Source organism: Phyllobates terribilis, unplaced genomic scaffold, assembly GCF_046119375.1.
Source record: "Phyllobates terribilis strain yellow unplaced genomic scaffold, ASM4611937v1 Scaffold_4__5_contigs__length_816908805, whole genome shotgun sequence".
Taxonomy (NCBI): domain Eukaryota; kingdom Metazoa; phylum Chordata; class Amphibia; order Anura; family Dendrobatidae; genus Phyllobates; species Phyllobates terribilis.
In genome coordinates this window covers 678,349,612-678,492,936 of record NW_027362764.1, presented here as the reverse complement: position 1 = coordinate 678,492,936, position 143,325 = coordinate 678,349,612, and the positions used below count along the sequence as shown (strand labels likewise).

At 45.7% G+C, this 143,325-nt stretch overlaps 3 non-coding genes and 29 pseudogenes across 3 annotated transcripts; all 32 read right to left on the bottom strand.

The window, feature by feature from the left end:
* Positions 1-4,150: 4,150 nt before the first annotated feature.
* On the bottom strand, positions 4,151-4,270 carry LOC141269603 (5S ribosomal RNA; annotated as a pseudogene).
* A 6,853-nt stretch (positions 4,271-11,123) lies between these two features.
* Positions 11,124-11,242, bottom strand: LOC141269804 (5S ribosomal RNA; annotated as a pseudogene).
* A 950-nt stretch (positions 11,243-12,192) lies between these two features.
* On the bottom strand, positions 12,193-12,312 carry LOC141268384 (5S ribosomal RNA; annotated as a pseudogene).
* A 621-nt stretch (positions 12,313-12,933) lies between these two features.
* Positions 12,934-13,052, bottom strand: LOC141270103 (5S ribosomal RNA; annotated as a pseudogene).
* Positions 13,053-17,265: 4,213 nt separating this feature from the next.
* On the bottom strand, positions 17,266-17,396 carry LOC141268687 (5S ribosomal RNA; annotated as a pseudogene).
* Positions 17,397-18,338: 942 nt separating this feature from the next.
* On the bottom strand, positions 18,339-18,458 carry LOC141267659 (5S ribosomal RNA; annotated as a pseudogene).
* Positions 18,459-19,079: 621 nt separating this feature from the next.
* On the bottom strand, positions 19,080-19,198 carry LOC141269113 (5S ribosomal RNA). The gene has a single exon (XR_012321474.1). It is a non-coding gene; the product is annotated as a 5S ribosomal RNA (ribosomal RNA).
* A 933-nt stretch (positions 19,199-20,131) lies between these two features.
* LOC141268407 (5S ribosomal RNA) lies at positions 20,132-20,251 on the bottom strand (annotated as a pseudogene).
* An 11,646-nt stretch (positions 20,252-31,897) lies between these two features.
* On the bottom strand, positions 31,898-32,016 carry LOC141266625 (5S ribosomal RNA). The gene has a single exon (XR_012320655.1). It is a non-coding gene; the product is annotated as a 5S ribosomal RNA (ribosomal RNA).
* Positions 32,017-32,957: 941 nt separating this feature from the next.
* Positions 32,958-33,077, bottom strand: LOC141267734 (5S ribosomal RNA; annotated as a pseudogene).
* A 5,741-nt stretch (positions 33,078-38,818) lies between these two features.
* Positions 38,819-38,937, bottom strand: LOC141267380 (5S ribosomal RNA; annotated as a pseudogene).
* Positions 38,938-39,867: 930 nt separating this feature from the next.
* Positions 39,868-39,987, bottom strand: LOC141270215 (5S ribosomal RNA; annotated as a pseudogene).
* A 621-nt stretch (positions 39,988-40,608) lies between these two features.
* LOC141268481 (5S ribosomal RNA) lies at positions 40,609-40,727 on the bottom strand (annotated as a pseudogene).
* A 940-nt stretch (positions 40,728-41,667) lies between these two features.
* On the bottom strand, positions 41,668-41,787 carry LOC141270188 (5S ribosomal RNA; annotated as a pseudogene).
* Positions 41,788-59,617: 17,830 nt separating this feature from the next.
* Positions 59,618-59,736, bottom strand: LOC141269863 (5S ribosomal RNA; annotated as a pseudogene).
* Positions 59,737-74,618: 14,882 nt separating this feature from the next.
* Positions 74,619-74,728, bottom strand: LOC141270351 (5S ribosomal RNA; annotated as a pseudogene).
* Positions 74,729-75,334: 606 nt separating this feature from the next.
* Positions 75,335-75,443, bottom strand: LOC141270142 (5S ribosomal RNA; annotated as a pseudogene).
* A 941-nt stretch (positions 75,444-76,384) lies between these two features.
* LOC141268439 (5S ribosomal RNA) lies at positions 76,385-76,504 on the bottom strand (annotated as a pseudogene).
* A 268-nt stretch (positions 76,505-76,772) lies between these two features.
* Positions 76,773-76,892, bottom strand: LOC141268249 (5S ribosomal RNA; annotated as a pseudogene).
* Positions 76,893-82,479: 5,587 nt separating this feature from the next.
* Positions 82,480-82,598, bottom strand: LOC141269987 (5S ribosomal RNA; annotated as a pseudogene).
* A 1,022-nt stretch (positions 82,599-83,620) lies between these two features.
* LOC141267791 (5S ribosomal RNA) lies at positions 83,621-83,740 on the bottom strand (annotated as a pseudogene).
* A 21,534-nt stretch (positions 83,741-105,274) lies between these two features.
* Positions 105,275-105,394, bottom strand: LOC141268432 (5S ribosomal RNA; annotated as a pseudogene).
* A 621-nt stretch (positions 105,395-106,015) lies between these two features.
* On the bottom strand, positions 106,016-106,134 carry LOC141267086 (5S ribosomal RNA). The gene has a single exon (XR_012321101.1). It is a non-coding gene; the product is annotated as a 5S ribosomal RNA (ribosomal RNA).
* An 8,912-nt stretch (positions 106,135-115,046) lies between these two features.
* On the bottom strand, positions 115,047-115,166 carry LOC141269992 (5S ribosomal RNA; annotated as a pseudogene).
* Positions 115,167-115,787: 621 nt separating this feature from the next.
* On the bottom strand, positions 115,788-115,906 carry LOC141269153 (5S ribosomal RNA; annotated as a pseudogene).
* A 933-nt stretch (positions 115,907-116,839) lies between these two features.
* Positions 116,840-116,959, bottom strand: LOC141268820 (5S ribosomal RNA; annotated as a pseudogene).
* A 5,610-nt stretch (positions 116,960-122,569) lies between these two features.
* On the bottom strand, positions 122,570-122,688 carry LOC141268372 (5S ribosomal RNA; annotated as a pseudogene).
* A 983-nt stretch (positions 122,689-123,671) lies between these two features.
* LOC141267618 (5S ribosomal RNA) lies at positions 123,672-123,790 on the bottom strand (annotated as a pseudogene).
* Positions 123,791-124,711: 921 nt separating this feature from the next.
* On the bottom strand, positions 124,712-124,831 carry LOC141269447 (5S ribosomal RNA; annotated as a pseudogene).
* A 1,663-nt stretch (positions 124,832-126,494) lies between these two features.
* Positions 126,495-126,614, bottom strand: LOC141269234 (5S ribosomal RNA; annotated as a pseudogene).
* A 7,176-nt stretch (positions 126,615-133,790) lies between these two features.
* LOC141268680 (5S ribosomal RNA) lies at positions 133,791-133,909 on the bottom strand (annotated as a pseudogene).
* Positions 133,910-134,849: 940 nt separating this feature from the next.
* LOC141269796 (5S ribosomal RNA) lies at positions 134,850-134,969 on the bottom strand (annotated as a pseudogene).
* Between the last annotated feature and the right edge of the window lie 8,356 nt (positions 134,970-143,325).

Here is a 143,325-nt window from a genome sequence, read left to right as displayed (position 1 = left end):
GGGAAGATGGATAGCACAGCCTACCTGGAGATTTTGGCCTTAACCCAATTGAAAACTTGTGGAAGGAGCTCAAGAATAAAGTCCACATGAGACACCCAGAGAACCTAGATAACTTGGAGAAGATCTGCATGGAGGAGTGGGCCAAGATAACTCCACAGACCTGTGCCGGCCTGATCAGGTCTTATAAAAGACGATTATTAGCTGTAATTGCAAACAAGGGTTATTCCACAAAATATTAAACATAGGGTTTGAATAATAATTGACACACACTTTTATGTTTAAAATTTAATAAAATTCAACTGAGCAACATAACTTTTTGGTTTGTAAGATTTATGCTTATGTTCATAAAACCTACTCTCGTTTGCAGTTTGAAGGCTCTAACTTATTTGCATCTTATCAAACCAGCTAAATCTGCAGGGGGTTAAATACTACTTGTAGGCACTGTATCTACATATATATATTTCTATATTTCTTTAATAATTATTATTTCTTGATTTAACTAATAGTGGATAAGGGCAACCACACATCAAAATGGTTTACAAAGCAAATTTATATTTAGAATAATTTTCCACATGATAATATTCTTGAATAACTATAATATTATTTTTAATGGTTACCTAAATAGGTACACACCTCTCTTTAGTCAAATCTATGCTACACATCGATATGAAATTTATGCACAATATTTCTAGAAGAATAATTATTTTTAATTTGGTTCTGATATATACATAAATTTTATAAAATAATATTTTTGGTATTAAGGGGGAAAATGTGTCTTTGATCCTGATTACATAATCACTTTTGATCAATACTTATTTTCCACACATTTTAATAAAGAAGAAATAATAATAAGGTACTATGGTATAATTAAGAAGGGTATTACATGCAAAGTTGCAAAATTTAATATTTTTTGGTGGTACAAGGTTATGACAAATATGAAATCATCCAGATAATGGAGATATAAGGGTATTTTTTATGGAGAATATAATTACTCTGCATTTGTCATTAAAATTTAAAGGTCTTATTTTTATTTTTATTCTTATTTTTACTCTTAATTTTATTTTTCATTTTTAAAATTTTATTCTTACTTTATACTTCTTATTTTTCTATTTTTTCATTTTTTAATTCTCATTTGATTTTATTTCAGTTCAATATCTCAATTGAGAAAACACATTAATATTTAATAAAGTAATGTCTAATACAAGAGTATTGCTTCATTAAATATATATTGCTAAGGAAAAAAATGTTTACATTTTCTGAGTAAACACAACATTTCATTCATTCAATTATTCATTCATTCATTCATTCATACATTCATATATTTATTCATTTTGGTTCAGGAGTATACATTCTTTGATATTATTGGTTTAATAAAGATATAAAAACTTGTTTTTTCAAAATACACTGACACCTATGGGTTGGAAAAGGTAATTACACCTATGACATAAAAATGTTCTATCATATGGAGAACTTGATTGATAATGAATTATTATATATTATTGTTTATTATTCCAAACATAATTTATTTTAATATTTTGATAATAATTAGATGGATATTACTGATTGCTATGGTACGCTGTGATATTATAGGTTAGGAAAAACTGCCAGATTTGGTATCAGATTAGGGAATGAAGACTTCAATCAAGACATCGCAATTATGAATTCTATCTTAATAAAGACTTTTAATTTTTATAAATCAAAGAGATTCTCAAAAGTTACAAGAAGAAGCAACTGATATCCGGACGTCTCAGAAGGTAACAGGTGTGAATGCTGAGTGTTATAATAGACTGTGTCCATTACATACAATACAATTCACACCACTGATCACCAGGACGGCAGAGGACGATGATCCTATATGTACTGTTTTGTGTTTAAGTTTCATCACTTTCCAGTGGTTACTTATCACCTGCAACGCTTCAATGAAAGCTGGTGAACAGGTAATACCTGGCATATGTGTCCTGTATATAAAGGACTGAGTACTGGTTATGGTGCTATATAAAGCAGGAAAGTGTCAAGTTAACCCTTGCTTTACTGACCAAAGACGTCACATCTGTTCCAAAAGTGACACGAGACCAGTGCGGACACACGGAAGATTCCAAAGACGATCCAACGTAAGTCCAGGTGACACTGCACAGATATTAAAGCTACATTTCATCCATGGACTTTGTTTTCTTATCAACTGACACACATGATCTTTCTAATAAAGAGTACAGTTTATGGACTAAACAATAATGAACACAATTATGGACTGTACAATATCTACATGCTGTAATTTATTTCAAAGAAGTTTTCATCTAAAGACTGTGTTATAAAAAAACCAAGAAGAAGTCGAGACGACGACCCAATGACATCAGATGATGACGATTGAACCCGCGATTGCTTCAATTTAGATATAGGGAAGTATAATTATACATATTAAATGAATATTAGTCACGGCTTACCATAACATGAATTCACATCATTATATAACAATAATCCGATATTAATACTATTATTACTATTATTATTATTATGGAAATTTAATGATATTGCCATGGAAGAAGGAAAGAAAAAATGATTGATGAATGTATCTTCTTTTGAGAAATTTCAGTTAAAGTCCTTTTATTCTCAAAAAAGGGGGAAATGTTAAATGGCTAATTATGGAAATTCATTTGGAATGTTAATCGATAATCATTTTTCTGAGTTCTATGCCTCAGCCATCGGGTCTAGTTGACATGCACTATTTGTGTGTGTATTTTTGGTTCACTACCATATGTAGAACAGGTGTCCATACGACTGGCTATAAAAGCCCATGGTACAGAAAGGGGGGGCTCTCTTGCTCTGCCCACCCCACAAGACACAGAATCTTCATGCTGAGAAGCAGAAGACATGTAGGCCTGGACACATGCTGGACAAAAACATGATTTACCAGCCAGGATCCAAGGAAAGATGGGTGAATCTCAACAATTAAGCTAATTATAGACAAATGGACAATTACTTTATAACTAATTATTGTATGTACCTGCTGCAATCTGATTCTTTTTAATGGACAATCCAAGAATAAATAGATACATTTTTTTATAAGAATATCGTGATATTGATACTTTGAGAAGTCCTCAGTAGAAAAAAAAAATACAGGAAGAGTATTATTTTACAGTCTCCCATCCAAGTACTAACCAGGCCTGACCCTGCTTAGCTTCCGAGATCAGATGAGATCAGGCGTGTTCAGGGTGGTGTGGCCATAGGCAGAGACAAGCCTCTCACTTGCTGCTTTTCTACTTTGAAGTCTGGCTGCCGGCTGCCCTTTCCAGTGCTTAGCAAGACCAGGTCCTTTTGTGCTTTCCCTTCTCTTCAATTTTTTTGCTGGCTTCCTTAAAAGGTCTTGTAGACACAACGCCCCACTCAGAGCCGCTGAGCTCACTGATCGGCTGCAGCGCTGTCGACGGAACGTCAGCTTCACGGCCAATGCCACAGGCCGGGAGCAGAGGCGAGACTCACCGGTAGACCCGGGTAGGGTGAGTAGAGCACGGTTAGTTGCTTTCTAATAGGCTGCAGCCGGGGATTAACTTTTAATGAAAGGGAACAATCCCTTTGACTGTCTGCAGCGCGCCACACCTAGAAAGCGCAATCTCACACACAAGCCGGCATGCACAACACCCCCTATCTGCCCCTACAACCTCTCCGTCACCATGCATCAGACTCTCCTGCCTGTTTTATGATTTCAGGGCCCTATCAGGAATCACCCCCCCCTCCCCAATTCCTTCCGCACCTTCTGCACCTTCCTTGCACTGAGGTTAGCTCTTTGTCAGCCGTCTGGCTTGGTTACACAAGCTTCTTTGCAGAGATACATGTTACTTCTGCTGGCCCTCGCTAGGCGGCCGGCATCCAAAATCTTCCCTGGGCACCTGCTGAAAGCCTGGCCCCTTCACGGCCCCGGGTGCTTTTAATGCCATCATTTCCACACGGCGAGCTGCGGAGTCAATAAGCACTCCTAGCCGTGACAAGGAGCTCGGTGTCAGGCCTGCGTGAAGGCGGCGGGGTAGCGTACTTAGCTGCCAACTGGCTCAGAGGCCTTGGGGCTTCCATCATCTAAGTTACTTAAGGTCGGTGTCCGGCAAGGCGCCGTTCCATGCTAGCCGAGCTGGGCAGTAGGGCAAAACGTTATCAAAATGGTCTACAGCACCCGGTGTTCCCAGGAGGTCTCCCATCTAAGTACTGTCTGAGCCCAGCCCTGCTTTGCTTCCGAGATCAGACGAGAATGGGCGTATCCAAGGTGGTATTGCCAGTAGACGCTGCTTGATCCATCGCCCGGCCAGCCTTTCTCAGGATCGCTTGGTGGCGAGTGTAACATACCTGGCGGCGTCCTTGCATAGTGGTCCATCTCCCACTGTGCAAGAGCGCGCACTTGATCTCCTGTCCAGAATGTCTCTCTGGCTTCCCTCCATGCTGTCTGTTTGTGTCTGTTTCTGCTGCTTAAGGGCGGCGCCCGATCACTTCCTGCTTTTTGTACCTGCTGTGGGTCACACCCCTTGTGCGTCCTCAGCCTATTGCTGTCTGTCACCTGGTATATATCTCAGCTGCTCCCATCTATCCCTGCCTGAGCATAGTGTTTCATTCAGTGTGTGCTTGCACTCTGAAAGTGCCAGGTCCCGTTCTTTGTCTCCTGCCTTGCGGTATCAGTTCCCGTGTCTGAACTGAGTCCTGTCTATGTTTCCTGCCTTGCGGTATCAGTTCCCGTGTCTGAACTGAGTCCTTTCTTTGTCTCCTGCCTTGCGGTATCAGTTCCCGTGTCTGAACTGAGTCCTGTCTATGTCTCCTGCCTTGCGGTATCAATTTCCGTGTCTGAACTGAGTCCTGTCTGTGTACTCTTGCCTGCTGCCTCTCCTGGAGGCTGTATTTCCAGTCCTGTCTGAACACGCTCCTAGCCTGTTCCTCCCGCCTTCTAGGGGCCGATTACCTAGACCCGCTCCTGTATCTTGTCTGTCCTGTCTGAACACGCTCCTTGCCTGTTCGTCCCGCCTCTCTGGGGGCCGTATTCCCAGACCCGCTCCTGTATCCCGCTGCAGGGTCGGTCTCCTCCCTACACTCAGTTCCAGTCTGAACTCTCTCCTATCCTTTACCTGTTTTGCCTCTATGTCCGTTCCCTTCCTTTTTCTGCAGAGTCTGAACTCGTACCTAACTCCTGCTTGTTGTCTCTGTACTCCCGTTTGTGAGTTTGTGGTCCAGTCGCTACTTCACTGCAAGTACCCTGTGGGTATCTGGCTCTGCCTTTCTCTTCCTGTCTGTTCCGTGTGAACAGAGCCCTGTCCCCCCGCTCTGCTTTGTTTGCCGCTCTGCGGTTTCCGCTCTGCTCCTGCCTTGTTTACCGCTCTGCGGTTTCCGCTCTGCTAATTCCTTGTTTACCGCTCTGCGGTTTCCGCTCTGCTCCTGCCTTGTTTACCGCTCTGCGGTTTCCGCTCTGCTCCTGCTTAGCTTGCCGCTCTTTCGGTTTCTGCCCTGCTCTTGCCTTGCTTGCCGCTCCTGCGGTTTCTGCTCTGCTCCTGCCTTGTTTGCCGCTCTGCGGTTTCCGCTCTGCTCCTGCATACTTAGCCGCTCTGCGGTTTCCGCTCTGCTCCTGCCTACTTAGCCGCTCTGCGGTTTCCGCTCCGCTCCTGCCTTGTTTACCGCTCTGCGGTTTCCGCTCTGCTCCTGCCTTGTTTGCCGCTCTGCGGTTTCCGCTCTGCTCCTGCCTACCTAGCCGCTCTGCCGTTTCCGCTCTGCTCCTGCCTTGTTTACCGCTCTGCGGTTTCCGCTCTGCTCCTGCCTTGTTTACCGCTCTGCGGTTTCCGCTCTGCTCCTGCCTTGTTTACCGCTCTGCGGTTTCTGCTCTGCTCCTGCTTAGCTTGCCGCTCTTGCGGTTTCCACTCTGCTCTTGCCTTGCTTGCCGCTCCTGCGGTTTCTGCTCTGCATCTGCTCGCTGCTCCGGCAGTCCTGTCCTGCTCTGCTTCTGCTCGCTGCTCTGACAGTCCCGTCCTGCTCTGCATCTGCTCGCTGCTCCGGCAGTCCTGTCCTGCTCTGCTTGCGCTCGCTGCTCTGGCAGTCCCGTCCTGCTCTGCTCTTGCCCACCGCTTCGGGCATTCCCTCTCTGCTGTGTTTGGCTACCGCATCTGCGGTTCTGTTTCTGTGACCCAGTCTGTACTGGGTCTTGTCCTCTCTGTGCTCCAGCCCGTCCTTTCGGCCAGTACCTCCCCGCCTGCATACTCGCCTGTATCCACCCGTCTGCATACCTGCCGTGTTCGCTTATATCCACCAGTCTGTGCCAGCCTAACCTGCCTGTTCCAGTAATCCCTGTGTGGGTCAACCCCCGTGTCCGGAGTTTGACCTGGAGTAGCACCTGGTCCCTCTGCCCGGTTTCTCCTTGGTGCGCTGGCGTCGTATGCCGTCGTGCCACCTTGGTCGGATCGGCCAGATACTTAGTCACGCCCCTCCAGGCACTCTCCGGTTCATGGTCCAGTGGAACCACTACTCCCGCACACGCCAGTCAGTCCGGGCGTGTGCATAACAGCATGCTCAGGCCATGGTTCCCGTTGAGCCCCATGGCCTTCGCTCTCTGAGACGTTTTCTAGTGAATACATGCATTAAAAATAAATAGATACATTTTTTTTTCCCTTAGCTGAGTTCCAGGCGAATTACGCACCGTCCAGATGGATCTATCAGCTTTCGTTCCTGCGGATCCCCACGTTACTATGGGGATCCAAGACAGTGTCGTGCATTTGTGGAGCAATGCATGCTACACTTTAAGGCCTACCCTCTCTATATTCCTTCCGATTGGGCTAAAGTGGCCTTTATGATTGACTACCTAGCGGGTGATGCCTTGAAATGGGTCACCCCCCTATAGGAAGCATGGGATCCTGTCGTCCTTGACCTGCAGGCCTACCTGGTGGCCTTTCGTGTGGTCTTCGAGGACCCTAACCCTGAAGCCCCTGCTGAAGCTTCACTTCCCAATATCCCAGAGCAGCCCCGACGGGTAATGTGTGTGGGTAGCGCAATAGTCCTCCAGCCCAATGAGACTACTGCCCACCCAGAATCCTCACAGGGTGACTACGCTTTCCGGAATACTTCTCCCAACCTCAAGAGGCAGTCCAGACGTGCTAGACGTAGAGGCAAGCCGTCACGCCAGGGTCTGTCCTCCCTCAGACCTCCTGACCCCAACCTTGAAGTCCCTACTGAAGCTTCATCTCCCTGTATCCCGGAGAAGCCCCAACGGGTAATGTGCGTGGGTAGTGCACCAGTTCTCCTGCCCGAAGAGACTTCTGCCCATCCAGACTCCACACAGGAGAACTTCCTGCACCCGGCATCAGAAGCTTCACCCACTTTAACCGGTGTGCATGTCCAAGGATGCTCCAAAGCTGTGGTTACCTCAGAGTCTGTGCACCTCTACTACCTGGTGGAGGACCCCCTGTTGCCTCCTGAATCCTCCGGGATTCCACTCGATGATAAATGGAGAGAGACTTCTCTACACCCGGTACTCGATACTTTGTACGCTTCGTCCTGTGAGCCTGACAATGGGTACCCCAAAGTGGTAGTTACCCCCGAGTCTCTACACCCCTCCGACCAGGCGGAGGACCTCCAGTTGTCTCCTGAACCCTTCGGGGTGCTACCTGGTAGCGAAAGGACAGAGACTCTCCTATACTCTGTACCTGATGCCTCGCTCGCTTCGTCCAGTGAGTCCAACCTAGTGTACTCCGAAGCAGAGGTTAACCATGAGTCTCTACACCCCTCTGACCAGGCAGATGACCTCCAGTTGTCTCCAGAACCATTCGGGGTGCCACCTGGTGGTGAATGGACAGAGACTTTCCTATATCCTGGATCTGATACCTCGCTTGCTTCGTCCAGTGAGTCCGACCTAGTGTACTCTGAAGCAGAGGTTACCCGTGAGTCTCTACACCCCTCTGACCAGGCGGAGGACCACCAGTTGTCTCCAGAACCCTTCGGGGTGCCACCTGGTGGTGAATGGACAGAGACTTTCCTATACTCGGTACCCGATACCTTGCCTGCTTCGTCCAGTGAGTCCGACCTTGTGTACTCTGAAGCAGATGTTTTCTCTGAGCCTCTGCACTCTTCTGACCCGGCGGAGGACCTCCAGTTGTTTCCTGAATCCTCCGGGGTACCACCAGATAACAAAGAGGCAGTGACTTTTCCTCATCCTGTACCTGATAACCCGTCGATTTCTTCCTGTGAGCTTGACAAGATGTACCTCGAAGCAGAGATTACCCCCAAGTCTCTGTCCCCCTCCAAACCGGTGGAGGGCTTCCAGTTGTCTTCTGTACCCTCTGGGATGCCACCTGAAAGTATGTGGAGTGAGACTTCCTTGTGTGCTGTTCCTGGTACTCCACCCATTTCGTCTGTTGCTAAGGGTGGCTGGATGGGAGGTAGCATCCTAGCTACCCAGAGGAGACCAGTTTTTCCGGTGGACAGTGGAAGTGATCTCTTCGAAGGGAAGAATTGGCCCTCAAATTCCCTGCGGGAGATTCTGGCAGGCCTGAAGAAGAGGGGTCGTAAGGGGGAGGGGTACTGTAACATAACTGGCGGCGTCCTTGCATAGTGGTCCATCTCCCACTGTGCAAGAGCGCGCATTTGATCTCCTGTCCAGAATGTCTCTCTGGCTTCCCTCCATGCTGTGTGTTTGTGTCTGTTTCTGCTGCTTAAGGGCGGCGCCCGATCACTTCCTGCTTTTTGTACCTGCTGTGGGTCACACCCCTTGTGCGTCCTCAGCCTATTGCTGTCTGTCACCTGGTATATAGCTCAGCTGCTCCCATCTATCCCTGCCTGAGCATAGTGTTTCATTCAGTGTGTGCTTGCACTCTGAAGGTGCCAGGTCCCGTTCTTTGTCTCCTGCCTTGCGGTATCAGTTCCCGTGTCTGAACTGAGTCCTGTCTATGTCTCCTGCCTTGCGGTGTCAGTTCCCGTGTCTGAACTGAGTCCTGTCTTTGTCTCCTGCCTTGCGGTATCAGTTCCCGTGTCTGAACTGAGTCCTGTCTATGTCTCCTGCCTTGCGGTATCAGTTCCCGTGTCTGAACTGAGTCCTGTCTGTGTACTCTTGCCTGCTGCCTCTCCTGGAGGCTGTATTTCCAGTCCTGTCTGAACACGCTCCTAGCCTGTTCCTCCCGCCTTCTAGGGGCCGATTACCTAGACCCGCTCCTGTATCTTGTCTGTCCTGTCTGAACACGCTCCTTGCCTGTTCGTCCCGCCTCTCTGGGGGCCGTATTCCCAGACCCGCTCCTGTATCCCGCTGCAGTGTCGGTCTCCTCCGTACACTCAGTTCCAGTCTGAACTCTCTCCTATCCTTTACCTGTTTTGCCTCTATGTCCGTTCCCTTCCTTTTTCTGCAGAGTCTGAACTCGTACCTAACTCCTGCTTGTTGTCTCTGTACTCCCGTTTGTGAGTTTGTGGTCCACTCGCTACTTCACTGCAAGTACCCTGTGGGTATATGGCTCTGTCTTTCTCTTCCTGTCTGTTCCGTGTGAACAGAGCCCTGTCCCCCCTGCTCTGCTTTGTTTGCCGCTCTGCGGTTTCCGCTCTGCTCCTGCCTTGTTTACCGCTCTGCGGTTTCCGCTCTGCTCCTGCCTTGTTTACCGCTCTGCGGTTTCCGCTCTGCTCCTGCCTTGTTTACCGCTCTGCGGTTTCCGCTCTGCTCCTGCTTAGCTTGCCTCTCTTGCGGCTTCTGCCCTGCTCTTGCCTTGCTTGCCGCTCCTGCGGTTTCTGCTCTGCTCCTGCCTTGTTTGCCGCTCTGCGGTTTCTGCTCTGCTCCTGCCTTGTTTGCCGCTCTGCGGTTTCCGCTCTGCTCCTGCCTACTTAGCCGCTCTGCGGTTTCCGCTCTGCTCCAGCCTTGTTTACCGCTCTGCGGTTTCCGCCCTGCTCCTGCCTTGTTTACCGCTCTGCGGTTTCCGCTCTGTTCCTGCTTAGCTTGCCGCTCTTGCGGTTTCCACTCTGCTCTTGCCTTGCTTGCCGCTCCTGCGGTTTCTGCTCTGCATCTGCTCGCTGCTCCGGCAGTCCTGTCCTGCTCAGCTTCTGCTCGCTGCTCCGGCAGTCCTGTCCTGCTCTGCTTGCGCTCGCTGCTCCGGCAGTCCCGTCCTGCTCTGCTCTTGCCCACCGCTTTTGGCATTCCCTCTCTGCTGTGTTTGGCTACCGCATCTGCGGTTCTGTTTCTGTGACCCAGTCTGTACTGGGTCTTTTCCTCTCTGTGCTCCAGCCCGTCCTTTCGGCCAGTACCTCCCCGCCTGCATACTCGCCTGTATCCACCCGTCTGCATACCTGCCGTGTTCGCTTATATCCACCAGTCTGTGCCAGCCTAACCTGCCTGTTCCAGTAATCCCTGTGTGGGTCAACCCCCGTGTCCGGAGTTTGACCTGGAGTAGCACCTGGTCCCTCTGCCCGGTTTCTCCTTGGTGCACTGGCGTCGTATGCCGTCGTGCCACCTTGGTCGGATCGGCCAGATACTTAGTCACGCCCCTCCAGGCACTCTCCGGTTCATGGTCCAGTGGAACCACTACTCCCGCACACGCCAGTCAGTCCGGGCGTGTGCATAAAAGCGAGCAATCTGGCCGTGACGGGGCGGGCTCCGAAGGGTCCATGCAAAGTCTGTGCCGTCCCTACAGGTGTGGTTTGTTTAGCAGTGATTCACCCGCCACATCAGGTGTCTTCAAAAATGTCTCGGCGCAGGGTCTGCTGCAGGCTAAACCCTTCATCGCGGTAATGTGACAGAAAGAGCAAGCTGGACCCGTAACTTGGGGGCGGAGCGAGACGTCCAGGGGTGAATGAAGGAAGAGGGTGAGATGGTTGCCAGTGACTTTGAGCTGCTCTTCAGCGGGGAGGGTCGTGTTGCCTGCAAAGGTCTTCTGCTTGGGGTTACCGGTGGTTGCCTCCAGCCACGCGGGAGACGCTGGTCCTGGTGAAAAGGAGCCTAGTATTAAAAGTAAAGAAGCAACAATGCTGGAGGCCCACGGTGATCAGAAGGATGCTGGTATTTTGCAGAGATGAAATAGTGCAAGAGAGAAAGCAAATGAAAAAAAGAAAAGAGAATGAATGTGTGCACTTGTGAAAGGGAATGGAAAAAAGGCATAGAAGAGAGTGCCCCCTGCTTGTGGAAGGAAGGAAAAAGCAAAAGCCTACAGCACCTGGTATTCCCAAGCGGTCTCCCATCCATGTATTAACCATGCCCTACCTTGCTTAGCTTCCAAAATCAGATGAGAGCAAGTGTGTTCAGGGTGGTGTGGCCGTAGACAGAGATAAACCTCTCACTTGCTGCTTTTCTACTTTGACGTCTGGCTGCCGGCTGCCCTTTCCAGTGCTCAGCAAGACCAGGTCCTTTTGGGCTTTCCCTTCTCTTCAATTTTTTTGCTGGCTTCCTTAAAAGGTCTTGTAGACACAACGCCCCACTCAGTTCCGCTGAGCTCACTGATCGGCTGCAGCACTGTCGAAGGAGCGTCAGCTTCACGGCCAATGCCACAGGCAGGGAGCAGAGGCGAGACTCACCGGTAGACCCGGGTAGGGTGAGTGGAGCGCGGTTAGCTGCTTTCTAATAGCCTGCAGCCGGGGATTAACTTTTAATGAAAGGGAACAATCCCTTTGACTGTCTGCAGCGCGCCACACCTAGGAAGCGCACTCTCACACACAAGCCAGCATGCACACGTGCTCGCACGTGACAACACCCCCTATCTGCCCTTACAACCTCTCCGTCACCATGCATCAGACTCTCCTGCCTGTTTTATGATTTCAGGGCCCTAGCAGGAATCACCCCCCCCTCCCCAATTCCTTCCACACCTTCCTTGCCATCCTTGCCATCCTTGCCCTGAGGTTAGCTCTTTGTCAGCCGTCTGGCTTGGTTACACAAGCTACTTTGCAGAGAAACATGTTACTTCTGCTGGCCCTCGCTAGGCCGCCGGCATCCAAAACCTTCCCTGGGCACCTGCTGAAAGCCTGGCCCCTTCACGGCCCCGGGTGCTTTTAACGCCATCATTTCCACACGGCGAGCTGCGGAGTCAATAAACACTCCTAGCCGTGGCAAGGAGCTCGGTGTCAGGCCTGCGTTAAGGCGACGGGGTAGCGTACTTAGCTGCCAACTGGCTCAGAGGCCTTGAGGCTTCCATCATCTAAGTTACTTAAGGTCGGTGTCCGGCAAGGCGCCGTTCCATGCTAGCCGAGCTGGGCAGTAGGGTAAAACGTCATCAAAATGGTCTACAGCACCCGGTGTTTCCAGGAGGTCTCCCATCCAAGTACTGTCTGAGCCCAGCCCTGCTTTGCTTCCGAGATCAGACGAGATCAGGCGTATCCAAGGTGGTATGGCCAGTAGACGCTGTTCGTTCCATCGCCCAGCCAGCCTTTCTCAGGATCGCATGGTGGCGAGCAATCTGGCCGTGACGGGGCGGGCTCCGAACTGTCCATGCAAAGGCTGTGCCGTCCCTACAGGTGTGGTTTGTTTAGCAGTGATTCACCCGCCGCATCAGGTGTCTTCAAAAATGTCTCGGCGCAGGGTCTCCTGCAGGCTAAACCCTTCATCGTGGTAATGTGACAGACAGAGCAAGCTGGACCCGTAACTTGGGGACGGAGCGAGACGTCCAGGGGTGAATGAAGGAAGAGGGTGAGATGGTTGCCAGTGACTTTTAGCTGCTCTTCAGGGGGGACGGTCGTGTTGCCTGCAAAGGTCTTCTGCTTGGGGTTACCGGTGGTTGCCTCCAGCCACGCGGGAGACGCTGGTCCTGGTGAAAAGGAGCCTAGTATTAAAAGTAAAGAAGCAACAATGCTGGAGGCCCACGGTGATCAGAAGGATGCTGGTATTTTGCAGAGATGAAATAGCGCAAGAGAGAAAGCAAATGAAAAAAAGAAAAGAGAATGAATGTGTGCACTTGTGAAAGGGAATGGAAAAAAGGCATAGAAGAGAGTGCCCCCTGCTGGTGGAAGGAAGGAAAAAGCAAAAGCCTACAGCATGTATTATTCCCAGGTGGTCTTCCATCCAAGTACTAACCAGGCCCAACACTGCTTAGTTTCCAAGATCAAACGAGATCAGGCGTGTTCAGGGTGGTGTGGCCGTAGACAGAGAAAAGCCTCTCACTTGCTGCTTTTCTACTTTGAAGTCTGGCTGCAGGCTGCCCTTTCCAGTGCTCAGCAAGACCAGGTCCTTTTGTGCTTTCCCTTCTCTTCAATTTTTTTGCTGGCTTCCTTAAAAGGTCTTGTAGACAGGATGCCCCACTGAGCTCACTGATCGGCTGCAGCGCTGTCGACGGAACGTCAGCTTCACGGCCAATGCCACAGGCCGGGAGCAGAGGTGAGACTCACCGGTAGACCCGGGTAGGTTGAGTAGAGCGCGGTTAGTTGCTTTCTAATAGCCTGCAGCCGGGTATTAACTTTTAATGAAAGGGAACAATCTCTTTGACTGTCTGCAGCGCGCCACACCTAGGAAGCGCACTCTCACACACAAGCCAGCATGCACACGTGCTCGCACGTGACAACACCCCCTATCTGCCCCTACAACCTCTCCGTCACCATGCGTCAGACTCTCCTGCCTGTTTTATGATTTCAGGGCCCTAGCAGGAATCCCCCCCCCCTCCCCAATTCCTTCCTTGCCTTCCTTGCCTTCCTTGCACTGAGGTTAGCTCTTTGTCAGCCGTCTGGCTTGGTTACACAAGCTTCTTTGCAGAGAAACATGTTACTTCTGCTGGCCCTCGCTAGGCGGCCGGCATCCAAAACCTTCCCTGGGCACCTGCTGAAAGCCTGACCCCTTCACGGCCCCGGGTGCTTTTAACGCCATCATTTCCACACGGCGAGCTGCGGAGTCAATAAGCACTCCTAGCCGTGGCAAGGAGCTCTGTGTCAGGCCTGCGTGAAGGGCGGCGGGGTAGCGTACTTAGCTGCCAACTGGCTCAGAGGCCTTGGGGCTTCCATCATCTAAGTTACTTAACACTAGGACTACTGGACTCGTGACCCCGCCTAGAACTACTGAAAGTAGTCATTTTGACTCCTTGCTTGTTTTCGTTTATTTTTAGAGTTTCATTTGTGGTTATTTATTAATAATTATATTTTTTGTAATGTATTATTATTGTGAGATCCAACAGAAATGCTTTTGATTGTTTTTTTTCTGCTTTTCTTATTTTTCTACAGAAAATAACAATAATTATAATAGACGTTTTTCAAACATTTTTTTTTATTCAAGTGCACACATATAAACAACAACTGAAGAACAAAAAGCAGAGAAAATGTAGGTGGAGGAGCATAAAAATGAAAATATGGCGCAGAATTCACCTTCTAAACATTTGGTGTTTCGCATTTTAGGCATTGCCTTTGATTTATGGCAGTACATTGCCCACACAAAGACTTACCACAAGTCTTACAATTTCCGACAGATCTATTTTTCTTGCACTTTTCTTTGATCTGGCAAAATTTTGTTTGAACCATCACTTCTGAGCATGTAGAAACTTGGGACGTGGAACCCTTTTCCCTATCTGTGACATAAGGACCACTCAACTCTCTCACAACGTTTGCAAAAATGCCTTGCGTGACATTTTTTGGTGGGTAATCTCCTTGAATATTATCCATGCATTTATACCCGCAAAGTCTAAGGCATTTTCAAATGCATGAACAGGCCATCTCCTTGTGCATGTTCGTGTGGTATATTTTCATGCCATCTGATCCACTACATCTACTCCATATTTTGTTTCATTGTAAAACTTTACCGTTTCTGGAGTTTTTTTAGCGGAATCAGACGCAACAACAACATCTGGATGGACGGAACTCAAAATGACAACATTTTTGTTGGGCTTTCCTTGATCTACTGTAAGTGTAAAATTGTCTTCATTTCTAAACACTTTAGTGTTGTACAATTCCTCTTTCATGGATTTTATTTCTTTAGGCACTTCTCGCCTTATCTTGTTCAGTGTTCCCACGATGGTTGTTCCTTTGCTTTTTAGCTGTTTAGCTAATTTTACTGAAGTAAAATAATTATCGGTTGTAACATTGCGACCTTTTTTCAAAAACGGGTCCAATAACTTCATTACCACATGGTCAGCTAAACGGTCCTCAGCACGGCGTGTGTCATCTTTGCCTAGATAAGGGAAGCCATTTGCCAGATATTTGCTCCTCTTATCAACAGCTAGCCAATATTTGTGGCCATATTTATCTGGTTTGGAAGGCATGTACTGCGTGAAAGGACACCTAGTTTTGCTTGGGAAAAGTTGCTCATCCACCGTTATGTATGGGCCAGGTTTGTAACACGCAATACAATTTTCAATAAACCTGTCCCACACAGTAGAAAATAGAGCAAACTTGTCCGTTTGCAGTCTCTCCGATCGAGTAGATTTCTCATCAAATCTGAGAAACCTCATAATTTCAACAAAGCGGTCCCTAGACATTGTCGCTTTGCAAAACGGTATTCCCCAGTCATTACACCAAATACTGCTAATCGAGTGACAGTTCGTGCCAGATATTCCACAAGAATAGAACATCGCAATGAATGCATCTAGCTCCTCATCAGATAGAGTAAACTGTAAATTATTGTTCCTGCATGCTTCTGCAAGCGTACAGTTCTTTATATGTGTCAATATATATGAATCAAAAAATAAACGCCATGCGCTCAAAGGACTATCGATAATGATATTTCTTCTGGCGTATCCTGTAGGGCCAGGTGCTTCTCGAAGAATATTTTGGCTGTCACGCCTACCAGGCAAGTGTTCTCCAATTTCAACAGGTTTCCATTGAATACCATCCGCTGAAACTAGTATTTCTTCAGATTCGCCTTCTCTGGTGTTTGTTGTTGCATTACCTTCGCCGCCATCGTTATCTGTTGTTCTTTCATTTCTGGGACGTTTTGCTGATTTTTTCTGTCCACGACCAGGAGGATGGTCACGAGGCAACATAACTGCATGAGCCCGATCTCCAGTTGATGTGCTTGGAAAATCTGTAAAAAAGTTGATGAATATTTAGAATTTTTGTATTGTAAGGGTCCGTGCACACTGGCTGGATTAGCGGCGGAATATCCGACCGGATATTCTCACCACAATCCGGCCCGTACCTGCCCGCTCAGGTACAGAGCGGAGTTTCATACCTGAAGCTCCGCTCCGAACCCCGGGCTGGAGCCGCTGTCTGGGACGGAGCCGTGCTCGCGCGTAAGCAAGCGCTGCTCTGTCCCTGACAGCGGCTCCAGCCCGGGGTTCGGAGCGGAGCTTCAGGCATGAGCGGGCAGGTACGGCCTGTATTGCGGCAAGAATATCCAGATGGCTATTCAGCCAGAATTCTGCTAGTGTGCACAGGCCCTAACTCAGTGTGTGGAAGAACAAATAAATACACATAACTACTTACCTTCCGGATTTGTTCCTTCTGAGTTTTCAGATTCACTTGATATGTTCTGAGGAATGAAATCTTCATCACTGTCAGAATCAAATACATGTTCCTGCAATTCGGATTCTGATTCATCCTCCGGTATGGATTGCAAACTAGCCAGAATATCCTGAGGCTTTATCAAACGTCTTCTCTCCATATTCCTCACAAATTCCATAATTCTATATAGTTCCCTGCTGAAAAATAGAAATGAAATGAAAACTAAAAGAAATAATAACTGTTCTGCCACCTTCAAAAGTAGGTGGGCTGAATCAGTTGACAGACAGCTAAACTATTTCATAACAATTCATACCTGTATGAGTCTTCAGAGCTCGTATGTCTGCGTCTGTTCTCTTTGTCTCTTCAGCTGAACTGAAAGTAAAGTTACTATCCAGAATACTGTCTCCTTCTAGGACCTTAGAAAAACACCACCCTTCATTGGCATAAGATAAGAGCCTAGAGTAAACAAGCTATTTTGTTCAGCATTACACAGTAATACAAGCAGGTAAAACACAAGGAAAATGTGAAAAGTTGACATGTAAATTGAACTACATCTATATGAACATCAGGGTAAATAAGACAGAGTGAAAAAAATATGCACAAAACTTTATAGCAACATTTAGTGACAAAAGGACCTCAAAATATAGTAGGGAGTCAAAATGACTCCCTTCAATAGTTCTTGGTAAATTTTGAAAAAAACGCGCAAATTTTTCACCAAAATTATTTATTCTCACAAAATCTTTTTTCACATCATATTTGAGGAAAAGTCACCGAGTTTCAAGCTGGAATTCTGAAAAATGTAGTCACAGAAGAGAAATAAAAAACGAAAGGAGTCAAAATGACTCCATCAGTAGTTCTAGTGTTAATTAAGGTCGGTGTCCGGCAACGCGCCGTTCCATGCTAGCCGAGCTGGGCAGTAGGGCAAAACGTCATCAAAATGGTCTACAGCACCTGGTGTTCCCAGAAGGTCTCCCATCCAAGTACTAACCAGGCCCAAATCTGCTTAGCTTCCGAGATCAGACGAGATTGGGCATGTTCAGGGGCATGTTCAGGTTGGTGTGGCCATAGGCAGAGACAAGCCTCTCACTTGCTGCTTTTCTACTTTAAAGTCTGGCTGCCGGCTGCCCTTTCCAGTGCTTAGCAAGACCAGGTCCTTTTGTGCTTTCCCTTCTCTTCAATTTTTTTGCTGGCTTCCTTAAAAGGTCTTGTAGACAGAAGACCCCACTCAGAGCCGCTGAGCTCACTGATCGGCTGCAGCGCTGTCGACGGAACGTCGGCTTCACGACCAATGCCACAGGCCGGGAGCAGAGGCGAGACTCACCGGTAGACCCGGGTAGGGTGAGTAGAGCGCGGTTAGCTGCTTTCTAATAGCCTGCAGCCGGGGATTAAATTTTAATGAAAGGGAACAATCCCTTTGACTGTCTGCAGCGCGCCACACCTAGGAAGCGCACTCTCACACACAAGCCAGCATGCACACGTGCTCGCACGTGACAACACCCCCTATCTGCCCCTACAACCTCTCCGTCACCATGCGTCAGACTCTCCTGCCTGTTTTATGATTTCAGGGCCCTAGCAGGAATCACCCCCCCCCTCCCCAATTCCTTCCGCACCTTCCTTGCCTTCCTTGCACTGAGGTTAGCTCTTTGTCAGCCGTCTGGCTTGGTTACACAAGCTTCTTTGCAGAGAAACATGTTACTTCTGCTGGCCCTCGCTAGGCGGCCGGCATCCAAAACCTTCCCTGGGCACCTGCTGAAAGCCTGGCCCCTTCACGTCCCCGGGTGCTTTTAACGCCATCATTTCCACATGGCGAGCTGCGGAGTCAATAAGCACTCCTAGCCGTGGCAAGGAGCTCGGTGTCAGGCCTGCGTGAAGGCGGCGGGGTAGCGTACTTAGCTGCCAACTGGCTCAGAGGCCTTGGGGCTTCCATCATCTAAGTTACTTAAGGTCGGTGTCCGGCAAGGCGCCGTTCCATGATAGCCGAGCTGGGCAGTAGGGCAAAACGTCATCAAAATGGTCTACAGCACCTGGTATTCCCAGGAGGTATCCCATCCAAGTACTCTTCGAGCCCAGCCCTGCTTTCCTTCCGAGATCAGACGAGATCAGGCGCATCCAAGGTGGTATGGCCAGTAGACGCTGCTCGATCCATCGCCCGGCCAGCCTTTCTCAGGACTGCTTGGTGGCGAGCAATCTGGCCGTGACGGGGCGGGCTCCGAAGGGTCCATGCAAAGGCTGTGCCGTCACTACAGGTGTGGTTTGTTTAGCAGTGATTTACCCGCCGCATCAGGTGTCTTCAAAAATGGCTCGGCGCAGGGTCTCCTGCAGGCTAAACCCTTCATCGCGGTAATGTGACAGAAAGAGCAAGCTGGACCCGTAACTTGGGGGCGGAGCGAGACGTCCAGGGGTGAATGAAGGAAGAGGGTGAGATGGTTGCCAGTGACTTTGAGCTGCTCTTCAGGGGGGAGGGTCGTGTTGCCTGCAAAGGTCTTCTGCTTGGGATTACCGGTTGTTGCCTCCAGCTACCCGGGAGACGCTGGTCCTGGTGAAAAGGAGCCTAGTATTAAAAGTAAAGAAGCAACAATGCTGGAGGCCCACGGTGATCAGAAGGATGCTGGTATTTTGCAGAGATGAAATAGCACAAGAGAGAATGCAAATGAAAAAAAGAAAAGAGAATGAACGTGTGCACTTGTGAAAGGGAATGGAAAAAATGCATAGAAGAGAGTGCCCCCTGCTGGTGGAAGGAAGGAAAAAGCAAAAGCCTATAGCACCTGGTATTCCCAGGCAGTCTCCCATCCAAGTACTAACCAGGCCCAACCCTGCTTAGCTTCCAAGATCAGACGAGATTGGGCGTTTTCAGGGTGGTGTGGCCATAGGCAGAGACAAGCCTCTCACTTGCTGCTTTTCTACTTTGAAGTCTGGCTGCCGGCTGCCCTTTCCAGTGCTCAGCAAGATCAGGTCCTTTTGTACTTTCCCTTCTCTTCAATTTTTTTGCTGGCTTCCTTAAAAGGTCTTGTAGACACAGCGCCCCACTCAGAGCCGCTGAGCTCACTGATCGGCTGCATCGCTGTCGACGGAACGTCAGCTTCACGGCCAATGACACAGGCCGGGAGCAGAGGCGAGACTCACCGGTAGAACTGGGTAGGGTGAGTACAGCGCGGTTAGTTGCTTTCTAATACCCTGCAGCCGGGGATTAACTTTTAATGAAAGGGAACAATCCCTTTGACTGTCTGCAGCGCGCCACACCTAGGAAGCGCACTCTCTCACACAAGCCAGCATGCACACGTGCTCGCACGTGACAACACCCCCTATCTGCCCCTACAACCTCTCCATCACCATGCGTCAGACTCTCCTGCCTGTTTTATGATTTCAGGCCCCTAGCAGGAATCACCCCCCCCTCCCCAATTCCTTCCTTGCCTTCCTTGCACTGAGGTTAGCTCTTTGTTAGCCGTCTGGCTTGGTTACACAAGCTTCTTTGCAGAGAAACATGTTACTTCTGCTGGCCCTCGCTAGGCTGCCGGCATCCAAAACCTTCCCTGGGCACCTGCTGTAAGCCTGGCCCCTTCACGGCCCCGGGTGCTTTTAATGCCATCATTTCCACACGGCGAGCTGCGGAGTCAATAAGCACTCCTAGCCGTGGCAAGGAGCTCGGTGTCAGGCCTGTGTGAAGGGCGGCGGGGTAGCGTACTTAGCTGCCAACTGGCTCAGAGGCCTTGGGGCTTCCATCATCTAAGTTACTTAAGGTCGGTGTCCGGCAAGGCGCCGTTCCATGCTAGCCGAGCTGGGCAGTAGGGCAAAACGTCATCAAAATGGTCTACAGCACCCGGTGTTCCCAGGAGGTCTCCCATTCAAGTACTGTCCGAGCCCAGCCCTGATTTGCTTCCGAGATCAGACGAGATCGGGCGTATCCAAGGTTGTATGGCCAGTAGACGCTGCTCGATCCATCGCCCGGCCAGCCTTTCTGAGGATCGCTTGATGGCGAGCAATCTGGCCGTGACGGGGCGGGCTCCGAAGGGTCCATGCAAAGGCTGTGCCGTCCCTACAGGTGTGGTTTGTTTAGCAGTGATTCAACCGCCGCATCAGGTGTCTTCAAAAATTGCTCGGCGCAGGGTCTCCTGCAGGCTAAACCCTTCATCGCGGTAATGTGACAGAAAGAGCAAGCTGGACCCGTAACTTGGGGGCGGAGCGAGACGTCCAGGGGTGAATGAAGGAAGAGGGTGAGATGGTTGCCAGTGACTTTGAGCTGCTCTTCAGGGGGGAGGGTCGTGTTGCCTGCAAAGGTCTTCTGCTTGGGGTTACCGGTGGTTGCCTCCAGCCACGCGGGAGACGCTGGTTCTAGTATTAAAATTAAAGAAGCAACAATGCTGGAGGCCCATGGTGATCAGAAGGATGCTGGTATTTTGCAGAGATGAAATAGCGCAAGAGGGAAAGCAAATGAAAAAAAGAAAAGAGAATGAATGCGTGCACTTGTGAAAGGGAATGGAAAAAAGGCATAGAAGAGAGTGCCCCCTGCTGGTGGAAGGAAGGAAAAAGCAAAAGCCTACAGCACCTGGCATTCCCAGGCGGTCTCTGTTAAATGGTTAATTATGGAAATTCATTTGGAATGTTAATCGATAATCATTTTTCTGAGTTCTATGCCTCAGCCATCGTGTCTAGTTGACATGCGCTATTTGTGTGTGTATTTTTGGTTCACTACCATATGTAGAACAGGTGTCCATACGACTGGCTATAAAAGCCCATGGTACAGAAAGGGGGGGCTCTCTTGCTCTGCCCACCCCACAAGACACAGAATCTTCATGCTGAGAAGCAGATGACATGTAGGCCTGGACACATGCTGGACAAAGACATGATTTACCAGCCAGGATCCAAGGAAAGATGGGTGAATCTCAACAATTAAGCTAATTATGGACAAATGGACAATTACTTTATAACTAATTATTGTATGTACCTGCTGCAATCTGATTCTTTTTAATGGACAATCCAAGAATAAATAGATACATTTTTTTATAAGAATATCGTGATATTGATACTTTGAGAAGTCCTCAGTAGAAAAAAATAATACAGGAAGAGTATTATTTTACAATGGTGAGCCAGCCAGTCCTGTTTTTTTTTTTTTTAAATTAAGTAAGTGAATTTCTTCCGTGAACAAGGGGGGAGTCCTGACGAGCTGAACAGCTGTTGTTCACGTGTCAGTAAATTCACTAGTTTGTCACGAGAAGCAGAAAGGACCCACAGACTGAGGAAAGACAGGAAGCAGAGGTACTAACAAGGAACAGAATCACACAGGAAAAGAATCAGACGAACTGAAGACAGGACGTGCTGATAAAGAGAAGCCAAGGAATCTTAAGGTAAGCAAAATATGGATATAATTTCTTCTTTTGCTAAACAAAGTAATATTAATTTCAAAGTTAATGTAGGAGATGACATAGAAGTTTTGTGGCTCAGTTTATACAAAGAATGTGAATTGCAAAATTTACAATTAACTTCTAAATTGGTAAATAGAGACAAACAGAAATTGAGAAATATTCTACATTTGGTAGATTTTTTTCATAGTCTTGTGTTAGAGATTTCTAAGCAGGAAAATAGTGTAGAAGTGTCAGACGGTGATACTGATTCTGACTGTAATGTGGAAAATGAACAAGAAGTAAGACACGTGTCTGTAACTGAAGGTGATCTTGGGTCTGACCAAGAGACGGACATACAGAAACCTGACATGGGAGGAGACATGACTGACATACGAGAAACCGATATACTAGGTGATGTGGGAGGAGACGTGAGTGACGTAGGAGGAACGGACGTACAAGAGCCACTAAAAATATCAGAGAATTCTGGAATTACCCAGGCTCAACTCCAAATTAAAATGAGGAAAAATTTGCTGAAATTATACAAAATCATGCCAAAATATGATGTCAAAATCCATGCCTGTAGAAATTCAGAGACATTTGAGAGCTTCTCTGATAAGTTTGATTTATCCAATGAGGAGAGGAATCAATTATTTAAAATATGGATTCCTGTGACATTGTCCAGACATTTACATTTAATTCCCTGTGAAAATGACTCTCCTAATGGATGGGAAAATGATTCGGACAGATTAAGATATTTGATTTATTGTGTCACAAAGAATTTTCCCAACATAGAAGATCTGCAGAAACTAAGGATTGATAGGAAGGAATGTACATATACATTCATGTCCATATTTGAACGGTTGTACAAAGCTCTCATCAAAAATGGAAAAGTACAACATATGATAACAACTTTTGTACAAAAATTCAAATTCCTAAATTCAGTTTCCCAAGTTATGGCATCACAAAAAAATTCATTATTTGAATGTGCGCAGATGCTGGATTTTGTTAGAAAACATGAGAATCGTGAAAAGAAAATTAAATCAAGCTAAATTTATAAAACCAGGAAAGGTAAAATCTTACCAAAAGCCAATATCAAACTCTCCTAGACTGAGTCATCCCCATAGTGAACTCTATCAAATACGCAGAAGATTTCATATATGTTATAAGCCATATCAGCCAGTGCAAAGATCCATCTCTCCACAGAATGAGTTAATTCTCAGTCAGAACTGTGATTCTCTAAAAAGGAAAATGGCTGAAACTGATGGACAGAGACAGGTGAGACGACCAACTCACAGTGACGTCATGGAATGTGGACAGAAGAACAGGCAGTTCTCTGAGGTTTTGAAGGATAGAAAACTGTCTTTCCTAGATAGGGCGTTCCTGGAGATATTTGAGAGAGACAGAAGATTTGGTTTAGGGAGCGGCTAAGGAAAAACTGTAATTATAATGTTGTATCAAAATGTAATACAATGTCTCAATATTTATTTATAATCTTATACAGTAAAATTGTAGTTACATAGTTTCTAATAGTTCATATATATATATACAGTCATATGAAAAAGTTTGGGCACCCCTATTAATCTTAAGCTTAATGTTTTATAAAAATTGGTGTTTTTACAACAGCTATTTCAGTTTGATATATGTAATAACTGTTGGATACAGTAATGTTTCTGCCTTGAAATGAGGTTTATTGTACTAACAGAAAATGTGCAATCTGCATTCAAACAAAATTTGACAGGTGCATAAGTATGGGCACCTCACCAGAAAAGTGACATTATTATTTAGTAGATCCTCCTTTTGCAAGAATAACAGCCTCTAGTCGCTTCCTGTAGCTTTTAATGAGTTCCTGGATCCTGGATGAAGGTATTTTTGACCATTCCTCTTTACAAAACAATTCCAGTTCAGTTAAGTTTGATGGTCGCCGAGCATGGACAGCCTCTTCAAATGATCCCACAGATGTTCAATGATATTCAGGTCTGGGGACTGGGATGGCCATTCCAGAACATTGTAATTGTTCCTCTGCATGAATGCCTGAGTAGATTTGGAGCGGTGTTTTGGATCATTGTCTTGCTGAAAGATCCATCCACTGCGTAACTTCAACTTTATCACTGATTCTTGAACACTATTGCCAAGAATCTGCTGATACTGAGTGTAATCCATGCGTCCCTCAACTTTAACAAGATTCCCAGTGCCGGCATTGACCACACAGCCCCAAAGCATGATGGAACCTCCACCAAATTTTACTGTGGGTAGCAAGTGTTTTTCTTGGAATGCTGTGTTTTTTTGCCACCATGCTTAACGCCTTTTTGTATGACCAAACAACTCAATCTTGGTTTCATCAGTCCACAGGACCTTCTTCCAAAAAGAAATAGGCTTCTTCAAATGTGCTTTTGCATACCTCAGCCGACTCTGTTTGTGCGTACTTGCAGAAACGGCTTCTTTCGCATCACTCTCCCATACAGCTTCTCCTTGTACAAAGTGCGTTGTATAGTTGACCGATGCACAGTGACACCATCTGCAGCAAGTTGATGCTGCAGCTCTCTGGAGGTGGTCTGAGGATTGTCCTTGACTGATCTCACCATTCTTCTTTTCTGCCTTTCTGATGTTTTTCTTGTCCTGACACTTCTGGCCTTAACAAGAACTGTCCCTATGTTCTTCCATTTCCTTACTATGTTCCTCACAGTGGAAACTGACAGGTTAAATCTCTGAGACAGCTTTTTGTATCCTTCCCCTGAGCAACTATGTTGAATAATCTTTGTTTTCAGATCATTTGACAGTTGTTTTGAGGAGCCCATGATGCCACTCTTCAGAGGAGATTCAAACAGGAGAACAACTTGCAAGTGGCCACTTTAAGTAGCTTTTCTCATGATTGCATACACCTGGCTATAAAGTTCAAAGCTCAATGAGGTTACAAAACCAAAAAAAGTGCTTTAGTAAGTCAGTAAAAAGTAGGCAGGAGTATTTAAAACAAGAAAATGATAAGGGTGCCCATACTTATGCACCAGTCAAATTTTGTTTGAATGCAGATTGCACGTTTTCTGTTAGCACAATAAACCTCATTTCAAGGCAGAAACATTACTGTGTCCAACAGTTATTACATATATCAAACTGAAATAGCTGTTGCAAAAACACCAATTTTTATAAAACATTAAGCTTAAGATTAATAGGGGTGCCCAAACTTTTACATATGACTGTATATATATATATATATATATATATATATACACTTGTCTAAGTAGAGATTGCGTATAATTGTATTTATATATACGTTTATAAAATATATATATATATATATTAATTAATAAATTAGAACTTCATATATATAAATTTAAGTAGCAATATTTTGAATTACATTAGAACCATCCAATATATGTATAAGATATTTAAATAATTCTGTTTCTGTAAGAATTTGATATTTAATTTTATTTTCTTATATTTCCTTAGAATTTTCATTCCAAAGCAGGATTTGATCAAAGAACTCTAAAATGGATTTATTTCTTTATTCACACAGGAAGTGAAAAAATTGCATGATTTTATGTGTATAACATTTTAAAATAATAACAATATATCTAGTTGAACTATAATATATATGTAATACTTATTAATTCTTTTGTGTTGCTAATATTTTCTGTGCATGAAGTGTTCGTGCAAATTAAAGTAGCTTTACAGCATGACGTGTGACAGCTGCGGCCTTTGAACTTTGAGCTAATTGTATAGGATCCCATTTATTCTATTTTCAACTGATGTAACTTAAGACCGGGCAGCCAGTGAAAAAAGAATCTAAGACAAGAGTTTTTTCAAGTGTCTGAAATTCCAGTGACTTACTCTCATATTATATAATATGTACTTGGGGAATATTCAAAGAAATATAAAGATATTCAATTGATATGGCAATGCGCATTAATAAATTGGGATACAACAATTTTGGGTTAAATATATATATATACAGTACAGACCAAAAGTTTGGACACACATTCTCATTTAAAGATTTTTCTGTATTTTCTTGACTATGAAAATTGTACATTCACACTGAGGGCATCAAAACTATGAATTAACACATGTGGAATTATATACTTAACAAAAAAGTGTGAAACAAGTGAAAATATGTCTTATATTCTAGGTTCTTCAAAGTAGCCACCTTTTGCTTTGATGACTGCTTTGCACACTCTTGGCATTCTCTTGATGAGCTTCAAGAGGTAGTCACCGGAAATGGTCTTCCGTCAATCTTGAAGGAGTTCCCAGAGATGCTAAGCACTTGTTGGCCCTTTTGCCTTCACTCTGCGGTCCAGCTCACCCCAAACCATCTCGATTGGGTTCAGGTCTGGTGACTGTGGAGGCCAGGTCATCTGGCCTAGCACCCCATCACTCTCCTTCTTGGTCAAATAGCCCTTACACAGCCTGGAGGTGTATTTGGGGTCATTGTCCTGTTGAAAAATAAATGATGGTCCAACTAAACGCAAACAGGATGGAATAGCATGCCGCTGCAAGATGCTGTGGTAGCCATGCTGGTTCAGTATGCCTTCAATTTTGATTAAATCCCCAACAGTGTCACCATCAAAGCACCCCAACACCATCACACCTCCTCCTCCATGCTTCACGATGGGAACCAGGCATGTAGAGTCCATCCGTTCACCTTTTCTGCGTCGCACAAAGACACGGTGGTTGAAACCAAAGATCTCAAATTTGGACTCATCAGACCAAAGCACAGATTTCCACTGGTCTAATGTACATTCCTTGTGTTCTTTAGCCCAAACAAGTCTCTTCTGCTTGTTGCCTGTCCTTAGCAGTGGTTTCCTAGCAGCTATTTTACCATGAAGGCCTGCTGCACAAAGTCTCCTCTTAACAGTAGTTGAAGAGATGTGTCTGCTGCTAGAACTCTGTGTGGCATTGACCTGGTCTCTAATCTGAGCTGCTGTTAACCTGCGATTTCTGAGGCTGGTGACTCGGATAAACTTATCCTCAGAAGCAGAGGAGACTCTTGGTCTTCCTTTCCTGGGGCGGTCCTCATGTGAGCCAGTTTCTTTGTAGCGCTTGATGGTTTTTGCAACTGCACTTGGGGACACTTTCAAAGTTTGCCCAATTTTTCAGATTGACTGACCTTAATTTCTTAATGTAATGATGGCCACTCGTTTTTCTTTACTTAGCTGATTTTTTCTAGCCATAATACAAATTCTAACAGTCTATTCAGTAGGACTATCAGCTGTGTATCCACCAGACTTCTGCACAACACAATTGAAGGTCCCAACCCCATTTATAAGGCAAGAAATCCCACTTATTAAACCTGACAGGGCACACCTGTGAAGTGAAAACCATTTCCGGTGACTACCTCTTGAAGCTCATCAAGAGAATGCCAAGAGTGTGCAAAGCAGTCATCAATGCAAAAGGTGGCTACTTTGAAGAACCTAGAATAGAAAACATATTTTCAGTTGCTTCACACTTTATTGGTTAAGTATATAATTCCACATGTGTTAATTCATAGTTTTGAAGCCTTCAGTGTGAATGTACACTTTTCATAGTCATGAAAATACAGAAAAATCTTTAAATGAGAATGTGTGTCCAAACTTTTGGTCTGTACTGTATATCTAAAACTTCATATGTGGAATGTTTGAGTTGAACAGATCTGTGAATGTCAGAGTGAAGGTGACAGATGAGTAAATCAGCAGCTGCTAAGTGTGATTGATGTGACAGAGGTCTCGTATGTTTGTATGTTTGAAAATAAAAAAATGTTTCTTTATGTGAAGGTACAAAAATATATTTAATTCTGAGGAAATTATAATACATAATTAGGTATTATCTACATATATATATTTCTATATTTCTTTAATAATTATTATTTATTGATTTAACTAATAGTGGATAAGGGCAACCACACATCAAAATGGTTTACAAAGCAAATATAAATTTAGAATAATTTTCCACATGATAATATTCTTGAATAACTATAATATTATTTTTAATGGTTACCTAAATAGGTACACACCTCTCTTTAGTCAAATCTATGCTACTCATCGATATGAAATTTATGCACAATATTTCTAGAAGAATAATTATTTTTAATTTGGTTCTGATATATACATAAATTTTATAAAATAATATTTTTGGTATTAAGGGGGAAAATTTGTTTTTGATCCTGATTACATAATCACTTTTGATCAATACTTATTTTCCACACATTTTAATAAAGAAGAAATAATAATAAGGTACTATGGTATAATTAAGAAGGGTATTACATGCAAAGTTGCATAATTTAATATTTTTTGGTGGTACAAGGTTATGACAAATATGAAATCATCCAGATTATGGAGCTATAAGGGTATTTTTTATGGAGAATATAATTACTCTGCATTTGTCATTAAAATTTAAAGGCCTTATTTTTATTTTTATTCTTATTTTTACTCTTAATTTTATTTTTCATTTTTAAAATTTTATTCTTACTTTATACTTCTTATTTTTCTATTTTTTCATTTTTTAATTCTCATTTGATTTTATTTCAGTTCAATATCTCAATTGAGAAAACACATTAATATTTAATAAAGTAATGTCTAATACAAGAGTATTGCTTCATTAAATATATATTGCTAAGGAAAAAAATGTTTACATTTTCTGAGCAAACACAACAATTCATTCATTCATTTATTCATTCATTCATTCATTCATACATTCATATATTTATTCATTTTGGTTCAGGAGTATACATTCTTTGATATTATTGGTTTAATAAAGATATAAAAACTTGTTTTTTCAAAATACACTGACACCTATGGGTTGGAAAAGGTAATTACACCTATGACATAAAAATGTTCTATCATATGGAGAACTTGATTGATAATGAATTATTATCTATTATTGTTTATTATTCCAAACATAATTTATTTTAATATTTTGATAATAATTAGATGGATATTACTGATTGCTATGGTACGCTGTGATATTATATGTTAGGAAAAACTGCCAGATTTGGTATCAGATTAGGGAATGAAGACTTCAATCAAGACATCGCAATTATGAATTCTATCTTAATAAAGACTTTTAATTTTTATAAATCAAAGAGATTCTCAAAAGTTACAAGAAGAAGCAACTGATATCCGGACGTCTCAGAAGGTAACAGGTGTGAATGCTGAGTGTTTTAATAGACTGTGTCCATTACATACAATACAATTCACACCACTGATCACCAGGACGGCAGAGGACGATGATCCTATATGTACTGTGTTGTGTTTAAGTTTCATCACGTTCCAGTGGTTTCTTATCACCTGCAACGCTTCAATGAAAGCTGGTGAACAGGTAATACCTGGCATATGTGTCCTGTATATAAAGGACTGAGTACTGGTTATGGTGCTATATAAAGCAGGAAAGTGTCAAGTTAACCCTTGCTTTACTGACCAAAGACGTCACATCTGTTCCAAAAGTGAAACGAGACCAGTGCGGACACACGGAAGATTCCAAAGACGATCCAACGTAAGTCCAGGTGACACTGCACAGATATTAAAGCTACATTTCATCCATGGACTTTGTTTTCTTATCAACTGACACACATGATCTTTCTAATAAAGAGTACAGTTTATGGACTGAACAATAATGAACACAATTATGGACTGTACAATATCTACATGCTGTAATTTATTTCAAAGGAGTTTTCATCTAAAGACTGTGTTATAAAAGAACCAAGAAGAAGACGAGACGACGACCCGATGACATCAGATGATGACGATTGAACCCGCGTTTGCTTCAATTTAGATATAGGGAAGTATAATTATACATATTAAATGAATATTAGTCACGGCTTACCATAACATGAATTCACATCATTATATAACAATAATCCGATATTGATACTATTATTACTATTATTATTATTATTATAGAAATTTAATGATATTGCCAAGGAAGAAGGAAAGAAAAAATGATTGATGAATGTATCTTCTTTTGAGAAGTTAAAGTCCTTTTATTCTCAAAAAAGGGGGAAATGTTAAATGGTTAATTATGGAAATTCATTTGGAATGTTAATCGATATTCATTTTTCTGAGTTCTATGCCTCAGCCATCGTGTCTATTTGACATGCGCTATTTGTGTGTGTATTTTTGGTTCACTACCATATGTAGAACAGGTGTCCATACGACTGGCTATAAAAGCCCATGGTACAGAAAGGGGGGGCTCTCTTGCTCTGCCCACCCCACAAGTCACAGAATCTTCATGCTGAGAAGCAGATGACATGTAGGCCTGGACACATGCTGGACAAAAAGATGATTTACCAGCCAGGATCCAAGGAAAGATGGGTGAATCTCAACAATTAAGCTAATTATGAACAAATGGACAATTACTTTATAACTAATTATTGTATGTACCTGCTGCAATCTGATTCTTTTTAATGGACAATCCAAGAATAAATAGATACATTTTTTATAAGAATATCGTGATATTGATACTTTTAGAAGTCCTCAGTAGAAAAAAATAATACAGGAAGGGTATTATTTTACAGTCTCCCATCCAAGTACTAACCAGGCCCGACCCTGCTTAGCTTCCGAGATCAAATGAGATCGGGCGTGTTCAGGGTGGTGTGGCCGTAGGCAGAAACAAGCCTCTCACTTGCTGTTTTTCTACTTTGACGTCTGGCTGCCGGCTGCCCTTTCCAGTGCTCAGCAAGACCAGGTCCTTTTGTGCTTTCCCTTCTCTTCAATTTTTTTGCTGGCTTCCTTAAAAGGTCTTGTAGACACAACGCCCCACTCAGAGCCGCTGAGCTCACTGATCGGCTGCAGCGCTGTCGACGGAACGTCAGCTTCACGGCCAATGCCACAGACCGGGAGCAGAGGCGAGACTCACCGGTAGACCCGGGTAGGGTGAGTAGAGCGCGGTTAGTTGCTTTCTAATAGGCTGCAGCCGGGGATTAACTTTTAATGAAAGGGAACAATCCCTTTGACTGTCTGCAGCACGCCACACCTAGGAAGCGCACTCTCACACACAAGCCAGCATGCACACGTGCTCGCACGTGACAACACCCCCTATCTGCCCCTACAACCTCTCCGTCACCATGCGTCAGACTCTCCTGCCTGTTTTATGATTTCAGGGCCCTAGCAGGAATCACCCCCTCCCCTCCCCAATTCCTTCCGCACCTTCCTCGCCTTCCTTGCACTGAGGTTAGCTCTTTGTCAGCCGTCTGGCTTGGTTACACAAGCTTCTTTGCAGAGAAACATGTTACTTCTGCTGGCCCTTGCTAGGTGGCCGGCATCCAAAACCTTTCCTGAGCACCTGCTGAAAGCCTGGCCCCTTCACAGCCCCGGGCGCTTTTAACGCCATCATTTCCACATGGCGAGCTGCGGAGTCAATAACCACTCCTAGCCGTGGCAAGGAGCTCGGTGTCTAGCCTGCGTGGTAGCGTACTTAGCTGCCAACTGGCTCAGAGACCTTGGGGCTTCCATCATCTAAGTTGCTTAAGGTCGGTGTCCGGCAAGGTGCCGTTCCATGCTAGCCGAGCTGGGCAGTAGGGCAAAACGTCATCAAAAAGGTCTACAGCACCCGGTGTTCCCAGGAGGTCTCACATCCAAGTACTGTCCAAGCCCAGCCCTGCTTTGCTTCTGAGATTGGGCGTATCCAAGGTGGTATGGCCAGTAGATGCTGCTCGTTCCGTCGCCCGGCCAGCCTTTCTCAGGATCGCTTGGTGGCGAGCAATCTGGCCGTGACGGGGCGGGCTCCGAAGGTTCCATACAAAGGCTGTGCCGTCCCTACAGGTGTGGTTTGTTTAGCAGTGATTCACACGCCGCATCAGGTGTCTTCAAAAATGTCTCGGCGCAGGGTCTCCTGCAGGCTAAACCCTTCATCGCGGTAATGTGACAGAAAGAGCAAGCTGGACCCGTAACTTGGGGGCGGAGCGAGATGTCCAGGGGTGAATGAAGGAAGAGGGTGAGATGGTTGCCAGTGACTTTGAGCTGCTCTTCAGGGGGGAGGGTCGTGTTGCCTGCAAAGGTCTTCTGCTTGGGGTTACCGGTGGTTGCCTCCAGCCACCTGGGAGACGCTGGTCCTGGTGAGAAGGAGCCTAGTATTAAAAGTAAATAAGCAACAATGCTGGAGGCCCACGGTGATCAGAAGGATGCTGGTATTTTGCAGAGATGAAATAGCGCAAGAGGGAAAGCAAATGAAAAAAAGAAAAGAAAATGAATGTGTGCACTTTTGAAAGGGAATGGAAAAAAGGCATAGAAGAGAGTGCCCCCTGCTGGTGGAAGGAAGGAAAAAGCAAAAGCCTACAGCACCTGGTATTACCAGGTGGTCTCCCATCCAAGTACTAACCAGGCCCAACCCTGCTTATCTTCCAAGATCAGACAAGATTGGGCGTGTTCAGGGTGGTTTGGCCGTAGGCACAGACAAGCCTCTCACTTGCTGCTTTTCTACTTTGAAGTCTGGCTGCCGATTGCCCTTTCCAGTGCTCAGCAAGACCAGGTCCTTTTTTGCTTTCCCTTCTCCTCAATTTTTTTGCTGGCTTCCTTAAAAGGTCTTGTAGACACAACGCCCCACTCAGAGCCACTGAGCTCACTGATCGGCTGCAGCGCTGTCGACGGAACGTCAGCTTCACGGACAATGCCACAGGCCAGGAGCAGAGGCGAGACTCACCGGTAGACCCGGGTAGGTTCAGTAGAGCGCGGTTAGTTGCTTTCTAATAGCCTGCAGCCGGGGATTAACTTTTAATGAAAGGGAACAATCCCTTTGACTGTCTGCAGCGCGCCACACCTAGGAAGCGCACTCTCACACACAAGCCAGCATGCACACGTGCTCGCACGTCACAACACCCCCTATCTGCCCCTACAACCTCTCCGTCACCATGCGTCAGACTCTCCTGCCTGTTTTATGATTTCACGGCCCTAGCAGGAATCACCCCCCCTCCCCAATTCCTTCCGCACCTTCTTTGCCTTCCTTGCACTGAGGTTAGCTCTTTGTCAGCCATCTGGCTTGGTTGCACAAGCTTCTTTGCAGAGAAACATGTTACTTCTGCTGGTCCTCGCTAGGCGGCCGGCATCCAAAACCTTCCCTGGGCACCTGCTGAAAGCCTGGCCCCTTCACGGCCACGGGTGCTTTTAACGCCATCATTTCCACACGGCGAGCTGCGGAGTCAATAAGCACTCCTAGCCGTGGCAAGGAGCTCGGTGTCAGGCCTGCGTGAAGGGCGGCGGGGTAGCGTACTTAGCTGCCAACTGGCTCAGAGGCCTTAGGGCTTCCATCATCTAAGTTACTTAAGGTCGGTGTCCGGCAAGGCGCCATTCCATGCTAGCCGAGCTGGGCAGTAGGGCAAAACGTCATCAAAATGGTCTACAGCACCCGGTGTTCCCAGGAGGTCTCCCATCCAAGTACTGTCCAAGCCCATCCCTGCTTTGCTTCCGAGATCAGACAAGATCAGGCGTATCCAAGGTGGTATGGCCAGTAGACGCTGCTCGATCCATCGCCCGGCCAGCCTTTCTCAGGATCGCTTGGTGGCGTCAATTTGGCCGTGACGGGGCGGGCTCCGAAGGGTCCATGCAAAGTCTGTGCCGTCCCTACAGGTGTGGTTTATTTAGCAGTGATTCACCCGCCGCATCAGGTGTCTTCAAAAATTGCTCGGCGCAGGGTCTCCTGCAGGCTAAACCCTTCATCTCGGTAATGTGACAGAAAGAGAAAGCTGGACCCGTAACTTGGGGGCTGAGCGAGACGTCCAGGGGTGAATGAAGGAAGAGGGTGAGATGGTTGCCAGTGACTTTGAGCTGCTCTTCAGGGGGGAGGGTCGTGTTGCCTGCAAAGGCCTTCTGCTTGGGGTTACCGGTGGTTGCCTCCAGCCACCCGGGAGACGCTGGTCCTGGTGAAAAGGAGCCTAGTATTAAAAGTAAAGAAGCAACAATGCTGGAGGCCCACGGTGATCAGAAGGATGCTGGTATTTTGCAGAGATGAAATAGCGCAAGAGAGAAAGCAAATGAAAAAAAGAAAAGAGAATGAATGTGTGCACTTGTGAAAGGGAATGGAAAAAAGGCATAGAAGAGAGTGCCCCCTGCTGGTGGAAGGAAGGAAAAAGCAAAAGCCTACAGCACCTGGCATTCCCAGGCGGTCTCTGTTAAATGGTTAATTATGGAAATTCATGGAATGTTAATCGATAATCATTTTTCTGAGTTCTATGCCTCAGCCATCGTGTCTAGTTGACATGCGCTATTTGTGTGTGTATTTTTGGTTCACTACCATATGTAGAACAGGTGTCCATACGACTGGCTATAAAAGCCCATGGTACAGAAAGGGGGGGCTCTCTTGCTCTGCCCACCCCATAGGACACAGAATCTTCATGCTGAGAAGCAGATGACATGTAGGCCTGGACACATGCTGGACAAAGACATGATTTACCAGCCAGGATCCAAGGAAAGATGGGTGAATCTCAACAATTAAGCAAATTATGGACAAATGGACAATTACTGTATAACTAATTATTGTATGTACCTGCTGCAATCTGATTCTTTTTAATGGACAATCCAAGAATAAATAGATACATTTTTTATAAGAATATCGTGATATTGATACTTTGAGAAGTCCTCAGTAGAAAAAAATAATACAGGAAGAGTATTATTTTACAATGGTGAGCCAACCAGTCCTGTTTTTTTGTTTTTTAAATTAAGTAAGTGAATTTCTTCCGTGAACAAGGAGGGAGTCCTGACGAGCTGAACAGCTGTTGTTCACGTGTCAGTAAATTCACTAGTTTGTCACGGTAAGCAGAAAGGACCTACAGACTGAGGAAAGACAGGAAGCAGAGGTACTAACAAGGAACAGAATCACACAGGAAAAGAATCAGACGAACTGAAGACAGGACGTGCTGATAAAGAGAAGCCAAGGAATCTTAAGGTAAGCAAAATATAGATATAATTTCTTCTTTTGCTAAACAAAGTAATATTAATTTCAAAGTTAATGTAGGAGATGACATAGAAGTTTTGTGGCTCAGTTTATACAAAGAATGTGAATTGCAGAATTTACAGTTAACTTCTAAATTGGTAAATAGAGACAAACAGAAATTGAGAAATATTCTACATTTGGTAGATTTTTTTCATAGTCTTGTGTTAGAGATTTCTAAGCAGGAAAATAGTGCAGAAGTGTCAGACGGTGATACTGATTCTGACTGTAATGTGGAAAATGAACAAGAAGTAAGACACGTGTCTGTAACTGAAGGTGACCTTGGGTCTGACCAAGAGATGGACATACAGAAACCTGACATGGGAGGAGACATGACTGACATACGAGAAACCGACATACTAGGTGATGTGGGAGGAGACGTGAGTGACGTAGGAGGAAAGGACGTACAAGAGCCACTAAAAATATCAGAGAATTCTGGAATTACCCAGGCGCAACTCCAAATTAAAATGAGGAAAAATTTGCTGAAATTATACAAAATCATGCCAAAATATGATGTCAAAATCCATGCCTGTAGAAATTCAGAGACATTTGAGAGCTTCTCTGATAAGTTTGATTTATCCAATGAGGAGACGAATCAATTATTTAAAATATGGATTCCTGTGACATTGTCCAGACATTTACATTTAATGCCCTGTGAAAATGACTCTCCTAATGGATGGGAAAATGATTCGGACAGATTAAGATATTTGATTTATTGTGTCACAAAGGATTTTCCCAACATAGAAGATCTGCAGAAACTAAGGATTGGTAGGAAGGAATGTACATATACATTCATGTCCATATTTGAACGGTTGTACAATGCTCTCATCAAAAATGGAAAAGTACAACATATGATAACAACTTTTGTACAAAAATTCAAATTCCTAAATTCAGTTTCCCAAGTTATGGCATCACACAAAAATTCATTATTTGAATGTCCGCAGACGCTGGATTTTGTTAGAAAACATGAGAATCGTGAAAAGAAAATAAGTCAAGCTAAATTTATAAAACCAGGAAAGGTAAAATCTTACCAAAAGCCAATATCAAACTCTCCTAGACTGAGTCATCCCCATAGTGAACTCTATCAAATACGCAGAAGATTTCATATATGTTATAAGCCATATCAGCCAGTGCAAAGATCCATCTCTCCACAGAATGAGTTAATTCTCAGTCAGAACTGTGATTCTCTAAAAAGGAAAATGGCTGAAACTGATGGACAGAGACAGGTGAGACGACCAACTCACAGTGACGTCATGGAATGTGGACAGAAGAACAGGCAGTTCTCTGAGGTTTTGAAGGATAGAAAAATGTCTTTCCTAAATAGGGCGTTCCTGGAGATATTTGAGAGAGACAGAAGATTTGGTTTAGGGAGTGGCTAAGGAAAAACTGTAAATATAATGTATCAAAATGTAATACAATGTCTCAATATTTATTTCTAATCTCATACAATAAAATTGTAGTTACATAGTTTCTAATAGTTCATATATATATATATATATATATATATATATATATATACACTTGTCTAAGTAGAGATTGCGTATAATTGCATTTATATATACGTTTATAAAATATATATATATATATATATATATATTAATTAATAAATTAGAACTTCATATTTATAAATTTAAGTAGCAATATTTTGAATTCCATTAGAACCAACCAATATATGTATAAGATATTTAAATAATTCTGTTTCTGTATGAATTTGATATTTAATTTTATTTTCTTATATTTCCTTAGAGTTTTCATTCCAAAGCAGGATTTGATCAAAGAACTCTAAAATGGATTTATTTCTTTATTCACACAGGAAGTAAAAAAATTGCATGATTTTATGTGTATAACATTTTAAAATAATAACAATATATCTAGTTGAACTATAATATATATGTAATACTTATTAATTCTTTTGTGTTGCTAATATTTTCTGTGCATGAAGTGTTCGTGCAAATTAAAGTAGCTTTACAGCATGACGTGTGACAGCTGCGGCCTTTGAACTTTGAGCTAATAGTATAGGATCCCATTCATTCTATTTTCAACTGATGTAACTTAAGACCGGGAAGCCAGTGAAAAAAGAATCTAAGACAAGTTTTTTCAAGTGTCTGAAATTCCAGTGACTTACTCTCATATTATATAATATGTACTTGGGGAATATTCAAAGAAATATAAAGATATTCAAATGATATGGCAATGCACATTAATAAATTAGGATACAACAATTTTGGGTTAAATATATATATATATCTAAAGCTTCATATGTGGAATGTTTGAGTTGAACAGATCTGTGAATGTCAGAGTGAAGGTGACAGATGAGTAAATCAGCAGCTGCTAAGTGTGATTGATGTGACAGAGGCCTCGTATGTTTGTATGTTTGAAAAAAAAAAAATGTTTCTTTATGTGAAGGTACAAAAATATATTTGATTCTGAGGAAATTATAATACATAATTAGGTATTACTGTATCTACATATATATATTTCTATATTTCTTTAATAATTATTATTTCTTGATTTAACTAATAGTGGATAAGGGCAACCACACATCAAAATGGTTTACAAAGCAAATTTATATTTAGAATAATTTTCCACATGATAATATTCTTGAATAACTATAATATTATTTTTAATGGTTACCTAAATAGGTACACACATCTCTTTAGTCAAATCTATGCTACTCATCGATATGAAATTTATGCACAATATTTCTAGAAGAATAATTATTTTTAATTTGGTTCTGATATATACATAAATTTTATAAAATAATATTTTTGGTATTAAGGGGGAAAATGTGTTTTTGATCCTGATTACATAATCACTTTTGATCAATACTTATTTTCCACACATTTTAATAAAGAAGAAATAATAATAATGTACTATGGTATAATTAAGAAGGGTATTACATGCAAAGTTGCATAATTTAATATTTTTTGGTGGTACAAGGTTATGACAAATATGAAATCATCCAGATAATGGAGATATAAGGGTATTTTTTATGGAGAATATAATTACTCTGCATTTGTCATTAAAATTTAAAGGCCGTATTTTTATTTTTATTCTTATTTTTACTCTTAATTTTATTTTTAATTTTTAAAATTTTATTCTTACTTTATACTTCTTATTTTTCTATTTTTTCATTTTTTAATTCTCATTTGATTTTATTTGAGTTCAATATCTCAATTGAGAAAACACATTAATATTTAATAAAGTAATGTCTAATACAAGAGTATTGCTTCATTAAATATATATTGCTAAGGAAAAAAATGTTTACATTTTCTGAGTAAACACAACAATTCATTCATTCATTTATTCATTCATTCATTCATTCATACATTCATATATTTATTCATTTTGGTTCAGGAGTATACATTCTTTGATATTATTGGTTTAATAAAGATATAAAAACTTGTTTTTTCAAAATACACTGACACCTATGAGTTGGAAAAGGTAATTACACCTATGACATAAAAATGTTCTATCATATGGAGAACTTGATTGATAATGAATTATTATCTATTATTGCTTATTATTCCAAACATAATTTATTTTAATATTTTGATAATAATTAGATGGATATTACTGATTGCTATGGTACGCTGTGATATTATCAGATGAGATCGGGCGTATCCAAGGTGGTATGGCCAGTAGAAGCTGCTCGATCCATCGCCCGGCCAGCCTTTCTCAGGATCGCTTGGTGGCGAGCAATCTGGCCGTGACGGGGCGGGCTCCGAAGGGTCCATGCAAAGTCTGTGCCGTCCCTACAGGTGTGGTTTGTTTAGCAGTGATTCACCTGTTGCATCAGGTGTCTTCAAAAATGGCTCGGCGCAGGGTCTCCTGCAGGCTAAACCCTTCATCGCGGTAATGTGACAGAAAGAGCAAGCTGGACCCGTAACTTGGGGGTGGAGCGAGACGTCCAGGGGTGAATGAAGGAAGAGGGTGAGATGGTTGCCAGTGACTTTGAGCTGCTCTTCAGGGGGGAGGGTCGTGTTGCCTTCAAAGGTCTTCTGCTTGGGGTTACCGGTGGTTGCCTCCAGCCACGCGGGAGACGCTGGTCCTGGTGAAAAGGAGCCTAGTATTAAAAGTAAAAAAGCAACAATGCTGGAGGCCCACGGTGATCAGAAGGATGCTGGTATTTTGCAGAGATGAAATAGCGCAAGAGAGAAAGCAAATGAAAAAAAGAAAAGAGAATGAATTTGTGCACTTGTGAAAGGGAATGGAAAAAAGGCATAGAAGAGAGTGCCCCCTGCTGGTGGAAGGAAGGAAAAAGCAAAAGTCTACAGCACCTGGTATTCCCAGGCGGTCTCCCATCCAAGTACTAACGGGGCCCAACCCTGCTTGGCTTCCAAGATCAGACGAGATTGGGTATGTTCAGGGTGGTGTGGCAGTAGGCAGAGACAAGCCTCTCACTTGCTGCTTTTCTACTTTGACGTCTGGCTACCGGCTGCCCTTTCCAGTGCTCAGCAAGACCAGGTCCTTTTGTGCTTTCCATTCTCTTCAATATTTTTGCTGGCTTCCTTAAAAGGTCTTGTAGACAGAAGGCCCCACTCAGAGCCGCTGAGCTCACTGATCGGCTGTAGCGCTGTCGACGGAACGTCAGCTTCACGGCCAATGCCACAGGCCGGGAGCAGAGGCGAGACTCACCGGTAGACCCGGATAGGGTGAGTAGAGCGCGGTTAGTTGCTTTCTAATAGCCTGCAGCCGGGGATTAACTTTTAATGAAAGGGAACAATCCCTTTGACTGTCTGCAGCGCGCCACACCTAGGAAGCGCACTCTCACACACAAGACAGCATGCACACGTGCTCGCACGTGACAACAACCCCTATCTGCCTCTACAACCTCTCCGTCACCATGCGTCAGACTCTCCTGCCTGTTTTATGATTTCAGGGCCCTAGCAGGAATCACCCCCCCCTCCCCAATTCCTTCCGCACCTTCCTTGCCTTCCTTGCACTGAGGTTAGCTCTTTGTCAGCCGTCTGGCTTGGTTACACAAGCTTCTTTGCAGAGAAACATGTTACTTCTGCTGGCCCTCGCTAGGCGGCCGGCATCCAAAACCTTCCCTGGGCACCTGCTCAAAGCCTGGCCCCTTCACGGCCCCGGGTGCTTTTAACGCCATCATTTCCACACGGCGAGCTGCGGAGTCAATAAGCACTCCTAGCCGTGGCAAGGAGCTCGGTGTCAGGCCTGGGTGGTAGCGTACTTAGCTGCCAACTGGCTCAGAGGCCTTGGGGCTTCCATCATCTAAGTTACTTAAGGTCGGTGTCCGGCAAGGCTCCGTTCCATGCTAGCCGAGCTGGGCAGTAGGGCAAAACGTCATCAAAATGATTTACAGCACCCGGTGTTCCCAGGAGGTCTCCCATCCAAGTACCGTCTGAGCCCAGCCCTGCTTTGCTTCCGAGATCAGACGATATCGGGCATATCCAAGGTGGTATGGCCAGTAGGCGCTGCTCGATCCATCGCCCGGCCAGCCTTTCTGAGGATCGCTTGATGGCGAGCAATCTGGCCGTGACGGGGCGGACTCCGAAGGGTCCATGCAAAGGCTGTGCCGTCCCTACAGGTGTGGTTTGTTTAGCAGTGATTCACCCGCCGCATCAGGTGTCTTCAAAAATGTCTCGGCGCAGGGTCTCCTGCAGGCTAAACCCTTCATCGTGATAATGTGACAGAAAGAGCAAGCTGGACCCGTAACTTGGGGGCGGAGCGAGACGTCCAGGGGTGAATGAAGGAAGAGGGTGAGATGGTTGCCAGTGACTTTGAGCTGCTCTTCAGGGGGGAGGGTCGTGTTGCCTGCAAAGGTCTTCTGCTTGGGGTTACCGGTTGTTGCCTCCAGCCACACGGGAGACGCTGGTCCTGGTGAAAAGGAGCCTAGTATTAAAAGTAAAGAAGTAACAATGCTGGAGGCACACGGTGATCAGAAGGATGCTGGTATTTTGCAGAGATGAAATAGCGCAAGAGAGAAAGCAAATGAAAAAAAGAAAAGGGAATGAATGTGTGCACTTGTGAAAGGGAATGGAAAAAAGGCATATAAGAGAGTGACCACTGCTGGTGGAAGGAAGGAAAAAGCAAAAGCCTACAGCATCTGGTATTCCCAGGCGGTCTCCAATCCAGGTATTAACCAGGCCCAACCATGCTTAGCTTTCAAGATCAGACGAGATTGAGCGTGTTCAGGGTGGTGTGGCTGTAAGCAGAGAAAAGCCTCTCACTTGCTGCTTTTCTACTTTGACGTCTGGCTGCCGGCTGCCCTTTCCAGTGCTCAGCAAGACCAGGTCCTTTTGTGCTTTCCCTTCTCTTCAATTTTTTTGCTGGCTTACTTAAAAGGTCTTGTAGACAGAACGCCCCACTCAGAGCCACTGAGCTCACTGATCGGCTGCAGCTCTGTCGACGGAACGTCAGCTTCACGGCCAATGCCACAGGCCGGGAGCAGAGGCGAGACTCACCGGTAGACCCGGGTAGGGTGAGTAGAGCGCGGTTAGTTGCTTTCTAATAGCCTGCAGCCGGGGATTAACTTTTAATGAAAGGGAACAATCCCTTTGACTGTCTGCAGCGCGCCACACCTAGGAAGCGCACTCTCACACACAAGCCAGCATGCACACGTGCTCGCACGTGACAACACCCCCTATCTGCCCCTACATCCTTTCCGTCACCATGCGTCAGACTCTCCTGCCTGTTTTATGATTTCAGGACCCTAGCAGGAATCACCCCCCCTCCCCAATTCCTTCCGCACCTTCCTTGCCTTCCTTGCACTGAGGTTAGCTCTTTGTCAGCCGTCTGGCTTGGTTACACAAGCTTCTTTGCAGAGAAACATGTTACTTCTGCTGGACCTCGCTAGGCGGCCGGCATCCAAAACCTTCCCTGGGCAGCTGCTGAAAGCCTGGCCCCTTCACGGCCCCGGGTGCTTTTAACGCCATCATTTCCACACGGCGAGCTGCGGAGTCAATAAGCACTCCTAGCCGTGGCAAGGAGCTCGGTGTCAGGCGTGCGTGAAGGCGGCGGGGTAGCGTACTTAGCTGCCAACTGGCTCAGAGGCATTGGGGCTTCCATCATCTAAGTTACTTAAGGTCGGTGTCCGGCAAGGCGCCGTTCGAGGCTAGCCGAGCTGGGCAGTAGGGCAAAACGTCATCAAAATGGTCTACAGCACCCGGTGTTCCCATTTGGTCTCCCATCCAAGTACTGTCCGAGCCCATCCCTGCTTTGCTTCCGAGATCAGACAAGATGAGGCATATCCAAGGTGGTATGGTCAGTAGACGCTGCTTGATCCATCGCCCGGCCAGCTTTTCTCAGGATCGCTTGGTGGTGAGCAATCTGGCCGTGACGGGGCGGGCTCCGAAGGGTCCATGCAAAGGCTGTGCCGTCCCTACAGGTGTGGTTTATTTAGCAGTGATTCACCCGCCGAATCAGGTGTCTTCAAAAATGGCTTGGCGCAGGGTCTCCTGCACCCTAAACCCTTCATCGCGGTAATGTGACAGAAAGAGCAAGCTGGACCCGTAACTTGGGGGCTGAGCGAGACGTCCAGGGGTGAATGAAGGAAGAGGGTGAGATGGTTACCAGTGACTTTGAGCTGCTCTTCAGGGGGGAGGGTAGTGTTGCCTGCAAAGGTCTTCTGCTTGGGGTTACCGGTGGTTGCCTCCAGCCACCCGGGAGACGCTGGTCCTGGTGAAAAGGAGCCTAGTATTAAATGTAAAGAAGCAACAATGCTGGAGGCCCACGGTGATCAGAAGGATGCTGGTCTTTTGCAGAGATGAAATAGCGCAAGAGAGAAAGCAAATGAAAAAAAGAAAAGAGAATGAATGTGTGCACTTGTGAAAGGGAATGGAAAAAAGGCAAAGAAAAGAGTGCCCCCTGCTGGTGGAAGGAAGGAAAAAGGAAAAGCCTACAGCACCTGGCATTCCCAGGCGGTCTTTGTTAAATGGTTAATTATGGAAATTCATTTGGAATGTTAATCGATAATCATTTTTCTGAGTTCTATGCCTCAGCCATCGTGTCTAGTTGACATGCGCTATTTGTGTGTGTATATTTGGTTCACTACCATATGTAGAACAGGTGTCCATACGACTGGCTATAAAAGCCCATGGTACAGAAATGGGGGGCTCTCTTGCTCTGCCCACCCCACAAGACACAGAATCTTCATGCTGAGAAGCAGATGACATGTAGGCCTGGACACATGCTGGACAAAGACATGATTTACCAGCCAGGATCCAAGGAAAGATGGGTGAATCTCAACAATTAAGCTAATTATGGACAAATGGACAATTACTTTATAACTAATTATTGTATGTACCTGCTGCAATCTGATTCTTTTTAATGGACAATCCAAGAATAAATAGATACATTTTTTTATAAGAATATCGTGATATTGATACTTTGAGAAGTCCTCAGTAGAAAAAAATAATACAGGAAGAGTATTATTTTACAATGGTGAGCCAGCCAGTCCTGTTTTTTTTTTTTTTAAATTAAGTAAGTGAATTTCTTCCGTGAACAAGGGGGGAGTCCTGACGAGCTGAACAGCTGTTGTTCACGTGTCAGTAAATTCACTAGTTTGTCACGAGAAGCAGAAAGGACCTACAGACTGAGGAAAGACAGGAAGCAGAGGTACTAACAAGGAACAGAATCACACAGGAAAAGAATCAGACGAACTGAAGACAGGACGTGCTGATAAAGAGAAGCCAAGGAATCTTAAGGTAAGCAAAATATGGATATAATTTCTTCTTTTGCTAAACAAAGTAATATTAATTTCAAAGTTAATGTAGGAGATGACATAGAAGTTTTGTGGCTCAGTTTATACAAAGAATGTGAATTGCAGAATTTACAGTTAACTTCTAAATTGGACGGACATACAGAAACATGACATGGGAGGAGACATGACTGACATACGAGAAACCGACATACTAGGTGATGTGGGAGGAGACGTGAGTGACATAGGAGGAACGAACGTACAAGAACCACTAAAAATATCAGAGAATTCTGGAATTACCCAGGCTCAACTCCAAATTAAAATGAGGAAAAATTTGCTGAAATTATACAAAATCATGCCAAAATATGATGTCAAAATCCATGCCTGTAGAAATTCAGAGACATTTGAGAGCTTCTCTGATAAGTTTGATTTATCCAATGAGGAGAGGAATCAATTATTTAAAATATGCATTCCTGTGACATTGTCCAGACGTTTACATTTAATGCCCTGTGAAACTGACTCTCCTAATGGATGGGAAAATGATTCGGACAGATTAAGATATTTGATTTATTGTGTCACAAAGGATTTTCCCAACATAGAAGATCTGCAGAAACTAAGGATTGGTAGGAAGGAATGTACATATACATTCATGTCCATATTTGAACGGTTGTACAAAGCTCTAATCAAAAATGGAAAAGTACAACATATGATAACAACTTTTGTACAAAAATTCAAATTCCTAAATTCAGTTTCCCAAGTTATGGCATCACAAAAAAAATCATTATTTGAATGTGCGCAGATGCTGGATTTTGTTAGAAAACATGAGAATCGTGAAAAGAAAATAAATCAAGCTAAACTTATAAAACCAGGAAAGGTAAAATCTTACCAAAAGCCAAAATCAAACTCTCCTAGACTGAGTCATCCCCGTAGTGAACTCTGTCAAATACGCAGAAGATTTCATATATGTTATAAGCCATATCAGCCAGTGCAAAGATCCATCTCTTCACAGAATGAGTTAATTCTCAGTCAGAACTGTGATTCTCTAAAAAGGAAAATGGCTGAAACTGATGGACAGAGACAGGTGAGACGACCAACTCACAGTGACGTCATGGAATGTGGACAGAAGAACAGGCAGTTCTCTGACGTTTTGAAGGATAGAAAAATGTCTTTCCTAAATAGGGCATTTCTGGAGATATTTGAGAGAGACAGAAGATTTGGTTTAGGGAGTGGCTAAGGAAAAACTGTAATTATAATGTTGTATCAAAATGTAATACAATGTCTCAATATTTATTTATAATCTTATACAGTAAAATTGTAGTTACATAGTTTCTAATAGTTCATATATTTATATATGTATATATATATATATACACTTGTCTAAGTAGAGATTGCGTATAATTGTATTTATATATACTTTTATAAAATATATATATATACATATTATTTAATAAATTAGAATTTCATATATATAACTTTAAGTAGCAATATTTTGAATTAACATTAGAACCAACCAATATATGTATAAGATATTTAAAGAATTCTGTTTCTGTATGAATTTGATATTTAATTTTATTTTCTTATATTTCCTTAGAGTTTTCATTCCAAAGCAGGATTTGATCAAAGAACTCTAAAATGGATTTATTTCTTTATTCACACAGGAAGTGAAAAAATTGCATGATTTTATGTGTATAACATTTTAAAATAATAACAATATATCTAGTTGAACTATAATATATATGTAATACTTATTAATTCTTTTGTGTTGCTAATATTTTCTGTGCATGAAGTGTTCGTGCAAATTAAAGAAGCTTTACAGCATGACATGTGACAGCTGCGGCCTTTGAACTTTGAGCTAATAGTATAGGATCCCATTCATTCTATTTTCAACTGATGTAACTTAAGACCGGGCAGCCAGTGAAAAAAGAATCTAAGACAAGAGTTTTTTCAAGTGTCTGAAATTCCAGTGACTTACTCTCATATTATATAATATGTACTTGGGGAATATTCAAAGAAATATAAAGATATTCAATTGATATGGCAATGCGCATTAATAAATTGGGATGCAACAATTTTGGGTTAAATATATATATATATCTAAAACTTCATATGTGGAATGTTTGAGTTGAACAGATCTGTGAATGTCAGAGTGAAGGTGACAGATGAGTAAATCAGCAGCTGCTAAGTGTGATTGATGTGACAGAGGCCTCGTATGTTTGTATGTTTAAAAAAAAATATATATTTCTTTATGTGAAGGTACAAAAATATATTTAAAACTGAGGAAATTATAATACATAATTAGGTATTATCTACATATATATATTTCTATATTTCTTTAATAATTATTATTTCTTGATTTAACTAATAGTGGATAAGGGCAACCACACATCAAAATGGTTTACAAAGCAAATTTATATTTAGAATAATTTTCCACATGATAATATTCTTGAATAACTATAATATTATTTTTAATGGTTACCTAAATAGGTACACACCTCTCTTTAGTCAAATCTATGCTACTCATCAATATGAAATTTATGCACAATATTTCTAGAAGAATAATTATTTTTAATTTGGTTCTGATATATACATAAATTTTATAAAATAATATTTTTGGTATTAAGGGGGAAAATGTGTCTTTGATCCTGATTACATAATCACTTTTGATCAATGCTTATTTTCCACACATTTTAATAAAGAAGAAATAATAATAAGGTACTATGGTATAATTAAGAAGGGTATTACATGCAAAGTTGCAAAATTTAATATTTTTTGGTGGTACAAGGTTATGACAAATATGAAATCATCCAGATAATGGAGATATAAGGGTATTTTTTATGGAGAATATAATTACTCTGCATTTGTCATTAAAATTTAAAGGTCTTATTTTTATTTTTATTCTTATTTTTACTCTTAATTTTATTTTTCATTTTTAAAATTTTATTCTTACTTTATACTTCTTATTTTTCTATTTTTTCATTTTTTAATTCTCATTTGATTTTATTTGAGTTCAATATCTCAATTGAGAAAACACATTAATATTTAATAAAGTAATGTCTAATACAAGAGTATTGCTTCATTAAATATATATTGCTAAGGAAAAAAATGTTTACATTTTCTGAGTAAACACAACAATTCATTCATTCATTTTTTCATTTATTCATTCATTCATTCATTCATTCATACATTCATATATTTATTCATTTTGGTTCAGGAGTATACTGTAACGGGTCTGGGAGGCGGAACCTCTGAGCTACTATACAAGGGGGCGGTCCTTGTAAGGGAGCGGGTGGCGACCAGGCAGGCAGTCACAGCAGGTGACCGGGACAGTCTCTGGAAGAACGGGCAGGAGGTCACGGCAAGTGACTGGGGCAGTCTCTGGATGAACGGGCAGATGGTCACGGCAAGTGACCGGGGCAGTCTTTGGGTGAACGGGCAGATGGTCACGGCAAGTGACCGGGGCAGTCTCTGGGTAAAGGGTTGGTACGACCTGTGGCGGCTGATGGTAGACGTGAGCTCCCAGGTGAGCAGGCGAGAGTCTCTGGATAAACGGGTGGTCACAGCATGTGACGGCGGAGCCTCCAGGAAGATAAACAGACAGGCGGCAGATGAGCGCTCCCAGGTGAGCGGGCAGGAGTCACTGGACAGGCAGGTGGTCACAGCACGTGACGGCGGGGCCTTCAGGTAGGCTAGCAGGCAGGTAGCAGATGTGTGCTCCCAGGTGAACGGGCAAGCTGGTCCTTAGACAGACTGACAGGAGTTGTAAGGCAGACCGTCGGACCTCAGGCTAGCAGGCAGGTAGCAGAATATCAGGCAGGAATAAGACAGCAAGCTGGCAGGAATCTGGCAGGTATCTGGCAGGTAACTGGCAACGGGACCTGAGGGCTGAAGCAGAGTGGTGAACAGTGCAACAACATTGCTCGGGCACCTCCATTTTGGAGGAGGTGCCTTATATATGGTGAAGTCCTCCGGCCATTGGCCGGGGACTCCTTAGGACGGCGCGCGCGGCCCCTTTAAGAGGGAGGGAGAGCGCGCGCGCCCTAAGCACAGTGGCCGGGAAGGAGCGCGCGCTGCCAGCAGAGCGGGATGAGGACGCCGGGCACGGAGCAGAGAGGTGAGGGGAACAGCGTCCCTGCCTAGCAGAGGGCAGGGACGCCGGCACTACAGTACCCCCCCTTTAGGCCCCCCCTTTATTAGGCCAGACAGAAATTTAGCAAGGATGAGCGGGGCATGGATGTTCTCCCGGAGCTCCCACGTTCTCTCCTCAGGACCAAACCCCTTCCAATCTACTAGAAAAAAGGTCTTTCCTCTTACCCTTTTGGTGGCAAGAATGTTCTCTACCTCAAACTCGTCCTCAGCAGAAACCGGAGCAGGAGGCGTACCTGTAGACTTGGAAAAAGAGTTAAGTACCACAGGTTTGAGGAGAGATACATGGAAGGAGTTAGGGATCCATAAGTTGGCCGGGAGTTTCAATTTATAGGCCACCGGGTTGATCTGACTGATGACCTCCAGAGGGCCGATGAACCGAGGCCCTAACTTGTAAGAAGGTATCTTGAGTCGGACATATTTAGATGAGAGCCAGACTTTATCTCCAGTACGAAATTGTGGAGGATCCAGGCGTTTTTTGTCAGCGTGTCTTTTCATCCGTTCGGACGACTGAAGGAGTGCGGATCGGGTACTCTCCCAAATGGAGGAAAATTTGCTAACGAGAGATTCCGCAGCCGGGTTGTCCACAGAGGTGGAGACAGGAAAAGAAATCCGAGGATGCTGACCGAAGACTACAAAAAACGGGGATTTGGAGGAGGATTCGCTCTCGTGATTGTTATAAGAGAACTCGGCCCATGGTAGGAGATCCACCCAGTCTGAATGATGGGCATTAACGAAGTGCCGGAGGTAACTGGTCAGGTTCTGATTGATCCGCTCCACTTGACCATTGGACTGTGGGTGGTAAGCGGAAGAGAAGTCCAGGGTGACGTCTAGCAGTTTACAAGTGGCTCTCCAGAAGCGTGAGGTGAACTGTACCCCACGATCCGACACGATGTGGAGGGGCAGGCCATGAAGACGGAAGATGTGACGAATAAAGTCTTTAGCTAGCTCGGGTGCAGACGGGAGGCCTGGCAGGGGAACGAAATGAGCCATCTTGGAGAAGCGGTCAGCGACCACCCAAATGACCGTACAACCGGCAGAGACTGGGAGGTCAGTTATAAAGTCCATTGCTATATGCTGCCAGGGGGCAGCAGGTACAGAAAGCGGAAGGAGGCGACCGGCTGGCAGATGTCTCGGAACCTTGTTGCGGGCGCAGGACACACAGGCAGAAACAAAGTCTATTACGTCCTTGTGCAGGGTAGGCCACCAGTAGTGCCGGGTAATAAGCTGGAGGGTCTTTTTCTGGCCGGCGTGGCCAGCCAGTTTAGACGAGTGACCCCAGTGAAGGATCTTCTCCCGATCAGGTACTGATACGAACGTCTTTCCGGGAGGGAAACGATTTAGACTCACGGGAGCCACCTGCATTACTCTGGCGGGATCGATGATGTGTTTCGGATCTGCCTCGAGATCAGACACCAGAAAGGATCGAAACAAGGCGTCCGCCTTGACGTTTTTGTCAGCCGGGCGAAAATGAAGAACAAAATCAAAGCGAGCAAAAAACAAGGACCACCGGGCTTGGCTCGGGTTAAGTCTCTGGGCATGCTGGAGATAAGCCAAGTTCTTGTGGTCAGTGTAAATTATTAACCGGTGAAGAGCCCCCTCGAGCAGGTAACGCCACTCCTCCAATGCCAGTTTGATGGCCAATAACTCTCGGTCTCCTATGGAATAATTGCGCTCTGAGGAGGAGAAGAGTTTAGAGAAGAAGCCGCAAGTTACCATCCTCCCGGAAGATGATTTTTGAGTAAGTACCGCTCTGGCTCCAGAGGAGGAGGCGTCAACTTCCAGGAAGAACTGCTTGTTGCCGTCCGGGCGATGCAGCACCGGGGCGGAAGAGAAGGCCTGTTTTAAGGAAAGAAAGGCCTCCTCTGCTTCGGGCGGCCACTCTTTGGTATTAGTACCCTTACGGGTGAGCGCGGAAGTTGGGGCAGTCCGGGAAGAGAAGTGCGGTATGAAGAGGCGGTAGTAGTTGGCGAAACCCAGGAACCGCTGAATGGCCTTCAACCCCTCCGGTTGAGGCCATTTCTCGATGGCAGACAGTTTCTCTGGATCCATTCGTAGGCCGGTCTGAGAAATAATGTAGCCCAAAAACGGAAGCGAGGTCTGCTCAAAGAGGCACTTCTCGTATTTAGCGAAGAGGTGATTCTGCCTGAGCCTGAGCAGGACCTGACGAACGTCCCTCCGGTGAGTCTGGAGATCCAGAGAGAAGACCAAGATGTCGTCCAGGTACAACACTACGCAGGAGTAGAGAAGGTCCCGAAAGATGTCATTGACCAACTCTTGAAAGACGGCAGGAGCGTTACAGAGACCAAAGGGCATTACCAGATATTCATAGTGGCCGTCCCGGGTGTTGAATGCCGTCTTCCATTCATCCCCCTGACGGATACGAACCAGGTTGTACGCCCCACGGAGGTCCAGTTTGGTGAAGATTCTAGCCCCCCTCAGACGATCAAATAACTCCGGAATGAGCGGAAGGGGCTTACTTATTCTTCACCGTGATCTGGTTAAGGCCTCTATAGTCTATACAGGGACGGAGAGAGCCGTCCTTCTTTTTGACGAAAAAGAAGCCTGCTCCCGCCGGGGAGGTAGATTTCCGGATGAATCCCCTGGCCAGATTCTCCTCAATATATTCGGACATCGACCGGGTCTCAGCAGCGGATAATGGATAAATACGCCCACGGGGAGGAGTAGTACCGGGTAACAGGTCGATAGGGCAGTCGTATGGTCTATGAGGGGGTAGTGTCTCTGCCTCCTTTTTATTAAAGACATCAGCATAAGACCAATAAGGAATCGGAAGTCCAGGTAGATTAGCTGGGGTAGGAGAAGGACGGATGGGATGGACGGGAACCAGACAGGTCTTATGGCAGTCCTGTCCCCAGCGAAGGACTTCTCCGGTCTGCCAGTCAAGCACGGGTGCATGTCTCTGGAGCCAAGGTAGACCTAGCAAGAGGGCGTGAGAGAGTCCAGGCAGAACATGAAAGGAGATACTCTCAGAATGCAGCATTCCCACCTGCAGAGTAATGGATTCGGTGATGAGTTGGATGGGGCGTGGTAAGAGACCCCCATCCACGGCAGCAACAGACAAGGGTACAGCCAGAGGTTGGTGGGGATGCGGTATTTCTCAACCAGGGACTGTGAAATAAGATTCCCGGCTGCTCCAGAGTCAAGTTGGGCTAGTTCGAAATAACGGTTCTCCCCGCAGACGATTGAGACTGACAGCAGCAGAGATGGAGAGGATTTATTCTTGTCTAGGTCGACCTCTCTGAGCGAACCTAGACACAGGCGTTTCCCGACCTCTCCGGGCAGGCACGGATCCGGTGCTCCTTACTGCCACAGTAGAAGCAGTTCCCCTCGGCACGGCGTAAGTCCTGACGGGTTTTGACCATCTTGGTCTGGTCGACCTGCATAGGCTCAGGAGAGTGTACCTGGGGAGAGACGGAGGGAGTGACGGGTTTCTGAAAAGTAGGAGCTAGACGTGGAAACCTCCTCTCACGGGTGACCTCTTTGGCACGCTCCAGGAACCGTAGGTCAATCCGGGTGGCAAGAGTTATTAGGTCATCGAGAGTGGTAGGAATGTCCCGACCGGCAAGTTCATCTTTAATACAGCCGGACAGACCCTCCCAGAAGACAGATACCAGAGCGTCGTTATCCCAGGCCAGCTCCGAGGCAAGGGTACGGAACCGTATGGCATATTGGCCCACTGTGAGACTTCCCTGACGGAGGCGTAGCAGTGATGATGCGGAAGAGGTCTTCCGTCCGGGTTCGTCGAAGACTTTCCGGAAAGCCGTGAGAAAGGCAGGCAAGTCGGACACCAGGTGGTCTCCTCTCTCCCATAAAGGATTTAGCCAGGCCAGGGCCTCCCCGGTGAGATGGGACATGATGAAGGCAATTTTGGCCCGGTCGGAGTTAAACTGGTGGGACAGGAGTTCAAAGTGCAGGGTGCACTGATTTATGAAGCCCCGAGCCTGGGCGGAGTCGCCTCCGAAGCGAGGAGGTGCAGAAAGCCGGGGTCCGGGGTAGGATACCATGGTATTAGTGGGCAGCGGAGCTGCCGGATTGCGAGTCATGGCACTGGCGGAGGTTGCTGGCGGAGCAGTCAGAGTGTCCAGGCGAGAATTGACATTCCGCAGGTGACCCAGGATGGACTCCTGTTGGGACCTCTGACGGGACAGTACATGACACAGGTCCGAGAGGGAGGGAGCTTGGGTGCTACCGGGTTCCATGGCCCGAGCAAACTGTAATGGGTCCTTGTAAGGGAGCGGGTGGCGACCAGGCAGGCAGTCACAGCAGGTGACCGGGACAGTCTCTGGAAGAACGGACAGGAGGTCACGGCAAGTGACCGGGGCAGTCTCTGGATGAACGGGCAGATGGTCACGGCAAGTGACCGGGGCAGTCTCTGGGTGAACGGGCAGATGGTCACGGCAAGTGACCGGGGCAGTCTCTGGGTAAAGGGTTGGTACGACCTGTGGCGGCTGATGGTAGACGTGAGCTCCCAGGTGAGCAGGCGAGAGTCTCTGGATAAACGGGTGGTCACAGCATGTGACGGCGGAGCCTCCAGGAAGACCAACAGACAGGCGGCAGATGAGAGCTCCCAGGTGAGCGGGCAGGAGTCACTGGACAGGCAGGTGGTCACAGCACGTGACGGCGGGGCCTCCAGGTAGGCTAGCAGGCAGGTAGCAGATGTGCGCTCCCAGGTGAGCGGGCAAGCTGGTCCATAGACAGACTGACAAGAGTTGGAAGGCAGATCGTCGGACCTCAGGCAAGCAGGCAGGTAGTTGATGTGCGCTCCCAGGTGAGCGGGCAAGCTGGTCCTTAGACAGACTGACAGGAGTTGGAAGGCAGACCGTCGGACCTCAGGCTAGCAGGCAGGTAGCAGAATATCAGGCAGGAATAAGACAGCAAGCTGGCAGGAATCTGGCAGGTATCTGGCAGGTAACTGGCAACGGGACCTGAGGGCTGAAGCAGAGTAGTGAACAGTGCAACAACATTGCTCGGGCACCTCCATTTTGGAGGAGGTGCCTTATATATGGTGAAGTCCTCCGGCCATTGGCCGGGGACTCCTTAGGACGGCGCGCGCGGCCCCTTTAAGAGGGAGGGAGAGCGCGCGCACCCTAAGCACAGTCGCCAGGAAGGAGCGCGCGCTGCCAGCAGAGCGGGAGGAGGACGCCGGGCACGGAGCAGAGAGGTGAGGGGAACAGCGTCCCTGCCTAGCAGAGGGCAGGGACGCCGGCACTACATATACATTCTTTGATATTATTGGTTTAATAAAGATATAAAAACTTGTTTTTTCAAAATACTTACACCTATTGGTTGGAAAAGGTAATTACACCTATGACATAAAAATGTTCTATCATATGGAGAACTTGATTGATAATGAATTATTATCTATTATTGTTTATTATTCCAAACATTATTTATTTTAATATTTTGATAATAATTAGATGGATATTACTGATTGCTATGGTACGCTGTGATATTATAGGTTAGGAAAAACTGCCAGATTTGGTATCAGATTAGGGAATGAAGACTTCAATCAAGACATCGCAATTATGAATTCTATCTTAATAAAGACTTTTAATTTTTATAAATCAAAGAGATTCTCAAAAGTTACAAGAAGAAGCAACTGATATCTGGACGTCTCAGAAGGTAACAGATGTGAATGCTGAGTGTTATAATAGACTGTGTCCATTACATACAATACAATTCACACCACTGATCACCAGGATGGCAGAGGACGATGATCCTATATGTACTGTGTTGTGTTCAAGTTTCATCACGTTCCAGTGGTTTCTTATCACCTGCAACGCTTCAATGAAAGCTGGTGAACAGGTAATACCTGGCATATGTGTCCTGTATATAAAGGACTGAGTACTGATTATGGTGCTATATAAAGCAGGAAAGTGTCAAGTTAACCCTTGCTTTACTGACCAAAGACGTCACATCTGTTCCAAAAGTGACACGAGACCAGTGCGGACACACGGAAGATTCCAAAGACGATCCAACGTAAGTCCAGGTGACACTGCATAGATATTAAAGCTACATTTCATCCATGGACTTTGTTTTCTTATCAACTGACACACATGATCTTTCTAATAAAGAGTACAGTTTATGGACTGAACAATAATGAGCACAATTATGGACTGTACAATATCTACATGCTGTAATTTATTTCAAAGGAGTTTTCATCTAAAGACTGTGTTATAAAAGAACCAAGAAGAAGACGAGACGACGACCCGATGACATCAGATGATTACGATTGAACCCGCGATTGCTTCAATTTAGATATAGGGAAGTATAATTATACATATTAAATGAATATTAGTCACGGCTTACCATAACATGAATTCACATCATTATATAACAATAATCCGATATTTATACTATTATTACTATTACTATTATTATTATGAAAATTTAATGATATTGCCAAGGAAGAAGGAAAGAAAAAATGATTGATGAATGTATCTTCTTTTGAGACTTTTCAGTTAAAGTCCTTTTATTCTCAAAAAGGGGGAAATGTTAAATGGTTAATTATGGAAATTCATTTGGAATGTTAATCGATAATCATTTTTCTGAGTTCTATGCCTCAGCCATCGTGTCTAGATGACATGCGCTATTTGTGTGTGTATTTTTGGTTCACTACCATATGTAGAACAGGTGTCCATACGACTGGCTATAAAAGCCCATGGTACAGAAAGGGGGGGCTCTCTTGCTCTGCCCACCCCACAAGACACAGAATCTTCATGCTGAGAAGCAGATGACATGTAGGCCTGGACACATGCTGGACAAAGACATGATTTACCAGCCAGGATCCAAGGAAAGATGGGTGAATCTCAGCAATTAAACAATTAAGCTAATTATGGACAAATGGACAAATACTTTATAACTAATTATTGTATGTACCTGCTGCAATCTGATTCTTTTTAATGGACAATTCAAGAATAAATAGATACATTTTTTATAAGAATATCGTGATATTGATACTTTGAGAAGTCCTCAGAAAAAAAAAATAATACAGGAAGAGTATTATTTTACAGTCTCCCATCCAAGTACTAACCAGGCCCTAGCCTGCTTAGCTTCCGAGATCAGATGAGATCGGGCGTGTTCAGGGTGGTGTGGCCATAGGCAGAGACATGCCTCTCACTTGCTGCTGAAGGCTAAACCCTTCATCGCGGTAATGTGACAGAAAGAGCACGCTGGACCCGTAACTTGGGGGCGGAGCGAGACGTCCAGGGGTGAATGAAGGAAGAGGGTGAGATGGTTGCCAGTGACTTTGAGCTGCTCTTCAGGGGGGAGGGTCATGTTGTCTGCAAAGGTCTTCTGCTTAGGGTTACCGGTGGTTGCCTCCAGCCACGCGGGAGACGCTGGTCCTGGTGAAAAGGAGCCTAGTATTAACCGGTTCAGGACCGCCCACTGTACATAAACGTCGGCGCTGCCTGGGCTCTGTGCAGCGCCGACGTTTAAAAACAGTGGGTTGTCCCGCAGCGCTCAGGACCCCCAGGGTCCTGCTAGCGCTGCGGTACTGGTTCAGAGCGATAGCTCTGACATGTGGCATCATGGGGACCTGATTGGATCAGGTCCCCATGATGTTAACCTGTTCCTATCTTCTAGATGCCGCGATCCATAGCGATCGCGGCATTTAAAAGGTAGGGACAGCCGGTGGTCGGCGATCGGGACCCCCCACATACCTGTCAGCGGCGGGGATCCCGGTGCTGTGACCTCTGACATCATCGAGACCTGATTGGCTCAGGTCTCGATGATGTCAGCGTCACACCAGCCAATCAGAGACATCACCAGGGAAGTTTGTTTTAGCAACAAACTTTCCCGGGCGATCTGCCTGATAAATGCAGTTTCTCCTCCGATCTCAGTGAGAGAGCAGAGGAGAAACAGTGTGACAAGAGCTGTCAGCCTTGCCACTGTGAAAGTAAAAAAAAAAAAAAAAAAAAAAAAGAAAGTAAGAGTTAGGGTTAGTGAGTCTGTCAGATCAGTCAGTCCCGTCAGATCAGTCCAGTCAGATCTGTCAGTCCTGTCAGATCTGTCAGTCAGATCTGTCAGTCCTGTCAGATCTGTCAGTCAGTCAGTCCTGTCAGATCTGTCAGTCAGTCCTGTCAGATCTGTCAGTCAGTCCTGTCAGTCCTGTCAGATCTGTCAGTCAGTCAGTCCTGTCAGATCTGTCAGTCAGTCCTGTCAGATCTGTCAGTCAGTCAGTCCTGTCAGATCTGTCAGTCAGTCAGTCCTGTCAGATCTGTCAGTCAGTCAGTCCTGTCAGATCTGTCAGTCAGTCAGTCCTGTCAGATCTGTCAGTCAGTCAGATCTGTCAGTCAGTCAGTCCTGTCAGATCTGTCAGTCCTGTCAGATCTGTCAGTCAGTCAGTCCTGTCAGATCTGTCAGTCAGTCAGATCTGTCAGTCAGTCAGTCCTGTCAGATCTGTCAGTAAGTCAGTCCTGTCAGATCAGTCAGTCAGTCCTGTCACATCAGTCAGTCAGTCCTGTCAGATCAGTCCGGTCAGTCCAGTCCGGTCCCGTCCTTTCAGTCCGGTCCGTTCAGTCCAGTCAAAAAATATAAAAATAAAATGGCCCGTCAGACTTATACCGCAGAGGAGGTGTATGCCCTGCTGTGTTCTGACACTGATGACAGCGCAATCTCAGATGGAGATATGGATTTTGAGGGCTTTAGTAGCGGCGACACTGAGAGCCCAGAAATGAGCAGTGATTCTGTTCCATCCTCAAGCCCAAGGACCAGTACAGCAATAGGGGCAAATAGCGCTACTGGAGAAACATCTCCAAATCAGGGAACACTGCCCAGTACAAGCGCTGTCCCTGCTACTAGTGAATTGGCGCACGCCAGTGTACAAGGGGCGTTGCCACATGATCTAGCATTTCCCAGATGGGAGGCTTCAGATTCGGCTGCTCCATTCAGCCCTGATTTCAATGCCATTCCTGGTATAAATGTGGAGGTGGAAGATTTTGGACCAATTCATTTTTTTAATTTGTTTTTTACAGACAGCTTGCTAGAGCATATTGTCGTGCAAAGAAATTTATACGCGTCCCAATTCATAAGCCAGAATCCCCGATCTTACTATGCTAGGGCAAATTTATGGACACCAACTAATGTCCCGGAAATAAAAAAATTTTTAGGACTTACATTTGCCATGGGGCTTGTTGAAAAACCGAGCATTCGATCCTACTGGTCCAACCACCCTGTTCAAGCCACCCCTATGTTTTCAGTCATTCTGCCTAGGACCCGTTATGAAATGCTCATGCGGTTTTGGCATTTTAACGACAATAGTCAATGCCTGCCCAGAAATGTCCCAGAACATGACAGGTTATATAAAATTAGACCCATCATTGAAAATTTGTCAGAAAAATTCTTAAGCCTCTACACTCCAACACAAAATATTTCTATAGACGAGTCCCTTGTAAAATTCAAAGGAAGACTGCACCTCAAGCAATTTATCCCATCTAAAAGGGCAAGGTTTGGAATAAAGCTCTATAAATTGTGCGAAAGTTCAACCGGATACACATCCGCTTTTCGCATATATGAGGGGAAAGATAGCCAACTAAACCCACCAGGATGCCCTACTTATCTGGGGACATCTGGAAAAATTGTTTGGGAGCTGATAAGTCCATTTTTTCAAAAAGGCTACAATCTATATGTGGACAATTATTACACCAGCATACCCCTATTTAAAAGTCTGGTTGAACACAACATCGGGGCTTGTGGGACCATCCGTAAAAACCGTCTAGGGTTTCCACAACCATTGGTCAACCAAAAGTTTCAAAAGGGGCAGTCAGGGGCTGTACGCAACGGAGAGCTGCTTGCCCTGAAATATAGGGATAAGAGGGATATTTTTGTCCTCAGCTCGATCCACACAGATGCCACAAGGGCCACTGTAGAACTAGGATCCACCACTCCGAAGCAAAAACCTGTGTCAGTCATTGACTACAACAAACACATGGGGGGTGTGGACCTTGCAGACCAGGTTCTACAGCCATACCAGGTATCAAGAAAGTCCTATACCTGGTATAAAAAGTTGGTTATTTATTTGTTTCAGGTGGCCACATACAATTCTTTTGTGTTGTACAAAAAAGCAGGAAATTCAGATCCTTTTCTTGATTATCAAGAAAAGGTAATTGAAAATCTTGTCTTTCAAAGTGTTAGCCCCGCTCATCCATTAGAATCTGAGGATGTGAAAAGACTCACTGAGCGACATTTTATTGCACTTATTCCAGCAACAGAAACAAGAAGGAACCCCCAGAAAAGATGTTGTGTATGTACTAAGAGAGCAATGAGGCGTGATACCCGCTACTATTGCCCACAATGCCCATCATTGCCAGCCTTATGCGTCACTGACTGCTTTAAAATCTTCCACACAGAACCACGTTTTTAAACTGTAAAAATGTATCCCAATTTGTCATTCAAACATTTGGTTCATTTAGTGAATGACACATTCGAGTAGAGCTCACTTAATTTCCAGGGGGGGTTCTCCAGAATCTAAACCTTCCATTGCGTGCTTGTTTCTGGAAATCATCCATTGAGTTAAAATGGTCACTAAACCCATAGATGAATTCCCAGAGGGGTTTCATTTCAAAAATGGGGTCACTTCAGGGGGGATTCTTTAGCTCTGGTACTCTGAAAAGTGCCAGAACAGCATAATCCCCCCTGAAGTGACCCCATTATAGAAATGACACCTCTGTGGGAATTCATCTATAGGTTTAGTGACCATTTACCTATCTACTTATTTTCCCACCACTAGATTAATTTATACAGAGGAGTAGATTGTAAAATTCGGTCACTTGTTGTGGGCTTCCTCTGTTTAGGCACCTCAGGGGCTCTCCAAATGCAACATGGCGTCCGCTATCCATTCCAGTCAAATTTCCATTCCAAAAGTCAAATGGCGCTCCTTACCTTCCAAGCCATGCCGTGCGCCCAAACAGTGGCTTTGCACCACATATGGGGTATCAGCGTGCTCAGGAGAAAATGCACAACACATTTTGGGGTCCATTTTTTCTGGCTGCCCTTGTGAAAATTAAAAATTTGAGGCTAAAGTAGCAGTTTTGTGTTAAAAATGTGTTTTTTTATTTTCACACTTCAACATTATAAAATTCTGTGAAGCCCCTGGGGGTTCAAGGTGCTCACCACACATCTAGATAAGTTCCTTGAGGGGTCTAGTTTCCAAAATGGGGTCACTTGTTGGGGGTTTCCTCTGTTTAGGCACCTCAGGGGCTCTCCAAATGCAACATGGCGTCCGCTATCCATTCCAGTCAAATTTCCATTCCAAAAGTCAAATGGCGCTCCTTACCTTCCAAGCCATGCCGTGCACCCAAACAGTGGCTTTGCACCACATATGGGGTATCAGCGTGCTCAGGAGAAATTACACAACACATTTTGGGGTCCATTTTTTCTGGCTACCCTTGTGAAAATTAAAAATTTGAGGTTAAAATAGCAGTTTTGTGAAAAAAAGTTAAATGTTGATTGTTTTCTTCCACATTCCAAAAATTCCTGTGAAGCACCTGAAGGGTTAATAAACTTCTTGAATGTGGTTTTGAGCACCTTGAGGGGTGCAGTTTTTAGAATGGTATCACTTTTGGGTATTTTCTGTCATAAAGGCTCCTCAAAGTCACTTCAAATAAGATGGGTCCCTAAAAAAAATGTTTTTGTAAATTTTGTTGTAAAAATGAGAAATCGCTGGTCAAATTTAAACCCTTATAGCTTCCTAACAAAAAAAAATTTTGGTTCCAAAATTGTGCTGATGTGAAGTAGACATGTGGTCAATGTTATTTATTAACTACTTTGTGTGATATATTTCTCTGATTAAAGGGCATGAAAATTCAAAGTTTGAAAATTGCAAAATTTTCGCCAAATTTCCGATTTTTTCACAATCAAACGCAAGTGATATCAAAGAAATTTTAACACTATCATGAAGTACAATATGTCACAAAAAAACAGTCTCAGAATCAGGGGGATCCGTTGAAGCATTCCAGAGTAATTACCTCATAAAGTGACAGTAGTCAGAATTGAAAAAATTGGCCCGGTCACGAAGGCAAAAACAGGCTCTGGCGCGAAGTGGTTAAAAGTAAAGAAGCAAAAATGCTGGAGGCCCACGGTGATCAGAAGGATGCTGGTATTTTGCAGAGATGAAATAGCGCAAGAGAGAAAGCAAATTAAAAAAAGAAAAGAGAATGAATGTGTGCACTTGTGAAAGGGAATGGAAAAAAGGCATAGAAGAGAGTGCCCCTGCTGGTGGAAGGAAGGAAAAAGCAAAAGCCTACAGCACCTGGTATTCCCAGGTGGTCTCCCATCCAAGTACTAACTAGGCCCAACCCTGCATATTTTCTGAGATCAGATAAGATTGAGCATGTTCAGATTGGTGTGGCCATAGGCAGAGACAAGTATCTCACTTGCTGCTTTTCTACTTTGACGTCTGGCTGCCGACTGCCCTTTCCAGTGCTCAGCAAGACCAGGTCCTTTTGTGCTTTCCCTTCTCTTCAATTTTTTTGCTGGCTTCCTTAAAAGGTCTTGTAGACACAACGCCCCACTCAGAGCCGCTGAGCTCACTGATCGGCTGCAGCGCTGTCGACGGAACGTCAGCTTCACGGCCAATACCACAGGCCGGGAGCAGAGGCGAGTCTCACCGGTAGACCCGGGTAGAGTGAGCAGAGCGCGGTTAGTTGCTTTTTAACAGCCTGCAGCCGGGGATTAACTTTTAATGAAAGGGAACAATCCCTTTGACTGTCTGCAGCGCGCCACACCTAGGAAGCGCACTCTCACACACAAGCCAGCATGCACAACTGCTCGCACGTGACAACACCCCCTATCTGCCCCTACAACCTCTCCGTCACCATGCATCAGACTCTCCTGCCTGTTTTATGATTTCAGGGCCCTAGCAGGAATCACCCCCCCCCCTCCCCAATTCCTTCCGCACCTTCCTTGCCTTTCTTGCACTGAGGTTAGCTCTTTGTCAGCCGTCTGGCTTGGTTACACAAGCTTCTTTGCAGAGAAACATGTTACTTCTGCTGGCCCTCGCTATTCGGCCGGCATCCAAAACCTTCCCTGGGCACCTGCTGAAAGCCTGGCCCCTTCACGGCCCCGGGTGCTTTTAACGCCATGATTTCCACACGGCGAGCTGCTGAGTCAATAAGCACTCCTAGCCGTGGCAAAGAGCTCGGTGTCAGGCCTGCGTTAAGGCGGCGGGGTAGCATACTTAGCTGCCAACTGGCTCAGAGGCCTTGGGGCTTCCATCATCTAAGTTACTTAAGGTCGGTGTCCGGCAAGGCACCGTTCCATGCTAGCCGAGCTGGGCAGTAGGGCAAAACATCATCAAAATAGTCTCCCATCTAAGTACTGTCCGAGACCAGCCCTGCTTTGCTTCCGAGATCAGACGAGATCGGGCGTATCCAAGGAGGTATGGCCAGTAGACGCTGTCCGATCCATCGCCCGGCCAGCCTTTCTCAGGATCGCTTGGTGGCGAGCAATCTGGCCGTGACGGGGCGGGCTCCGAAGGGTCCATGCAAAGGCTGTGCCATCCCTACAGGTGTGGTTTGTTTAGCAGTGATTCACCCGCCGCATCAGGTGTCTTCAAAAATGTCTCGGCGCAGGGTCTCCTGCAGGCTAAACCCTTCATCGCGGTAATGTGACAGAAAGAGCAAGCTGGACCCATAAGTTGGGGACGGAGCGAGACATCCAGGGGTGAATGAAGGAAGAGGGTGAGATGGTTGCCAGTGACTTTGAGCTGCTCTTCAGGGGGGAGGGTCGTGTTGCCTGCAAAGGTCTTCTGCTTGGGGTTACCGGTGGTTGCCTCCAGCCACGCGGGAGACGCTGGTCCTGGTGAAAAGGAGCCTAGCATTAAAAGTAAAGAAGCAACAATGCTGGAGGCCCACGGTGATCAGAAGGATGCTGGTATTTTGCAGAGATGAATTAGCGCAAGAGAGAAAGCAAATGAAAAAAAGAAAAGAGAATGAATGTGTGCACTTGTGAAAGGGAATGGAAAAAAGGCATAGAAGAGAGTGCCCCCTGCTGGTGGAAGGAAGGAAAAAGCAAAATCCTACAGCACCTGGCATTCCCAGGCGGTCTCTGTTAAATGGTTAATTATGGAAATTCATTTGGAATGTTAATCGATAATCATTTTTCTGAGTTCTATGCCTCAGCCATCGTGTCTAGATGACATGCGCTATTTGTGTGTGTATTTTTGGTTCACTACCATATGTAGAACAGGTGTCCATACGACTGGCTATAAAAGCCCATGGTACAGAAAGGGGGGGCTCTCTTGCTCTTCCCACCCCACAAGACACAGAATCTTCATGCTGAGAAGCTGATGACACGTAGGCCTGGACACATGTTGGACAAAGACATGATTTACCAGCCAGGATCCAAGGAAAGATGGGTGAATCTCAACAATTAAGCTAATTATGGACAAATGGACAATTACTTTATAACTAATTATTGTATGTACCTGCTGCAATCTGATTCTTTTTAATGGACAATCCAAGAATAAATAGATACATTTTTTATAAGAATATCGTGATATTGATACTTTGAGAAGTCCTCAGTAGAAAAAAATAATACAGGAAGAGTATTATTTTACAATGGTGAGCCAGTCAGTCCTGTTTTTTTTTTTTTTAAATTAAGTAAGTGAATTTCTTCCGTGAACAAGGGGGGAGTCCTGACGAGCTGAACAGCTGTTGTTCTTGTGTCAGTAAATTCACTAGTTTGTCACAAGAAGCAGAAAGGACCTACAGACTGAGGAAAGACAGGAAGCAGAGGTACTAACAAGGAACAGAATCACACAGGAAAAGAATCAGACGAACTGAAGACAGGACGTGCTGATAAAGAGAAGCCAAGGAATCTTAAGGTAAGCAAAATATGGATATAATTTCTTCTTTTGCTAAACAAAGTAATATTAATTTCAAAGTTAATGTAGGAGATGACATAGAAGTTTTGTGGCTCAGTTTATACAAAGAATGTGAATTGCAGAATTTACAGTTAACTTCTAAATTGGTAAATAGAGACAAACAGAAATTGAGAAATATTCTACATTTGGTAGATTTTTTTCATAGTCTTGTGTTAGAGATTTCTAAGCAGGAAAATAGTGTAGAAGTGTCAGACGGTGATACTGATTCAGACTGTAATGTGGAAAATGAACAAGAAGTAAGACACGTGTCTGTAACTGAAGGTGACCTTGGGTCTGACCAAGAGACGGAGATACAGAAACCTGACATGGGAGGAGACATGACTGACATACGAGAAACCGACATACTAGGTGATGTGGGAGGAGACGTGAGTGACGTAGGAGGAACGGACGTACAAGAGCCACTAAAAATATCAGAGAATTCTGGAATTACCCAGGCTCAACTCCAAATTAAAATGAGGATAAATTTGCTGAAATTATACAAAATCATGCCAAAATATGATGTCAAAATCCATGCCTGTAGAAATTCAGAGACATTTGAGTGCTTCTCTGATAAGTTTGATTTATCCAATGAGGAGAGGAATCAATTATTTAAAATATGGATTCCTGTGACATTGTCCAGACGTTTACATTTAATGCCCTGTGAAAATGACTCTCCTAATGGATGGGAAAATGATTCGGACAGATTAAGATATTTGTTTTATTGTGTCACAAAGGATTTTCCCAACATAGAAGATCTGCAGAAATAAGGATTGGTAGGAAGGAATGTACATATACATTCATGTCCATATTTGAACGGTTGTACAAAGCTCTCATCAAAAATGGAAAAGTACAACATATGATAACAACTTTTGTATAAAAATTCAAATTCCTAAATTCAGTTTCCCAAGTTATGGCATCACAAAAAAATTCATTATTTGAATGTGCGCAGATGCTGGATTTTGTTAGAAAACATGAGAATCGTGAAAAGAAAATAAATCAAGCTAAATTTATAAAACCAGGAAAGGTAAAATCTTACCAAAAGCCAATATCAAACTCTCCTAGACTGAGTCATCCCCATAGTGAACTCTATCAAATACGCAGAAGATTAAATATATGTTATAAGCCATATCAGCCAGTGCAAAGATCCATCTCTCCACAGAATGAGTTAATTCTCAGTCAGAACTGTGATTCTCTAAAATGGAAAATGGCTGAAACTGATGGACAGAGACAGGTGAGACGACCAACTCACAGTGACGTCATGGAATGTGGACAGAAGAACAGGCAGTTCTCTGAGGTTTTGAAGGATAGAAAAATGTCTTTCCTAAATAGGGCGTTCCTGGAGATATTTGAGAGAGACAGAAGATTTGGTTTAGGGAGTGGCTAAGGAAAAACTGTAATTATAATGTTGTATCAAAATGTAATACAATGTCTCAATATTTATTTATAATCTTATACAGTAAAATTGTAGTTACATAGTTTCTAATAGTTCATATATATATATATATATATATATATATACACTTGTCTAAGTAGAGATTGTGTAACATACCTGGCGGCGTCCTTGCATGGTGGTCCATCTCCCACTGTGCAAGAGCGCGCACTTGATCTCCAGTCCAGAATGCCTCTCTGGCTTCCCTCCTTGCTGTCTGTTTGTCTGTTTCTGCTGCTTAAGGGCGGCGCCCGATCACTTCCTGCTTTTTCTACCTGCTGTGGGTCACACCCCTTGTGCGTCCTCAGCCTATTGCTGTCGGTCACCTGGTATATAGCTCAGCTGCTCCCATCTATCCCTGCCTGAGCATAGTGTTTCATTCAGTGTGTGCTTGCACTTTGAAGGTGCCAGGTCCCGTTCTTTGTCTCCTGCCTTGCGGTATCAGTTCCCGTGTCTGAACTGAGTCCTGTCTATGTCTCCTGCCTTGCGGTATCTGTTCCCGTGTCTGAACGGAGTCCTGTCTATGTCTCCTGCCTTGCGGTATCAGTTCCCGTGTCTGAACTGAGTCCTGTCTTTGTCTCCTGCCTTGCGGTATCAGTTCCCGTGTCTGAACTGAGTCCTGTCTATGTCTCCTGCCTTGCGGTATCAGTTCCCGTGTCTGTACTGTGTCCTATCTGTGTACCTTAACCTGCAGTCTGTACTCGTTCCTTGCCTGTTCGTTCCGCCTTCCTGGAGGCTGTATTTCCAGGCCAGTCTGAACACGCTCCTTGCCTGTTCGTCCTGCCTCTCTGGGGGCCGTATTCCCAGACCCGCTCCTGTATCCCGCTGCAGTGTCGGTCTCCTCCGTACACTCAGTTCCAGTCTGAACTCTCTCCTATCTTTTACCTGTTTTTTCTCTATGTCCGTTCCATTCCTTTTTCTGCAGAGTCTGAACTCGTACCTAACTCCTGCTCGTTGTCACTGTACTTCCGTTTGTGAGTTTGTGGTCCACTCGCTACTTCTCTGCAAGTACCCTGTGGGTATCTGGTTCTGCCTTTCCCTTCTAGTCTGTTCCGTGTGAACAGAGTCCTGTCCGCCGCGTCTGCGGTTTTCGCTTTGCTCAGCTCTGTCCGCCGCGTCTGCGGTTTTCGCTTTGCTCAGCTCTGTCCGCCGCGTCTGCGGTTTTCGTTTTGCTCAGCTCTGTCCGCCGCGTCTGCGGTTTTCGCTTTGCTCAGCTCTGTCCGCCGCGTCTGCGGTTTTCGCTTTGCTCAGCTCTGTCCGCCACGTCTGCGGTTTTCGCTTTGCTCTGCTCTGTCCGCCCCGTCTGCGGTTTTCGCTTTGCTCTGCTCTGTCCGCCCCGTCTGCGGTTTTCGCTTTGCTCTGCTCTGTCCGCCCCGTCTGCGGTTTTCGCTTTGCTCTGCTCTGTCCGCCCCGTCTGCGGTTTTCGCTTTGCTCTGCTCTGTCCGCCGCGTCTGCGGTTTTCGCTTTGCTCAGCTCTGTCCGCCGCGTCTGCGGTTTTCGCTTTGCTCAGCTCTGTCCGCCGCGTCTGCGGTTTTCGCTTTGCTCTGCTCTGTCTGCCGCGTCTGCGGTTTTCGCTGTGCTCAGCTCTGTCCGCCGCGTCTGCGGTTTTCGCTTTGCTCAGCTCTGTCCGCCGCGTCTGCGGTTTTTGCTTTGCTCAGCTCTGTCCGCCGCGTCTGCGGTTTTCGCTTTGCTCAGCTCTGTCCGCCGCGTCTGCGGTTTTCGCTTTGCTCAGCTCTGTCCTCCGCGTCTGCGGTTTTCGCTTTGCTCAGCTCTGTCTACCGCGTCTGCGGGTTCGAATTTGTCTCCCAGTTTGTACTGGACCCTACCCAGCCTGTGCTCTAGTCTGCCTGTTCCTGTATTCCCCGGTGTGGGTCAACAGCCGTGTCCGGAGTCTGACCTGGAGTAGACCCTGGTTCCTCTGCTCGGTTCCTCACTGGTGCACTGGCGTCGTATGCCGTCGTGCGACCTTGGTCGGATCGGGCAGATACTTAGTTACGCCCCTCCAGGCACTCTCCGGTTCATGGCACAGTGGAATCACTACATAAACACGCACACGCCAGTCAGTCCGGGCGTGTGCATAACAGCATGCTCAGGCCATGGTTCCCGTTGAGCCCCACGGCCTTCGCTCTCTGAGAAGTTTTCCAGTGAATACATGCATTAAAAATAAATAAATAATTTTTTTTTTTTCTCAGCTGAGTTCCAGGCGAATTACGCACCCGTCCAGATGGATCTATCTGCTCTCGTTCCTGCGGATCCGCCACGTTACTATGGGGATCCAAGACAAAGTCGTGCATTTGTGGAGCAATGCATGCTACACTTCAAGTTCTACCCTCTATGTTTTCCCACCGATCGGGTTAAGGTGGCATTCATTATGTCTTACCTGGCGGGTGATGCCTTGGAATGGATCAACCCCCTATATGAAACACAGGATCCGATCCTCCTGGACCTAATGGCCTTCCTTGTGGCCTTTCTAATGGTCTTCGATGATCCTAACCCGGAGGCTCCTGCTGAAGCTTCACCTCCCAATATCCTGGAGCAGCCCCGATGGGTAATGTGTGTGGGTAGCGCAATAGTCCTCCAGCCCAATGAGACTACTGCCCACCCAGAATCCTCACAGGGTGACTACGCTTCCCGGAAGACTTCTCCCAACCTCAAGAGGCAGTCCAGACGTGCTAGACGTAGAGGCAAGCCGTCACGCCAGGGTCTGTCCTCCCTGAGACCTCCTGACCCCAACCTTGAAGTCCCTACTGAAGCTACATCTCCCTGTATCCCGCAGAAGCCCCAACGGGTAATGTGCGTGGGTAGTGCACCGGTTCTCCTGCCCGAAGAGACTTCTGCCCATCCAGACTCCACACAGGAGAACTTCCTGCACCCGGCATCAGATGCTTCACCCACTTTAACCGGTGTGCATGTCCAAGGATGCTCCAAAGCTGTGGTTACCTCTGAGTCTGTGCACCTCTACTACCTGGTGGAGGACCCCCTGTTGCCTCCTGAATCCTCCGGGATACCACTCGATGACAAATGGAGAGAGACTTCTCTACACTCGGTACTCGATACTTTGTCCGCTTCGTCCTGTGAGCCTGACAATGGGTACCCCAAAGTGGTAGTTACCCCCGAGTCTCTACACCGCTCCGACCAGGCGGAGGACCTCCAGTTGTCTCCAGAACCCTTCGGGGTGCTACCTGGTAGCGAAAGGACAGAGACTCTCCTATACTTTGTACCTGATACCTCGCTCGCTTCGTCCAGTGAGTCCAACCTAGTGTACTCCGAAGCAGAGGTTACTCCCGAGTCTCTACACCCCTCCAACCAGGCGGAGGACCTCCAGTCGTCTCCAGAACCCTACGGGGTGCTACCTGGTAGCGAAAGGACAGAGACTCTCATATACTCTGTACCTGATACCTCGCTTGCTTCGTCCAGTGAGTCCAACCTAGTGTACTCCGAAGCAGAGGTCACTCCCGAGTCTCTACACCCCTCCGACCAGGCAGAGGACCTCCAGTTTTCTCCAGAACCCTTCGGGGTGCCACCTGGTGGTGAATGGACAGAGACTTTCCTATATCCTGGATCTGATACCTCGCCTGCTTCGTTCAGTGAGTTCGACCTTGTGTACTCTGAAGCAGAGGTTACCCATGAGTCTCTACACTCCTCTGACCAGGCGGAGTACCCCCAGTTGTCTCCAGAACCCTTTGGGGTGCCACCTGGTGGTGAATGGACAGAGACTTTCCTATACTCGGTACCCGATACCTCGCCTGCTTCCTCCAGTGAGTCCGACCTAGTGTACTCTGAAGCAGATGTTTTCTCTGAGCCTCTGCACTCTTCTGACCCGGCGGAGGACCTCCAGTTGTTTCCTGAATTCTCCGGGGTACCACCAGATAACAAAGAGACAGTGACTTTTCCTCATTATGTACCTGATAACCCGTCTATTTCTTCCTGTGAGCTTGACAAGATGTACCTCGAAGCAGAGATTACCCCCAAGTCTCTGTCCCCCTCCAACCCGGTGAAGGACTTCCAGTTGTCTCCTGTACCCTCTGGGGTGCCACCTGAAAATATGTGGAGAGAGACTTCTTTGTGTGCTGTTCCTGGTACTCCACCCGTTTTGTCTGTTGCCAAGGATGGCTGGATAGGAGGTAGCATCCTAGCTAACCAGATGAGATCAATTTTTCCTGTGGACTGTGGAAGTGATCTCCTTGAAGTGAACAACTGGTCCTCGAATTCCCTGCGGAAGATTCTGGCAGGCCTGAAGAAGAGGGGGCGTAAGGGGGGGGTACTGTAACATACCTGGCGGCGTCCTGGCATGGTGGTCCATCTCCCACTGTGCAAGAGCGCGCACTTGATCTCCAGTCCAGAATGTCTCTCTGGCTTCCCTCCTTGCTGTCTGTTTGTCTGTTTCTGCTGCTTAAGGGCGGCGCCCGATCACTTCCTGCTTTTTGTACCTGCTGTGGGTCACACCCCTTGTGCGTCCTCAGCCTATTGCTGTCTGTCACCTGGTATATAGCTCAGCTGCTCCCATCTATCCTTGCCTGAGCATAGTGTTTCATTCAGTGTGTGCTTGCACTCTGAAGGTGCCAGGTCCCGTTCTTTGTCTCCTGCTTTGCGGTATCTGTTCCCGTGTCTGAACTGAGTCCTGTCTATGTCTCCTGCCTTGCGGTATCTGTTCCCGTGTCTGAACTGAGTCCTGTCTTTGTCTCCTGCCTTGCGGTATCAGTTCCCGTGTCTGAACTGGGTCCCGTTCTTTGTCTCCTGCCTTGCGGTATCAGTTCCCGTGTCTGAACTGAGTCCTGTCTATGTCTCCTGCCTTGCGGTATCAGTTCCCGTGTCTGAACTGAGTCCTGTCTTTGTCTCCTGCCTTGCGGTATCAGTTCCCGTGTCTGAACTGAGTCCTGTCTATGTCTCCTGCCTTGCGGTATCAGTTCCCGTGTCTGTACTGTGTCCTATCTGTGTACCTTAACCTGCAGTCTGTACTCGTTCCTTGCCTGTTCGTTCCGCCTTCCTGGAGGCTGTATTTCCAGGCCAGTCTGAACACGCTCCTTGCCTGTTCGTCCTGCCTCTCTGGGGGCCGTATTCCCAGACCCGCTCCTGTATCCCGCTGCAGTGTCGGTCTCCTCCGTACACTCAGTTCCAGTCTGAACTCTCTCCTATCTTTTACCTGTTTTTTCTCTATGTCCGTTCCATTCCTTTTTCTGCAGAGTCTGAACTCGTACCTAACTCCTGCTCGTTGTCACTGTACTTCCGTTTGTGAGTTTGTGGTCCACTCGCTACTTCTCTGCAAGTACCCTGTGGGTATCTGGTTCTGCCTTTCCCTTCTAGTCTGTTCCGTGTGAACAGAGTCCTGTCCGCCGCGTCTGCGGTTTTCGCTTTGCTCAGCTCTGTTCGCCGCGTCTGCGGTTTTCGCTTTGCTCAGCTCTGTCCGCCGCGTCTGCGGTTTTCGCTTTGCTCAGCTCTGTCCGCCGCGTCTGCGGTTTTCGCTTTGCTCAGCTCTGTCCGCCGCGTCTGCGGTTTTCGCTTTGCTCAGCTCTGTCCGCCGCGTCTGCGGTTTTCGCTTTGCTCTGCTCTGTCCGCCCCGTCTGCGGTTTTCGCTTTGCTCTGCTCTGTCCGCCCCGTCTGCGGTTTTCGCTTTGCTCTGCTCTGTCCGCCCCGTCTGCGGTTTTCGCTTTGCTCTGCTCTGTCCGCCCCGTCTGCGGTTTTCGCTTTGCTCTGCTCTGTCCGCCGCGTCTGCGGTTTTCGCTTTGCTCAGCTCTGTCCGCCGCGTCTGCGGTTTTCGCTTTGCTCAGCTCTGTCCGCCGCGTCTGCGGTTTTCGCTTTGCTCAGCTCTGTCCGCCGCGTCTGCGGTTTTCGCTTTGCTCAGCTCTGTCCGCCGCGTCTGCGGTTTTCGCTTTGCTCAGCTCTGTCCGCCGCGTCTGCGGTTTTCGCTTTGCTCAGCTCTGTCCACCGCGTCTGCGGTTTTCGCTTTGCTCAGCTCTGTCCACCGCGTCTGCGGTTTTCGCTTTGCTCAGCTCTGTCTACCGCGTCTGCGGTTTCGAATTTGTCTCCCAGTCTGTACTGGACCCTACCCAGCCTGTGCTCTAGTCTGCCTGTTCCTGTATTCCCCGGTGTGGGTCAACAGCCGTGTCCGGAGTCTGACCTGGAGTAGACCCTGGTTCCTCTGCTCGGTTCCTCCCTGGTGCACTGGCGTCGTATGCCGTCGTGCGACCTTGGTCGGATCGGGCGGATACTTAGTTACGCCCCTCCAGGAACTCTCCGGTTCATGGCACAGTGGAATCACTACATAAACACGCACACGCCAGTCAGTCCGGGCGTGTGCATAACAAATTGCGTATAATTGTATTTATATATACGTTTATAAGATATATATATATATATATTAATTTGTAAATTAGAACTTCATATATATAAATTTAAGTAGCAATATTTTGAATTACATTAGAACCAACCAATATATGTATAAGATATTTAAATAATTCTGTTTCTGTATTAATTTGATATTTAATTTTATTTTCCTATATTTCCTTAGAATTTTCATTCCAAAGCAGGATTTGATCAAAGAACTCTAAAATGGATTTATTTCTTTATTCACACAGGAAGTGAAAAAATTGCATGATTTTATGTGTATAACATTTTAAAATAAAAACAATATATCTAGTTGAACTATAATATATATGTAATACTTATTAATTCTTTTGTGTTGCTAATATTTTCTGTGCATGAAGTGTTCGTGCAAATTAAAGTAGCTTTACAGCATGACGTGTGACAGCTGCGGCCTTTGAACTTTGAGCTAATAGTATAGGATCCCATTCATTCTATTTTCAACTGATGTAACTTAAGACCGGGCAGCCAGTGAAAAAAGAATCTAAGACAAGAGTTTTTTCAAGTGTCTGAAATTCCAGTGACTTACTCTCATATTATATAATATGTACTTGGGAATAGTCAAAGAAATATAAAGATATTCAATTGATATGGCAATTCGCATTAATAAATTGGGATACAACAATTTTGGGTTAAATATATATATATATATATCTAAAACTTCATATGTGGAATGTTTGAGTTGAACAGATCTGTGAATGTCAGAGTGAAGGTGACAGATGAGTAAATCAGCAGCTGCTAAGTGTGATTGATGTGACAGAGGCCTCGTATGTTTGTATGTTTGAAAAAAAAAATGTTTCTTTATGTGAAGGTACAAAAATATATTTAATTTTGAGGAAATTATAATACATAATTAGGTATTATCTACATATATATATTTCTATATTTCTTTAATAATTATTATTTCTTGATTTAACTAATAGTGGATAAGGGCAACCACACATCAAAATGGTTTACAAAGCAAATTTATATTTAGAATAATTTTCCACATGATAATATTCTTGAATAACTATAATATTATTTTTAATGGTTACCTAAATAGGTACACACATCTCTTTAGTCAAATCTATGCTACTCATCGATATGAAATTTATGCACAATATTTCTAGAAGAATAATTATTTTTAATTTGGTTCTGATATATACATAAATTTTATAAAATAATATTTTTTGGTATTAAGGGGGAAAATGTGTTTTTGATCCTGATTACATAATCACTTTTGATCAATACTTATTTTCCACACATTTTAATAAAGAAGAAATAATAATAAGGTACTATGGTATAATTAAGAAGGGTATTACATGCAAAGTTGCATAATTTAATATTTTTTGGTGGTACAAGGTTATGACAAATATGAAATCATCCAAATAATGGAGATATAAGGGTATTTTTTATGGAGAATATAATTACTCTGCATTTGTTATTAAAATTTAAAGGCCTTATTTTTATTTTTATTCTTATTTTTACTCTTAATTTTATTCTTCATTTTTAAAATTTTATTCTTACTTTATACTTCTTATTTTTCTATTTTTTCATTTTTTAATTCTCATTTGATTTTATTTGAGTTCAATATCTCAATTGAGAAAACACATTAATATTTAATAAAGTAATGTCTAATACAAGAGTATTGCTTCATTAAATATATATTGCTAAGGAAAAAAATGTTTACATTTTCTGAGTAAACACAATTCATTCATTCATTTATTCATTCATTCATTCATTCATTCATACATTCATATATTTATTCATTTTGGTTCAGGAGTATACATTCTTTGATATTATTGGTTTAATAAAGATATAAAAACTTGTTTTTTCAAAATACACTGACACCTATGGGTTGGAAAAGGTATTTACACCTATGACATAAAAATGTTCTATCATGTGGAGAACTTGATTGATAATGAATTATTATCTATTATTGTTTATTATTCCAAACATAATTTATTTTAATATTTTGATAATAATTAGATGGATATTACTGATTGCTATGGTACGCTGTGATATTATAGGTTAGGAAAAACTGCCAGATTTGGTATCAGATTAGGGAATGAAGACTTCAATCAAGACATCGCAATTATGAATTCTATCTTAATAAAGACTCTTAATTTTTATAAATCAAAGAGATTCTCAAAAGTTACAAGAAGAAGCAACTGATATCCGGACGTCTCAGAAGGTAACAGGTGTGAATGCTGAGTGTTATAATAGACTGTGTCCATTACATACAATACAATTCACACCACTGATCACCAGGACGGCAGAGGACGATGATCCTATATGTACTGTGTTGTGTTCAAGTTTCATCACGTTCCAGTGGTTTCTTATCACCTGCAACGCTTGAATGAAAGCTGGTGAACAGGTAATACCTGGCATATGTGTCCTGTATATAAAGGACTGAGTACTGGTTATGGTGCTATATAAAGCAGGAAAGTAGCAAGTTAACCCTTGCTTTACTGACCAAAGACGTCACATCTGTTCCAAAAGTGACACGAGACCAGTGCGGACACACGGAAGATTCCAAAGACGATCCAACGTAAGTCCAGGTGACACTGCACATATATTAAAGCTACATTTCATCCATGGACTTTGTTTTCTTATCAACTGACACACATGATCTTTCTAATAAAGAGTACAGTTTATGGACTGAACAATAATGAGCACAATTATGGACTGTACAATATCTACATGCTGTAATTTATTTCAAAGGAGTTTTCATCTAAAGACTGTGTTATAAAAGAACAAAGAAGAAGACGAGACGACGACCCGATGACATCAGATGATGACGATTGAACCCGCGATTGCTTCAATTTAGATATAGGGAAGTATAATTATACATATTAAATGAATATTAGTCACGGCTTACCATAACATGAATTCACGTCATTATATAACAATAATCCGATATTGATACTATTATTACTATTATTATTATTATGGAATTTTAATGATATTGCCAAGGAAGAAGGAAAGAAAAAATGATTGATGAATGTATCTTCTTTTGAGATATTTCAGTTAAAGTCCTTTTATTCTCAAAAAGGGGGAAATGTTAAATGGTTAATTATGGAAATTCATTTGGAATGTTAATCGATAACCATTTTTCTGAGTTCTATGCCTCAGCCATCGTGTCTAGTTGACATGCGCTATTTGTGTGTGTATTTTTGGTTCACTACCATATGTAGAACAGGTGTCCATACGACTGGCTATAAAAGCCCATGGTACAGAAAGGGGGGGCTCTCTTGCTCTGCCCACCCCACAAGACACAGAATCTTCATGCTGAGAAGCAGATGACATGTAGGCCTGGACACATGCTGGACAAAGACATGATTTACCAGCCAGGATCCAAGGAAAGATGGGTGAATCTCAACAATTAAACAATTAAGCTAATTATGGACAAATGAACAATTAGTTTATAACTAATTATTGTATGTACCTGCTGCAATCTGATTCTTTTTAATGGACAATCCAAGAATAAATAGATACATTTTTTTATAAGAACATCGTGATATTGATACTTTGAGAAGTCCTCAGTAGAAAAAAATAATACAGGAAGAGTATTATTTTACATTCTCCCATCCAAGTACTAACCAGGCCCAACGCTGCTTAGCTTCCGAGATCAGATGAGATCAGGCATGTTCAGGGTGGTGTGGCCGTAGGCAGAGACAAGCCTCTCACTTGCTGCTTTTCTACTTTGACGTCTGGCTGCCGGCTGCCCTTTCCAGTGCTCAGCAAGACCAGGTCCTTTTGTGCTTTCCCTTCTCTTCAATTTTTTTGCTGGCTTCCTTAAAAGGTCTTGGAGACACAACGCCCCACTCAGAGCCGCTGAGCTCACTGATCGGCTGCAGCGCTGTCGACGGAACGTCAGCTTCACGGCCAATGCCACAGGCCGGGAGCAGAGGCGAGACTCAGGGGTAGACCCGGGTACGTTGAGTAGAGCGCGGTTAGTTGCTTTCTAATAGCCTGCAGCCGGGGATTAACTTTTAATGAAAGGGAACAATCCCTTTGACTGTCTGCAGCACGCCACACCTAGGAAGCGCACTCTTACACACAAGCCAGCATGCACACGTGCTCGCACGTGACAACACCCCCTATCTGCCCCTACAACCTCTCCGTCACCATGCGTCAGACTCTCCTGCCTGTTTTATGATTTCAGGGCCCTAGCAGGAATCACCCCCTCCCCTCCCCAATTCCTTCCGCACCTTCCTTGCACTGAGGTTAGCTCTTTGTCAGCCGTCTGGCTTGGTTACAAAAGCTTCTTTGCAGAGAAACATGTTACTTCTGCTGGCCCTCGCTAGGCGGCCGGCATCCAAAACCTTCCCTGGGCACCTGCTGAAAGCCTGGCCCCTTCACGGCCCCGGGTGCTTTTAACGCCATCATTTCCACACGGCGAGCTGCGGAGTCAATAAGCACTCCTAGCCGTGACAAGGAGCTCGGTGTCAGGCCTGCGAGAAGGGCGGCCGGGTAGCGTACTTAGCTGCCAACTGGCGCAGAGGCCTTGGGGTTGCCATCATCTAAGTTACTTAAGGTCGGTGTCTGGCAAGGCGCCGTTCCATGCTAGCTGAGCTGGGCAGTAGGGCAAAACGTCATCAAAATGGTCTACAGCACCCGATGTTCCCCCATCCAAGTACTGTCTGAGCCCAGCCCTGCTTTGCTTCCGAGATCAGACGAGATCGGGCGTATCCAAGGTGGTATGGCCAGTAGACGCTGCTCGATCCATCGCCCGGCCAGCCTTTCTCAGGATCGCTTGGTGGCAAGCAATCTGGCCGTGACGGGGCGGGCTCCGAAGGGTCCATGCAAAGGCTGTGCCGTCCCTACAGGTGTGGTTTGTTTAGCAGTGATTCACCCGCCGCATCAGGTGTCTTCAAAAATGTCTCGGCGCAGGGTCTCCTGCAGGCTAAACCCTTCATCGCGGTAATGTGACAGAAAGAGCAAGCTGGATCCGTAACCTGGGGGCTGAGCGAGACGTCCAGGGGTGAATGAAGGAAGAGGGTGAGATGGTTGCCAGTGACTTTGAGCTGCTCTTCAAGGGGGAGGGTCGTGTTGCCTGCAAAGGTCTTCTGCTTGGGGTTACCGGTGGTTGCCTCCAGCCACGCGGGAGACGCTGGTCCTAGTATTAAAAGAAAAGAAGCAACAATGCTGGAGGCCCACGGCGATCATAAGGATGCTGGTATTTTGCAGAGATGAAATACCGCAAGAGAGAAAGCAAATGAAAAAAAGAAAAGAGAATGAATGTGTGCACTTTTGAAAGGGAATGGAAAAAAGGCATAGAAGAGAGTGCCCCCTGCTGGTGGAAGGAAGGAAAAAGCAAAAGCCTACAGCACCTGGTATTCCCAGGCGGTCTCCTATCCAAGTACTAACCAGGCCCGACACTGCTTAGCTTCCGAGATCAGGCCTGTTCAGGATGGTGTGGCCGTAGACAGAGACAAACCTCTTATTTGCTGCTTTTCTTCTTTGACGTCTGGCTGCCGGCTGCCCTTTCCAGTGCTCAGCAAGACCAGGTCCTTTTGTGCTTTCCCTTCTCTTCAATTTTTTTGCTGGCTTCCTTAAAAAGTCTTGTAGACAGAAGGCCCGACTCAGATCCGCTGAGCTCACTGATTGGCTGCAGCGCTGTCGACGGAACGTCAGCTTCACGGCCAATGCCACAGGCCGGGAGCAGAGGCGAGACTCACCGGTAGACCCGGGTAGGGTGAGTAGAGCGCGGTTAGTTGCTTTCTAATAGCCTGCAACCGGGGATTAACTTTTAATGAAAGGGAACAATCCCTTTGATTGTCTGCAGCACGCCACACCTAGGAAGCGCACTCTCACACCCAAGCCAGCATGCACACGTGCTCGCACGTGACAACACCCCCTATCTGCCCCTACAACCTCTCCGTCACCATGCGTCAGACTCTCCTGCCTGTTTTATGATTTCAGGGCCCTAGCAGCAATCACCCCCCCCTCCCCATTTCCTTCCGCACCTTCCTTGCCTTCCGTGCACTGAGGTTAGCTCTTTGTCAGCCGTCTGACTTGATTACACAAGCTTCTTTGCAGAGAAACATGTTACTTCTGCTGGCCCTCGCTAGGAGGCCGGCATCCAAAACCTTCCCTGGGCACCTGCTGAAAGCCTGGCCCCTTCACGGCCCCGGGTGCTTTTAACGCAATCATTTCCACACGGCGAGCTGCGGAGTCAATAAGCACTCCTAGCCGTGGCAAGGAGCTCGGTGTCAGGCCTGCGTGAAGGCGGCGGGCTAGCGTACTTAGCTGCCAACTGGCTCAGAGGCCTTGGGGCTTCCATCATCTAAGTTACTTAAGGTCGGTGTCCGGAAAGGCGCCGTTCCATGCTAGCCGAGCTGGGCAGTAGGGCAAAACGTCATCAAAATGGTCTACAGCACCCGGTGTTCCCAGGAGGTATCCCATCCAAGTACTGTCCGAGCCCAGCCCTGCTTTGCTTCCGAGATCAGATGAGATCAGGCGTATGCAAGGTGGTATGGACAGTAGATGCTGCTCAATTCATCACCCAGCCAGCCTTTCTCAGGATCGCTTGGTGGCGAGCGATCTGGCCGTGACGGGGCGGGCTCCGAAGGGTCCATGCAAAGGCTGTGCCGTCCCTACAGGTGTGGTTTGTTTAGCAGTGATTCACCCGCCGCATCAGGTGTCTTCAAAAATGTCTCGGCGCAGGGTCTCCTGCAGGCTAAACCCTTCATCGCGGTAATGTGACAGAAAGAGCAAGCTGGACCCGTAACTTGGGGGCGGAGCGAGACGTCCAGGGGTCTACAGCACCCAGTGTTCCCAGGAGGTATCCCATCCAAGTACTGTTCGAGCCCAGCCCTGCTTTGCTTCCGAGATCAGACGAGATCAGGAGCATCCATGGTGGTATGGCCAGTAGACGCTGCTCGATCCATCGCCCGGCCAGCCTTTCTCAGGATCGCTTTGTTATGATCTGCTACAGAGACTAAGGAAAGAAAGGAGATCTATCCCTACAATAGAACTAAGCTAGATCCCTACGATGTAACGGGGAACCTGATCCTGCGATCAGACCCGCTAAAGTCCTCGGCTAGTCTGAACGCAGACCTATAGATGTGAGGGAGGGATCCCTACAAGATCTAGGGACTTGGAAAAGTTGGACACCTCCTAGCAGAAATAGTAGCAGTCAAAGACAAACACACAACAAAAAGGCATAGGGGTCAGAAGACCTAGCAAAACTAACAGAGAACGGCAACAGAGCAACAAGCTAGCTCAACAGTAGTAAATACAAATGAAGTCCAGCAAAGCCAGGTAGGCAAAATGGTCATGTGACCAGCAAACTAAGAAAAAACCTAACAGGAGAGTTGTAACAGTACCCCCTCTTCTAAGAGGATCCTCCGGATCCCCTAGGCCCAGGCTTACCAGGAAACCTCCTGTGAAACGCTCGGACAAGTCTGGGGGCAGAAACATAATCCGCTCTCACCCATGAGTTATCCTCAGGTCCGAAACCCTTCCAAGCGACGAGATACTGCAAACTCCCTCTATACCGTCTAGAATTTAGGATGCGGGAAATTTCATATTCCCCGTCCTCCACCACCAGAGGAACAGTGGCAGAGGCGTCACCATCCGACACATCAGCTTTTTTCAACAGAGAAACATGAGACACCGGATTAATCCTCCAGGACGTAGGAACCTCCAGCCTAACAGTAGATTGGTTAACTATCTGAAGTACCTTAAAGGGCCCTACGAACTTGGGACCCAATGTTTTAGAAGGAATCCTCAATCGCAGATTCTTAGAGGACAACCAAACCATGTCACCAACCGCAAACAAAATCTCTTGCCGTTTCCTATCAAAGTACCTCTTAGATTTTTTGTTAGCCTCCTGAAGATTACCACGCACATCCGTCCAAACTCTCTCCAAATGACCGGAAAAACTCTCCTCCTCAGGCACAGCCGAAACCAATTTGGAAAATGACCCAAAAGACGGATGTCTCCCAGAACAACAAAAAAAAGGCGAACACCCAGCAGAAGAGGATGTATGGTTGTTAAGAGCAAATTCAGCAAGTGGCAGAAACTCAGACCACCCCTCTTGATTGTCTGCCCCAAAACAACGCAAGAACTGCTCAACATCCTGGTTCTTCCTTTCTGTCTGGCCATTAGACTCAGGATGATATCCGGATGAAAACGACAAATGAACTCCCAACCTGTCACAAAAGGCACGCCAAAAACGAGCCATGAACTGAGGTCCCCTATCAAAAATAATGTCAGTAGGAACACCATGTAGTCTGATAATCTCCTTGACAAAGGCCTTAGCGAGTGTCTTAGCGCAAGGCAGTTTGATGAAGGGAACCAAGTGACACATCTTGCTAAAACGGTCCACGACCACCCAGATGACCGTGAAACCTTCAGAGGGAGGAAGGTCAGTAATAAAGTCCATAGCCAGATGTGTCCAAGGTGCACTAGGAACCTCCAGAGGGCAAAGCAACCCCGCAGCAGGAGCATGCGAAGACTTGGATCTTGCACACACAGTACATTGGCGCACCCACTTAATGACTTCCTTCTGCCATCCAGGCCACCAAAAACTGCGACCCACAAGTCTCTTGGTCTCAGAAATTCCTGGATGACCTGCCAACTGAGATTCATGACACTCAACAAACAAATCTCTCCTAAAGGTCCTAGGCACAAACAATATCCCATGGGGAGTGTTAGATGGGGCATTCTCCTGTGCTTTAAGAATCTCATCCTCCAAAACGGAGTCCAAAGCAGCAATCACAACACCTTCTTGTAAAATGGTCTCCTCTTCCTCCTCAACACCGACCATGGGAGAAAAGCTGCGAGACAAAGCATCCGCTTTAACATTCTTGGTACCCGGGATGTAAGTAACGGAAAAATTAAACCGCGAGAAAAAAAGTGCCCACCTAGCCTGACGGGCATTCAAGCGCTTGGCAGCATCAAGATAGATCAGATTTTTATGATCAGTGAAAACCTGAATGGGAAATTCAGCACCTTCCAAGAGATGACGCCAGTGTTCAAATGCGAGTTTAATCGCCAGCAATTCCCGATTATCAATATCGTAATTAAGTTCAGTCTCGGAAAATTTTTTTGAAAAAAAGGCACAGGGATGTACTCCATCCTTGTTTTCCTGAGACAACACAGCACCAACCCCCACCGAAGAAGCATCAACCTCAACCAAAAACGGCTTAGTCACATCAGGCTGCATAAGGATGGGAGCAGAGGTGAACCTCTCCTTTAGAAACACAAAAGCTTCAATGGCCTCAGAAGTCCAATGAACCACATTAGCACCTTTCCTGGTGAGATCGGTCAGCGGTTTGACAATAATAGAAAACTTTTTTATGAATTTTCTGTAATAATTGGCGAAACCCAAAAACCTCTGTATCGATTTCAAACCAATAGGCCTAGGCCATTCCTGCACAGCTTGAACTTTAACCGGGTCCATCTCAAAACCTTCACTGGAGATAATGTAGCCCAAAAAACTATTTCTCTGTACAGCGAACTCACATTTCTCCAGCTTAGCAAAAAGCGAATTGTCCATTAATAACTGTAATACCTCACGTACGCTTCGCCAATGAGACTCCAGATCCGGCGAATAAATCAAAATGTCATCCAAATACACAACCACATTTTTGCCGATTAAAGGTCTAAGGATATCATTAATAAGATTCTGAAAAAATGCTGGAGCATTGGTGAGACCAAAAGGCATAACCAGATTCTCAAAATGACCCACAGGAGTGTTAAAAGCAGTCTTCCATTCATCACCCTCCTTCATGCGCAACAAATTGTATGCCACACGGAGATCAATTTTAGAGAACCACTTGGCCCCCACTAACTGGTTAAATAAATCAGGAATCAATGGCAGTGGGTAAGGATTGCGTACAGTAATTTTATTAATCTCACGAAAGTCCAGACAAGGACGTAAACCGCCATCTTTTTTTTTTACAAAAAAAAATCCAACAGCCACAGGAGACTTGGAAGGCCTAATGTGACCGGCGGCCAAGCTTGTCTGTATGCATTCTTCCAAAGCCTTTCTTTCAGGAATAGTAAGATTAAATAAACGACTCTTAGGAAAAGTCGCGCCAGGGACAAATTCAATGGTACAATCATAGTCTCTATGGGGAGGCAAAACCTGCGACTCCTCCTCAGAAAAAACTCTCCAAAAATCCTGAATAGGTACAGGCAATTCCCCTCTATCCACAGCAGCAATGCGCCCGTTACAACACTTGTCATGACACTTAGGGCTCCAGGACTTAATTTCATTGGTAGACCAATCCAGTACAGGATTGTGCAATTTTAACCAGGGTAGCCCCAATATTACTGGAGAAGGCAAATTATCCAATACCACCAAATCCAAATTCTCTTGATGAATACCATTAATAGTGAGGGGAAATTCACAGACCTTGTGAGTAACACTCTTCAAGGGCGAGCCATCGACAGAAACCACAGCAATAGGGGATGACAAAGTTTTAGGTTCTAATCTAAGTTTTTCCAAGAATCCCCCATCAATCACATTCAGAGTAGATCCACAATCCACAAATACCCGAAATTCAATTAATTCATCCTGAGCAGCAGTAGTGGCAGATAGGAATACTCCCTTAGAATTTAAACAGGCAATACGAGCATGACTGACCATTTTTTTCTTTCTTCTTACGAAGCACACAGCTCTTAATAAAATGACCAGAATTTCCGCAATAGAAACACAAGCCTTCAGAAAGTCGGCGGTCTTTTTCCTGAGAGCGGGGTGCCATCGGCTCTCCATTGTCAGCACAGAACCTCTCAGGACTCGAAGCTGACATAGCAGAGGATTTGCTCTCATTAACCCTTTCACGCAGTCTCCTGTCCACCCGTATAGCTAATTGCATTGCCTCCTGCAAGTTTCCAGGTGTGGGATAAGCAATCAGTAAATCCTTTACCCTTTCACATAGCCCTGCAAGAAACAAGCTTTTCAAAGCAGAATCGTTCCACCCCACCTGGGCAGACCACCGACGGAAGTGAGAACAATATTTTTCCACATTACCTGATCCCTGCCTCAAACGTCTTAATTCAGACTCAGCAGATGAGACACGATCAGGATCATCGTACAACAAACCCAAAGCAGAAAAAAAACTATCCACTGATCTAAAGTACGGATCACTAGGTTGGAGAGAGAAGGCCCATCCCTGAAGATCTTTGCGCAAAAGTGACATTATGATCCCTATGCGCTGTGATTCATCACCAGAGGATCCGGGTCTCAAACGAAAATATAATAGACAAGCATTATTAAAAGAAAAAAAATCTTGTTGTTTGCCAAAAAATAGATCAGGCAGACGTACCTTAGGTTCCACAAAATGCGCTCCAGAACAGCTACTCACGTGTTGTTGGAGCTTGGTCACCTCCAGAGAGAGTCCCTGCAAGCGTTGAGCCAAATCTTGCACCGAGACCATGATGGAAAACTGGAGGTCTTTTCTTAGAGAAATTTTTTTTTTTTTTTTTTTTTATGGCTGGAATTACTGTTATGATCTGCTACAGAGACTAAGGAAAGAAAGGAGATCTATCCCTACAATAGAACTAAACTAGATCCCTACGAAGTAACGGGGAACCTGATCCTGCGATCAGACCCGCTAAAGTCCTCGGCTAGTCTGAACGCAGACCTATAGATGTGAGGGAGGGATCCCTACAAGATCTAGGGACTGGGAAAAGTTGGACACCTCCTAGCAGAAATAGTAGCAGTCAAAGACAAACACACAACAAAAAGGCATAGGGGTCAGAAGACCTAGCAAAACTAACAGAGAACGGCAACAGAGCAACAAGCTAGCTCAACAGTAGTAAATACAAATGAAGTCCAGCAAAGCCAGGAGGGCAGAGCCGGATTAAATTGGCAAAATGGTCATGTGACCAGCAAACTAAAAAAAAACTAACAGGAGAGTTGTAACACGCTTGGTGGCGAGCAATCTGGCCGTGACGGGGCGGGCTCCGAAGGGTCCATGCAAAGGCTGTGCCGTCCATACAGGTGTGGTTTGTTTAGCAGTGATTCACCCGCCGCATCAGGTGTCTTCAAAAATGTCTCGGCGCAGGGTCTCCTGCAGGCTAAACCCTTCATCGCGGTAATGTGACAGAAAGAGCAAGCTGGACCCGTAACTTGGGGGCTGAGTGAGACGTCCAGAGGTGAATGAAGGAAGAGGGTGAGATGGTTGCCAGTGACTTTAAGCTGCTCTTCAGGGGGGAGGGTCGTGTTGCCTGCTAAGGTCTTCTGCTTGGGGATACCGGTGATTGCCTCCAGCCACGCGGGAGACGCTGGTCCTGGTGAAAAGGAGCCTAGTATTAAAAGTAAATAAGCAACAATGCTGGAGGCTCACGGTGATCAGAAGGATGCTGGTATTTTGCAGAGATGAAATAGCGCAAGAGAGAAAGCAAATGAAAAAAAGAAAAGAGAATGAATGTGTGCACTTGTGAAAGGGAATGGAAAAAAGGCATAGAAGAGAGTGCCCCCTGCTGGTGGAAGGAAAGAAAAAGCAAAAGCCTAGAGCACCTGGTATTCCCAGGCAGTCTCCCATCCAAGTACTAACCACGCCCAACCCTGCTTGGCTTCCAAGATTAGACAAGGTTGGGCGTGTACAGAGTGGTTTGGCCGTAGGCACAGACAAGCCTCTCACTTGCTGCTTTTCTACTTTGAAGGCGTAGACAAGCCTCTCACTTGCTGTTTTCTACTTTGAAGGCACAGACAAGCCTCTCACTTGGTGCTTTTCTACTTTGAAGTCTGGCTGCCGGCTGCCCTTTCCAGTGCTCAGCAAGACCAGGTCTTTTTGTGCTTTCCCTTCTCTTCAATTTTTTTGCTGGCTTCCTTAAAAGGTCTTGTAGACAGAAGGCCCCACTCAGAGCCGCTGAGCTCACTGATCGGCTGCAGCGCTGTCGACGGAACGTCAGCTTCACAGCCAATGCCACAGGCCGGGAGCAGAGGCGAGATTAACCGGTAGACCTGGGTAGGGTAAGTAGAGCGCGGTTAGTTGCTTTCTAATAGCCTGCAGCCGGGGATTAACTTTTAATGAAAGGGAACAATCCCTTTGACTGTCTGCAGTGTGCCACACCTAGGAAGCGCACTCTCACACACAAACCAGCATGCACACGTGCTCGCACGTGACAACACCCCCTATCTGCCCCTACAACCTCTACCTCACCATGCGTCAGACTCTCCTGCCTGTTTTATGATTTCAGGGCCCTAGCAGGAATCACCCCCCCCTCCCCAATTCCTTCCGCACCTTCCTTGCCTTCCTTGCAGTGAGGTTAGCTCTTTGGCAGCCGTCTGGCTTGGTTACACAAGCTTCTTTGCAGAGAAACATGTTACTTCTGCTGGCCCTCGCTAGGCGGCCGGCATCCAAAACCTTCCCTGGGCACCTGCTGAAAGCCTGGCCCCTTCACGGCCCCGAGTGATTTTAACGCCATCATTTCCACACGGCGAGCTGTGGAGTCAATAAGCACTCCTAGCCGTGGCAAGGAGCTCGGTGTCAGGCCTGCGGGAAGGCGGCGGGGTAGCGTACTTAGCTGCCAACTGGCTCAGAGGCCTTGGGGCTTCCATCATCTAAGTTACTTAAGGTCGGTGTCCGGCAAGGCGCCGTTCCATGCTAGCCGAGCTGGGCAGTAGGGCAAAACGTCATCAAAATGGTCTACAGCACCCGGTGTTCCCAGGAGGTCTCCCATTCAAGTACTGTCCGAGCCCAGCCCTGATTTGCTTCCGAGATCAGACGAGATCGGGCATATCCAAGGTGGTATGGCCAGTAGACGCTGCTCGATCCATCGCCCGGCCAGCCTTTCTCAGGATCGCTTGGTGGCGAGCAATCTGGCCGTGACGGGGCGGGCTCCGAAGGGTCCATGCAAAGCCTGTGCCGTCCATACAGGTGTGGTTTGTTTAGGAGTGATTCACCCGCCGCATCAGGTGTCTTCAAAAATGACTTGGGACAGGGTCTCCTGCAGGCTAAACCCTTCATCGCGGTAATGTGACAGAAAGAGCAAGCTGGACAAGTAACTTGGGGGCAGAGCGAGACGTCCAGGGGTGAATGAAGGAAGAGGGTGAGATGGTTGCCAGTGACTTTGAGCTGCTCTTCAGGGGGGAGGGTCGTGTTGCCTGCAAAGGTCTTCTGCTTGGGGTTACCGGTGGTTGCCTTCAGCCACCCGGGAGATGCTAGTCCTGGTGAAAAGGAGCCTAGTATTAAAAGTAAATAAGCAACAATGCTGGAGGCCCAAGGTGATCAGAAGGATGCTGGTATTTTGCAGAGATGAAATAGCGCAAGAGAGAAAGCAAATGAAAAAAAGAAAAGAGAATGAATGTGTGCACTTGTGAAAGGGAATGGAAAAAAGGCATAGAAGACAGTGCCCCCTGCTGGTGGAAGGAAGGAAAAAGCAAAAGCCTACAGCACCTGGCATTCCCTGGCGGTCTCTGTTAAATGGTTAATTATGGAAATTCATTTGCAATGTTAATCGATAATCATTTTTCTGATTTCTATGCCTCAGCCATCGTGTCTAGTTGACATGCGCTATTTGTGTGTGTATTTTTGGTTCACTACCATATGTAGAACAGGTGTCCATACGACTGGCTATAAAAGCCCATGGTACAGAAAGGGGGGGCTCTCTTGCTCTGCCCACCCCACAAGACACAGAATCTTCATGCTGAGGAGCAGATGACATGTAGGCCTGGACACATGCTGGACAAAGACATGATTTACCAGCCAGGATCCAAGGAAAGATGGGTGAATCTCAACAATTAAGCTAATTATGGACAAATGGACAATTACTTTATAACTAATTATTGTATGTACCTGCTGCAATCTGATTCTTTTTAATGGACAATCCAAGAATAAATAGATACATTTTTTTATAAGAATATCGTGATATTGATACTTTGAGAAGTCCTCAGTAGAAAAAAATAATACAGGAAGAGTATTATTTTACAATGGTGAGCCAGCCAGTCCTGTTTTTTTGTTTTTTAAATTAAGTAAGTGAATTTATTCCGTGAACAAGGGGGGAGTCCTGACGAGCTGAACAGCTGTTGTTCACGTGTCAGTAAATTCACTAGTTTGTCACGAGAAGCAGAAAGGACCTACAGACTGAGGAAAGACAGGAAGCAGAGGTACTAACAAGGAACAGAATCACACAGGAAAAGAATCAGACAAACTGAAGACAGGACGTGCTGATAAAGAGAAGCCAAGGAATCTTAAGGTAAGCAAAATATGGATATAATTTCTTCTTTTCCTAAACAAAGTAATATTAATTTCAAAGTTAATGTAGGAGATGACATAGAAGTTTTGTGGCTCAGTTTATACAAAGAATGTGAATTGCAGAATTTACAGTTAACTTCTAAATTGGTAAATAGAGACAAACAGAAATTGAGAAATATTCTACATTTGGTAGATTTTTTTCATAGTCTTGTGTTAGAGATTTCTTAGCAGGAAAATAGTGTAGAAGTGTCAGACGGTGATACTGATTCTGACTGTAATGTGGAAAATGAACAAGAAGTAAGACACGTGTCTGTAACTGAAGGTGACCTTGGGTCTGACCAAGAGACGGACATACAGAAACCTGACATGGGAGGAGACATGACTGACATACGAGAAACCGACATACTAGGTGATGTGGGAGGAGACGTGAGTGACGTAGGAGGAACGGACGTACAAGAGCCACTAAAAATATCAGAGAATTCTGGAATTACCCAGGCTCAACTCCAAATTAAAATGAGGAAAAATTTGCTGAAATTATACAAAATCATGCCAAAATATGATGTCAAAATCCATGCCTGTAGAAATTCAGAGACATTTGAGAGCTTCTCTGATAAGTTTGATTTATCCAATGAGGAGAGGAATAAATTATTTAAAATATGGATTCCTGTGACATTGTCCAGACGTTTACATTTAATGCCCTGTGAAAATGACTCTCCTAATGGATGGGAAAATGATTCGGACAGATTAAGATATTTGATTTATTGTGTCACAAAGGATTTTCCCAACATAGAAGAGCTGCAGAAACTATGGATTGGTAGGAAGGAATGTACATATACATTCATGTCCATATTTGAACGGTTGTACAAAGCTCTCATCAAAAATGGAAAAGTACAACATATGATAACAACTTTTGTACAAAAATTCTAATTCCTAAATTCAGTTTCCCAAGTTATGGCATCACAAAAAAATTCATTATTTGAATGTGCGCAGATGCTGGATTTTGTTAGAAAACATGAGAATCGTGAAAAGAAAATAAATCAAGCTAAATTTATAAAACCAGGAAAGGTAAAATCTTACCAAAAGCCAATATCAAACTCTCCTAGACTGAGTCATCCCCATAGTGAACTCTATCAAATACGCAGAAGATTTCATATATGTTATAAGTAGTGTTGAGCATTCCGATACTGTAATATCGGGTATCGGCCGATATTCGCGGTATCGGAATTCCGATACTTAATTCCGATACTTTTACAATATCGGATACCGGAATCGGAAGTTCCCATAATGCCTGCACTCTGCAGTGTCTGTGAAGGATGACAAGTTGGATGGCAGCGCGATCCAGCCTGTCATCAGAATGCCATCCTAGCGGGGGAGAATTCTCCTGATTGTTTAAAAGCCGGCGGGCGGTATAAAGCCGCCGGCTTTTAAACAATCACACAGCCCCATACTGCTTCCCCGCAGCCTCCCACCCCGATCCTCCGCTCCCCTCGCCACCTCCCATCCCGATCGTAAGTTAGGACCGGGCGGGGAGCGCAGCTCCAAGGAGCGGGGAGTGAAGGACCCGGGCGGGGAAGCCGGCAGTGAAAAGACTTCACCGCCGGCTTTCCCGTTCTGTGCTGCGCTTTCCCGCCGGTTATTTCAAATGAACAGCTGAGGTATCAGGTGATGCCGATCAGCTGTTCATTTGAAGTAGTCGCGGTGCCCTCAGAGGGTTCATGTGAGTTCATGCTTGACTGCATGAACTCACATGAACTTTCCCACGGCCGCACAGGTCAGCCTCACCTCCCAGACCCGTCATGATTAGTGTGTGTGCGGGGTGTGTGTGCGGGGTGTGTGCGCGATGTTTGTGCGGGTGTGCGCGGTGTCTGTGCGATGTGTGCGGGTGTGTGCGGGTGTGTGCGTGCAGGCAGACATAGGCCGATGTGACACTACTACTCCCATCGGCCTATGTCTGTCCCCCGTCCACTCGTGCCAGCAGGATCAGCTCGATGGGAGCAGTAGTTCCCATCAGACTGATCCTGCTATTTAAATTGCCCTACTGTGTCCCCAATAAATGTTAAATACATGTCATTGGTGGCCAGTGGTTACCTACAAAAAATTAGTTCATACATTACCTGTCCCCGCCGATCGCCACCTAAAATAAAGTAAAAAATAAAAAACTACACCTATACTCACCTAGACACCTAATTCCCCGAAGCCATCGATCTCCTGTAATAAAATATAAAATAATAAACCACAACCTTATCCTTACCCCTCCGTAGCAGTCCACGAGTGTCCCACGAAGATCTCCAGTTCAGAGCAGCCACATAGAATGTGACCGCTCTGAACCGCTGCCGCCGCTAGAATGACGGGGCCGTAAGGGTTCACCGGAGTTCAGGCAGCGCTGCTCCGGTTAGCTCCTTTACGGCCCTGCTGTATCGTGAGAAATTCCCACGGTACAGCAGTGCCGTAAAGGAGGTCTCCGGAGCTGCGCTGCCTGAATGCACTCCGGTGACCTCAGTCAGTGGCTCCCGCTGGCTGCCGGGAGTGGACGTGTTCCCGGCAGCGTGAGCTTACAGCAGCCATGCACAGCTGTCACCATCTCCAGATGTGACAGCTGTGCATGGGAGATCAGCGCAGGAACGTGGACAGGTAACTATTATTTTTAGTAAACTAAGAATTAAATAAAATTGTGTGTTTTATTTCAAATAAATTATTTTTTTCTGGGTGTAGTGTGTTTTTTCTTTTTAACACTTTGTAGGTTAGTAATGGGGGTGTCTTATAGACGCCCATCATTACTAACCTGGGCTTCATGGCAGCGGGCGCTGACATGAACCCCACCACTATTACCCCCTGCCACCGCACCAGGGCAGCGTGGAAGAGCTAGGCTAAGTGCCAGAGTTGGCGCATCCTATGGATGCGCCATTTCTGGGGCGGCTGACGACTGGTGTTTCTAGCCTGGGAGGGGGCCAATATTCATGGCACCCTTCCTGGGCTATTAATATCAGCCCCCAGCTGTCTGCCTAGCCTTTGCTAGCTATTAAAATAGGGGGGACTGCACGTCATTTTTTTTGGGGGGGTCCCCCATTTTAATAGCTAGTAAAGGCTAGGTATTCAGCTGGGGGCTTATATTAGTAGCCTGGGAAGCTCCGTGGGTTTTACCCCCTTCCCAGGCTTCAAACATCTGCCCCAGCCGTCTGCTTAACCTCCGCTAGAGACTAAAATTATGGGGGATCCCACACCATTTTTTTTTTAAATAAATCCATTATTTTAACACTAAATGACATTTGAGGAGTTAATAAAGATGCAGTCCCTAAATTATTATTTATTTTTTAATTAATTTTTCCCAAAACTTTTGACGTGGGCTTCGCCATATTTTTGTATGCCAGCCAGGTACAGCATCCAGCTTCTATGAACGCGCCATTTTCCGGGGCGGCTGCGGACTGCAATTTTCAGCGGGGGGCAGAAAGCTTGGGCCTCCCTGCGCTGCAGATTCCATCCCCCAGCTGCCTAGTTGTACCTGGCTGGACACAAAAATAGGGAGAAGCTCCACGTTTTTTTTTTTTTAATTATTTCATGAAATTCATGGAATAATTAAGAAAAAATGGGCTTCCCTATATTGTTGTGTCCAACCAGGTACAAATAGGCAGCCCGTTCCTGCCTGCTGTACCTGACTGGACACAAATATAGGGCGAAGCCCCACATCAATTTTTTTTAATTATTTCATGAATTTCCTGAAATGATTTAAAAAAAATTGACGTGGGGCTTCGCACTATATTTGTGTCCAGCCAGGTACAGCAGGCAGGAACGGGCTGCCCCCAACCACCAGCTGCCTATTTGTACCTGGTTGGACACAACAATATAGGGAAGCCCTTTTTTTCTTAATTATTTCATGAATTTCATGAAATAATTAAAAAAAAAAAATACGTGAAGCTTCTCCCTATTTTTGTGTCCAGCCAGGTACAACTGGGCAGCTGGGGGATGGAATCTGCTGCGCAGGGAGGCCCAAGCTTTCTGCCCCCCCCCCGCTGAAAATTGCAGTCCGCAGCCACCCCAGAAAATGGCGCGTTCATAGAAGCTGGATGCTGTACCTGGCTGGCATACAAAAATATGGCGAAGCCCACGTCAAAAGTTTTGGGAAAAATTAATTAAAAAATAAATAATAATTTAGGGACTGCATCTTTATTAACTCCTCAAATGTCATTTAGTGTTAAAATAAAGGATTTATTTAAAAAAAAATTGACGTGGGGCTTCGCCCTATATTTGTGTCCAGCCAGGTACAGCAGGCAGGAACAGGCTGCCCCCAACCACCAGCTGCCTATTTGTACCTGGCCGGACACAACAATATAGGGAAGCCCTTTTTTTCTTAATTATTCCATGAATTTCATGAAATAATTTAAAAAAAAAATGCGTGGGGCTTCGCCCTATTTTTGTGCCCAGATACAGCTAGGCAGCTGGGGGCTGGAATCCGCAGCGCAGGGAGACCCAAGCTTTCTGGGCCACCCCCGCTGCAAATTGCAGTCCGCAGCCGCCCCAGAAAATGGCGCGTTCATAGAAGCGCCATCTTCTGGCGCTGTACCCAACTCATCCAGGGCCCTGGTGCGGTGGCTCACTGGGTAATAAAGGGGTTAAGGCCAGCTTGGCATTATCAGCTGGCCCTAAGCCCGAAATTCATGGGGTCACGCCAATATTAGACATGACCACCATGAATTTCTAGTAAAGTATTTAAAAAAACACAACACCCAGAAAAAAGTACTTTAATTGAAATAAACACACAATTCTTTATTATTCTAAATTAAACCATACTTACCATCACGCCCATTTCAGCTGAAGCCAACGATCTCCTGCAATAAAAGTAAAATAATAAAGCAACATCATCCTTACCTTTCCATGGCTCCCACGACAGCTTCAGCTCTGCTACATCGAGATGACAGGCTGGACCGCAGCAGAACGCTGCCATCCATCCTGTCATCCCGCAGACACTGAGAAGCGCAGGCATACTTCCACTCCTCAGTGTCTGGCTGTGACGGTCATGTCCAATGAACTCAGCTCACCTCATGTACGTCACTGACAGCGTGGGAAAATTCTCCTGCACTCAGCACTTCAGCGTGAGAATTTTCCCACGCTGTCAGTGACGTGCATGAGGTGAGCTGAGTTCATTGGACATGACCTCACCTCATGTATGTCACTGACAGCGTGGGAGAATTCTCACGCTGAAGCGCTGAGTGCAGGAGAATTTTCCCACGCTGTCAGTGACGTGCATGAGGTGAGCTGAGTTCATTGGACATGAACTCGGCTCATCTGGATGACGTCACAGAGAGACACTGAGGAGCGAAAGCATGCCTGCGCTTCTCAGTGTCTGCGGGATGACAGGCTGGATGGCAGCGTTCTGCTGCGGTCCAGCCTGTCATCTCGATGTAGCAGAGCTGAAGCTGTCGTGGGAACCATGGAAAGGTAAGGATGAGGTTGCTTTATTATTTTACTTTTATTGCAGGAGATCGTTGGCTTCAGCTGGAATGGGCGTGATGGTAAGTATGGTTTAATTTAGAACAATAAAGAATTGTGTCTTTATTTCAATTAAAGGACTTTATTCTGGGTGTTTGTGTTTTCTTTTAACTTTGACTATGGGGTTAGTAATGGGGGTGTCTTATAGACGCCTCTCCATTACTAACCTGGGCTTGATGTCAGCTGGCATTATAAGCTGACATCAACCCCAACCCTATTACCCCCTGCCACCGCACCAGGGCAGCGTGGAAGAGCGAGGCTAAGTGCCAGAATTGGCGCATCCTATGGATGCGCCATTTCTGGGGCGGCTGACGGCTGGTGTTTCTAGCCTGGGAGGGGGCCAATATTCATGGCACCCTTCCTGGGCTATTAATATCAGCCCCCAGCTGTCTGCCTAGCCTGTGCTAGCTATTAAATTAGGGGGGACCCCACGTTATTTTTTTTGGGGGGTTCCCCCATTTTAATAGCTAGTAAAGGCTAGGTATTCAGCTGGGGGCTGATATTAGTAGCCTCCGAAGCTCAGTGGGTATTACCCCCTTCCCAGGCTTCAAACATTTGCCCCAGCTGTCTGCTTAACCTCCGCTAGAGCCTAAAATTAAGGGGAACCCCACGCCAATTTTTTTTTAAATAAATCCTTTATTTTAACACTAAATGACAAGTACAGTAATCAACACTGTCACTGTACTTCATATATATGTGACTGACATGTTTCTATCTATCTAATCTATGTGTGATTCTCTATTCTTTCTATTCTAAATTGTCGGGTACAGATGCTGAATTGCCGGCCGGCTTTCTTAAAGAGACGGTGCATGAAAACACTATTATTTTTTTAAATAAATCCTTTACACTAAATGACAAGTACAGTAAGCAACACTGTCACTGTACTTCTTATATATGTGGCTGACATGTTTCTATCTATCTAATCTATGTGTGAAGCTCTATTCTGTCTGTTATAAATTGTCGGGTACCGCTGCTGAATTGCCGGCCGGCTTTTTTAAAGAGACGGTGCACGAAAACTCTAATATTTTTTTTAATAAATCCTTTACACTAAATGACAAGTACAGTAAGCAACACTGTCACTGTACTTCATATATATGTGACTGACATGTTTCTATCTATCTAATCTATGTGTGAAGCTCTATTCTTTCTGTTGTAAATTGTCGGGTACCAGTGTATGCCGCTGCTGAATTGCCGGCTTTTCATGTCATTCTACATTATTCTTAGTTGTTTTACTTCATGTAGAATTAACCTACAAGGAAAGAAAGGGTTTATTTTCATTCCGATATTTGTGTCCCATTGACTTGCATTGGTTTCCGGTATCGGAATCGGCGATATCCGATACTTTTTGGGTATCGGCCCGATCCAATCCGATATGATATTTCCTGATATCGGAAGGTATCACTCAACACTAGTTATAAGCCATATCAGCCAGTGCAAAGATCCATCTCTCCACAGAATGAGTTAATTCTCAGTCAGAACTGTGATTCTCTAAAAAGGAAAATGGCTGAAACTGATGGACAGAGACAGGTGAGACGACCAACTCACAGTGACGTCATGGAATGTGGACAGAAGAACAAGCAGTTCTCTGAGGTTTTGAAGGATAGAAAAATGTCTTTCCTAAATTGGGCGTTCCTGGAGATATTTGAGAGAGACAGAAGATTTGGTTTAGGGAGTGGCTAAGGAAAAACTGTAATTATAATGTTGTATCAAAATATAATACAATGTCTCAATATTTATTTATAATCTTATACAGTAAAATTGTAGTTACATAGTTTCTAATAGTTCATATATATATATATATATATATATACATATATATATATATATACACTTGTCTAAGTAGAGATTGTGTATAATTGTATTTATATATACGTTTATAAAATATATATATATATATATATTAATTAATAAATTAGAACTTCATATACAGTACAGACCAAAAGTTTGGACACACCTTCTCATTTAAAGATTTTTCTGTATTTTCATGACTTTGAAAATTGTACATTCACACTGAAGGCATCAAAACTATGAATTAACACATATGGAATTATATACTTAACAAAAAAGTGTGAAACAACTGAAAATATGTCTTATATTCTAGGTTCTTCAAAGTAGCCACCTTTTGCTTTGATGACTGCTTTGCACACTCTTGGCATTCTCTTGATGAGCTTCAAGAGGTAGTCACCGGAAATGGTTTTCACTTCACAGGTGTGCCCTGTCAGGTTTAATAAGTCAGATTTCTTGCCTTATAAATGGGGTTGGGACCATCAGTTGTGTTGTGCAGGAGTCAGGTGGATACACAGCTGATAGTCCTACTGTATAGACTGTTAGAATTTGTATTATGGCAAGAAAAAAGCAGCTAAGTAAAGAAAAACGAGTGGCCATCATTACTTTAAGAAATGAAGGTCAGTCAGTCCGAAAAATTGGGCAAACTTTGAAAGTGTCCCCAAGTGCAGTTGCAAAAACCATCAAGCGCTACAAAGAAACTGGCTCACATGAGGACCGCCCCAGGAAAGGAAGACCAAGAGTCACCTCTGCTTCTGTGGATAAGTTTATCCGAGTCACCAGCCTCAGAAATCGCAGGTTAACAGCACCTCAGATTTGAGACCAGGTCAATGCCACACAGAGTTCTAGCAGCAGACACATCTCTACAACAATTGTTAAGAGGAGACTTTGTGCAGCAGGCCATCAGGGTAAAATAGCTGCTAGGAAACCACGGCTAAGGACAGGCAACAAGCAGAAGAGACTTGTTTGGGCTAAAGAACACAAGGAATGGACATTAGACCAGTGGAAATCTGTGCTTTGGTCTGATGAGTCCAAATTTGAGATCTTTGGTTCCAACCACCGTGTCTTTGTGCGACGCAGAAAAGGTGAACGGATGGACTCTACATGCCTGGTTCCCACCGTGAAGCATGGAGGAGGAGGTGTGATGGTGTAGGGGTGCTTTGCTGGTGACACAGTTGGGGATTTATTCAAAATTGAAGGCATACTGAACCAGCATGGCTACCACAGCATCTTGCAGCAGAATGCTATTCCATCCGGTTTGCGTTTAGTTGGACCATCACTTATTTTTCAACAGGACAATGACCCCAAACACACTTCCAGGCTGTGTAAGGGATATTTGACCAAGAGGGAGAGTGATGGGGTGCTATGCCAGACGACCTGGCCTCCACAGTCACCAGACCTGAACCTAATCGAGATGGTTTGAAGTGAGCTGGACTGCAGAGTGAAGGCAAAAGGGCCAAAAAGTGCTAAGCATCTCTGGGTACTCCTTCAAGATTGTTGGAAGACCATTTCCTGTGACTACCTCTTGAAGCTCATCAAGAGAATGCCAAGAGTGTGCAAAGCAGTCATCATAGTAAAAGGTGGCTACTTTGAAGAAACTAGAATATAAGACATATTTTCAGTTGTTTCACACTTTTTTGTTAAGTATATAATTCCACATGTGTTAATTCATGGTTTTGATGCCTTTAGTGTGAATGTACAATTTTCAAAGTCATGAAAATACAGAAAAATCTTTAAATGAGAAGGTGTGTCCAAACTTTTGGTCTGTACTGTATATAAATTTAAGTAGCAATATTTTGAATTACATTAGAACCACCCAATATATGTATAAGATATTTAAATAATTCTGTTTCTGTATGAATTTGATATTTAATTTTATTTTCTTATATTTCCTTAGAGTTTTCATTCCAAAGCAGGATTTGATCAAAGAACTCTAAAATGGATTTATTTCTTTATTCACACAGGAAGTGAAAAATTTGCATGATTTTATGTGTATAACATTTTAAAATAATAACAATATATCTAGTTGAACTATAATATATATGTAATATTTATTAATTCTTTTGTGTTGATAATATTTTCTGTGCATGAAGTGTTCGTGCAAATTAAAGTAGCTTTACAGCATGACGTGTGACAGCTGTGGCCTTTGAACTTTGAGCTAATAGTTTAGGATCCCATTCATTCCATTTTCAACTGATGTAACTTAAGACCGGGCAGCCAGTGAAAAAAGAATCTAAGACAAGAGTTTTTTCAAGTGTCTGAAATTCCAGTGACTTACTCTCATATTATATAATATGTACTTGGGGAATATTCAAAGAAATAGAATCATAGAATCATAGAATGGTAGAGTTGGAAGGGACCTCCTGGGTCATCTGGTCCAACCCCCTCCTCAAAGCAGGATTCACTAGATCATCTCAGACAGATGTCTGTCCAGCCTCTGTTTGAAGACGTCCATTGAAGGGGAACTCACCACCTCTCGTGGCAGCCTGTTCCACTCATTAATCACCCTAACTGTCAAAAAGTTTTTTCTAATATCTAATCTGTGTCTCCTCCCATTTAGTTTCATCCCATTGCTTCTAGTCTTTCCTTGTGCAAACGAGAATAAAGATGATCCTTCTACAATGTGACAGCCCTTGACATATTTGTAGACAGCTATTAAGTCTCCTCTCAGTCTTCTTTTTTGCAAGCTAAACATTCCCAAATCCTGCAACCGTTCCTCATAGGACATGGTTTGCAGACCAGTCACCATTCTGGTCGCTCTTCTCTGAACTTGCTCCAGTTTGTCTATGTCTTTTTTAAAATGTGGTGCCCAAAACTGTACACAGTATTCCAGATGAGGTCTGACCAAAGAGGAGTAAAGACCGATAATGACTTCACGTGATCTAGACTGTATGCTTCTGTTAATACATCCCAGAATTGTATTTGCCTTTTTTGCTGCTGCATCACACTGTTGACTCATGTTCAGTCTATGATCTATTAGTATACCTAAGTCTTTTTCACATGTACTGTTGCTTAGCTCTATTCCTCCCATTCTGTATATGCTTTTTTCATTTTTTATTGCCCAGATGTAGTACTTTGCATTTTTCCCTGTTAAAAACCATTCTGTTGGTTGCTGCCCACTGCTCCAGTTTATTTAGGTCTTTTTGAATCCTCTCTCTCTCTTCTCTAGTATTAGCTATCCCTCCTAGCTTTGTGTCATCAGCAAATTTAATCAGTTTACCCTCAATTCCTTCCTCTAAATCATTGATAAAGATGTTGAACAATACAGGTCCCAGGACGGAGCCCTGTGGTACCCCACTTGAGACATTCATCCAGCTGGATGTGAAGCCATTTACAACCACCCTTTGAGTCCGATCACTAAGCCAGTTATGAATCCACCTAACAGTTGCCTGGTCCATTGCATACTTGGTCATTTTTTCAATAAGGATGGTGTGAGATACTTTGTCAAATGCTTTGCTGAAGTCAAGATATACTATATCTACAGCATTTCCCTGATCCACCCAGTCAGTGATTCTGTCATAGAAGGAAATTAAGTTAGTCTGACATGACTTGTTAGTTACAAACCCATGCTGACTCTGGTTAATCACTTCATTCTTATCCATGTACTTACATACATGTTGTTTAATAATTTGTTCAAAGATCTTTCCTGGTATAGAAGTCAGACTCACCGGCCTATAGTTCCCTGGGTCCACCTTCTTCCCCTTTTTGAAGATAGAAACAACATTTGCTCCTCTCCAGTCTTCTGGGACTTCTCCTGTTCTCCAAGAATTTTCAAAGATTATGGAGAGTGGTTCTAAAATTTCTTCTACGATCTCCTTCAGTACTCTGGGGTGTAATTCATCTGGACCTGGAGACTTGAACTCATTTATGTTAGCTAAATATTCCCTCACAATCTTTCTGTTTACAGATAACTTGGATTCCTCTATTCCTTTAAAAGGACAGTGGAGATCAGTTGATGTTACATTTTCTTTCTGAGAGAAAACAGATGCAAAATAAGAATTAAAACGTTCGGCCTTCTCAACATCCTCTCTTACCATTTCTCCATTTTCATCCTGTAAAAATCCTATAGCATCTTTGACTTTTCTTTTACTTTTGACATACCCCCAAAATCCTTTTTTATTGCTTTTGACATCTCTTGCAAGCCTTAATTCATTGTCAGCTTTAGCTAACCTGATACGTGCCCTACTGGATCTGCAGACTGCATTATAATCTTCTTTAGATATGGCTCCCTCTTTCCATTTAATAAACATTTCTTTCTTTCTTTTTAGCATGTGTTTAAGTTCTGTGTTCATCCATCCTGGTTTCCTTAAATGCTTCCCATTCTTCCTACTTTTCGGGATTGTTAACGATTGTGCTTTGAGAATCTCATTTTTAAAAATTTCCCATCCTTCCTTGACATTTTTGTCCTTAAGGACATCCAGCCATTGGATCCCTCCTATTCTCTTTCTGAGTCTCTTAAAATCTGCCTTTCTAAAATCTAACCTTGAAGTTTGAGTCTTCACATGTCTTCCTCCTCTAGTTATCCAAAATTTTATAATAGCATGATCGCTCCCTCCTACGGTCCCAGCCACCTTTACCTCCTCAACCATTTCCTCCCTGTTTATAAGGATTAGATCCAAAGTAGCAGATCCACTTGTTTTCTCCCCTACCTTTTGGAAGATAAAGTTGTCAGCATGAGAGGATAAGAATTTGCTTGACCTGTTAGTTTTACTTGACAGAGATTCCCAACAAATGTCTGGATAGTTGAAATCTCCCATGACCACTACGTCATATTTTTTGGAGAGCTTGGTCATTTGATACATAAAGAGTTCATCCATATCTTCAGCTTGCCCAGGTGGCCTGTAGTAAATGCCTACAATGGTGTCCTTTCCGTTGTTCTCTCCTTGTATTCTTACCCAAACAGTTTCCACAGAACTCCCAGTCTCTGAAGCTTCAATCTCTGTGCAGATATACGCTTTTCTAACATACAATGCAACACCTCCTCCTCGTTTATCAAGTCTGTTTCTTGCAAATAAGTTGTATCCTTTTAGCTTTTTATTCCAATCATGTGTATCGTCCCACCAAGTTTCAGTGATTCCAATGACATCATATTCCTTTTCCTGCGTTAGTAGTTCCAATTCTCCTTGTTTGTTGCCCATGCTTTGTGCATTTGTATAAAAACATTTTAGTTTGTGATTGGTTTCTCTTCCTCCCATATTTTTATTATTTAAATTGTTTTGTCTTTGTTCTTCCTTTCCACTTCCAGTAGCAGAGATCTCAATAGTATTTGTCAGCTGTATGGCTTTTTCTGGCCTTTTGCTTCCCTTCCCACATTGTTCTAGTTTAAAGCTCTTCAGATGAGTGTAGCAAGGCGACTTCCAAATACATGTTTTCCAGTCTTCGTAAGGTGCACCCCATCTCTAGCAAGTAGTCCATCGTATAGGTAATTCATTCCGTGATCCAGAAATCCAAATCCTTGTTGACGGCACCATCGACGTAGCCAGTTGTTCACCTGTAGAATCTTATTCCACCTCACTGTTCCATGGCCATCCACTGGGAGGATGGATGAGAAGACCACCTGCACTCCCAATTCTTTCACTTTCTTGCCTAAGTCTTCAAAGTCACTGCAGATGGTTTCCAGGTCCTTTCTTGCGGTGTCATTTGTCCCCACATGTAGTAGCAGGAATGGGTAGTGATCTGTAGGTCTGAAGAATCTTGATATCCTGTCAGACACATCTTTAATTTTTGCTCCTGGAAGACAGCACATTTCTCTTGAGGTTATGTCTGGTCTGCAGATAGCGGCCTCTGGTCCTCTTAACAGGGAATCCCCCATGACCACCACTCTCCGTTTTTTCTTCACAACATTCTTCTTTTTCCATCCAGGAGGATTCTGAGGGCTTACAAGGTTATTCATTGCTGGCAAAGTCTTATTTTGCTGTATTTCTTCATGGTTCTCCTGCGTGAGAGCCTGGTACTGGTTCCTGAGCAGTATGGGTGCTGACTGCCTCTCGATCCTCCTGCTTCTGTGGGTCACATGCTTCCATTCCTCTGTTTCGTCAGGTGCAGTTCGAATTTCTTCTCTTTCTGAATCATGAAGAGATAATTCTGCTCTGTCTAAGAACTCTTCACCTTCCTTAATGATTTTCATGGTAGTTAACCTCTCTTCTAGATTTCGCAACTTTTCCTCCAACAGGGACACAAGCTTGCATTTCTGGCATGTGAAGTTTGGCTTTTCCACTGGCAAGTCTGTGAACATGTAGCAGGATATGGAGCTCACCAAATGGCTCCTGGACTCTTCCATGTTCTTATTGTTAATGTTCTGAAAACAGTGAAAAAAGCTTAAAAAAAAAGCGTCAAAATGCGCGCGCCACTAGGCGCGCGGTTTACCGATGTCCTCTTTTCAGCTCTAACAGCCAAAATCTAGCGTTCTTTGAGCTCGCGGAGACTCTTCACTTACCCAAAAATGCAGCGGGAATATGCAAATTATCTCCTCAGGACTCCTCTCCTGGTTTACCGATGTCCTCTTTTCAGCTCCAACAGCCAAAATCCAGTGTTCTTTGAGCTCGCGGAGACTCTTCCCTTACCCCAAAATGCAGTGGGAATATGCAAATTATCTCCTCAGGACTCCTCCCCTGGTTTACCGATGTCCTCTTTTCAGCTCCAACAGCCAAAATCCAGTGTTCTTTGAGCTCGCGGAAACTCTTCACTTACCCCAAAATGCAGTGGGAATATGCAAATTATCTCCTCAGGACTCCTCCCCTGGTTTACCGATGTCCTCTTTTCAGCTCCAACAGCCAAAATCCAGTGTTCTTTGAGCTCGCGGAGACTTTTCACTTACCCCAAAATGCAGTGGGAATATGCAAATTATCTCCTCAGGACTCCTCCCCTGGTTTACCGATGTCCTCTTTTCAGCTCCAACAGCCAAAATCCAGTGTTCTTTGAGCTCGCGGAGACTCTTCACTTACCCCAAAATGCAGTGGAAATATGCAAATTATCTCCTCAGGACTCCTCCCCTGGTTTACCGATGTCCTCTTTTCAGCTCCAACAGCCAAAATCCAGTGTTCTTTGCGCTCGCGGAGACTCTTCACTTACCCCAAAATGCAGTGGGAATATGCAAATTATCTCCTCAGGACTCCTCCCCTGGTTTACCGATGTCCTCTTTTCAGCTCCAACAGCCAAAATCCAGTGTTCTTTGAGCTCGCGGTGAATCTTCACTTACCCCAAAATGCAGTGGGAATATGCAAATTATCTCCTCAGGACTCCTCCCCTGGTTTACCAATATCCTCTTTTCAGCTCCAACAGCCAAAATCCAGTATATAAATATAAAGATATTCAATTGATATGGCAATGCGCATTAATAAATTGGGATACAACAATTTTGGGTTAAATATATATATATATATATATATATATATATATATATATATATATAAAACTTCATATGTGGAATGTTTGAGTTGAACAGATCTGTGAATGTCAGAGTGAAGGTGACAGATGAGTAAATCAGCAGCTGCTAAGTGTGATTGATGTGACAGAGGCCTCGTATGTTTGTATGTTTGAAAAAAAAAATGTTTCTTTATTTGAAGGTACAAAAATATATTTAATTCTGAGGAAATTATAATACATAATTAGGTATTACAGTGAGTACAAGTAGTATTCAACCTCCTGCAGATTTAGGTGGTTGACACATGCGGAATTAACTTGGCATTGTGACATTTGTACTGTAGATCAGCCTGGAAGTGGGAAATGCACTGCAGCAACTTTTTTTTGTTTTTTTGTTTTTTTAAAACGTTAAAAGTTAATTCAGAGTGTCATTTATTATTCAATCCCTCAAACCACAAGAATTCTGTTTGGTCCCCCTAAAGTATTAAGAAGTAGTTCAGGCACCAAGAATAATGAGCTTCACATGGGTGGATTAAAGATCTCTTTTGCCAGCCTTTTCTGACTATTTAAGACCCTCCCCAAACTTGTGAACAGCACTCAGACATGGTCAACATGGGAAAGACAAAAGAGCATTCCAAGGCCATCAGAGACAAGATCGTGGAGGGTCACAAGGCTGGCAAGGGGTACAAAACCCTTTCCAAGGAGTTGGGCCTACCTGTCTCCACTGTTGGGAGCATCATCCGTAAGTGGAAGGCTTATGGAACTACTGTTAGCCTTCCACGGCCTGGACAGCCTTTGAAGTTGTCCTCCCGTGCCGAGGCCAGGCTTGTCCGAAGAGTCAAGGCTAACCCAAGGACAACAAGGAAGGAGCTCCGGGAAGATCTCATGGCAGTGGGGACATTGGTTTCAGTCAATACCATAAGTAACGTACTCCACCGCAATGGTCTCGGTTCCAGACGAGCCCGTAAGGTACCTTTACTTTCAAAGCGTCATGTCAAGGCTCGTCTACAGTTTGCTCATGATCACTTGGAGGACTCTGAGACAGACTGGTTTAAGGTTCTATGGTCTGATGAGACCAAGATCGAGATCTTTGGTGCCAACCACACACGTGACGTTTGGAGACTGGATGGCACTGCATACGACCCCAAGAATACCATCCCTACAGTCAAGCATGGTGGTGGCAGCATCATGCTGTGGGGCTGTTTCTCTGCCAAGGGGCCTGGCCATCTGGTCTGCATCCATGGGAAGATGGATAGCACGGCCTACCTGGAGATTTTGGCCAAGAACCTCCGCTCCTCCATCAAGGATCTTAAGATGGATCGTAATTTCATCTTCCAACAAGACAACGACCCAAAGCACACAGCCAAGAAAACCAAGGCCTGGTTCAATAGGGAAAAAGTCAAGGTGTTGGAGTGGCCTAGTCAGTCTCCTGACCTTAACCCAATTGAAAACTTGTGGAAGGAGCTCAAGAATAAAGTCCACATGAGACACCCAAAGAACCTAGATAACTTGGAGAAGATCTGCATGGAGGAGTGGGCCAAGATAACTCCACAGACCTGTGCCGGCCTGATCAGGTCTTATAAAAGACGATTATTAGCTGTAATTGCAAACAAGGGTTATTCCACAAAATATTAAACATAGGGGTTGAATAATAATTGACCCACACTTTTATGTTTAAAATTTAATAAAATTCAACTGAGCAACATAACTTTTTGGTTTGTAAGATTTATGCTTCTGTTCATAAAACCTACTCTCGTTTGCAGTTTGAAGGCTCTAACTTATTTGCATCTTATCAAACCAGCTAAATCTGCAGGGGGTTGAATACTACTTGTAGGCACTGTATCTACATATATATATTTCTATATTTCTTTAATAATTATTATTTCTTGATTTAACTAATAGTGGATAAGGGCAACCACACATCAAAATGGTTTACAAAGCAAATTTATATTTAGAATAATTTTCCACATGATAATATTCTTGAATAACTATAATATTATTTTAATGGTTACCTAAATAGGTACACACCTCTCTTTAGTCAAATCTATGCTACTCATCGATATGAAATTTATGCACAATATTTCTAGAAGAATAATTATTTTTAATTTGGTTCTGATATATACATAAATTTTATAAAATAATATTTTTGGTATTAAGGGGGAAAATGTGTTTTTGATCCTGATTACATAATCACTTTTGATCAATACTTATTTTCCACACATTTTAATAAAGAAGAAATAATAATAAGGTACTATGGTATAATTAAGAAGGGTATTACATGCAAAGTTGCATAATTTAATATTTTTTGGTGGTACAAGGTTATGACAAATATGAAATCATCCAGATAATGGAGATATAAGGGTATTTTTTATGGAGAATATAATTACTCTGCATTTGTCATTAAAATTTAAAGGCCTTATTTTTATTTTTATTCTTATTTTTACTCTTAATTTTATTTTTCATTTTTAAAATTTTATTCTTACTTTATACTTCTTATTTTTCTATTTTTTCATTTTTTAATTCTCATTTGATTTTATTTGAGTTCAATATCTCAATTGAGAAAACACATTAATATTTAATAAAGTAATGTCTAATACAAGAGTATTGCTTCATTAAATATATATTGCTAAGGAAAAAAATGTTTACATTTTCTGAGTAAACACAACAATTCATTCATTCATTTATTCATTCATTCATTCATTCATACATTCATATATTTATTCATTTTGGTTCAGGAGTATACATTCTTTGATATTATTGGTTTAATAAAGATCTAAAAACTTGTTTTTTCAAAATACACTGACACCTATGGGTTGGAAAAGGTAATTACACCTATGACATAAAAATGTTCTATCATATGGAGAACTTGATTGATAATGAATTATTATATATTATTGTTTATTGTTCCAAACATAATTTATTTTAATATTTTGATAATAATTAGATGGATATTACTGATTGCTATTGTACGCTGTGATATTATAGGTTAGGAAAAACTGCCAGATTTGGTATCAGATTAGGGAATGAAGACTTCAATCAAGACATCGCAATTATGAATTCTATCTTAATAAAGACTTTTAATTTTTATAAATCAAAAAGATTCTCAAAAGTTACAAGAAGAAGCAACTGATATCCGGACGTCTCAGAAGGTAACAGGTGTGAATGCTGAGTTTTATAATAGACTGTGTCCATTACATACAATACAATTCACACCACTGATCACCAGGATGGCAGAGGACGATGATCCTATATGTACTGTGTTGTGTTTAAGCTTCATCACGTTCCAGTGGTTTCTTATCACCTGCAACGCTTCAATGAAAGCTGGTGAACAGGTAATACCTGGCATATGTGTCCTGTATATAAAGGACTGAGTACTGGTTATGGTGCTATATAAAGCAGGAAAGTGTCAAGTTAACCCTTGTTTTACTGACCAAAGACGTCACATCTGTTCGAAAAGTGACACGAGACCAGTGCGGACACACGGAAGATTCCAAAGACGATCCAACGTAAGTCCAGGTGACACTGCACATATATTAAAGCTACATTTCATCCATGGACTTTGTTTTCTTATCAACTGACACACATGATCTTTCTAATAAAGAGAACAGTTTATGGACTGAACAATAATGAACACAATTATGGACTGTACAATATCTACATGCTGTAATTTATTTCAAAGGAGTTTTCATCTAAAGACTGTGTTATAAAAGAACGAAGAAGAAGACGAGACGACGACCCGATGACATCAGATGATGACGATTGAACCCGCGATTGCTTCAATTTAGATATAGGGATGTATAATTATACATATTAAATGAATATTAGTCACGGCTTACCATAAAATGAATTCACATCATTATATAACAATAATCCGATATTGATACTATTATTACTATTATTATTATTATGGAAATTTAATGATATTGCCAAGGAAGAAGGAAAGAAAAAATGATTGATGAATGTATCTTCTTTTGAGAAATTTCAGTTAAAGTCCTTTTATTCTCAAAAAAGGGGGAAATGTAAAATGGTTAATTATGGAAATTCATTTGGAATGTTAATCGATAATCATTTTTCTGAGTTCTATGCCTCAGCCATCGTGTCTAGTTGACATGCGCTATTTGTGTGTGTATTTTTGGTTCACTACCATATGTAGAACAGGTGTCCATACGACTGGCTATAAAAGCCCATGGTACAGAAAGGGGGGGCTCTCTTGCTGTGCCCACCCCACAAAACATAGAATCTTCATGCTGAGAAGCAGATGACATGTAGGCCTGGACACATGCTGGACAAAGACATGATTTACCAGCCAGGATCCAAGGAAAGATGGGTGAATCTCAACAATTAAGCTAATTATGGACAAATGGACAATTACTTTATAACTAATTATTGTATGTACCTGCTGCAATCTGATTCTTTTTAATGGACAATCCAAGAATAAATAGATACATTTTTTTTATAAGAATATCGTGATATTGATACTTTGAGAAGTCCTCAGTAGAAAAAAATAATACAGGAAGAGTATTATTTTACAGTCTCCCATCCAAGTACTAACCAGGCCCAACCCTGCTTAGCTTCCAAGAACAGATGAGATCGGGTGTGTTCAGGGTGGTGTGGCCGTAGGCAAAGACAAACCTCTCACTTGCTGCTTTTCTACTTTGACGTCTGGCTGCCGGCTGCCCTTTCCAGTGCTCAGCAAGACCAGGTCCTTTTGTGCTTTCCCTTCTCTTCAATTTTTTTGCTGGCTTCCTTAAAAGGTCTTGTAGACACAACGCCCCACTCAGAGCCGCTGAGCTCACTGATCGGCTGCAGCGCTGTTGACGGAACGTCAGCTTCACGGCCAATGCCACAGGCCGGGAGCAGAGGCGAGACTCACCGGTAGACCGGGGTAGGATGAGTAGAGCGCGGTTAGTTGCTTTCTAATAGGCTGCAGCCGGGGATTAACTTTTAATGAAAGGGAACAATCCCTTTGACAGTCTGCAGCGCGCCACACCTAGGAAGCGCACTCTCACATACAAGCCAGCATGCACACGTGCCCTAGCAGGAATCACCCCTCCCCAATTCCTTCCGCAACTTCCTTGCCTTCCTTGCACTGAGGTTAGCTCTTTGTCAGCCGTCTGGCTTGGTTACACAAGCTTCTTTGCAGAGAAACATGTTACTTCTGCTGGCCCTCGCTAGGCGGCCGGCATCCAAAACCTTCCCTGGGCACCTGCTGAAAGCCTGGCCCCTTCACGGCCCCGGGTGCTTTTAACGCCATCATTTCCACACGGCGAGCTGCGGAGTCAATAAGCACTCCTAGCCGTGGCAAGGAGCTCGGTGTCAGGCCTGCGTGAAGGCGGCGGGGTAGCGTACTTATCTGCCAACTGGCTCAGAGGCCTTGGGGCTTCCATCATCTAAGTTACTTTTGGTCGGTGTCCGGCAAGGCGCCGTTCCATGCTAGCCGAGCTGGGCAGTAGGGAAAAACGTCATCAAAATGGTCTACAGCACCCGGTATTCCCAGGAGGTCTCCCATCCAAGTACTCTCCGAGCCCAGCCCTGCTTTGCTTCCGAGATCAGATGAAATCAGGCGTATCCAATGTGGTATGGCCAGTAGAAGCTGCTCGATCCATCGCCCGGCCAGCCTTTCTCAGGATCGCTTGGTGGCGAGCAATCTGGCCGTGACGGGGCGGGCTCCGAAGGGTCCATGCAAAGTCTGTGCCGTCCCTACAGGTGTGGTTTGTTTAGCAGTGATTCACCCGCCGCATCAGGTGTCTTCAAAAATGTCTCGGCGCAGGGTCTCCTGCAGGCTAAACCCTTCATCGCGGTAATGTGACAGAAAGAGCAAGCTGGACCCGTAACTTGGGGGCGGAGCGAGACGTCCAGGGGTGAATGAAGGAAGAGGGTGAGATGGTTGCAAGTGACTTTGAGCTGCTCTTCAGGGGGGAGGGTCGTGTTGCCTGCAAAGGTCTTCTGCTTGGGGTTACCGGTGGTTAAATCCAGCCACGGGGGAGACGCTGGTCCTGGTGAAAAGGAGCCTAGTATTAAAAGTAAAGAAGCAACAATGCTGGAGGCCCACGGTGATCAGAAGGATGCTGTTATTTTGCAGAGATGAAATAGCGCAAGAGAGAAAGCAAATGAAAAAAAGAAAAGAGAATGAATGTGTGCACTTGTGAAAGGGAATGGAAAAAAGGCATAGAAGAGAGTGCCCCCTGCTGGTGGAAGGAAGGAAAAAGCAAAAGCCTACAGCACCTGGTATTCCCAGGTGGTCTCCCATCCAAGTACTAACCAGGCCCAACCCTGCTTAGCTTTTGAGATCAGACGAGATTGGGCGTGTTCAAGGTGGTGTGGCCGTTGGCAGAGACTAGCCTCTCACTTGCTGCTTTTCTACTTTGAAGTCTGGCTGCCAGCTGCCCTTTCCAGTGCTCAGCAAGACCAGGTCCTTTTGTGCTTTCCCTTCTCTTCAATTTTTTTGCTGCCTTCCTTAAAAGGTCTTGTAGACACAACGCCCCACTCAGAGCCGCTGAGCTCACTGATCGGCTGTAGCGCTGTCGACGGAACGTCAGCTTCACGGCCAATCCACAGGCCGGGAGCAGAGGCGAGACTCACCGGTAGACCCGGGTAGGGTGAGTAGAGCGCGGTTAGTTGCTTTCTAATAGGCTGCAGCCGGGGATTAACTTTTAATGAAAGGGAACAATCCCTTTGACTGTCTGCAGCGCACCACACCTAGGAAGCGCACTCTCACACACAAGCCAGCATGCACACGCTGCCCTTACAACCTCTCCGTCACCATGTGTGTCACCCTGGCCTGGATGCCACAAAATGTATTAAAGCTGTGTCTGAGAGCAAGGGGGAGGTTCTCTGGTCAGGGGAACATTAGCATGCAATGCCTCCTGTCTCAGGCCAGTAGGGGGAGCAGGCTGCCCCTATAAAAGCTGGTGCTGGGGGCAGGGTTAGAGAGAACTGGATTGCCTGTCTCAGCTCTGAGACGTGTCCCAGAGTTGAGCAGGGACAGAAAGTTGATTGCACCTAAGAGGAAGTGTGGCAGGAGGAGAGCCACAAGCCAAAGACAAGAGGCAAAGAGAGCCTGTCTTGGCAGAGAAAAGACTTAATTTTACCAGACTTTGGTGTCTGAGGCTGGAAGAATTCCACATCCCCCAGCAGAGAACCAGTCCGCAAGGGACTGTACATTCCTTGGCCTAAGAAGCCTGGAGGCCCTGCCACAACCGAAGGGACCAGTAAAGCCGTACAAGGCTGGGAGCAGAAAGGAACCCACGTCGCAGGCCATACAGGCGAGAATACACGGAAAGCTCGGAAACGTGGGCTGTTACCCTATCAGGAGGAGATAGCCAGAAGGAGCGCAGAAAGCACAGTAGGCCTACACCCTCACCCTGACCAGGGCCAATTTCCCCGTTGCTCTCAGACGTCCAGGTCCCCTCCTAGCCGGGACTGTTTATGGGTCAGTTTACCTGTTGTAGTAAAGACCCTGGACTGCAACTTGTTGTCTGTGTGCTCCTTGCTCCTCCCGCACTATCAGCACTGGGATTCTCACTACCATCACTCCCACCATCCATTATACTGCCCTGGGGCCGCACTCTTCCCGTGGGGAGTCACACTACCCTAGCTGCACACCTCATCAGCCCCAGCGGTCTGCATGCAGCGGCGGTTCCTAATAACCGCAATCCACGGGTGGCGTAGTCAGACATTATCAGCAGAACGTAGCAGACTACCATTGGCCTGACCACCCTGAGCCACGGAACCGGGTCGCCACTACTACCCCCATCGTCTCCCTATTGTCCGGATCCGAGTGCCCCACGGCCCAGGGGGCGAGTCAGCTTTGGCGTAGTCGGCAGGATTTCGTGCCCGCAACCACCGGGTACTGCGTGCCTGAAAAAGACTTTTGTAAACTTACCTGTGGCGAAGTTTCCCGCCATCCGGAGCCGATTCCCGCCATCGGACGCCATCTTGGACCGTTTCCCGCCGTCTTCTGCCTTCTTCCCGCCATCCGCAGCTGCTTCCCGCCATCGGACGCCATCTTCAGGACGCCGCGCGGGAAGAAGAGGGGCGTGGACGTCAAAACCGCGCGAGATCCGAAGCTCCGCCCCACGCTCCGACGCTGCGCAAGGTCCTGGAAGGGAGAGAGAGCGACGCTGACGTCATCAGGACGCGACGCCAGGTCCTCGTCCATAGCAGCAGCAGCGGAGCCGCGGCCTACAGAAGAGGATCGCCGGAAGGTAGGCCACGCTTAACTAGGGGGGAGCAAGATGTCAGACACAGAGGCGCCCACTACCACCAACGCAGCTGCAGCAGGAGTGATGCCCTTTTCCCTGCCCTACATCCCTGGAGCGGCCTGGCTGCCCAAATACTCAGGGGAGCCCCATGCCCTAACTGACTTTAAGGAAAGGCTATACAGTTTGTTCCAGGTTTACCCCCTGACAGAGGAGCAGAAGGTCAGCATATTGACAGGGCAGTTAACTGGCGCAGCCCAAAGGGAGGTAAAATCATGGCCCACTGAGGAGAAAAGGACTGTGAAGGGTATCCTGGCCCGGCTGCGGGGTACCTTTGATACACGTACCTCCCCTGAGATTAAAATGAGGTTCTATGGATGTAGGCAGCGGGCACAGGACAGCATTAGAGACTATGCCCTAAATCTGCAGGAAGCCTTGAGGGCTATTCAACAAACTGACCCTGGCAGTGTGCAGGAAACCGATAAGCTGCTAACAGAACAATTCATAGAAGGTCTGCTGTCTAGCGCCCACAGGGCCCACTGTGCCTCATGTTCTTTCAGAACCCCGACCTGACCTTTGCCCAATTTAAGGACAGGGCCATAAGGGTGCTCCGTGAATCTGTAACCAGTGGCGCTATAAACCCCCGCGCCCTGCTATCACCTACCACCAGGAGGCGGCGCCCTCCTCTATGGACTCCGTGGAGGCTGATGCACAGGCCCTGAACCAAGCCCCGTCGAAAGGCCTGCACCACCAAGTCCAGGAGCTAACCAGGAGCATCGCGGCGTTGACCAGAACCGTCCAGGCGTTGCAAGTGGACCCGTCAAGACCCATCGAGCTGGCTTCAAGTCCGGAGGATGTCCAGTGGCGTCGACAGAGGAGGATCCCGTCATTCCGAGGGAGGCCCACAGACCGCTACGCAGAGGATGGACAGCCCATTTGCCGTCGATGCAACCAGCCCGGACACATTTCCAGGTACTGTAATTTAAACGGGTCCAACCTGGGGCAGAGGGCCGACCCCCAGGCATAAGATCACCAGGCCCTTATAATTGGCGTGATAAGTACGTTGGGGGGCACTCAGTTTTACCCGTGGTGCTGGACGGTATCCCCATGAGCGCCTTGCTGGATACTGGGTCGCAAGTAACCACAATCCCTTATGTACTTTTTAAGCAGTATTGGACTGATGCTGATATCACACGGTATCCAGACAGTAACTTGAGCATCATCGCCAGTAATGGCTTACCCGTGCCGCAAATGGGGTTCAAGGAGATGACCATTAAAATTGGTAAAGTTGAACTGCCGGCACAGGGAGTGATTATTGTGGACATTGACGGTCATGAAAGTCACCCTAAAATAACTGTGGGTACTAACATAATTGAAAATTGTCTTTCAGAGGTAATTGTAATTCTACAACAGGTGGCGGTGAATGCTAGTTCCAGCCAACAGAGGGTCCTCAACAAGGAGATAAAAGCCCTGATGAGACGGCAGCAGGTAGAACTGTCTGGTGGTGAGATCGGTAATGTAAGACTGAGTGACCCATTCCCCATTTCCATGCATCCCAAAAGTGAAATGATGATCTGGTGTCGGACTGCAATCGGGTTGAGAGGTAGAGACTACCAAGCCATGGTAGAACCCGTGTACTCAGACAGCAGGCCCACCATTTTGACAGCCCGGGGGGTGGTTGATGTCCGTCATGGGAGGGTGCCCGTCCGCATCCTCAACACTGGGGAGAGGGAAGTACACTTACCCAGGTACGCTACACTCGCCAAACTGTTTGTTGTCGAACACCAAGCTATCAGGGCCGTGGAACCCTTGCCTCCATCTCCTCAGGCGGAGGGTAATGGCTCCCAGAAACAAAAGGAGGACTGGTGCCAGAAACTCCATGTGGGTGCTGACTCCACTCCCCTGCACCGAAAACAAGGAGTCTACCGGGTGGTACAGGAGTACGAGAGAGTCTTTAGTAAGCACCCGCTGGACTTCGGCAGAGTAAAGGGGATAGAACACCACATCCCGACAGGGAGCCACCCACCAATAAAAGAGAGACACAGGCCTGTACCCCCTGCACATTATCAGAACGCCAAGGGCATGCTAAGAGAGATGAAGGAAGCTGGGGTCATTAGAGATAGCTGTAGCCCCTGGGCAGCCCCCTTGGTTCTGGTGAAAAAGAAAGACGGCACCATGAGAATGTGCGTGGACTATAGACAAATCAACCGTATCACCCACAAAGACGCATACCCGCTGCCTAGAATAGAGGAGTCTTTAGCCGCACTAAAATCTGCTAACTTCTTTTCTACTTTGGACCTTACTAGCGGGTACTGGCAGGTTCTTGTGGCAGAGGCTCACAAGGAGAAGACCGCCTTCACCACCCCGATGGGACTGAGCGAGTTCAACTGTATGCCTTTCGGGCTCTGCAACGCACCAGGGACCTTCCAACGGCTGATGGAATGCTGTCTAGGGCACCGAAACTTCAATACGGTCCTCCTTTACCTGGACGACGTGATCGTCTATTCGAAGACCTACGAGGACCATCTAAAGCACCTGGCCGAGGTGTTCGAAGCCCTGGCAGGCTATGGCCTGAAGGTGAAACCATGGAAGTGTCACCTGCTGAAACCAAAGGTCCAGTACCTAGGGCACGTGGTAAGCGCGGAAGGAGTGGCCCCCGACCCTGACAAAGTCACGGGAATCAAGAGCTGGCCAAGCCCCTCGAACATCAAAGAGGTGAGACAGTTTCTCGGGTTGGTAGGCTACTACCGAAGGTTCATCCCCGGGTTCACTAAGATGGCAGCTCCTATGCAGGACCTCCTGATCGGACAGTCTAAGTCCCGAAGTCAAAAGCCACCCTTCAAGTGGGATAAACCGGAAGAGGAGTCCTTCCGCCAGCTAAAGATGGCCCTCACGGGGGATGAGATCCTGGCCTACCCTGATTACGGCCAGCCTTTCATTCTCCACACAGATGCCAGTAATGTGGGACTGGGAGCCGTACTGTCCCAAAACCAACAGGGCAGAGAACGGGTGATCGCATACGCCAGTCGGAAGCTGAGGCCCACCGAGAGGAACCCGGAGAATTACAGCTCCTTCAAGCTAGAATTCTTGGCGGTGGTGTGGGCCATGACGGAACGCTTCAAGCATTACCTGGCCTCCGCAAAGTTCACCATGTACACGGACAACAACCCGTTGACACACGTGGACAATGCAAGACTGGGTGCCCTGGAACAGCGGTGGATGGCCCGTCTCTCCAACTATGACTTCGTGATCAAGTACCGGGCAGGCAAAACCAACGCCAACGCGGACGCCCTATCAAGAATGCCTCACTTACCTGAAGGTGACGAAGACCCAGAAGAGCTGGAGGAGGTAGAACTCCCCGCGTTTCACCGGTATGGAGCCGCTCAACACTCTCACCGCGTGAAGGAGGAGGATCTAACAACTGTGATGATGAATCCCCTACCTCACCACAGCTGGACCGAGACCCAAGATAGTGACCCTGCAGTCCGCCTGGTGAAAGATCTGCTGACCCGGGAAGACGCCCGCCTAGATCCAGATGCCCCAGAGGAAGCCAAGCAGCTATGGAAGGAGAAGAGCAAGCTGTTCCTCTACGAAGGCAAGTTGTGCAGAAGGATTGTCAACCACCGGACGCACGAGCTGACCTGGCAAGTCGTGGTCCCAAGGCGAGATGCAGCTATGGTCCTGGGGGCTTTCCATGACAGAGCGGGACACTTCGGTTGGAAGAAACTGGAGTTCCTACTAAGAGGAAGGTTCTTTTGGGTCGGCATGAGAGGAGCTGTAGAAAAATGGTGCAGAGACTGTGGCCCTTGTCACCTGAGGAGGAAGGACCGCACCAGCCAGAAGACACCCTTGAGGCCCATCGTCACCACGCAGCCTCTTGAGCTGGTAGCTCTGGACCATGTCAAATTGGCTCCCAGCCGGTCAGGATACATCTATGCCCTGACAATCGTGGACCACTATTCCCGTTTTCTAGTGGTGGTCCCGGTAAAGGACTTGACAGCCCAAACAGCGGCCAGAGCCTTCCAGCAATACTTCTGCCGTCCACACGGGTATCCGGAACAGGTCCTGACAGACCAGGGTCCAGCGTTCGAGGCAGAAATCTTCCAGGAGTTCTGCAACCTCTATGGCTGTAAGAAAATTCGGACAACGCCTTACCATCCACAAACCAACGGGATGTGTGAGAAGATGAACAATATAGTCATTGATCTCCTGAAGACGTTGCCCCTGGAGGAACGCAGCCTGTGGCCAGAAAAACTGCCGGACCTGATAGACCTATACAACAATATCCCGGTGAATGCTACCAACTGCACCCCGGCTTACCTGATGCGAGCCAGACCGGGTAAGCTGCCCGTAGACCTGGAGATGGAAGTCCTAATACCTGAGGACACCTCCCCGGATGCGGACTGGGATACGGAAAGGCAACTGCAGTACAAGAAGGTACAGGAGAGTGTGGAGAAGAGCCTGGCCCAGGTGAGAGAGAAGCAAGAAAGACTCTTCAATCAACACGCCCCTGCTGGTCCCCTAGAACCTGGTGAGCAAGTCCTAAAGCGAAAAAGAAGGCTACATAAGTTGGACGACCAGTGGGAAAGGGAACCCTACACCGTACTGCAGTCTGACCACGACAACCCAAAGGTGTGCGTAATCACCAAGGACGGAGGAGAAACCACTAGTGTCGTCTCCAGAGACCACCTCAAAAGGTGCCCCGAGCAACTCCGTAGTGCAGAAGAGGATCAGAGTGACCTTGAACCCGCAGAGGACAAGGAAGAAATGATCAGCACCATTCTCGGAGAGTTCCCTGAGTCCTGGACTCGCATAAATTATGCCATAGTGGTACCCGTCCTGCATTTCCTGCAACCGGCCCAGCAACAACCAACACCAGAGCCGGAAGGTGAAGAGGAGCCAGCAGTTCCAGAGGCAGAAGAGCCTGTACCAGCAGCCCAGGAGAGTCAACCCTCTGCTGACAGTGAGCCTGCCATGCCTGCGGTAAGCCAAAGAACCCGCAGACAGCTGCCTGCCCTACCTGTACACCCAGCTGGTAGCTGTACCCCTAACGCTAGTGGGGAAAGCCAGGTTGGTCCACCACCAGACAGTGGGTTAAGGAGGTCAACCAGGAGCACAAAGGGGCAGATACCCGCTCGCTGGAGAATATAGAGTGTACTAAGATTGTAAATAACCCTGTTGCCAAATGTTGAAATGTTTGCCAAGTTACCTGCATGTTTATTAATAGTGTGTTTCAGTTTCTTGCAGCTACCGTAAGGACTCACAGGTTATGGACTTTTTATAACCGGGACCTTGTATGGACTGCATTCTGAGCCTAACCCAGGAATGAACTAAGACTGTGAAGGACTTGGGGTAGGACAGACCCCCACCTGGTTAAGGCTCCCGTTGTATTGGTGATATGGACACCCGGTCACAGGCCACACTGTGACCTTAAGAACTCAATTTGTGCGTCGTCTGTCTATTAATGTTTTATTGTTATGCATATTGTCTTTGTTTATTGTTTAGTCCCGGAGTACTAAATATCACTAGGGGGGAATGTGTCACCCTGGCCTGGATGCCACAAAATGTATTAAAGCTGTGTCTGAGAGCAAGCGGGAGGTTCTCTGGTCAGGGGAACATTAGCATGCAATGCCTCCTGTCTCAGGCCAGTAGGGGGAGCAGGCTGCCCCTATAAAAGCTGGTGCTGGGGGCAGGGTTAGAGAGAAGTGGATTGCCTGTCTCAGCTCTGAGACTTGCCCCAGAGTGGAGCAGGGACAGAAAGTTGATTGCACCTAAGAGGAAGTGTGGCAGGAGGAGAGCCACAAGCCAGAGACAAGAGGCGAAGAGAGTCTGTCTTGGCAGAGAAAAGACTTAATTTTACCAGACTTTGGTGTCTGAGGCTGGAAGGATTCCACATCCCCCAGCAGAGAACCAGTCCGCAAGGGACTGTACATTCCTTGGCCTAAGAAGCCTGGAGGCCCTGCCACAACTGAAGGGACCAGTAAAGCCGTACAAGGCTGGGAGCAGAAAGGAACCCACGTCGCAGGCCATACAGGCGAGAATACACGGAAAGCTCGGAAACGTGGGCTGTTACCCTATCAGGAGGAGATAGCCAGAAGGAGCGCAGAAAGCACTGTGGCCCTACACCCTCACCCTGACCAGCGCCAATTTCCCCGTTGCTCTCAGACGTCCAGGTGCCCTCCTAGCCGGGACTGTTTATGGGTCAGTTTACCTGTTGTAGTAAAGACCCTGGACTGCAACTTGTTGTCTGTGTGCTCCTTGCTCCTCCCGCACTATCAGCACTGGGATTCTCACTACCATCACTCCCACCATCCATTATACTGCCCTGGGGCCGCACTCTTCCCGTGGGGAGTCACACTACCCTAGCTGCACACCTCATCAGCCCCAGCGGTCTGCATGCAGGAGCGGTTCCTAATAACCGCAATCCACGGGTGGCGTAGTCGGACATTATTAGCAGAACGTAGCAGACTACCATTGGCCTGACCACCCTGAGCCACGGAACCGGGTCGCCACTACTACCCCCATCGTCTCCCTATTGCCCGGATCCGAGTGCCCCACGGCCCAGGGGGCGAGTCATATGCATCAGACTCTCCTGCCTGTTTTATGATTTCAGGGTCCTATCAGGAATCACCCCCCCCCCTCCCCAATTCCTTCCTTGCCCTGAGGTTAGCTCTTTGTCAGCCGTCTGGCTTGGTTACACAAGCTTCTTTGCAGAGAAACATGTTACTTCTGCTGGCCCTCGCTAGGCGGCCGGCATCCAAAACCTTCCCTGGGCACCTGCTGAAAGCCTGGCCCCTTCACGGCCCCGGGTGCTTTTAACGCCATCATTTCCACACGTCGAGCTGCGGAGTCAATAAGCACTCCTAGACGTGGCAAGGAGCTCGGTGTCAGGCCTGCATGAAGGCAGCAGGGTAGCGTACTTAGCTGCCTACTGGCTCAGAGGCCTTGGGGCTTCCATCATCTAAGTTACTTAAGGTCGGTGTCCGGCAAGGCGCCGTTTCATGCTAGCAGAGCTGGGCAGTAGGGCAAAACGTCATCAAAATGGTCTAAAGCACCCAGTGTTCCCAGGAGGTCTCCCATCCAAGTACTGTCCAAGCCCAGCCCTGCTTTGTTTTCGAGATCAGACGAGATCGGGCGTATCCAAGGTAGTACGGCCAGTAGACACTGCTCGATCCATCGCTCGGCCAGCCTTTCTCAGGATCGCTTGGTGGCGAGCAATCTGGCTGTGACGGGGCGGGCTCCGAAGGGTCCATGCAAAGGCTGTGCCGTCCCTACAGGTGTGGTTTGTTTAGCAGTGATTCACCCGCCGCATCAGGTGTCTTCAAAAATGTCTCGGCGCAGGGTCTCCTGCAGGCTAAACCCTTCATCGCGGTAATGTGACAGAAAGAGCAAGTTGGACCCGTAACTTGGGGGCGGAGCGAGACGTCCAGGGGTGAATGAAGGAAGAGGGTGAGATGGTTGCCAGTGACTTTGAGCTGCTCTTCAGGGGGGAGGGTCGTGTTGCCTGCAAAGGTCTTCTGCTTGGGGTTACCGGTGGTTGCCTCCAGCCACGCGGGAGACGCTGATCCTGGTGAAAAGGAGCCTAGTATTAAAAGTAAAGAAGCAACAATGCTGGAGGCCAACGGTGATCAGAAGGATGCTGGTATTTTGCAGAGATGAAATAGCGCAAGAGAGAAAGCAAATGAAAAAAAGAAAAGAGAATGAATGTGTGCACTTGTGAAAGGGAATAGAAAAAAGGCACAGAAGAGAGTGTCCCCTGCTGGTGGAAGGAAAGAAAAATCAAAAGCCTACAGCACCTGGTAGTCACAGGTAGTCTCCCATCCAAGTACTAACCAGTCCCAACACTGCTTAGTTTCCAAGATCAGACGAGATCAGGCATGTTCAGGGTGGTGTGGCCGTAGGCAGAGACAAAACTCTCACTTGCTGCTTTTCTACTTTAAAGTCTGGATGCCGGCTGCCCTTTCCACTGCTCAGCAAGACCAGATCCTTTTGTGCTTTCCCTTCTCTTCAATTTTTTTGCTGGCTTCCTTAAAAGGTCTTGTAGACAGAACGCCCCACTCAGAGCCGCTGAGTTCACTGATCGGCTGCAGCACTGTCGACGGAACGTCAGCTTCACGGCCAATGCCACAGGCCGGGAGCAGAGGCGAGACTCACCAGTAGACCCGGGTAGGGTGAGTAGAGCGTGGTTAGTTGCTTTCTAATAGCCTGCAGCCAGGGATTAACTTTTAATGAAAGGGAACAATCCCTTTGATTGTCTGCAGCGCGCCACACCTAGGAAGCGCACTCTCACACACAAGCCAGCATGCACACGTGCTCGCACGTGACAACACCCCCTATCTGCCCCTACAACCTCTCCGTCACCATGCGTCAGACTCTCCTGCCTGTTTTATGATTTCAGGGCCCTAGCAGGAATCACCCCCCCCCTCCCCAATTCCTTCCGCACCTTCCTTGCCCTGAGGTTAGCTCTTTGTCAAATGTCTGGCTTGGTTACACAAGCTTCTTTGCAGAGAAACATGTTACTTCTGCTGGCCCTCGCTAGGCGGCCGGCATCCAAAACCTTCCCTGGGCACCTGCTGAAAGCCTGGCCCCTTCACGGCCCCGGGTGCTTTTAACGCCATCATTTCCACACGGCGAGCTGCGGAGTCAATAAGCACTCCTAGCCGTGGCAAGGAGCTCGGTGTCAGACCTGCGTGAAGGCGGCGGGGTAGCGTACTTAGCTGCCAACTGGCTCAGAGGCCTTGGGGCTTCCATCATCTAAGTTACTTAAGGTCGGTGTCCGGCAAGGCGCCGTTCCATGCTAGCCGAGCTGGGCAGTAGGGCAAAATGTCATCAAAATGGTCTATAGCACCTGGTGTTCCCAGGAGGTCTCCCATCCAAGTACTGTCCTAGCCCAGCCCTGCTTTGATTTCAAGATCAGACGAGATCGGGCGTATCCAAGGTGGTATGGCCAGTAGACGCTGCTTGATCCATCGCCGGCCAGCCTTTCTCAGGATCGCTTTGTTATGATCTGGTACAGAGAGTATGGAAAGAAAGGAGATCTATCCCTACAATAGAACTAAACTAGATCCCTACGATGTAACGGGGAACCTGATCCTGCGATCAGACCCGCTAAAGTCCTCGGCTAGTCTGAACGCAGACCTATAGATGTGAGGGAGGGATCCCTACAAGATCTAGGGACTGGGAAAAGTTGGACACCTCTTAGCAGAAATAGTAGCAGTCAAAGACAAACACACAACAAAAAGGCATAGGGGTCAGAAGACCTAGCAAAACTAACAGAGAACGGCAACAGAGCAACAAGCTAGCTCAACAGTAGTAAATACAAATGAAGTCCAGCAAAGCCAGGAGGGCGGAGCCGGATTAAATAGACAAAATGGTCATGTGACCAGCAAACTAAAAAAAAACTAACAGGAGAGTTGTAACAGTACCCCCTCTTCTAAGAGGATCCTCCGGATCCCCCAGGCCCAGGCTTACCAGGAAACCTCCTGTGAAACGCTCGGACAAGTCTGGGGGCAGAAACATAATCCGCTCTCACCCATGAGTTATCCTCAGGTCCGAAACCCTTCCAAGCGACGAGATACTGCAAACTCCCTCTATACCGTCTAGAATTTAGGATGCGGGAAATTTCATATTCCGAGTCCTCCACCACCGGAGGAACAGTGGCAGAGGCGTCACCATCCGACACATCAGGTTTTTTCAACAGAGAAACATGAAACACCGTATTAATCCTCCAGGACGTAGGAACCTCCAGCCTAACAGCAGATTGGTTAACTATCTGAAGTACCTTAAAGGGCCCTACGAACTTGGGACCCAATTTTTTAGAAGGAATCCTCAATCGCAGATTCTTAGAGGACAACCAAACCATGTCACCAACCGCAAACAAAACCTCGTGCCGTTTCCTATCAAAGTACCTCTTAGATTTTTTGTTAGCCTCCTGAAGATTACCACGCACATCCGTCCAAACTCTCTCCAAATCACCGGAAAAACTATCCTCCTCAGGCACAGCCGAAACCAATTTGGAAAATGACCCAAAAGACGGATGTCTCCCAGAACAACAAAAAAAAGGCGAACACCCAGCAGAAGAGGATGTATGGTTGTTAAGAGCAAATTCAGCAAGTGGCAGAAATTCAGACCACCCCTCTTGATTGTCTGCCACAAAACAACGCAAGAACTGCTCAACATCCTGGTTCTTCCTTTCTGTCTGGCCATTAGACTCAGGATGATATCCGGATGAAAACGACAAATGAACTCCCAACCTGTCACAAAAGGCACGCCAAAAACGAGCCACGAACTGAGGTCCCCTTTCAGAAACAATGTTAGTAGGAACACCATGTAGTCTGACAATCTCCTTGACAAAGGCCTTAGCGAGTGTCTTAGCGCAAGGCAGTTTGATGAAGGGAACCAAGTGACACATCTTGCTAAAACGGTCCACGACCACCGAGATGACCGTGAAACCTTCAGAGGGAGGAAGGTCAGTAATAAAGTCAATAGCCAGATGTGTCCAAGGTGCACTAGGAACCTCCAGAGGGCAAAGCAACCCCACAGCAGGAGCATGCGAAGACTTGGATCTTGCACACACAGTACATTGGCGCACCCACTTAATGACTTCCTTCTGCCATCCAGGCCACCAAAAACTGCGAACCACAAGTCTCTTGGTCTCAGAAATTCCTGGATGACCTGCCAACCGAGACTCATGACACTCAACAAACAAATCTCTCCTAAAGGTCCTAGGCACAAACAACCTCCCATGGGGAGTGTTAGATGGGGCATTCTCCTGTGCTTTAAGAATCTCATCCTCCAAAACGGAGTCCAAAGCAGCAATCACAACACCTTCTTGTAAAATGGACTCCTCTTCCTCCTCAACACCGACCATGGGAGAAAAGCTGCGAGACAAAGCATCCGCTTTAACATTCTTGGTACCCAGGATGTAAGTAACGGAAAAATTAAACCGCGAGAAAAAAAGTGCCCACCTAGCCTGACGGGCATTCAAGCGCTTGGCAGCATCAAGATAGATCAGATTTTTATGATCAGTGAAAACCTGAATGGGAAATTCAGCACCTTCCAAAAGATGACGCCAGTGTTCAAATGCGAGTTTAATCGCCAGCAATTCCCGATTACCAATATCGTAATTAAGTTCAGTCTCGGAAAATTTTTTTGAAAAAAAGGCACAGGGATGTACTCCATCCTTGTTTTCCTGAGACAACACCGCACCAACCCCCACCGAAGAAGCATCAACCTCAACCAAAAACGGCTTAGTCACATCAGGCTGCATAAGGATGGGATCAGAGGTGAACCTCTACCTTTAGAAACACAAAAGCTTCAATGGCCTCAGAAGTCCACTGAACCGCATTAGCACTTTTCCTGGTGAAATCGGTCAGCGGTTTGACAATAATAGAAATTTTTTTTATGAATTTTCTGTAATAATTGGCGAAACCCAAAAACCTCTGTATCGATTTCAAACCAATAGGCCTAGGCCATTCCTGCACAGCTTGAACTTTAACCGGGTCCATCTCAAAACCTTCACTGGAGATAATGTAGCCCAAAAAACTAATTCTCTGTACAGCGAACTCACATTTCTCCAGCTTAGCAAAAAGCGAATTGTCCATTAATAACTGTAATACCTCACGTACGCTCCGCCAATGAGACTCCAGATCCGGCGAATAAATCAAAATGTCATCCAAATGCACAACCACATTTTTGCCGATTAAAGGTCTAAGGATATCATTAATAAGATTCTGAAAAAATGCTGGAGCATTGGTGAGACCAAAAGGCATAACCAGATTCTCAAAATGACCCACAGGAGTGTTAAAAGCAGTCTTCCATTCATCACCCTCCTTCATGCGCAACAAATTGTATGCCCCCCGGAGATCAATTTTAGAGAACCACTTGGCCCCCACTAACTGGTTAAATAAATCAGGAATCAATGGCAGTGGGTAAGGATTGCGTACAGTAATTTTATTAATCTCACGAAAGTCCAGACAAGGACGTAAACCGCCATCTTTTTTTTTTACAAAAAAAAATCCAACAGCCACAGGAGACTTGGAAGGCCTAATGTGACCGGCGGCCAAGCTTGTCTGTATGTATTCTTCCAAAGCCTTTCTTTCAGGAATAGTAAGATTAAATAAACGACTCTTAGGAAGAGTCGCGCCAGGGACAAATTCAATGGTACAATCATAGTCTCTATGGGGAGGCAAAACCTGCGACTCCTCCTCAGAAAAAACTCTCCAAAAATCCTGAATAGGTACAGGCAATTCCCCTCTATCCACAGCAGCAATGTGCCCAGTACAACACTTGTCATAACACTTAGGGCTCCAGGACTTAATTTCATTGGTAGACCAATCCAGTACAGGATTGTGCAATTTTAACCAGGGTAACCCCAATATTACTGGAGAAGGCAAATTATCCAATACCACCAAATCCAAATTCTCTTGATGAATACCATTAATAGTGAGGGGAAATTCACAGACCTTGTGAGTAACACTCTTCAAGGGAGAGCCATCGACAGAAACCACAGCAATAGGGGATGACAAAGTTTTAGGTTCTAATCTAAGTTTTTCCAAGAATCCCCCATCAATCACATTCAGAGTAGATCCATAATCCACAAATGCCCGAAATTCAATTAATTCATCCTGAGCTGCAGTAGTGGCAGATAGGAATACTCCCTTAGAATTTAAACAGGCAATACGAGCATGACTGACAATTTTTTTTTCTTTCTTCTTACGAAGCACACAGCTCTTAATAAAATGACCAGAATTTCCGCAATAGAAACACAAGCCTTCAGAAAGTCGGCGGTCTTTTTCCTGAGAGCGGGGTGCCATCGCCCCAATTTCCAACAGCTCTCCATTGTCAGCACAGAACCTCTCAGGACTCGAAGCTGACATAGCAGAGGATTTGCTCTCATTAACCCTTTCACGCAGTCTCCTGTCCACCCGTATAGCTAATTGCATTGCCTCCTGCAAGTTTCCAGGTGTGGGATAAGCAATCAGTAAATCCTTTACCCTTTCACATAGCCCTGCAAGAAACAAGCTTTTCAAAGCAGAATCGTTCCACCCCACCTGGGCAGACCACCGACGGAAGTGAGAACAATATTTTTCCACATTACCTGATCCCTGCCTCAAACGTCTTAATTCAGACTCAGCAGATGAGACACGATCAGGATCATCGTACAACAAACCCAAAGCAGAAAAAAAACTATCCACTGATCTAAAGCACGGATCACTAGGTTGGAGAGAGAAGGCCCATCCCTGAAGATCTTTGCGCAAAAGTGACATTATGATCCCTATGCGCTGTGATTCATCACCAGAGGATCCGGGTCTCAAACGAAAATATAATAGACAAGCATTTTTAAAAGAAAAAAAATCTTGTTGTTTGCCAAAAAATAGATCAGGCAGACGTACCTTAGGTTCCACAAAATGCGCTCCAGAACAGCTACTCACGTGTTGTTGGAGCTTGGTCACCTCCAGAGAGAGTCCCTGCAAGCGTTGAGCCAAATCTTGCACCGAGACCATGATGGAAAACTGGAGGTCTTTCCTTAGAGAATTTTTTTTTTATGGCTGCAATTACTGTTATGATCTGCTACAGAGACTAAGGAAAGAAAGGAGATCTATCCCTACAATAGAACTAAACTAGATCCCTACAATGTAACGGGGAACCTGATCCTGCGATCAGACCCGCTAAAGTCCTCGGCTAGTCTGAACGCAGACCTATAGATGTGAGGGAGGGATCCCTACAAGATCTAGGGACTGGGAAAAGTTGGACACCTCCTAGCAGAAATAGAAGCAGTCAAAGACAAACACACAACAAAAAGGCATAGGGGTCAGAATACCTAGCAAAACTAACAGAGAACGGCAACAGAGCAACAAGCTAGCTCAACAGTAGTAAATACAAATGAAGTCCAGCAAAGCCAGGAGGGCGGAGCCGGATTAAATAGGCAAAATGGTCATGTGACCAGCAAACTAAAAAAAAACTAACAGGAGAGTTGTAACACGCTTGGTGGCGAGCAATCTGGCCGTGACGGGGCGGGCTCCGAAGGGTCCATGCATAGGCTGTGCCGTCCCTACAGGTGTGGTTTGTTTAGCAGTGATTCACCCTCCGCATCAGGTGTCTTCAAAAATGTCTCGGCGCAGGGTCTCCTGCAGGCTAAACCCTTCATCGCGGTAATGTGACAGAAAGAGCAAGCTTTTCCCGTAACTTGGGGGCGGAGCGAGACGTCCAGGGGTGAATGAAGGAAGAGGGTGAGATGGTTGCCAGTGACTTTGAGCTGCTCTTCAGGGGGGAGGGTCGTGTTGCCTGCAAAGGTCTTCTGCTTGGGGTTACCGGTGGTTACCTCCAGCCACTCGGGAGACGCTGGTCCTGGTGAAAAGGAGCCAAGTATTAAAAGTAAAGAAGCAACAATGCTGGAGGCCCACGGTGATCAGAAGGATGCTGGTATTTTGCAGAGATGAAATAGCGCAAGAGAGAAAGCAAATGAAAAAAAGAAAAGAGAATGAATGTGTGCACTTGTGAAAGGGAATGGAAAAAAGGCATAGAAGAGAGTGCCCCCTGCTGGTGGAAGGAAGGAAAAAGCAAAAGCCTACAGCACCTGGTATTTGCAGGTGGTCTCCCATCCAAATACTAACCAGGCCCAACCGTGCTTAGATTCCAATATCAGACAAGATCGGGCGTGTTCAGGGTGGTTTGGCCGTAGGCACTGGCAAGCCTCTCACTTGCTGCTTTTCTACTTTGAAGGCACAGACAAGCCTCTCACTTGCTGCTTTTCTACTTTGAAGTCTGGCTGCCAGATGCCCTTTCCAGTGTTCAGCAAGACCAGGTCCTTTTGTGCTTTCCCTTCTCTTCAATTTTTTTGCTGGCTTCCTTAAAAGGTCTTGTAGACAGAACGCCCCACTCAGAGCCACTGAGCTCACTGATCGGCTGGAGCGCTGTCGATGGAACGTCAGCTTCACGGCCAATGCCACAGGCCGGGAGCAGAGGCGAGACTCAACGGTAGACCCGGGTAGGGTGAGTAGAGCGCGGTTAGTTGCTTTCTAATAGCCTGCAGCCGGGGATTAACTTTTAATGAAAGGGAACAATCCCTTTGACTGTCTGCAGTGCGCCACACCTAGGAAGCGCACTCTCACACACAAGCCAGCATGCACACGTGCTCGCACGTGACAACACCCCCTATCTGCCCCTACAACCTCTACGTCACCATGCATCAGACTCTCCTGCCTGTTTGATGATTTCAGGGCCCTAGCAGGAATCCCCCCCCCCTCACCAATTCCTTCCGCACCTTCCTTGCCTTCCTTGCACTGATGTTAGCTCTTTGTCAGCCGTCTGGGTTGGTTACACAAGCTTCTTTGCAGAGAAACATGTTACTTCTGCTGGCCCTCGCTAGGCGGCCGGCATCCAAAACCTTCCCTGGGCACCTGCTGTAAGCCTGGCCCCTTCACGGCCCCGGGTGCTTTTAACGCCATCATTTCCACACGGCGAGCTGCGGAGTCAATAAGCACTCCTAGCCGTGACAAGGAGCTCGGTGTCAGGCCTGCGTGAAAGGCGGCAGGGTAGCGTACTTAGCTGCCAACTGGCTCAGAGGCATTGGGGCTTTCATCATCTAAGTTACTTAAGGTCGGTGTCCGGCAAGGCGCCGTTCCATGCTAGCCGAGCTGGGCAGTAGGGCAAAACGTCATCAAAATGGTCTACAGCACCCGGTGTTCCCAGGAGGTATCCCATGCAAGTACTAACCAGGCCCGACCCTGTTTTGCTTCTGAGATTAGATGAGATCAGGCGTGTTCAGGGTGGTGTGGCCGTCAACAGAGACAGGCTTCTCACTTGCTGCTTTTCTACTTTGAAGTCTGGCTGCCGGATGCCCTTTCCAGTGTTCAGCAAGACCAGGTCCTTTTGTGCTTTCCCTTCTCTTCAATTTTTTTGCTGGCTTCCTTAAAAGGTCTTGTAGACAGAATGCCCCACTCAGAACCGCTGAGCTCACTGATCGGCTGCAGCGCTGTCGACGGAACGTGAGCTTCACGGCCAATGCCACAGGCCGGGAGCAGGGTCGAGACTCACCGGTAGACCCGGGTAGGGTGAGCAGAGCGCGGTTAGTTGCTTTCTTATATCCTGCAGCCGGGGATTAACTTTTAATGAAGGGGAACAATCCCTTTGACTGTCTGCAGCGCCCCACACCTAGGAAGCGCACTCTCACACACAAGCCAGCATGCACACGTGCTCGCACGTGACACCACCCCCTATCTGCCCCTACAACATCTGCGTCACCATGCGTCAGACTCTCCTGCCTGTTTTATGATTTCAGGACCCTAGCAGCAATCACCCCCCCCTCTCCAATTCCTTCCTTGCCTTCCTTGCACTGAGGTTAGCTCTTTGTCAGCCGTCTGGCTTGGTTACACAAGCATCTTTGCAGAGAAACATGTTACTTCTGCTGGCCCTCGCTAGGCGGCCAGCATCCAAAACCTTCCCTGGGCACCTGCTGAAAGCCTGGCCCCTTCACGGCCCCGGGTGCTTTTAACACCATCATTTCCACATGGCGAGCTGCGGAGTCAATAAGCACTCCTAGCCGTGGCAAGGAGCTCGGTGTCAGGCCTGCGTGGTAGCGTACTTAGCTGCCAACTGGCTCAGAGGCCATGTGGCTTCCATCATCTAAGTTACTTAAGGTCGGTGTCCGGCAAGGCGCCGTTCCATGCTAGCCGAGCTGGGCAGTAGGGCAAAACGTCATCAAAATGGTCTACAGCACCCGGTGTTCCCAGGTTGTCCCCCATTCAAATACTGTCTGAGCCCAGCCCTGCTTTGCTTCCGAGATCAGACGAGATCGGGCGTATCCAAGGTGGTATGGCCAGTAGACGCTGCTCGATCCATCGCCCGGCCAGCCTTTCTCAGGATCTCTTGGTGGCGAGCAATCTGGCCGTGATGGGGCGTTCTCCGAAGGGTCCTTGCAAAGTCTGTGCCATCCCTACAGGTGTGGTTTGTTTAGCAGTGATTCACCCGCGCGCATCAGGTGTCTTCAAAAATGGCTCGGCGCAGGGTCTCCTGCAGGCTAAACCCTTCATCGCGGTAATGTGACAGAAAGAGCAAGCTGGACTTGTAACTTGGGGACGGAGCGAGACGTCCAGGGGTGAATGAAGGAAGAGGGTGAGATGGTTGCCAATGACTTTGAGCTGCTCTTCAGGGGGGAGGGTCGTGTTGCCTGCAAAGGTCTTCTGCTTGGGGTTACCGGTGGTTGCCTCCAGCCACGCGAGAGACGCTGGTCCTGGTGAAAAGGAGCCTAGTATTAAAAGTAAAGAAGCAACAATGCTGGAGGCCCACGGTGATCAGAAGGATGCTGGTATTTTGCAGAGATGAAATAGCGCAAGAGAGAAAGCAAATGAAAAAAAGAAAAGAGAATGAATGTGTGCACTTGTGAAAGGGAATGGAAAAAAGGCATAGAAGAGAGTGCCCCCTGCTGGTGGAAGGAAGGAAAAAGCAAAAGCCTACAGCACATGGTATTCCCAAGTGGTCTCCCATCCAAGTACTAACCAGGCCTGACCCTGCTTAGCTTCTAAAATCAGACAAGATCGGGCAGAGACAAGCCTCTCACTTGCTGCTTATCTACTTTGAAGTCTGGCTGCCGGCTGCCGGCTGCCCTTTCCAGTGCTCAGCAAGACCAGGTCCTTTTGTGCTTTCCCTTCACTTCAATTTATTTTCTGGCTTCCTTAAAAGGTCTGGTAGACATAACGCACCACTCAGAGCCGCTGAGCTCACTGATCGGCTGCAGCGCTGTCGACGGAACGTCAGCTTCACGGCCAATGCTACAGGCCGGGAGCAGAGGCGAGACTCACAGGTAGACCCGGGTAAGGTGAGTAGAGCGCGGTTAGTTGCTTTCTAATAGCCTGCAGCCGGGGATTAACTTTTAATGAAAGGGAACAATCCCTTTGACTGTCTGCAGCGCGCCACACCTAGGAAGCGCACTCTCACACACAAGCCAGCATGCACACGTGCTCGCACGTGACAACACCCCCTATCTGCCCCTACATTCTCTCCGTCACCATGCGTCAGACTCTCCTGCCTGTTTTATGATTTCAGGGCCCTAGCAGGAATCACCCCCCCCTCCCCAATTCCTTCCGCACCTTCCTTGCCTTCCTTGCACTGAGGTTAGCTCTTTGTCAGCCGTCTGGCTTGGTTACACAAGCTTCTTTGCAGAGAAACATCTTACTTCTGCTGGCCCTCGCTAGCCGGCCGGCATCCAAAACCTTCCCTGGGCACCTGCTGAAAGCCTGGCCCCTTCACGGCCCCGGGTGCTTTTAACGCCATCATTTCCACACGGCGAGCTGCGGAGTCAATAAGCACTCTTAGCCGTGGCAAGGAGCTCGGTGTCAGACCTGCGTGAAGGCGGCGGGGTAGCGTACTTAGCTGCCAACTGGCTCAGAGGCCTTGGGGCTTCCATCATCTAAGTTACTTAAGGTCGGTGTCCGGCAAGGCGCCGTTCCATGCTAGCCGAGCTGGGCAGTAGGGCAAAAAGTCATCAAAATGGTCTACAGCACCCGATGCTCCCAGGAGGTCTCCCATCCAAGTACTGTTCGAGCCCAGCCCTGCTTTGCTTCCGAGATCAGACGAGATTGGGCGTATCCAAGGTGGTAAAGCAAGTAGACGCTGCTCGATCCATCGCCCGGCCAGCCTTTCTCAGGATCGCTTGGTGGCGAGCAATCTGGCCGTGACGGGGCGGGCTCCGAAGGGTCCATGCAAAGGCTGTGCCGTCCCTACAGGTGTGGTTAGTTTAGCAGTGATTCACCCGCCGCATCAGGTGCCTTCAAAAATGTCTCGGCGCAGGGTCTCCTGCAGGCTAAACCCTTCATCGCGGTAATGTGACAGAAAGAGCAAGCTGGACCCGTAACTTGGGGGCTGAGCGAGACGTCCAGGGGTGAATGAAGGAAGAGGGTGAGATGGTTGCCAGTGACTTTGAGCTGCTCTTCAGGGGGGAGGGTCGTGTTGCCTGCAAAGGTCTTCTGCTTGGGGTTACCGGTGGTTGCCTCCAGCCACCCGGGAGACGCTGGTCCTGGAGAAAAGGAGCCTTGTATTAAAAGTAAATAAGCAACAATGCTGGAGGCCCACGGTGATCAGAAGGATGCTGGTATTTTGCAGAGATGAAATAGCGCAAGAGAGAAAGCAAATGAAAAAAAGAAAAGAGAATGAATGTGTGCACTTGTGAAAGGGAATGGAAAAAAGGCATAGAAGAGAGTGCCCCCTGCTGGTGGAAGGAAGGAAAAAGCAAAAGCCTACAGCACCTGGCATTCCCAGGCGGTCTCTGTTAAATGGTTAATTATGGAAATTCATTTGGAATGTTAATCGATAATCATTTTTCTGAGTTCTATGCCTCAGCCATCGTGTCTAGTTGACATGCGCTATTTGTGTGTGTATTTTTGGTTCACTACCATATGTAGAACAGGTTGTCCATACGACTGGCTATAAAAGCCCATGGTACAGAAAGGGGGGGCTCTCTTGCTCTGCCCACCCCACAAGACACAGAATCTTCATGCTGAGAAGCAGATGACATGTAGGCCTGGACACATGCTGGACAAAGACATGATTTACCAGCCAGAATCCAAGGAAAGATGGGTGAATCTCAACAATTAAGCTAATTATGGACAAATGGACAATTACTTTATAACTAATTATTGTATGTACCTGCTGCAATCTGATTCTTTTTAATGGACAATCCAAGAATAAATAGATACATTTTTTATAAGAATATCATGATATTGATACTTTGAGAAGTCCTCAGTAGAAAAAAATAATTCTGGAAGAGTATTATTTTACAATGGTGAGCCAGCCAGTCCTGTTTTTTTGTTTTTTAAATTAAGTAAGTGAATTTCTTCCGTGAACAAGGGGGGAGTCCTGACGAGCTGAACAGCTGTTGTTCACATGTCAGTAAATTCACTAGTTTGTCACGAGAAGCAGAAAGGACCTACAGACTGAGGAAAGACAGGAAGCGGAGGTACTAAAAAGGAACAGAATCACACAGGAAAAGAATCAGACGAACTGAAGACAGGACGTGCTGATAAAGAGAAGCCAAGGAATCTTAAGGTAAGCAAAATATGGATATAATTTCTTCTTTTGCTAAACAAAGTAATATTAATTTCAAAGTTAATGTAGGAGATGACATAGAAGTTTTGTGGCTCAGTTTATACAAAGAATGTGAATTGCAGAATTTACAGTTAACTTCTAAATTGGTAAATAGAGACAAACAGAAATTGAGAAATATTCTACATTTGGTAGATTTTTTATATAGTCTTGTGTTAGAGATTTCTAAGCAGGAAAATAGTGTAGAAGTGTCAGACGGTGATACTGATTCTGACTGTAATGTGGAAAATGAACAAGAAGTAAGACACGTGTCTGTAACTGAAGGTGACCTTGGGTCTGACCAAGAGACGGACATACAGAAACCTGACATGGGAGGAGACATGACTGACATACGAGAAACCGACATACTAGGTGATGTGGGAGGAGACGTGAGTGACGTAGGAGGAACGGACGTACAAGAGCCACTAAAAATATCAGAGAATTCTGGAATTACCCAGGCTCAACTCCAAATTAAAATGAGGAAAAATTTGCTGAAATTATACAAAATCATGCCAAAACATGATGTCAAAATCCATGCCTGTAGAAATTCAGAGACATTTGAGAGCTTCTCTGATAAGTTTGATATATCCAATGAGGAGAGGAATCAATTATTTAAAATATGGATTCCTGTGACATTGTCCAGACGTTTACATTTAATGCCCTGTGAAAATGACTCTCCTAATGGATGGGAAAATGATTCGGACAGATTAAGATATTTGATTTATTGTGTCACAAAGGATTTTCCCAACATAGAAGATCTGCAGAAACTAAGGATTGGTAGGAAGGAATGTACATATACATTCATGTCCATATTTGAACGGTTGTACAAAGCTCTCATCAAAAATGGAAAAGTACAACATATGATAACAACTTTTGTACAAAAATTCAAATTCCTAAATTCAGTTTCCCAAGTTATGGCATCACAAAAAAATTCATTATTTGAATGTGCGCAGATGCTGGATTTTGTTAGAAAACATGAGAATCGTGAAAAGAAAATAAGTCAAGCTAAATTTATAAAACCAGGAAAGGTAAAATCTTACCAAAAGCCAATATCAAACTCTCCTAGACTGAGTCATCCCCATAGTGAACTCTATCAAATACGCAGAAGATTTCATATATGTTATAAGCCATATCAGCCAGTGCAAAGATCCATCTCTCCACAGAATGAGTTAATTCTCAGTCAGAACTGTGATTCTCTAAAAAGGAAAATGGCTGAAACTGATGGACAGAGACAGGTGAGACGACCAACTCACAGTGACGTCATGCAATGTGGACAGAGGAACAGGCAGTTCTCTGAGGTTTTGAAGGATAGAAAAATGTCTTTCCTAAATAGGGCATTCCTGGGGATATTTGAGAGAGACAGAAGAGTTGGTTTAGGGAGTGGCTAAGGAAAAACTGCAATTATAATGTTGTATCAAAATGTTATACGATGTCTCAATATTTATTTATAATCTTATACAGTAAAATTGTAGTTACATAGTTTCTAATAGTTCATATATATATATATATATATATATATATATATATATATATATACACTTGTCTAAGTAGAGATTGCATATAATTGTATTTATATATACGTTTATAAAATATATATATATATTAATTAATAAATTATAACTTCATATATATAAATTTAAGTAGCAATATTTTGAATTACATTAGAACCAACCAATATATGTATAAGATATTTAAATAATTCTGTTTCTGTATGAATTTGATATTTAATTTTATTTTCTTATATTTCCTTAGAGTTTTCATTCCAAAGCAGGATTTGATCAAAGAACTCTAAAATGGATTTATTTCTTTATTCACACAGGAAGAGAAAAAATTGCATGATTTTATGTGTATAACATTTTAAAATAATAACAATATATCTAGTTGAACTATAATATATATGTAATACTTATTAATTCTTTTGTGTTGCTAATATTTTCTGTGCATGAAGTGTTCGTGCAAATTAAAGTAGCTTTACAGCATGATGTGTGACAGCTGCGGCCTTTGAACTTTGAGCTAATAGTATAGGATCCCATTCATTATATTTTCAACTGATGTAAGTTAAGACCGGGCAGCCAGTGATAAAAGAATCTAAGACAAGAGTTTTTTCAAGTGTCTGAAATTCCAGTGACTTACTCTCATATTATATAATATGTACTTGGGGAATATTCAAAGAAATATAAAGATATTCAATTGATATGGCAATGCGCATTAATAAATTGGGATACAACAATTTTGGGTTAAATATATATATACATATATAAAACTTCATATGTGGAATGTTTGAGTTGAACAGATCTGTGAATGTCAGAGTGAAGGTGACAGATGAGTAAATCAGCAGCTGCTAAGTGTGATTGATGTGACAGAGGCCTCGTATGTTTGTATGTTTGAAAAAAAAATGTTTCGTTATGTGAAGGTACAAAAATATATTTAATTCTGAGGAAATTATAATACATAATTAGGTATTACTGTATCTACATATATATATTTCTATATTTTTTTAATAATTATTATTTCTTGATTTAACTAATAGTGGATAAGGGCAACCACACATCAAAATGGTTTACAAAGCAAATTTATATTTAGAATAATTTTCCACATGATAATATTCTTGAATAACTATAATATTATTTTTAATGGTTACCTAAATAGGTACACACCTCTCTTTAGTCAAATCTATGCTACTCATCGATATGAAATTTATGCACAATATTTCTAGAAGAATAATTATTTTTAATTTGGTTCTGATATATACATAAATTTTATAAAATAATATTTTTGGTATTAAGGGGGAAAATGTGTTTTTGATCCTGATAACATAATCACTTTTGATCATTACTTATTTTCCACACATTTTAATAAAGAAGAAATAATAATAAGGTACTATGGTATAATTAAGAAGGGTATCACATGCAAAGTTGCATTATTTAATATTTTTTGGTGGTACAAGGTTATGACAAATATGAAATCATCCAGATAATGGAGATATAAGGGTATTTTTTATGGAGAATATAATTACTCTGCATTTGTCATTAAAATTTAAAGGCCTTATTTTTATTTTTATTATTATTTTTACTCTTAATTTTATTTTTCATTTTTAAAATTTTATTCTTACTTTATACTTCTTATTTTTCTATTTTTTCATTTTTTAATTCTCATTTGATTTTATTTGAGTTCAATATCTCAATTGAGAAAACACATTAATATTTAATAAAGTAATGTCTAATACAAGAGTATTGCTTCATTAAATATATATTGCTAAGGAAAAAAATGTTTACATTTTCTGAGTAAACACAACAATTCATTCATTCATTTATTCATTCATTCATTCATTCATACATTCATATATTTATTCATTTTGGTTCAGGAGTATACATTCTTTGATATTATTGGTTTAATAAAGATATAAAAACTTGTTTTTTAAAAATACACTGACACCTATGGGTTGGAAAAGGTAATTACACCTATGACATAAAAATGTTCTATCATATGGAGAACTTGATTGATAATGAATTATTATCTATTATTGTTTATTATTCCAAACATAATTTATTTTAATATTTTGATAATAATTAGATGGATATTACTGATTGCTATGGTACGCTGTGATATTATAGGTTAGGAAAAACTGCCAGATTTGTTATCAGATTAGGGAATGAAGACTTCAATCAAGACATCGCAATTATGAATTCTATCTTAATAAAGACTTTTAATTTTTATAAATCAAAGAGATTCTCAAAAGTTACAAGAAAAAGCAACTGATATCCGGACGTCTCAGAAGGTAACAGGTGTGAATGCTGAGTGTTATAATAGACTGTGTCCATTACATACAATACAATTCACACCACTGATCACCAGGACGGCAGAGGACGATGATCCTATATGTACTGTGTTGTGTTTAAGTTTCATCACGTTCCAGTGGTTTCTTATCACCTGCAACGCTTCAATGAAAGCTGGTGAACAGGTAATACCTGGCATATGTGTCCTGTATATAAAGGACTGAGTACTGGTTATGGTGCTATATAAAGCAGGAAAGTGGCAAGTTAACCCTTGCTTTACTGACCAAAGACGTCACATCTGTTCCAAAAGTGACACGAGACCAGTGCGGACACACGGAAGTTTCCAAAGACGATCCAACGTAAGTCCAGGTGACACTGCACAGATATTAAAGCTACATTTCATCCATGGACTTTGTTTTCTTATCAACTGACACACATGATCTTTCTAATAAAGAGTACAGTTTATGGACTGAACAATAATGAACACAATTATGGACTGTACAATATCTACATGCTGTAATTTATTTCAAAGGAGTTTTCATCTAAAGACTGTTATAAAAGAACCAAGAAGAAGACGAGACGACGACCCGATGACATCAGATGATGACGATTGAACCCGCGATTGCTTCAATTTAGATATAGGGAAGTATAATTATACATATTAAATGAATATTAGTCACGGCTTACCATAACATGAATTCACATCATTATATAACAATAATCCGATATTGATACTATTATTACTATTATTATTAATATGGAAATTTAATGATATTGCCAAGGAAGAAGGAAAGAAAAAATGATTGATGAATGTATCTTCTTTTGAGAAATTTCAGTTAAAGTCCTTTTATTCTCAAAAAAGGGGGAAATGTTAAATGGTTAATTATGGAAATTCATTTGTAATGTTAATCGATAATCATTTTTCTGAGTTCTATGCCTCAGCCATCGTGTCTAGTTGACATGCGCTATTTGTGTGTGTATTTTTGGTTCACTACCATATGTAGAACAGGTGTCCATACGACTGGCTATAAAAGCCCATGGTACAGAAAGGGGGGGCTCTCTTGCTCTGCCCACCCCACAAGACACAGAATCTTCATGCTGAGAAGCAGATGACATGTAGGCCTGGACACATGCTGGACAAAAACATGATTTACCAGCCAGGATCCAAGGAAAGATGGGTGAATCTCAACAATTAAGCAAATTATGGACAAATGGACAATTACTTTATAACTAATTATTGTATGTACCTGCTGCAATCTGATTCTTTTTAATGGACAATCCAAGAATAAACAGATACATTTTTTTATAAGAATATCGTGATATTGATACTTTGAGAAGTCCTCAGAAGAAAAAAATAATACAGGAAGAGTATTATTTTACAGTCTCCCACCCAAGTACTAACCAGGCCCAACCCTGCTTAGCTTCCGAGATCAGATGAGATCGGGCGTGTTCAGGGTGGTGTGTCTGTAGACGGAGACATGCCTCTCACTTGCTGCTGAAGGCTAAACCCTTCATCGCGGTAATGTGACAGAAAGAGCAAGCTGGACCCGTAACTTGGGGGCGGAGCGAGACGTCCAGGGGTGAATGAAGGAGGAGGGTGAGATGGTTGCCAGTGACTTTGAGCTGCTCTTCAGGGGGGAGGGTCATGTTGCCTGCAAAGGTCTTCTGCTTAGGGTTACTGGTGGTTGCCTCCAGCCACGCGGGAGACGCTGGACCTGGTGAAAAGGAGCCTAGTATAAAAAGTAAAGAAGCAACAATGCTGGAGGCCCACGGTGATCAGAAGGATGCTGGTATTTTGCAGAGATGAAATAGCGCAAGAGAGAAAGCAAATGAATAAAAGAAAAGAGAATGAATGTGTGCACTTGTGAAAGGGAATGGAAAAAAGTCATAGAAGAGAGTGCCCCCTGCTGGTGGAAGGAAGGAAAAAGCAAAAGCCTACAGCACCTGGTATTCCCAGGCGGTCTTCCATCCAAGTACTAACCAGGCCCATCCCTGCTTAGTTTCCAAAATCAGACAAGATCAGGCGTATCCAGGGTAGTGTGGCCATAGGCAAAGACCAGCTTCTCACTTGCTGCTTTTCTACTTTGATGTCTGGCTGCCGGCTGCCCTTTCCAGTGCTCAGCAAGACCAGGTCCTTTTGTGCTTTCCCTTCTCTTCAATTTTTTTGCTGGCTTCCTTAAAAGGTCTTGTAGACACAATGCCCCACTCAGAGCCGCTGAGCTCACTGATCGGCTGCAGCGCTGTCGACGGAACGTCAGCTTCACGGCCAATGCCACAGGCCGGGAGCAGAGGCGAGACTCACCGGTAGACCTGGGTAGGGTGAGTAGAGCGCGGTTAGTTGCTTTCTAATAGCCTGCAGCCGGGGATTAACTTTTAATGAAAGGGAACAATCACTTTGACTATCTGCAGCACGCCACACCTAGGAAGCGCACTCTCACACACAAGCCAGCATGCACACGTGCTCGCACGTGACCACACCCCCTATCTGCCCCTACAACCTCTCCGTCACCATGCGTCAGACTCTCCTGCCTGTTTTATGATTTCAGGGCCCTAGCAGGAATCACCCCCCCCTCCCCAATTCCTTCCGCACCTTCCTTGCCTTCCTTGCACTGAGGTTAGCTCTTTGTCAGCCGTCTGGCTTGGTTACACAATCTTCTTTGCAGAGAAACATGTTACTCTGCTGGCCCTCGCTAGGTGGCCGGCATCCAAAACCTTCCCTGGGCACCTGCTGAAAGCCTGGCCCCTTCACGTCCCCGGGTGCTTTTAACGCCATCATTTCCACACGGCGAGCTGCGGAGTCAATAAGCACTCCTAGCCGTGGCAAGGAGCTCGTTGTCAGGCCTGCGTGAAGGCGGCGGGGTAGCGTACTTTGCTGCCAACTGGCTCAGAGGCCTTGGGGCTTCCATCATCTAAGTTACTTAAGGTCGGTGTCCGGCAAGGCGCCGTTCCATGCTAGCCGAGCTGGGCAGTAGGGCAAAACGTCATCAAAATGGTCTACAGCACCCGGTGTTCCCAGGAGGTATCCCATCAATGTACTGTTCGAGCCCAGCCCTGCTTTGCTTCCGAGATCAGACAAGATCAGGCATATCCAAGGTGGCATGGCCAGTAGACGCTGCTCGATCCATCGCCCAGCCAGCCTTTCTCAGGATCGCTTGGTGGTGAGCAATCTGGCCGTGACGGGGCGGGCTCCGAAGGGTCCATGCAAAGGCTGTGCCGTCCCTACAGGTGTGGTTTGTTTAGCAGTGATTCACCCGCCGCATCAGGTGTCTTCAAAAATGGCTCGGCGCAGGGTCTCCTGCATGCTAAACCCTTCATCGCGGTAATGTGACAGAAAGAGCAAGTTGGACCTGAAACTTGGGGGCGGAGCAATACGTCCAGGGGTGAATGAAGGAAGAGGGTGAAATGGTTGCCAGTGACTTTGAGCTGCTCTTCAGGGGGGAGGGTCATGTTGCCTGCAAAGGTCTTCTGCTTGGGGTTACCGGTAGTGTTGAGCCACCCCCGTAGTGTTCGAGTTCGGTTCGGTTCGTCGAACACCCGTGTGTTCGCCGAACTGTTCGTCGAACACCTTCGAACACCGTTAAAACCAATGGCAGGCAAACAAAAACACATAGAAACACATAGAAAACTCCTTCAAAGGTGTCCAAAAGCTGACAAACTGCTCAGAAGACATAACTAACACATGGAAAAGTGACAAGTACATATAGTCATGCGAAAATAAAAGAGGTGGAGGAGTAAAAGGAGGGGGAGACACAGATATAGGCATGTCATGCCCTTCTAAAATCCAAAAAGTGAGAAGTCGACACGGCCAGTCCGCTCCTGCCCGTGCCACCTCCGTGTCCCCGGGTTTGTGCCAGAGCCGCGGTGAACCCTGACGGCCAGCCCCCCTCTCCCAATACTGGTGCCTGTCCGCTGGTGGGTCAAGCGAGCCCCCCTGTGGTGGAGGCAGCTCTAAGCTTTTTAATTTAAATTGTCTCTCTAATTTGAATGAATACACTTTAAATCCATTTACAAGGATCTATTGGAGGGCAAGTCTCATGCCAGCAGCCGCGGTAATTCCAGCTCCAGTAGCGTCCACTAAAGCTGCTGCAGTTAAAAAGCTTTTATAAGGATCGAGCTCGGCTGTCCGCCGCAAGGCATCCTACTGCCAGTCCCAGCCCCTATGCCTTGGGGTGCCTCCTGATGCTCTTCACTAAGTATCCCATGGTCCCGAAGCATTTCCTTTGAAAAAATTAAGTGTCTAAACTACAGGTGGTGCAGCTTGCTTAACAGCCGGGATAATCCGCTGACTAGCAGACACTGCTACTAGGCACAAAGTATTTCCTGGTCTAGATGCAGTTAAAAATTTGTAATTAGATACTCTCGTTGGATGCTGAGAAAGCATTCCATAGAGTCTCCTGGCACGCCATATATGATTCTCTTAAAAAGCTTGGGGTAGGGGTCTAGGGGACCCTTTTATAGCCAAAATCACGGCCCTGTATCGCAATACGTCACCTAGGCTGAAGATAATGGAACTGTAGCACCCTGAGGGCTCGGTTGCTACAGACGTATTGCACCTCACCCAGAGGTGTGATATCTCACTCTCAGGTAAGGATGGAGTGTGGATCAGGACCCGACACCTGCATGCATTACACCACATTGCCGTGGGGCAGGGCGACCAATATGCCCCTGAGATGGGCACGACAGTCCCTGTCCCTGGCTGGAGTGGGGGGAGGGAACACTGAGGAAGGGGAATGCTGTAGTGCAGGAGCAGGGAGGAAGCAGTTCCTGGGTGCATTGAGAAGGGAGTATAAAAGGTGGGCACCATCTTAGTTCAGTGCAGAGAAGTCTGAGCAGAAGTGGCAGGGAGCAGGAGCTCTGCATGAGCTCTGCTCCGGAGGCGGGCCTAGTAACAGAGGCCCAGGCCTGGAAGAGGGAGAAGGAAGGAAGAGGAGCGGAGAAGGCTCCAGGAACGAGGAATGAAGGGATCCCAGGGGTGCGGACGGGCGAGTCGCCACCGCACGCCCGAATCCACCTGCGTGGAGGGGTCAGGCCAAAGGGGGAGACCGGTCCCCGAACTAGTGGAGGCAGGAAACGACCCTCAGCTAGAAACCGGAGGCTCTGACATTTTATGTGGCGCAGCCCCTCGCTACACCCGCTAGGAAGGCACCACATAGGGTCAGGGAAACTGGCGCCAAGTTTACCAAGAGGAGGCCCGAGGCAGCCGGACAGAAGTGTTGGTAAGAAAGGCCAGACAAAGGACACACAAAGGGGGTCCTGTGAAGTGCTCCAAAGTTATCTGGGAGTTGTCTGAGCCCCTCACCTGGTGAGCACAGTACGACGTGGGCAGCTGTTACCTGCAGACGTGGTCTGGATAATAAGAACTGTGAGTAAAGGCCCTGAACTGCATCACTGACTCCGTGTCGTTACTGCTGCTGCCCTGCACCATCACCCCCATCCTCCGCATACACTGCCCTGAGGCTATACTCCTCCCGTGGGGAGTTATGCTACGCTCTGCTGCACCCACAACACCAGCCTCATCGGTCTGCCCTGTAGCGGCGGTTCACTCTGACCGCAATCCACGGGTGGCGTAGTCGGACATTTAAACATCAAAACCACATAAATAGTTCCGCCACTGGTTTGACCGCCCTGAGCCACGGAACCGGGTCACCGCCACGAAGACTACAACCACCAGCATCCACCAAAAAGGGTCCGGCTCCGGGTGTCCCAAGGCCCAGGGGGTGCGTCAGAACATTTTCATCACCTTTCACAATCACCAATGGGACAAGGCAGTGATGTCCTCTGTCCCCTCTCTTATACATCCTAGTGATGGAGCACCTGCTCTCATCAATTCGCCATAACCCCAATATTAGGTGGATTGAGGTAGGAGGCACCGAGTACAAGTGCTCTCTATTTGCTGATGATGTCCTAGTATATATCACTCAATCACATATATCCATCCATGCTGTTATGGCTGAAATAGATCACTTTGTTACATGGTAAAATTTTAAAATCAATGCAGCGAAGTCTGAGGCCCTCGATGTCTCCCTCCCCAAATCCATATAGGATTCCATCCAGTCCAACTTTCCATTTGCCTGGCCCTCACAGAGTATCAAATACTTAGGAATTCCTATTCATAGAGACCTCTCCCATCTATGTTATCTTAATTTTGGGCCCTTTATTGAACAACTCCATACAGACCATGGTTGGCAAGTTAGAACTGTAAGATTCACTACGTGAACCACTGGTGTTTTGTGGAAAAGCACATGTACACTGCGTTCCAAATTATTATGCAAAAAGTGTTTAGGAGTGATAAGGGAAGAATTTGTTTGTTTGTCAGTTAAACTCATTGATGGTGATGTGTGTCAGGGCTCTTTATATCACTGTAAGCAATTGCAGACACCTGTGCTAATTAGTTTGGCAGGTGTGTCCAATGAAAGGCAAGACTACTTAAGAAGGCTCTCTCACATTATTAAGCAGCCTACATTTTCTGCCAAAATGGGAAAGAAAAAGGATGTGTCGGCTGCTGAGAAGCAACAAATTGTGGAGTGTTTAGGTCAAGGCATGACTACAATCAACATTGTGCGATGATCAGGATGAAGTGTCTTGGCAATCAAGAAGTATGTAGCTGATTCACAGTACACACGTGTGCGTGCTGATAAGGGAAAATTGAGGACTCTTTCCTACAGGCAATTACGTCAGGTTGAAAGAGCAGCGGCAAAAAAGCCTTGTCATAGCAGCAGACAAGTTTTTGAAGCTGCTTGTGCCTCCAACGTCCCCCGAACAACAAGATGCAGGGTCCTTCAAAGGTTTGCAGCTGTGCATGCGCCATCCTGTCGACCTCCTCTATCCACTTCACACAAGCAGAAACGGCTCCAGTGGGCCAAACATTACATGAAGACTGATTTCAAAACTGTTTTGTTCACGGATGAGTGCCGTGCAGCGCTCGATGGTCCAGATGGATGGAGTGGAGGATGGCTGGTTGATGGACACCCCACGCAAACACGGCTACAGCGCCAACAAGGAGGAGGTGGAGTAATGTTTTGGGCTGGAATCATGGGGAGAGAGATTGTCGGCCCCTTTAGGATCCCTGAAGGCGCTAAAGATGAACTCCATAATGTATGTGGATTTTCTCAAACAGCACTTCCTGCCATGGTTCAAGAAGAAGAACCGTGTATTTCACAGCAAGATCATTTTTCTGCATGATAATGCACCATCTCATGCTGCACATAAAACATCTGCATCTCTGGCTGATATGGGCATAAAAGGGGACAAACTTATGGTGTGACCCCCATGCTCCCCTGACCTGTACCCCATTCAGAACCTTTGGAGCATCATTAAAAGGAGTGTCTATGATGGCGGGAGGCAGTTCACATCTAAGCAACAGCTCTGGGAGGGTATTCTGTCCTCATTCAAAACAATTGAAGCAGAAACCATCCAAAACCTGACAAATTCAATCGACGAGAGAGTTCAGAAGCTCCTTTCGAACAAGGGGTCCTATGTGAAAATGTAACATCACCTTGAATAAAGTTTTGAGTTGAAAACTGTTTGATTTCAGTTTCTAACAACCTGCTAATGCTTATAATTTCAAAAATGACCATTTTTTTGGTCTTTATTAAAATGAAAAGGTTGATCGAAAAGTTTGGGGGATCTAAGAGTGTGGCAACCCAGTAGTCATGATTACTTCGAATTCTGACAATATGAGGGTCATGCTGCAGGTAGTGCAGCAAGAAGGCACTTATGTGCCTTGCGCATCTCGGAGCCCCAAAATTATTTTCCGGGCTAGATGCAGCTAAAAATTATTTTTAATTTTAAATCTGGTGAAGCTTTAGTATAGATGGCCTAATAGGATCAGTGCTGCACACTGCTACAAAGCCCAAATTATTTTCCAGTCAAGATACAGATAAACATGATTAGTAATTTGAAAGCTTAAAACGGTTGGTAGGGTGATTTTAACCAATCATCAAGCTTTTACTCTCCCCAGGATGACACAGGGGTAGAAAAGTCGTTTCGGATCCATGATTTGTTCATCTTTATGAACGTGAGTCTGTCTACATTATCAGTGGAGAGCCGCGTGCGCTTACCTGTCAGCACACCACCAGCAGCGCTGAACACACGTTCAGACAGAACGCTGGCTGCGGGGCATGACAAGATCTCCAAGGCGTAAGTGGCTAGCTCCGGCCATTTATCCAGATTGGAAGCCCAAAATGAGCAAGGGTCCAGTGACACAGTCGTGGCTTCAATGTTTACTTGGAGATACTCCTGTACCATCGTCTCTAGGCGTTGACTATGTGTCAGACTTCTTGTCTCCTGTGGAATTGCAAAGGATGGGCTAAAAAAGTGGTGAAATGATTCCGCAAAATTGATGTTACCAGCAGATACTGTGGTTCTGTTACGGTTTGAGTGCTGAACACTTGACGGTCCCACGGTTGGCAAGTTGGAACTGTGAGATTCACTACGTGCACCACTGGTATTTTGTGGAAAAGCACATGTAAGATTCTGCAACAGTCTCTGCTGATACTCCTGCATGCGTGCATCCCTTTCTATGGCAGGAATAATTTTGGCAAATTTACTTTTGTACCGGGGATCTAACAGTGTGGCAACCCAGTAGTCAGGATTATTTCTAATTCTCACAATTCGAGGGTCATGTTGCAGGTAGTGCAGCAAGAAGGCACTCATGTGTGTTGCGCATCCAGGAGCACCAAGTCCCTGTTGTGTTGGTGGCGAGGTAACAATCATGCTTCCTTCCTCTGTCCTCTCCCCCCAACCTCGCACAACAGAAATGTGATCAAGGTCTCCCTCATCTGATGAGTCTTCCATCAGTTCGTCCTCCACTTCTTCCTGGGCTCCTACACCTTCCTCACTAGTTTGGCTGCTACCATGCGCCCTGGTAAAACCATCTCCCCCACCCTCACATGCCTGCCGCCTTGGTGCTGCCGACCGTCTGGACCTTGCAGATGTTAGCCCTTCCGCATACAACTCCTCCTCCTCTACTTCCTCCACCTCCTCTTGTGCCACCACCTGACTCCGAATTCTGTTTAACATGTGCTCCAGCATGTAAATCACCGGAATAGTCATGCTGATAATGGCATCGTCAGCACTAAACATCTTCGTCGCCATTTCAAAACTGTGCAGAAGGGTGCATAGGTCCCTGATCTGAGACCACTCCTCCAGCGTGATTTGCCCCACCTCTGAATCTCGTTGGCCCAGGCTATACGTCAGAACGTATTGCACCAGGGCTTGTCGGTGCTGCCACAGTCGCTGCAACATGTGCAGAGTTGAATTCCACCGGGTAGGCACATCGCATTTTAGCCGGTGAAGTGGCAGGCCCAACGACTTCTGTAGAGATGTAAGTCGCTGAGCTGCGGGATGCGAACGGCGGAAGTGAGCACACAGCGACCGTGCCCTCTGCAGAAGGCCATCTAGTCTGGGATAGTGGGCTAAAAATTGCTGGACAACCAGGTTCAACACGTGAGCCATACAAGGCACGTGTGTGACATTGCCCCGGCGAAGGGCCGCACCCAGGTTTGCAGCATTGTCGCACACGGCCTTCCCTGGTTTCAGGTCCAGTGGAGACAACCATTCATGAAATTGGTTCTCCAGAGCTGACCACAACTCCTCAGCTGTGTGACTCACATTTCCCAGACATTTCAATGTAAAAACCGCCTGATGACGTTGAGCCCTACTGCCAGCATAGTAAGGAGGTGTGCAGGATCCCTTCTGCGCAGTTAGAAAGCTTGTGGCATGACCAGACAGGCTTTGGGTGCAGGTGGAAGACCGAGAGGAGGTTGAGGAGGCAGAAGCAGTGGAGGAACTTTGACATAAAGAGGATTGACGCACAACTCGTGGGGACGGCAAGACTTGGACAGCAGCCCCTTGTCCTGCTGTCACCATAGTTACCCAGTGCCCAGTCAGCGACATGTAATGCCCCTGTCCATGCCTACTCGTCCAAGTGTCTGTGGTGAAATGCACCCTGTCACACACAGAGTTTCTCAAAGAAGCGGTGATGTTATGTGCGACATGCTGGTGGAGCTCAGGCACACCTTTCTTTGAGAAGTAGTGCCGACTGGGCATCTGGTACTGGGGCACTGCGACGGACATAAGGTCTCGAAAATCCTCTGTGTCCACCAGGCGGAAAGGCAGCATTTCTGTAGCCAAGATCTTGCAGAGGGTGAAATTCAACCTCTTAGCATTCTCATGGCTAGGAGGAAATGGTCTTTTACTTGTCCACATCTGAGGGACCGAGGGCTGGCTATTTTGCTTAGACGGGGTTGATAAGGGTGTCCCCGGCAAACTGCCGGTCTGTGAGGAAGATGCAGGTGGACATGTTAGGTTGCCTTGATCCAAAGGTGGTGCTATCGATGTCGGACAGCGCTCAACACCAGCTGGTGTTACCACCTCCAAAGAAAATGATGACCTGCCAATCACGCTGGCTGTTGCGGGTAAAGAGGTGGCAGGTCTGCGCCCCAAAACAGGTGTGACTGCTGTCCCCCCAGTCACAGAGGATGAAGAGGCCGCGGATGCACAAGATATGGCAGACGGTGGTTGGCCCGGCCGGCTAGGCCGCATTGTAGCACACTGAGCTTCCCACTGCAACTTATGCTTCATGTCCATGTGCCGGTTCATGCATGAAGTACTCAAACTATGTATTTTTTGGCCTCTACTTAGCTTTTGCTGACAAATGTTACAGATAACACGAGTTGGGTCATCTTTATCGATCTGAAAAAATGCCCAGGCTATGCAAGGATTAGCACCCATGCGACCTGAAGAGCCACCACGACTTGTGGTGAGAGGCAGAGTTGTGTTTGAGGATGCAGTTGTTGACGTGCTTCCAGTACTACGTCTCTGTCCAGGAAGGCGCAACCTGACCTCGTCGTCACTAGCATCTTCCTCCACCTCCTCTGCTGACCTCATCTCTTAGCTGACTGTGGGTTGACAGTAAGTGGGATCTCCGACCTCATCATCATCACCCTGTGCGTTATCACACCCGTCGTCCTCAGAGCCAACCTGTTCCTGCCCTGACAATAAACTAAAGTTGTCGCTCCAATCAGGTATTTGAGTTTTATCATCGTCTTCCTCATTGTCTCCACCAACAGGAGTTACAGTTTGGGAATGAGGGTCTACATTATGGTCAGAACCTTCTGCGTCTGGTCCTGGATCCGACTCATAAAGATTCTGGGCATCAGTGCAGATCATTTCCTCGTCTGGATTCACAGAAGCGCTGGAGTCGACCTCTGATTCTCAGGCTATAGTATGAGTAAACAGCTCTGCAGACTCAACCATCTGTTCTACCTCATACTCAGACGGGCAGCTGGAGATTTGGGAGCTGTGAGGAAGCAAGTGCGATTTGGGTGACACCTTTGAGGACTGGAGTATTTGTGATGTTGAAGTTGATGTGGAGGAGAGCCCACTTAAAGGAGCACTTGATATCCGTTGAAGCACCTGTTGTTTTTGTGCCTCATCTGGAATTTGTAGCGATTGGTGTGGCCGT